Source organism: Pezoporus flaviventris, unplaced genomic scaffold (genome assembly GCF_033815535.1).
Source record: "Pezoporus flaviventris isolate CSIRO_AGI_PZ_B2104156 unplaced genomic scaffold, CSIRO_AGI_Pfla_v1 ptg000007l, whole genome shotgun sequence".
NCBI classification, from domain to species: domain Eukaryota; kingdom Metazoa; phylum Chordata; class Aves; order Psittaciformes; family Psittacidae; genus Pezoporus; species Pezoporus flaviventris.
In genome coordinates, this window is record NW_026892555.1 from 84,676,190 (window position 1) to 84,820,368 (window position 144,179).

At 40.7% G+C, this 144,179-nt stretch overlaps 1 protein-coding gene across 5 annotated transcripts; it reads left to right on the top strand.

Moving 5' to 3' along the window:
* The first annotated feature begins 2,072 nt into the window (after positions 1-2,072).
* Positions 2,073-60,662, top strand: MYLK4 (myosin light chain kinase family member 4). Of its 5 annotated transcripts, none has more exons than XM_061449313.1 (15): positions 2,073-2,333; positions 38,544-38,610; positions 39,103-39,559; positions 40,386-40,405; positions 43,201-43,306; positions 44,139-44,232; positions 45,341-45,450; positions 46,596-46,737; positions 49,126-49,196; positions 49,931-50,059; positions 50,574-50,726; positions 51,080-51,152; positions 53,072-53,147; positions 55,421-57,590; positions 57,673-60,662. In XM_061449313.1, the coding sequence occupies exons 1-13, from the start codon at positions 2,196-2,198 to the stop codon at positions 53,117-53,119; spliced, it is 1,608 nt and encodes a 535-aa protein (XP_061305297.1). In that variant the 5' UTR covers positions 2,073-2,195; the 3' UTR covers positions 53,120-53,147; positions 55,421-57,590; positions 57,673-60,662. The 5 variants fall into 5 exon arrangements, with proteins under 5 accessions (XP_061305297.1, XP_061305296.1, XP_061305293.1 ...); XM_061449312.1 differs by lacking the exon at positions 2,073-2,333 and adding an exon at positions 27,076-27,921 and having other exon boundaries at positions 53,075-53,158; XM_061449309.1 differs by lacking the exon at positions 2,073-2,333 and adding an exon at positions 27,077-27,921 and having other exon boundaries at positions 53,072-53,158.
* The last annotated feature ends 83,517 nt before the right edge of the window (positions 60,663-144,179 follow it).

The following is a 144,179-nucleotide window of genomic DNA, read 5'->3' on the forward strand; positions in this document are numbered from 1 at the left end:
AGTATTCCTTTGGTGATATTCTGAAAGCAGTTTAAGGATCAATTATAAAATACATAACCCACCTGGAACTATTGGATATACTCAGTATTTGGTGTTCAGTTAAGCTAGTCCTGGGGATAGGTAATTGTCCACTATTTCATTGTCTCCAGTTAGAATGTGATCAGCCTTGTCTCCTTTGAGCACAATTCCTCTAGCAGTTACTTTCTCTGCAGCCTGTGTTGGTAACGATCGTGGTGGTAACAACACCTTTGTGAGTTCCTTTTGCAAGGGGAGGCCAGAGTCATGACAGTATTTTCAACAGGTTAAAAAATTCTCACTGTTGCATAATTAACCAAAAATAACTATCCTATTCTCCCAAACAGCGTTCAAGATATTGATCTAAATATTTTGACAAAAACCTATTTCTTCTTGTAAAAATTTAATCAAGAACAGCTGTTCAACAAAATCCTGTAAGAGATTCTCTGCGTTTGCAGTGAGACTCCTTAACTAATGAAGACTTCAAATGAATAATCAAAACCCTCAAGGCTTTCATCAGCCTTGAAGTCGAAGCACCGTGTCTAAAGTTTGGCTTGTTACGGGCAGAAAAGTATGAGTGGACTTCAGCCAGGTTTGGACCCAGTTTTTTTTTAACCAACCTCTTTTTCAGCTCCCTTGAAATGTTGTCATCAAGCATCGTGTTGCCAGCCTCAGCCTGTTGTAGCTTTGCAGAATATCCTTTCTGTGGTGCATTCTTCAGGTTCCAAGTTCATGGCACTCTGTTGTCATGTGGCATGATTTCAGGTGGCTTTTTTTTACTTAATACCCCCAGTTTCCTTGCTTGGAATATATATCTGTCTTTCTCAGAAAGAAAAAGAGAAGTATAAAGGTTTCCTGACTGAAAAAAATCCCACAATAAGCCCACCCTCTCCAACATAATAACTACATAATAACTTGAGAGTGATTTTGTTTCAAATGATGTAATGATTTTTGTAGTTTCATTTGTGAATTTTTAGGTCTTAAGATTTCTGGTACTTACATTTCTTCAGAGCGAGAGGGAGTGTTTTAAATTATTTGCTTATTCACCTCTGATCAGATAAATACACAAGCAGAGAAGAAATGGCACAATTTATTTTTACTGCTTCCTCTTCTACAATGACTGTTGAACAAAGTATGTATAACCCTTATATATAAGGATTCCTTCTTTATATATAGACCTACAACCTTACATAGTGGTCCTTCACAATCCTCATACATACATCTCTGTATATTAGACAATATACCATGACGCACTTTGTTCCTCAAATTTTTAGTTTTCTAACTCTAGAATTAAAAGAGCTTTCCTTTACTTATAGTGGAGCTGGTAGAAGGATTTTTTAATTGAAGTTTCTTGCCATTTCTAATTTAAAGGCCCTGTTTTCAGTTATTTAAAGATTTTCCAGGTTTTGGCTGCTCAAGCTGAAATTTTCCATGCAGAATTTGCATCACATTGAATTGCTTGGAAAAATTCAGCAGGAGCAGTCTATCTGTTTTTGGAAATTCTAGGGGAAGAAAGATACACTGATGATGTTGGAAGTCTCACATCTATGTGGTACTTCCATCCTTTCAATGAAGGACTTGATAGTTGGCAGGTGAGCAGATACTGGATATGAGATGGGAGAATAGCTAGGACTTGCTTTCTGCATAGTGGTGGTTTGGGTATGGGAGCAATATAGAGTGCAGGCACAGGAACAGAAGGGACTGTGGACAGTAAAGCCATGGCATTTCACACCAACCTTTCTCTCTATGTGCACCATGACACATTTTAAGTGATTGTCTTGAATTTTGCTCTTTGGTTAATTTTTGTTTTCCCATTTCTTGCCTATTAAATGGGGAGAGAAAAGATGACCAGTGGCCTCAGGTGGTAGCAGAGGGACTGAGCTAACAGTTTGCTTTCATTTGAGAAGTTCTAGGATGTCAGAGTAATTGCCTTTCGAGTCTGTGCAGTATGTATCTCCTGTAGATCCCTGCACCTGTTTCACGTTTGTCAGAAGGCCATCACTTCTTTTCCTTATAGGTTCAGGGAATGTGTTGAAGTGTGAGAAGGGATCCTGCTGGGTGTTCAAGCCTTGTCTAGTTAGGTAGTACTTACAGAGCTGGGGAGGGTTTTGAGGGTGCCTGCCAAATTGTATCTGCTAGAGCAGGAGAACCAAGTTAACCAGTTGATTAAAAATAAAAGGATGGATCTAGCCCTGCAAAGAAATGCTGCCTGGATTGCAGGTAGTTTCTGCTTTTTGGCTTCGTATATCTGGCACACCCTTTGGACTGTGTTAAGCAATGGAAGAAAGAAAGAGATCCCTGCATCTGGAAATGCACAGGTAGTAGATATTCTTTTGATAGATACATTTCACAGATCAGTATCGATATTGTTTAACTGGATGAATGCTGCTTGCGGTCGAATGAAGCCAGTTAAACATATATGTTCTTTCACGGAGCGACACGTATTCCTCTCTTTTACGAGAACCTGTCCGGCAGTAAATCTGAGTCAGCTGATGTGATTTTCAGGATGGCGCGTATCTCGTCTTGCTGTTAAGAGTGCTTTGTCTTGCCTAAAAACATGATGTTGCATCCTCTAGTGACCTCTGCTGGGTGATGTACAAGCGACTCCGTCACGGTCGCTTTGGCCCGAGTGGAAGCAGGGTTGCCAGTCATTCTTGTTATGGGACTAGAAAATCCCCAGTAAGGCCCGTTATTTTCCTGCTCTGGTCAAGTGAACGTAGCATTATCTCTCCAAAGAAGTCCTGTCACTAGTTATTACGTCACTGGATGTTGCAGCCAAAAATACTATATATGCTTCCTGTAATTTTCCAGAAAGTAATACAGTGCAGTGATTACCCATCATGTTTTAACTGAAGAGCTTTTAGGAGAGTTCTCAACTGGAGACATTGCTTAAACAAAAGAAATATGTGAGTTTAGAAAGGCAGAAAGGAAGACATTTGTTATAAAGTAATTCCAAGGATGTACATTCCCAGAATGCTTAGGATTTTAATTTTTTTCTGAAAATGAGATTTTTTTTTCTTTCTATGAAAAGATCCACAGACAGAATGTCAAAACTGATTTCATTTCAAAGGTTTGAGATCTGAAAAATCTGCAACACTACACTTGCATATTGTTCTAGTTCTATTAGCCAAAAGAGCCATGACCTAGTGTGCGAATACGTATTAGAATTTTTCACACATTGTGAGGAACTTGCAGAACTCGAGATTAATAAGGTTCATAAAGAAATAAAACAGCATAGAATTCTTTGAATACTCTTACATGATGACCTAAGAAGTTCATTATATGAATATCCTCTAATCCATCAGAAAAATTGTTCTTTCAGAAATCTGTTCTAATACTGTATTTTTTTTTTTTAGTAAAAACAAACCAGCCAGATTTTATTAAGGTTTTTGATGCTGTTTCCATTTATACTGATTCTGCTTCTATGACATATATGCATGGGTAATTATAAAGAAAGGAAAAAACAAAGGGACACTCAGAAAGTAAAAACATGTTAGAAATGTCTTTATACATGTTGTTAATTCATTTGGTAGTGTCAGTTAAGCACATTCTTTAGCCAGCTTGAAGATGAAGGGCTAACTGTTCACTACCATTCTGTCAAGGAGAATGTTATCCCTGACATGCAGCTGTGTTGAATCCGAACTTCAGTCACATTCAATTACTGAAACTGCTAACAGTGCAAGAGTGTCAAAGACTGGTAAAGAGAATATAAGCAATAAACATGTAAAAAACATCCTAGCGCTCTGTTCTTTATAGAAGGTGATGTCTGTAGTTTCACTGACAAATAAAAAAAATCAACTCTATGTTTGGTGGTTTGCATTTTGTCTCTGATGCAGTCTGAAGCTGTTACTGCACTCACAGATGAGATGGAAAAAAGGTCCAATTTATGCCTAGCTCACTAAGATTTTGCCTTTTTTTTTTCTTGTTTTTAAGTTTTTAAGGCAAAAAAGTTTATTTCATTCCAATATCCTATTTTTATTTTGCACTTCTACTATTTTGCTACTGTCTATTTATTTTCCAGTTTTTAAGACCTACGGCCAGTGTATCAAATTTTGTTTGTTAGCAAGAGAACTATAATCATTGCATTGCAAAGAAAGCAGATTTTAAAATGCCCTGTGTTGAGACTACCAGAGATTTCCTTCTGGTCCTTATCTGCAATAAAGTATTTATTTTCCTGAATTTTTCATAAGTCAGTGGCTGTCAGAGCTCTTTGCCAGTTTCCTTGCACTCACCATGAACCCACTTTGGAAATGTGAAGTGGTAACATCTGTCAGACATTTGGGTTTTTATTGCTCTGCGTATAAGTTACGTTCATTCTTTTGCGTTAAAAGGTCTCTCATGAAGTGCAAGTTTCCCAGGCTAGCTCATAGATCTTCATACATTGAAAGCTGTCATGGACTCAGAAGTATTTCAAGAGGAGGACAAGTGTCCTTGCCAGGGACTGGCAGTAGGGCTGTGCTTGTGCAGGGACTCCTGGATAATATGAATCCTTATCTTTGGGAGGAAATGAGCCAATGCCTGAGACTGCTGTGTCAGGTCCCCATGGCATTCCACTTCAGACACATCCTTCCCCCTCTTTCTAGAGATTATTGTCAATTGCAAGTAAACTGTTCCTAGAGCTCCCTTGTTTCTCTGCATGCTGATACGTGTGCGTCCTGTGCTTCTCACTCCTGTGAAGGTTTGGACACATGGCTGGAGTGATAAGGGAGAAGTAAACTGAGAAAAGGGTATAGAGATGGATGAAAGGTCTCCTCAGGTCATGCTCTCAGTTGGTGACATCTGTACAAAGACATCTGTAATATGGAAATGAAATTGCTGACTCTCTATCTAGTATCCTCTTTACATAGCTATATGCTGCGATCTGAGTGAAGGCATGCCTCCAAATCCTCAGACTGGTGGATCTCAGCCATTTCATGAATGCTGATTAATTTACAAAGGTCCTACACACCATTTGCTCCAGGTTCTAAAATTTCAAAAATCTCTAGCAGCTTCTTGATGTTTTCTTTATTTTTCTGGTGTCATTTACATAAATTCACTCCTTCCTCCCCAGTTCATTCTCTTTGGTTTTCATTTAGAGTCTATGAATACTGTGGTGAGGGGTTAAGCATAACCTTTGGAATATGTGCCTGTTGAAACATATGATAATCATGTCAGTTTTGATACAACAAAGGCATAGATATGTATTTCGGTGTAAAAAATATTGAAACTTGTCTACCTTCCCTTAAAAGCTCCTCTCTGACCTTAGATGCATGGCTTAACAAGGAATTCTTTGGGTCATGATCATTCAGAGGTGTCTTGTTACAGCTTACCTACCCAGCCAATTTGTAATACACACGGAGGTGCACGGAGATACATCCAGACTGACCCTGTGATCTTTCTTTTCTGGCACCGTTGTGAAATGTCTAGTGGACATGTTTAGCAGAAGTCATGGTGCAGTAAAAGTGACTTTCCAGTGCTGAGTGCAGCATGAGGATTCCGAACAAGGGCAATTGCATAGGAGAGGTCACATTTCTCTCACCTCAAACAGAAACCTCACATATAATGAATGTTTTGAGGGGCTAAGGATCTTCATTTCTCCCCTTATATGGATAATCCAATGTAATTCCTGGTGTTTGGTCCATCTGTGTTTGCTGGAAATTGTTGTTCACTCCTGAGTTAAACAAATCCCTTAACTGCTGATACTGAAAACATAACCGTTTGTTGGGCATGCATTGTATAGTATGTAAGTGGAGATTGTTTTTTTAATACTATGCACTCAAGTACTTTAAGTGCTTGATTGACATTTACAGATGAAATTCCTGAGAGAAATTAAAATGGGCTCTATAATATGACCTTGTGCTAAAGAAAGACACGGGATGTTGTTAAATACACATAAAGGAATTTGTTATTATACTAAAAAGAGAAGAGAAAGTATTTTTCCACATTTACCTGTCTTCAAGGTTAACTAAGCAGATATACTGGAACACAAGATCTCCCTAACTCCATGCCTGAACTAATCAGTGATGGAGCAGATAAATGGGCAGATACGTTTAATTTCATCTATGACCCTATCTAGTTATGAGCCTGTCCAGTTGACCTTGTATCTTCAACAGTGACTGTAGTTGAAGACAATAGGAGAAAATTACAGCCTTTTAACTACTGTAAGACAACAAGGCACAGGATGATTTTCTGGTGACCTTTGATGATGCCACAGCCCTTGATGTCATCATTACATTTTGAAGGACTTGTTCACCATGAGATTTGTTGCTTTTTCCAAACCAAACGCTTTTTACTGTCTTTCTGAAATTCATAGTAGTCCCATGTTTAGTAGTTGTAAATCTGAAGAAATTGCCTAAAGACTATTGGTCCTGGTTTGAGACCATCGCGGAGGTTTCCTAGATCTCTTATTTATGCTTACCCTTATATTTCTTCCAGCTCATAACAGGACTTTATTATGGTTACATAAGAAACCTATTCTGTAAGAATAAAAACGTATGGTATGGAAATGTAGCTTGCTTATGAGAGGATCTAAAGAGTTGGAGAGTCTAAACATAAGTCCATATAATACCGCTACAATGGATAAGCTAACAATATTATAGAATTATAGAATCATAGACTAGTTAGGGTTGGAAAGGACCTTAAGATCATCCAGTTCCAGCCCCCTGCCGTGGGCAGGGACACCTCGCACCATGGCACCCAAGGCTCTGTCCAACCTGGCCTTGAACACCGCCAGGGACGGAGCATTCACAACTTCCCTGGCAACCCATTCCAGTGCCTCACCACCCTTACAGTAAAGAACTTCCTCCTTATATCCAACCTAAACTTCCCCTGTTTAAGTTTTAACCTGTTACCCCTTGTCCTATCACTACTGTTCCTAATGAACAGTACCTCCCCAGCATCCCTATAGCCCCCCTTCAGATATTCAGAAGACAAATGAATCAGACAAATTGATTAAATCCATTAACTTCTGTTTCTGTAAAGAGGTATTTTTTTATTTCAGTCTCTTCTAGTCCTCTAAGCTGTCCTTTCAAGACAATATTCTAGCCATTAAAAGGCAGATCTGTCTCCCTGTTGTGGCTTTCCAGCACTACATCGAAGATCTGTATCTTTAAATTCTGTTGTGTACATGCTTCAATTTTAGTTTTATATAACTCACTGTCTGTTGAAATAGAGACACATACAAATGTATGGATTTATCCAAATACTTAAATTTCCCATGTTTTTGAATGTATATTCCCTTCATTGCCTTGGTTTCACATGCAACTACTACCTCTTCTGTCATGTTAATTACTGGGTCTGTTAAACACAGCATTTTCAGCACTTTCTTTCCTTGCTGTAAGGACAAAACCTTGTACACATAATGCTACATAATAAAATCTGTATTAGAAATCTTCAAATAAAGTTATTCAACAAATACAAGTTCTAAGTTCAAATGTAAGTCATTTACTAAAAAATGTTTACATTTATCAGGCAGCTACTCCAGAGAACAAGCGTAAAACTCATTAACTAGGAATTCATGATCACAATGCTTAACAAGTCAAGCAGATTTTATTTAATGATCTTCTTAACGAATCCTTCTGAAATATTTTCTAGCTGCCCCCAGTTGCCAGCAGATTGATTCAAAATATTTGTAAGGGCTAGTGTGCGACTTGTAAAGAAAGCTTGTGTGACACCGCTTTGAACTATTCCCGGCTCGTGTCTGTGCTGTCCCTCTGCTTCATTAGTAGTAACTTCATGCATGGTTAGATATCTCAGGAGGCCAGCTCAGAGATGGCTCCTTCTGCCCTTAGGCAACACAAAGTTTTGCTGCATTACTGATTATTTATGGACGCTGTGAGTGACATTTGTCGTGTCAGACCTGATGGTCTAAGCAGGCAGGCTGTTACAGAGCTAGATAGAGAAACAGGGTCTCAGAGGGATAGAAAGAAGCACCCAAGGTCACCCAGCGGATCTGTGACAGAAGCAGGGCTGTAAGCCAGACTTTCTAGCTTCCAGGCCAGGGCCTGAGGCATACTGTGAATTGTAGTGTGACCCCTTGCAATGAAAGAAATGTCTTCCTTATCAGACCAGTTACTTATATCTGGAATTGTGTTCTCTGACATACGTTGTATGAAAACCTTTATGTTATTAGCTAACATTTGCCAAGAATGTGGGAGATCTTCGTTTTCCTCCCCACAAATTCTTCAGTCATCTCCATTTCAGCATCATGTGACTGTGGCAGAGAAAATTGGCTTCTTAGCTATCTCTGGGCTCCAAAATCAGTGGAAAGCTTAATTGAAAGAACATGAGTTGGCAATAATGATTTAATCTCTATTTCCAGAACTGCAAGCCTACCATAGTTCCCAGGATCTCCTGCCTCTGGAATCATACTCTTAATATATGCACTATCTGGAACTTTGAATGGTTTTCCAAAATCTTTAGCAGACACCAAGGGAAAAAAATGGACTCTTAAAAATAGTAAAAAAGCTTTCACTTACATTTGACTTTAGAAACTGCGTTTTGTGTTTTAGCTTGGAAATCATAACAATTTATAGGGCTCCATCAAAGCAAAGAAGGTCAAGAAGAAACAAAGTGCATGTCTGTAGTGTTATATGCAAGTTTTATCAGCATGAGTTTGGAATAGGAATTAATTTGAATGTCAAATGAAACACTGAGGTTTATGCTAAGTAAGCATTTTATAGAAAAAACAGCCTGAAACATTGCTTTGGAGCATCTGTTTAGCCATTTTTCACTATCTGGATTTTGTTTTTTTTTTCCTTCTCAGCCTCTAAAGGCATGTTTCCTTTGCTCTTTCTGGTACTCCACTATAGTCCACAAGAGTCATTCAGTATTATAAAGAACTAGATGAAACTAAAGTGTACCTTTCTGAACTGCATAAGACATTTAAAGTACTGCTATGTGTTGGTCAATTATAATTGTAAATAAGCAAGTACTGTTTGTTCCAGTGGAAGGCTGGGATTTTCTACCTTCCAGTGAGCTAAAATGACATGCTAGAGGATATGGATGGTGATGCTTCACTATGTGGATTACACATTACTTACAGTAAATCTATTCACATGCTTTAAGTTAAGCATGTGCTGAAATGCTTTGTTAAATCAGGGTTCTTAGGTATTATGTGTTGAGGTTGTCTGAGCATACATCCAGTAAAAATTCTTTCTAGAAGGTCATATTCTATGTGTAAATAAAACCAAAAGGAGAATGGGACACCAAAGCAATGAAGTTGCTGTTCAGTCAGCTTGTCATTGTAGCTAGTTTTTGCTTAATCAGTATAATGCTTTAATGCACAGGGTTTGTTTTTTGTTAGGGTTTTGCTGTACCATCAATAAGGCTTCCGTTGCTGATTCCTTGAAATAGGTTAGAGTGCAAAAGAATAAAGGGAAAGGTAAAAGATAAACCAGAGGAGCGGAAAAAGGTTGGCCCCATTTTAATTTCTTCTTAATTTGTCACAGACACAGATTGATTCTCTTTTTACAGAAGTTCTCCATTTAGATCAAACCAGGCCAAACTCTTTTGGAGTTATTCTGGTTGACACAAGCCAAGAATTGGTCTGTGGTGTTTCACTGAGCAGAAAATATCCTGCATTAGGATGATTCCTTTTCCCCACCATAAAGTGGAATTTCCGTAAATAAAATGTGCTTTTCAGATAAAACTACTCCAGCTGCCACTAATTCATTGTCAGAATTGAAGTCAAATAGGAGTTTCAGTTTTATCCCTGAAATGTAAATTCTTTGGTTTATGAAGCTGGATTTTTATTTTTTTCTTAACCTGCTGAGAACTAGCTGGGCTCATTTGTTTATTCTTTTCCAGTGGTTTTGTGCTTATTTTCCCTGTAAGTGACCCAGCGCCTCTGTTTTGTGAACGTTATCTGTTCCTTCTGATATTCATGTCAGTAGGACTCCTACAATATGGGAGACAGGAACTTGGACTAACATTCCTTTACTGTCTGAGGACCAGTTTGATATCTGTAATGCATATAGTGTATATGCATTGCTATCTGATTGAGTGGAGTGGGCTAGAAATTGTTTGAAAGATAATAGTTATCTGAATTCAGTGAAAAGAGAAAAGAAAATCTCTTTCAGACAAACTGTGATCTATGAATTACACAGGATGTAAACCCTTAAGCCTAGCAGGCCTATGTTTTTACTAGGAGGTGCTGCCAAACATTTGTCTTCTTTTAGAGATCCTAATGCAGATAATCATATGTTTGTTTTCTAAGGGGAAAAAAAAACGAAACACAAAACTCCAAACCCGTGATTTTTATGAGCTTCAGTAGTAGATCTCCCATTGTGTCCCCATCACCTTACCTCTTGTTAGCCTGCCAGTGTTTGGGAAGACTGTTTATGGGCAAGACCAGTGAGAGAGGCAGGCTTACAGATGCAAAACTGGTCCCTGTGTATATGCAGGCACACATCTAAACTCTTAGCAGTCTGCAAATGCTTTGCTTGGAATAAGTTGAAACAAGAAGAAGTATGTCTCCAGCAAAGAGAAGTCCTTACTAGTTAGCAATGTGTATTTTCCAAGTACCCTGCAAGTGATGTTTCAGTTCTGTCTCACCTCAAAACGTGGATGCTAGATAACTTGAGTTCAGTATGTTTTTTTTTCTTTTGAGTGACTCATAAAGAGCAACTACAGTTTACAGTGACCTCCAGTGGTGGAAAACCTTTTTGGAAGAATATGCTAGCTCCCGATTTTGTCTGAAAGTCGTTCCTCAGGGGGTTTAGGTGATGCAGCTTCCAGTCCTATAAAGCTTATTACATTCAAATTTCATTATCATGTTTAGTACCTTGTTTCTGATGTTGATTTTTTTGAAAGTCTTGGATTTTTCTTCTTTCTGCTCTTTCTCCTGTCAGGATCTTCTTGCTTTTTGGATCGACAATAGTTGACAATAATCATACTGAAGTCATAATGTACATGAGACTTTGCTGATTATGTGTTTCCTGGTATAATAGTATTAGATCAGTTCTGGTCTTCCTCCCCTCGGAAATCTTATTTTCTGTAGTCTCCTCAATGCTCAAAATTTCTTTCGGCTCCTTTCACATCTGCCTGCCTGGCTTTCCCATATATTTACAAAGTCTTTCATCTGTTGTTCATTGAGGACTTTTCTCATTTCACTTAAGCTGGCTTCTTCCGTGTTCTATGTTAAGGGTTGATTCTGACATGAATTAGCCATCTGGTTAGTCCAGACTCATAAATAGCAAGAAAGAGTACATTTTTGGAATTGGTGATGTTGGAATATGGCACTGGGGTTGAAGAGAAGATATTCCATGTTCTATGAGGCAGAATATTCCTTCATGCTTTAGAGTCCTTCTTAGCAATTTTGATAGAAGTCATCTTTGCCTACACTGACTTCTGTATTGTGGGCAGCACAGATTAGCCTGATCGCTGTCAAGTGACTGGCATTCTTTAATTCTGTTTCTTAGCATTACTGACCTTTCCCTGTAGAAAATAGAAAGCTATCTTCAGGAATGAAAATTGAGCTGGATTCTGTGGTTTTATAGGGGTGGGGAGGAAATTTTTGGGAGTTAATATGATACAGGAATCACTTGCCTTTCCCAGATGATTTTCATTCTTTTACACTTCATATACCAAGTAAATGTGCTCTGTGGTAGACACGCAAGGGATCAGAAATCATCAGGCTTCAGACAGCTGCTGTGAATGTAAATTCACATGTGCGTGACTTGAGTGTATCTATTCTGAGTTGCCAATGAGCTTATAATGGGAGTTGTCTTTTCCTGGGAATATCTAGATAGAGAAACAGAAAAAACAGGCATGAAGATCAGGTGCAGGATTTGCAAAAGAAGTCTTGTTTGCTGACTTTCTGAACCAGGTTTTGCTGATTATAATGGGCCTTTAATTCTCAGAGACTTTCTTTGGGATGATATTTGAGAGATTGTCAGAATGGGGTAACTTGATCTAAAATTTAGAAGCAAGCTAACACAGCAGAGCAGCCCACTGAAAGACAAAGCATGAAACAGTCTTCTGCAAACTGTGCTTTGGCTGGCTTTGTCATTAATCCTTCTCAAAGGGATCAGCTGGGTACTGTTGCATTTCCTTTGAAGAGGCTTTTCATACCTTTTCCACAACCACAGTACCTGGGAGTGAAAGATCCTGGTGTCCTTGTAAAAGAAGAGGGGATGTCATCCTTCTTGACCACATTTCTGTTTTCCTTACTCTGGGCTGCAAGAGGGCAACTATGCTTGTAAATGGGAATATTCAAGTCCTAAAAGACAGGGAGTTTGGGTGCCATGCTGGCAAGGATCCAGTTAACATCCTGGGAATCTCTCAGCAGGCTGCTCCTTGTGAACTCTGCAAATTCCTGGAACTTGAGTGCATATATCTAATAACTGTGGAATAAACATGTATAAGAATAGCCCATTCGTTTGATTTTCCAGGCCAGCACAGGACTCACATTGGATTTGAGGTGAAGAGCTGGCGATTGACATTGGTTTTGCAGTGACAGGCATGTGCTGGCTACCATGTAAGGTTTAACTGGTAATCTTTGTGCAGTGGAGCACAGACATCAGGTTTCATGCCTCTCTGAGAGGCTGTGGACTTCTGAAGAGATGCTGATGGTGTCAGAGCAGCTTCAAAGGAGACTAGTTGACAGCAGCGCAGCGGGTGTTGGAATGACAAAGGTTCAGACCTGTGACACAAGATGTAATGATGTAACATCTGTAGCTGGCTCCTCTGTTCTGGTTTATAAACCATTTATATCAAAGCTAGCTGGAAACTGAAGTACCTGCAGATGGTGATGAGTCTTGTGAGCTTAGGAAACCTTCTAAACATGGTGTTCAGTGATATGAATGCTAACTATAACAAGTCCACCCCTCTCCAATTGTTTCTGCTCCTTAAATGGCTCCAGGAATATTCCTTTATCCCTGCTAATAATAGATGGGATTTACAGATGGCTCATATACCAGGGACTTAATACCAAGCACTATCAAAATGTGTCATAGCTTCAAACCAGAGTTTTGGATGTTCTCTGTGAACCTACTTGTGTCAGGTCTTTCCACGAGTGCCTCCTGAGGACAATGGTGTTTCCTTTTTTGGTTCAGCAGTGGTCAGCATCTTGACAACAAGCTGTTTTCTGAGGAATTCTTGATAATTGCAACATAATCTTTAGGAACTAATGCAAGCTCGTTAGGATACATGATTATAAGCTGCTCATCCTTCCCTAAAATCTTCTGATTTGTGACTGTATATCAGCATAAAATAAATAAAATAAAAAAAAAAACAACATTAATGCTGCTTGCATTCACCAACCTTATTTCCCAGCTCGAGATGAAGCAGGGCAGAAACAAGATTTGTGCCTCCAGGTGATCATTGTCAAGGTGAGGAATGAATGATACTGTACTTCTGATGCCTACCTTAGAGACTGTCATCTATCCCACCTTGGATGAAGAAATATGCCTGGATTTTCCCTTGTCTCTACATGCATTAAGAATGTTTTCCTTTAAAAATACATAAGTAATTGTATATTGAACAATAAGTCAAACACATGACTAGCAGTGTCTGAAAAGATTAACTGCACACACAGTACTGCAGGTATTGCTTGCTCAGAGACACCCCTAGATGATCAAATCAATATTTGGCAAAGAGGCATTAGGGTTGCCCAAGAGAACAATCATTTAACCACCTTTGCTTTTGCTGTGTTAATCCTCATGCTCAGTGGTGAAGCTACAGAGACACAGTCCCTACCACTAAGGTCCAGGATGGTATCTGCTTCCTGCTCTGCCACACATGACACTTCATTCCTTGCAGTTATAGCCCTGATCCATGACACTTGATTCTGGATGGTGGTAATGCAGATATCTGATCCCCTGTGCTTGATCTCTGACACTGGAACTCTGTTAGGAAAATTACTGGTACCTGATCTGCCTGATCACAGCTACTTGATATATGGTGATGTCCTCTATTGTGGCATGTTTACCACTCAAGTAAATTCGAAACAGCTAGTACAGCAAAACCAAAGAATTCAAGGATTTGGCTGTACTCTGCAGATACTGTGGCCGAAACATGATGTTAAGAAACCATATCCTTCAAGGAAAATGGCAAGAAATAGTAGTACAGGGATAATAGAAGAAAAAAAAAAGAAGAAATATTTAAAAAAAGCTGTGCAGATCACAATTGCATCTATTGTCAGAGTATCATGGTCTGCCTTAACTCAGCATGCTCTGTTCAACACGGGCTAGCATTTAAAACAAAAACCTCCAGCTGCACATAAAATAGTCTTTTTATGTCAAATTTAGATGATTCTGTTTCACATATTCAGTTCAGTCGCTAGGTTCCAGAAGCTAACAAAGCCTTTGACTAGGCAAGCTGGTTGAAATTAATTTGCAAAGAAATTTATAATCTACCTAATTTCCTAAGGTTTTCAGTTTTGTTGCAATCAGTCTGTGTTCCTGAAGAGAGGGCTGTAATATAAAAATCTGCACTGAAATGAAAAATGGAAATGCTTTATTCCAGTAGGGTTGCAAGCATTGCTTTTCCTTCTTCCCTAGTTAATTTTAGTTGGAAGTAGGACATCTTCATGTGTCCATCAGAGTCTTCTGTTTTCATGAGCCATCATTTTCCAACACATTCCAGTATTTTGTTTCAAAACTCTCTGGTTAGCTCCAGTGACAACTATTTTTAATTATCACACGATCATGAGTTGGTCAGAGACTAGAGACTTGTGCTCCTGGTAATCACAGTTCATTTTCCATAGTACCACATGAAAAATTTAGGTAAAAAAAAAATGCAGCAGTCAGGAAATCAAATGTCACAGGCAGAAAGGTGAATGAGGTCATGACAAGACTTCCAAATGTTCCCAGGTGCAAGGATGGGAGAGAAGCCAAAGAGCCTGAAATCTTCCATGCTCTGAGGTACAACAGACCTAAAAGTAATGAGTATCACCACTATGTTCTAGTGGCAGAAAGAAAGGGTTATGAGCAATTAATCAGGGGCATTTATGTGAATTTTCTGTGTTTAGAAGTCAGACAGCATCCCAGCTGCAGGTGGCTAGCAGCAGTATCTAAAATTGGGGAACATGAGGTGAGATTCTTTCCTGGTGAGACCCTCTTAGCTTCAGACAGTAGTACAGCAGCCTATGGCCAGTAGTTACATTTTCACTGTTGCTGCCAATGAAGCTATCCTTTGTAATTTTCTCCAGTGCCTTTTTACCTCTCCATTTACCCCACTGTCCTCACAATATCCTTTGGCAGTAAGCTCCACAACGAGTAATTAGTGTGAGAATCTGCTCTTTCTCATTTGAAACTGGTGTGCAATACCTGTGTTGAGTGTCTTCATCCTCCTGCACCAGGAGCAATTGCAGTCAGTCATTCCCCATTCATCTTGTCACAGCAATCACAATTTTCCAGAGCCATGAAAATACTTTCAGCGTATGTATGACTTTTCAGTGAGTATTGAGATTAAGGCAAAATCATTAGTTAGAAACAGCGTATTTCTTTAAAAAATACAAAAAGAAAAAGAGAGCAAGTGTGAGAGAGGAATTAACTGGTTTATGAGGCCATAAAACCAGCTGAGCAGACTAACAAGAACCTGAACAGCCTGGCCTGATTGCAAAGTGAGAGTGCTGTGTGAAATTGCCCTACCTTTCCAAAGAACATGTTTTTTTTTCCAGCTCATGAAGATTGCCTTTCCAAACAGTGAAAATCAGATATTTTGAAAGGAATAATCCTTTTGCAATGCTCATGTTGTGTAGGCAGAGTGAGGTAATAATGTGTGATTTCTGGTCAGCCCTCAAGCATTTCATACCCTTAGGGCAAGGTCTAATTCATGATTCCTGCTGATGCCAGTTCTCCAAGCAACATTCAGAAGAGATACATTGATAGGAGTCATGACAGAAATACCACCCGCTGCATCTACTCACAAAATCAAAGACTTGATGTTTTGAGATGAGAATAGAAGGTGTTATTGTTCTCTCTTAATTGGAACCTACCCCAACAGTTCAGAAGGAGCAGGGTTACAGGACTGGCTCTTGCCCAGGACAAGGGCAGACATAATTTTAACAATGCTGAAAGTTATAATTCAGGTTTCTATAATGATGATGGACTGTTGTCTATGCATAGTTACAACCGTTTTCTAAGTGAGGGCGAAAGGTGAGATTAGCCTTAGCCCTTGCCCATAGCCCTTGTAAACCTAGGTATCTAATTGTAGCTGGTCTCCTCCTTTAGTCAGGAGGGAGAGAAGTACCACCAGAGATAATTCCTCCCATTTGTCATCCGTTGTAACACGGGGTTGAACTGTCCTGTAGACATTGCTCACTTTTTCTATCCCTTGACTATAGAGGATGCTTACCTTGAACTAAACATCTTTTAGATGACTAGAGTTGAGATTTATGTGGTTTAGATGTTCTTTTCCTTGTGTTTATGTCCAGTTTTAACTACTGTTATAGTACTAATAGCTGGCTGTCCTGCTGAGGAGGAGAGGAAGTCTGGACAGGAGTATAATTCGGGCTTTATCTATGTATATATTCCCTTCAGATAGGTGATAGGGTGTGACTTGTATCTGTAATCCCAAAGTTTTGACAGAATTTAAAAGGGTAAAAAAGTGCCTATAAAATAAGCTTCCGCCAGCTGTGTGAGGTGAGAAGGAACCATTTTGATCCTCCACTCTGCCCTTCCACAAGGCAGAGGCCATGGACATTGGCCAGGCGGCTTCTGCATGGAGCCCAAAATCTTGTGATCAGATTAGAGCGAGTAACGTTAATGGAGTTCTGTAAATAGAAGAAGTGAGCAGATGAGGATAGGTCAGGGGAAGAGAGGAGAAGGCCTTTGAGGTAAGAGGAGAGTTTGTTTCATAACAGGACTGCTCTTCTCATGTTTCCCTGTCCTAGAACCAGAGTCACTAGACACTCTGGAATCCAGATCTGATCTTTCATTAACATAAATACAGCAAACTTATTCTAAGCATTATTATGTTGCTTTGTTTGTCTGTTGTTTTTTTTTTTTTAATACATAAAGTAGGTAACAGTTTAGTCTGAAAACACATGAAGAAATGCAAAAGATCTGGCTTCTAGGGAATGCGAATTTTCTTACATTTTCCTATTCATGGGGTTTTATTAAATGTTATACCGCTGCCTAACACAGGATGTTCACTGTGGTCATCTGTACAAGGCCACAAGGGTCCTAACATTTCTGTTCCCTTTTTCCTTGTATTTTAACAATGCAAAGTTAGAGTTAACCTATAGCAGGAGCAGAGGGAAGTTATGGGTGCAGGCAGACCATGCTGACTAAATATTGTCACCCCATTTTCTGTTCTCAGATGAGATAAGAAATCCAATTAGTGATTGGGCCAACTACATGGGGCAAGTGGAAAGGGTAAGGGTACAAACTCTTGCCTCTCTTCCTTTTTGCTGGACAAGCTTCTAGGTGAGCACTGAGGCTCTCCTGAGGGAAGTGCTTGCTCTGACCACCTGATTCTCCAAGAAACTAGGTTTGTTTACCAGTGCGTGCAGCTGGTGTCCTGCATGAGTTGCTCAGAGGATGACCTCTTCAGCTTCTGAAAGGTTCCCACTCCTACAACATAGCAGCAGTTGTTTTCACCTGCCTGATCCGCAGGCAAAACTTTTCCCCAAAGACCTTTGAAAGAGTGGTCAGAAACACTTCTGGATGCACATAATGATATCAGATGTTGAAGCATACCGAAAACATGACTGCTGTCAGGAAAGGTTGCCTTGCACCTGCTCTGGCCGCCTGTATGAAAGTTCCTTCCTAAGTGGATCATACTTCAGTTCTGGTGTCTTTAGCTTAAAATCTTCCTCATAAAAATAGTGCTGAATCCCATGGCATGGACTTAGCAAAGAGTTAAAGCCTCCAATTCAGTAGCCTGCAGGTGTGCACTGTAACTGAAGTTTAATTTGGAGCAGTTGACAACATGAAAGCACAATGTGAGCAAAGAAGTGATACAGCTGCTGAGCCAGAATAGGCAGATGGAGTCCATTGGTTTGGTTCTTCTGTACTTTCTGGGAAAAAATACCTGGCTTTTGACACTTGTGAGCTAGTTAAAGCTGTTTGCAAGCCATTCTGTTAAGACAAGGCTTTCATTCTGGACTCTAAAAAGGCTGACTACTGGAGTTCTTCAAAGTCTAATGAAAGACTGCATCACACTTTCTGGAAGTTAAAAAAGAAAGAGAAAACTCTGATAGTTGCATGAAATCAGGGGTTTAAGAGGTAGGACTGCAATTGTATAAGTGATACAATGTGGTAGTGAGGTGAGGCTTCTTGGCAGGCAGCGTCGCGCTAATAAGGTATTTTTTTCCAAAAAAAAAAGAAAAAAGTAATAATAATAAAAAAGATTCTTCAGCATTTACAGGCTGAAGCACACTGTTTCAGCAGTGGAATATTAATGTGTCAGTAATGCCAGACTCTGTTTTATTTAGCCAACTGCTGTAACACTGGTGTACTTTATTGTTTATGCAAACTGCAGCCTTATCCAGAATTACATGTTGATAAAATTTCTATGAAAAGAAACTTCTGTCTGGGAGAAGCTATGGCTGGCCAAAGGAAGCTCTCTTTTTGCTTAGCCAGTTGGCCCAAAGGCTGAGAACTTTAAATCTTACATGATTTTACTTAGCTTGCACATCAAAGTAGGGAAATAGTGTTTCAGTTATAAGTGCTGTAATTCAGCTGTGTGTCTTTTGGGTCATTGTGCTCATCAGATGCCCAAACTGACCTCTGAAAGCAGTTTCCCTGAAGCATTTCTATGAAATAAAAACCTAACTCATCTTCTTTACAGTATGATGCAGCTGTTATTTTACTGCTGGCCTGCCTTAAGGAACACTGCTTCCCAAGAAGAGCACTGAGAAGATGAAAAATGTGCAATATCAGAGTTTCTCCCCTGCAGTATCTGCTCACATACTACTGTTTTGGGGACCCTCCTGGATATTAAACGGGAGCTCATTCACAACAACTCAATTTCTCGGGACTCCTGATTCTTCCCATTGAGCGCATCCTACCTTGTATTACTCACTCAGCTCCATTTAAGCATGTTTGCTGATTCTAGACTGCCTGAAGGGTGTCATAGACTGAAGTGAAAGCACAGGAGAAAAGACATAAGCGTGCAGGGGTGCATCTGCCAGTGCTATGGCAGGCTCTTGAAGGCAAGAGAAGCATCTGCAAGGTAAATTCTGCCCAGACTCCCTGCATCTGCAAGGGAAGTCCTCCCTTGACTCAAAGGCTTGCATGTAGCTACAGAAAGACTCTATGAAATCTCTGGTATAAGAGCCTTCCTTAGAAGTTGATGACTTCTGAGTGACTTTTATTCAATTAGCAAAGACAGGTAATTGTCAGCAAGAGTTCTCTCCCCAGCTTTTGTGTAAGTGGTGATACAAATATATTTAACACACACAAAACATATTTTAAGTTGTTGTTGTTTTTTGTTGTTTTTTTTTTTCCTGTAAATAGATTAATTTGAAATTTCTCACAACGTTAAAGCCAAGACTGATGTTTTTGGAATTTTCAAGACGAGCTATTAATTGATAAATTAAAACAAAAAGGCTTTATTAAAGAAGATATTGGGTGAATCTCAGCTTGGTTTATATAGTGGTGTCCTGCCAGGTACCATAACACTTTTTACATCTCATCAGGCAATTGAAAATTGAAAAATTGCCTTAGAGGATGATTGTAAAGGCTGGGCAATGAATATAGCTAATCTTTACAGCCCGGTGGCTGGGCATCTGGAGTGATCATTTAGTTGAAATATGTGGGAGTTAAAGGAGACAAAAATAGGTGGCAATTCTGATGGCTTTCAAAGTTCATCTAGAAGGCTGAGAACTTGTTGTGTTTCATTTTGGAATGAACATTCTAGGGGGAAGAAAACAGCTACAAAAGAAGACACTTAGCTAAAAGGCATTTCTGCTCTAAGAATATCCACCAGTGCCATGCTATTAGTATGTGCACCCTGGGCAGGATAGGAAAACAGGAAGGAAGATTTCTGTGACCTTTATTTACTTCATGTCCGTCCATTCAGTCATATGAAATTGAGCAGAATGAACTATTTGCATTGATACAAAACAAGCAGATCAAAGTGGAAAAAAAATGTAATACTTAACTTCCTGGATTTTAGGGCTTTTTGATATAGAAGTTTAATTTTATGTAACAAGCTTCCTTTGAATTCTTCATCCCCAAAGCATAAAGGTATGCTATGGAAATTTGCCAGGAAAAAGATACAATCTTTTGAAGTATCAACAAGTATTCACCAGAATTAGCCAACACCACAAATAAAAACAGCTCAAATTACCTCTTCCCTAAAAACACTGGTCTCCAGTATGTGCATCTCATGGTGCTTTTCCTTCTTTTAAGCAGTCCTGGATTCTGACGTTCATGCTGAATACGAATGTGCCAGTTATTTAATTTTTTTGACACTAGACTTTCAAGAAGAAAAGATGGATCAGGGTATTTCCTACATTCAGCTTTTTCTGCTGGTTTACTTACTTAGTCTGCTTAATTCCAACTCTGGCTGCAGTCATACGGGTAAAAAAAAATGCTTGCTTCAGCAGAGCCTGCCTGGATAAATAACCAATGTCCTGGCTCACCTACAGAATGAGTGGGTTCCTGGTTTTGGTGCAGTGCCTTAGCAATGGAGCAGGATAAAATAATTTTGAAGTGAGGATATGATGGAGAAATAGGCTAATAGTAGTCATGGAGAGTGTTTACTGGTATTTAAAAAAAACCAAACAAACAGAAAACCCCAAACCTTCCTTCCCACTTCTGCACTCCTGTAGCTGGTCTTACTGTAGACGGCAGCAGGAGCAAACCCACCACAACTGAAAATGAATCAGCAGTAATTCTGCAGAAGAGCACTACATTCCCCTGGCTGCCATACTGGGCCTTCACTAGCCTCAGTGTTATCTTTGCAGTATTCTTACAGCAAAGAAAATAGGTTAACTCATAATAAACCCAAAGATAATTGCCTTTACTTTTTAAAGGTTAGTTTCAGAAAGCTGGGTGATCACAGACTGACAGCCCAAGACACACGTGGATTTCAACTGCTCTTTCTATTGGTACTGCCTGTCGAGTAGGCAGCCACCCCTGAGGATGTCCACTGTATCTGACCAGGGCTCTGATATTATGGGTAGGTAAGATTTGCAGCTTGACGGAAGCTGAGCTATCAGTATGTTTCTTCTGGAAAAGATAATACATCCTTTGTAAAACTTCTGCCTCCCAACAGGCTAGGCAGCTTTGGGGCTCTTCTCCACAGCTCTTTTAAAGATCTTTTAATCAATACAGTTTCCCTTTCTCACTGAAATTACATTTACTGTATTTTTAGTATGTCCTGATGGAGCGAAAGGTGTTACTTACATCCAATTTTCCATATAACCACTTCTGATGACTGCCTCTTTCAAGTCTTTTCAGCCTATCCATCCTGAATTAACTTTTTTATAAGAAAAGGCCTTTCGTGGTTTATAAATTTTAATACAGGATGCTAGCTGCCAGAAAGTTTTGGATTGCAACCAAAGATTTTAACCAGTCTACCCAGCAGATGAAATGAGGTACAGCTCCTGCTGCACCTGGAGACAGTACTTCTTTCATTGCTCTGTTTCAGAGTTATGACACCTCTGCTTTAGCCTCAGAAAGTCAGGAATTTTCCTTTAAACAGGCTTCCTGGAAATAGAGTTTTAGGCTATTAATGGGTAATTTATCACACAGTATTTTTCAGTCGTAAGAAACTCTGGGTTTTGAGGTTTGTTTTGTTTTTCATATAGTAAATTTGGGACAGCTAAGCAGAGGTGATACCCTTGATGTGATATCTTGACCACAGGAAGTGATGATAGTGTGGACCAACCCACAGTGAAAGAACATTGTGTACTTTGGTGGTGAAGTGCTTTGAACTTCAGCTGTTAAGCAGACTGATGCTGACTATGGTGGCTGTGCAGTTCTTTTTCACCCAAAGAAACCCGTTAATAGTGGGAAGCCATGTGTGAGTGAGTTGGGCTTGGCCTAGATAAATGCTGCACCATGCAGCTTGCAGGGCATTACCTCTCCTGTGCAAATTCTTTTCCACATGAAAGAGATCTGCAGAGCTCCAGAGTACAAGGAGTATTAGCCCCCAGAACATAGGTAGTGTTTTCCACTGTGATTTTCATCTTCAAAGATCTAGATAATTTCTACAGAGACATATACAGATAAATTAACTTTTATTTTTTTCCTGAAAAAAGTGGTCATATGAATGCTTGCAGAGAGGCTGAAAATTTGAAGGGGACAATATATCTAAAAGGTCAGTACATGGCATCTGCAGATTGATTGCTGAACTGTAACTGGGATCTCTCTGCAGTTTGTTTCAGGGACTTGCTCTCATCATTTATCACTAGGGTATCTCGAGGATACTTGGCTACCAGGGACATTATAGTAAAGGAAGTCAGAATTCATAATTAATTAACAGGTCGTAGAGTAGTTGCATGCAGAGAGCCCTGTGGAGCAATAAATTCCCTAGTCCTACCTCATGAAGTTCGGTGCCAGACTTTTCTTGCTGTATGCTCCTGTCCTGTATAAAGCTGTTTCCTTTTCTGACCTTAAGCAGAGTTCCAGACTAGTGTTTTGGGCAGACCCCAGGGGTGCCATAAAGTTGTATCACTTATGACACAGTATGTTACTTAATCTTAGGCATACAGTTATTTCAGCCCCCACAGTCCAACATGACTGCTGATTGTAGAAATGCATCGTTCTGGATAAATTCCCTGATCCATGTTGATGCTTTTTGGTTGGAAAGGGTGGGAGGGATGAGAGGAGAGGGAAGAGAACGGTTTTATCTGTTTTACCATCATGGACGTCTGTGAACTTTCAGTAAACAGCATGACTTTCTGAATCTGGTTCATAGCTTTCATGCTTGCTTTCTAATCTGTTTCAGAACAGAGCAGCTGTAAGCTTGTATTGTTTCATAGGGAGCTGTTGTTTTGTACTAGAGAAAGAGCAGACATGCTTTAACTTTCACTTGTGCACAACTGTGTACAGTAATTTCTCTGCTCTGTGACTAGCATATAACAATCCTAGACTATTTTAGATAGTGGCTTTCCTGTTCTCCAAGTCTAAAACTGTTTCTTGTTTGAGGTTTATTGAGATTTGAATCTTACTGAGATGTGTATGGAAATATTCTGTAAATGATATAAAGGTCTTCCTAAAAACAGCTTACCTGTAAATGATTAAAGGGGACAGCCTTTGCTAGGGATGTCTACAGTGTATGAACATTATCACAATGGGGAAATATATAAAGACATGATTTATCTGTAAAGCATAATTGATCATTCAGATATAAAAGATATTATTGGAACTTTTCTTTGGGTCTTATGGCCAGTCTGGCCACAAAATGTGCTTCTCTATGGCAAAATCTGCATCTCTCTTGATCAAATTTTCAGAAAAAGGTGGGGTTTATTTCTGCTTATTTGTGAAAAATGCAGTATTAGAATTATGAATTTGAACTAGAACTTCATAAAAGTAGGCTATATTCCCTGCCATTTCTTAGTTTATGGTGGAGTTTTTATTAAGGGGATGAATACAGATGAACCATAGGATAAGTACTGAAGACAAGAAGATGGTCAAGATCGCTGGAGAGGATTATTTTTTAAGGAAGGAAGAGGAACATGGAAGTTGCAGGTATATGGGGCAGGGATATATAAGGCACAAAATAGACACTGAAAGGAATAAAAATAAGTGAAAAGTCAGCAGAAAAGTGAGTGAGTGGTATATAAGGATGATCTTAAGTCATTAAAATATAAACCAGTAGTTCTTAAAAGAATTCAGCAGCAAAAAAGCAGCAATTGTATGGAAGAAATAAAACTCTTTCAGCAGGTAATTAAATGCCATCCAATTTCACAGTTGAGTAACACTATACTGTATAGTGCAAGTGTTTGTTAAACCTTTGTACAAAAATGTCAGCCTTTGGGCTGATATTGTCACTGCTATGGTGGAGTGGTCTAGTGTTAATATTCCAGAATGTAATACTAAGCAGTGCTAGGCATATGGGGAATTTCTACAGTATTTTGGTCGGTTGTGTTTCTTTGTTTTCAATTCATGAAGGTTAACTACTGCTGCAGCTTTACCCTTATTTTTCAACAGACTTTTTAGCAGTTTCGGTGCTGGGCAAATCCAATGATCATTATAGGGATCTGTGAGTTGAAAATAAGAAAGTTGTTATATGGGCTTATTTTTTTCATTAATGATAGTTACAGTTGCTATAAGATTCAGTTATTAGAAAAAATCTGTCCAGGTATTTGGTTATTAAAAATATTTCAAATTATTTGCATATAATATTATTCAACTTCATAAAGTGGCTGTGGTAATAATCCACTGCCCAAAGAAATAAATGTTCAATACTTAAAATAATACTATTTTTTGCGGAATACTATCCCTTAATTCATTCTTACTGAACTTTTGAAAGTTATCTGAATATGAAAGATTATTTCCAGTTTCCAGAGCAGGAGGCAGGATTCACAGATTCCCAGCTGTGAAGAAGTTACTGGCAAGAGCTTTCTGAGCCCAGACAAAAAGCTGATGTTAACTTTCTTTCATTTATTCTTCTTTTCTAGCCCCTAACCAGCAGTTCTTTCTTCCAGTTCACTTCAGCTTCAGACAGAACTACTAATACATACTGATGAGTTTTTAATGAATCATTTTTAGTTTGCTTTCTACATTTTAAAAGTGTCTGGCATTTTTGTGTGTCGTGGCATAATACTAAATCAGTAGGACTTTACAGATGTTACTTGATAATAGGATCTTAACTCACAGAGCTTAAAATTTTTATTAGTGTTTATAGTATTGGTTTGAGGTATTTCACATAATGTTTCCCTAGACAACTGTTAGGAGAGATCTAAATGTTTAACATATGTGACTGTTCACTAATATAACACATGATTTTACCACTGCTATCTGTATGTCCTGTCACATTCCTCCCCCTTTCTCATTTTTACAAAATAGTGTTCCTTTTGGAAAGAATCCTTGTGGCTGACAGGTTTCACCTATGAAAACCCCCAGAGCAAGAATCCTATCTGGATGGGTGGCAAGGTCTAACTAACCTCCTTTTTTTGTGTAATGAGTGTGAGGGAGAGGGGGGAAGCTCACTGTGAACTCCTACAGGGATGTTTCATCAAAAATAAATGGTTGTTCAAATCTGGCTATTTTACAGACATGCAAACACCTCTCCTGGACATTTATGTCTAACGGGGGCTTCTGCAGATGTGAAACTGTCAGGAGGGTTTAGTTTATGCTTCTGACAGAGATGACCAGAAGAAGGCAAATGCATTCAAACATAACTGCTCTCTGCTAGAACTGTCATGATGATCTTTGCTTTGGGATTCTTTTCTTTTTTTTTAACTGCTGTCTTGTATATTATTCTACCCATGAAATAGGGATCCCTAAAATCCCCATTTTTAATTTCCCCCCCCAACACCCAATTCTATTTCCTATTTAAAAATCATTTAACCTTCAATCCACTCAGTGAATATGCTGTGCACAATAACACATGATGATCACTCTTGGTAATGTCTGTTATAGAAAGAACAGATTTCAGTCCATGTTTTATGGTTATGCATGTTCACCTTTCACTCAGAGTAACATAAGGTGACAAATGTACCTAGGAACCTTTTTCCTGTATTAACTTGTGGTAACTGGAGAGCAACCTCCTGAATTACCTTATCAACACTGCTCACATGCTGAGCCATAAATGACTGTGGGAGAATGCTTTCGGAAACTTGAAAACTTCAGATGTGATTGACTCCAAAAGACATCTTTGGCACCTAAAAATAAAGAGAAGACCTTTCATATTCTTCATTTAGTGAACAGATGAAATTTTGAAAGGTTATTTTGTGTGTTAAATACTCAGAACTCACTATGTGCTTTATTTAATTATCCCACGTGCTCTGCATTTAAAGGATGGAGAAACTGGGGTTGGCAAAAGAAGTAATACACTGGGATCACAAAAGAAGCTCATGATCCCTTCAGTAGAGTAGTAGTCTGGCTGTTTTCCAACGAGCTGGCTGACTACATGTTGATTTCTGTAAGAAGTACAGCGCAAGTGCAGGTTGACCTATGTGTGGTCGGTCAATCTATGACTGTCATTTGTCTAAGGCAGCCTTTTCTTTGTATTTCTTCACAAGATGATCCATACCGGTTTACTTTTTGTTCATTTGTAGAGTGTAGTTGACTTGAGATGAGAAGTTCTGGTTTTATTCTTTCTGTAATTCTGTTTTTATTTTTCTAACCAACATGAAAAATGTTCAACAGCTCAGACTTATGCCTGAGAGAATCCTGTTCCCAGTCATGACATTTCTTCTTTGTCCAATGTTGTTTTTTTTGAGAGAAATGAAGGTCTTTTGCAAAAGCAAAGCTTAAACCAACTGTCTGAGTGATGAATACTAATCACTGGTTTTGAGATGTTTACTGGCAGGCAAACAAAGCAAAGAACTGAACTCTCTCTATCAAACTTTGTATTTGTGAATTTGTATGACCAGATATATACAGATAATAGTAAAACATAGAGCTTCATTTGTGGCAAATTAGTACAGTCTCAATAAATACAGAAATAAATTAAGATACATGCTATGAAGAGAATTGCTAGTGTATGAAAAGCTAGCTGTGTGGTCACTGAAATACAGGGTAGAGAAAGGGGCTCTGAGTTTTTCAAATATCTTCATTCTTTTACTTTCTTTACTGTATTCATTTTTTAACAACTCTATTGACTTGTTCCTTGACATGAGGCTTTTCCAGCAACAAAGGTCTTCATCTGAAAAGCTCACCTTAAGACATAGTAATTTCAAGCAGTTGCATTTAAGGTCCTTGTAAGGACCCTTATTCTCTTCAGAGCAGGGATCACATTACGTACTCATACTACTTTTGAAAACCAACAACACCACTGCCAAAGCATCTACCCTTAGAGACTTCTCATGTATCGTGTAGCCTTTTTGCTATCAAATTCCATTGCAGTGCAAATAGTTCAGTCCCTGCTAGGGCTGACGTCACTGAACTGAGTGCATTTAGGATATGCATTTCTATATTCACTTTATTTGGAAACTGACATATATATATTTAAAATTATATATAGATACATATATGAGGAAAAAAAAAAGGATCAAAGGCTTTTTTCTTCCTAAATAATTTGGGTGTCTTTTTCCTCTGTTTTAGTCAAATATATGAGAGTAGTTTAAAAATTGTTTTACCTGGAGTTGCCAAACTTGGCTGTATATCTGAGCAGTCTGGATGAGAAGCCTTTGCAACTGATATTGTCCTCAAGCAGCTGATCATCAGAGCATTTCCTTCCCCTATCCAATCCAGCAAAATGAGCACATCCAGCAGGCAGAGCTCTTCTACGTCTATGGTCAACAACTTGGCCAAAATATTTGATCCAAATGCTTTGCAAACCCAAGGGCCTGATAATGGAACGGAACCCCCCCAGATTCTTCATGTTGAAAGCAGTGATGTCAGCACATCTGAAAGTTTTAACATCATGGATATGAAGTTTGCCTCCCTTGAACAGAAAATAGATAAGCTGTTGATTCTGCAAGACAGTGTTCTTAAGAAGCTTAACAGCGTTTCCCAAGAAATCTGTTGCATTGAAAAAGACATTGAGATTGTAAAGGCGGAAACAACTGAACCTGAATCAAGGATGGAAAGAAACAAAAGTCTGAGAAGTAATGACATGAAGAGGCTTTGCCTTAAAATGAAAAAATCTCTTTCTGATATGAACAGGAATGCAGAGCAGCAGGTTAAAAGACTAGATGGACTGGAGCAAAGTGTTTCTGGATTACAGAAGCTTGTAGGGCCTCTGGTGGAGAAGGTTAAAACATTAGTAATTCGTAATTCGAGTGTAAAACACCATGTTCAAAAACGTAAACTCTGCAAGGCAGGTGATTATACAAAAGGAGCTGGACATGTTTTTAGAATGCACATTTTCTCAGAGACGACAGCTGATGCCCTGCTCAAGAAGAAAAGTGAAAAGGTGAGCCCAGGTTTGTGTTTCATCCTGTTAGGAATTATTGCAAGCTAAAGATATGTTCTGCTATGCACTTAGCTTTTTTGTTTCACTAACACATAAGAGAAAACAACCAATAACCTCTAAAAATGCAAAGTATTGGAAAAAACTGTGGAAGTTTCACTGGAAAAGATAGAAAATCTGCTGAGTGATAAATACTTTCATTTTTTTCTAATTAATTCTTTAGAGTTGTCAAACATAACTATGGGTCACTGACATGGGTAACAAAGATTGACACACAGCTCAGGAGGCTGGGGTTCTCACCATACATTTTACTATAATCCTCTCTGGATTTATAATTATCTGGGGGACTCAAGTTGCAGCATGTTATTTGCAGTGGGGTCTAGAGCATTGTGAACCTACTAAAAATCCTTCTTGGGTCAGGGTATGTACATATGAATGTTGTTTATTTCAAAGAACATCTTAAGTGTGCTGTTCTGATCTGGTATTTCTGTGGCCATTAGTGGGGAGGGGAGGACTTCTAAACTAGGATCTGAGGTAGGGTTACCGTAACTGGAGCTGCAGCTTGTGTAAACTTCCTCAGGGGAGGAATGCCTGTGTCACCATAACAGAAATTTCATCATATTCTTTACAGGTCAGATTAAAAATCCACAAAAATCCCTTGAAAGGCTCTATTGATTATAATAGGCCCTTATAAGGCAGCTTGACTATTCTTTGTTTTGTAAAGAAGCCAGATAGCATTTGAAATTTAAGGGATTTCTTCTGACAAAGTACGTTAATATTTTATTAACCTACAGTGAGCCAAAAAAGTTGTCTTTCATATTTTCTTCCACTTTGCTTTGCCTCCCTTTCCCCCTGCCCCCTAAAAAGAAGTCACAAACAGGCTTTACTCTTTGATTAATTTAAAGAATAATTGTTGAGTTTGTTTTTCTAAAGTTTTTGATTAGGAAAACATCATTTGAAGGTATTATTGGAAATGGCATTTCTTGAACAAAGAAGCACCCAATATTACTTAGACTGCTCAGGTCATCAAGCCAGGTGCTTTTCAGCTTGGCTGCTCTTAATCAGCCCACTTCTCAGGTAGACCAGAATCATTTGAGCCGTTGTAGGCAACTATAAAAACAGAAGTCAGCCCTGAGTAGCAGCAGAGGAGCATCTTGTAAAGCTCTGTCAGCTGAACTGGCTGTTCTACCACTATGTAAACATATAAAATGTGCAGCCTTATTTCCAGAGCATCATTAACTGAAGGGGAAAGCTGCTGCTCTGCCAAAGGAGACAACAAAAGTGGTTTCTACAGGCCCTTCTTGAACATCAGGTTGGACTGGTTTCAATAAAAAGAAGTTTTCTTGGTTTGTACCATTACTTTGATGAGAAAAATTATGTACCGTAAGCATCTGAGTTTAAGGCTTCTTTTACTTTTCAAAGCATCAATGAAAATATCTTCCATAAAATACCCATCATAATGAGACCCACAGGTCATCTCTGTAGTGCTGTGATCACTGCAGTTTGTGGTAGAGCTCTATCTGTCTCTGTGAAATTTCATGTTCATCTAAACTATTTATAAATATAAACTGAATCAGTCCTGGAATGATAATGAAACGGCAGCTCCTGGAGGTCTGAGTAGGTTCAAGGCTCTCCTTGCTAAAAATTCAACATAAGAGAAAGGAGGGGACTGTGCAGGATTTGCCAGTGAGTTTGTGTGAGCCAGTGGGTGTAGTGGAAGAGGCAGGTCAGAGGAGGAGGCCATGCTCCTGGCAGGCCAAAGGGGAGCCAGAATGGCAGGGATGCAGTGCCAAGTGGAGAACTTAGAGCTACTAAGGGCCTGGAAGTAGAACATGATGGAAACAGAGGCAGCCTACCTACAAGGACTCAAAGAGGAGAGGGACGAGCAGAGTCTCTGTGTTTTCCAACAGCAGCTCCATTTGTAATCCCTTCACTGATTCATTTTTGTTTAGGCAGACTCTTGGTGATGTTGAGCAGACTTCGTAGAAGCTTGTCTTCCATGTGGGCTTAGCAAAGGCGTCACAAGCATGTCTGGAATCACGCTGGTGATATTATTAAGTTGTTAATATTTTGTTTGTTTTATGAGATAGCATGCATATGTTAGCTTGTCATTACCTTCCTCTCTGTGCATTTGATTTACTAGTAAAGGACCATCATAAAATTACCAAGCTATCTTGTGAACAACAGCTGGCTTTAGTAAACACTTAGTCATCTTGGATTTAAATAAAAACAGACTTGAAGTCAGCCCTGCATCAAGAATAATGCAGAATGGTATGATATTCTTTAGCAGAGACTGCTGAGCTTGGCTGCCAGCTTAGTAGGAGCCCATATTTACTGGTGTTCAGGGCAAAGAATGTCTCCTTTGTGTAACGGAGTAGTAACAGCATTTCTGAGCACGTTAGTGAAAAAACTGTTCCATGAGACACTGTGAAGTTGCTTGTGCGTGCCTCTGCCTGCCGCATACTCAAACTGGATTTACAAACAAAGTGTTAAATTGTGAGAAAAGCAGAAAAAAAAAGCAAAGGAATAGAGAAATAAGGATTTCACCCTTGCAGGGTTTTACACCTGAAATGTACCACTGATACCTGGTGGCATAACAATGAACAAATCTGTCTGATTATGCAGAATTCATTCCTTGCTTCTGTTAACACAATCCTTATCACCATTTCCAGTCCCCCGCTAATGACAATTTTGACCCTGCAGAAATGCAGGCTGCCTGGCAGTAAGACCAGTGTCTCTTTTATCCTAGGTAAACTCCACATGGCAACACTGAGCAACCCTTCAATGACTTTAAACATACACAGTCCTATTCTGTTTCCTTACAGCCCTGAACAAGGTGATCCATTCACTACAGTTAATTTGGAAGGACAGTACCCACTTCAGTGCATTGCTTGAGTTGGTCAGGTGTTTTGGATGATGTGTCTATTTGTCATCTACCCTGCCCCAGCTATAAGCAAATTGCATCTTTTAGTTCTAGTGACTTAAGATGTCTGAGAAAAACTTGGCTGTCCCAGCCCAGTTCTGGAAAATCATCCACTAATTCTTAATTACTAGTAGATAGCGCAATAGGTGGTATGGATACATCTGGATAAGGAAGCGGATTGTGCTTACATACTATTTAATCACCTGCCTTCCCATTCTTTCCTCTCTAGAGAGGTGCTGCTTTATGCTTTATTAATGGTAGGATTCTTTTTGAATTTTTCCTATCTGACTCGTTTTACAGAGCTGAATTAAGTAGAGAGCAGTGGAAAAGGCAGAATAGCGGGAAGGGAAGAAGAGGAATGGGAGAGGGGTAAAGAAGGGGTGATAAGCAGCTGGAGTGTGTAATCTCTCTTCTGGCTTCAGCAGCATTGGGGCAGTTTCCCAATCATATGCTCCACTTTTTGTGCTCTTGTAACATATAGGGATCACTCTCCTCCGAAGCAAAATTTCTGCTTTCCTGCCTTTTACTGCCGTCCTGAAATACCTTCACTGCCTTGTATAGGAGGTTAGTTTATTTCTGTCTTGGGTTGGAGTTACAATATTGTGTAGCCTGCAGACACTTCATGCTTTGTCAGTGCTGCCAAATGTCTCCAAGCCGTTTTCCACTGAGCGCAGCGTGACCCTATCACCACATGGCTGAGAGAAGTAGCATGAATTACTTGTCATTTTAAGTTATTTTCTCACTACTACCACCCAGGGAAATCAGCAGTTCTACAGTAAGGGTCTTTAAAAGTCTTGAGGTTTTCCTCAAATTCACCTTTTTAAGTAGTCTGTTAGTCTGTGATAATCCTGTTGCAAAATAACTCTGTAACTCCATTTTCAGTCTTATTTCTTCCACATATAAAGAAAGGGGTAAAATAATAATACTTCACTTATTTCCTCCAAATTAAACCATTTAGAGATTCTACACTATTAACCTGCAAATACTCACCTGGAGGGTCAGAAAGTCCCTTTTTTGCCATCATAGATTTCTGTTGAACTTTCTGTAATTGCCTGTGTGTTGTTGTAACTTTGGTCTCCTGCCATTTCTACAGGCTTTGCCATATGACTAGTAACTGTTAGAGGTTTGAGGCTGTTTCCCACACTAAAACTACACCAGCAGTAGGAGCTGTGTTTTCTGCTTGAACCCTCTGTTCCTCCCATGTAGTTCCTCCTCACTGTCTGCTTTAGTAGGAGTCTGGAGTGAAACTGCTGTTTGCCACCCTTATTTTAAGATCCATTCAGCGTCGGTTCACAGCTGTTCTTCCGATTCTTTCACTTTGCCTATAAATGCTAAAGGGTCCCATATGCATTCTTCAGAGTCTCTCTAGATTGGCTGTGTTCTGTGTATTTTTCATATTCCAGCCAAATAGTCAGTAATTTTCATTTTCTGTTTTTATCTGTCTTCAAGAGTTGCTGCTGTCCTTGGTGGTTTTTGAGGGTAGGGGCTTTCTGCAGAATCTCATCAGATGGGTTCTCTGCTGCTTGGGCAAAGCATGCAGTCAACATGTTCAGCTGTCATTATTCCTGGGGATGATCTTCTTCCCCTCAGGACTGATGCCTTTACCTAAATATTTTCTTGGGAGAATTATTCCAGTTTTGAGTGAGCTACAATATGTTAGAATTATAATCCTCTCTCTGGCTTTCTCTGTCTATAAAACCGGTATATTTTCTCCAGATGACATTTTCATCACATTTTGCCCTGTTCTCAGTGTAAGGGAACTGACAGCCATAGGAGGTTTTTCATGACCTTCCAATTCATAATGCTTTTTAATTTTGCTTTCACTTCCCCTCAGAATTTGCTGTGTTCTCTACAGTGTTCTCAGAGTAGGATCCTGCCCTGGGCACTGTTGTTATGGTTTTGCTGTCTTTACAACTCTGAGGAACATGTGGAATCAAAGCAGGCACATCTGATTTCTACATGCCTGCACGCCACCTTGGGTGGGTTATGAGTGTGACATTAATGCCTGTGTGTTTAAGAATTCATTACGATTCCTTTACAAAACTAGGGAGACCTCATGATGAAGATGATAACTGGCAAGTGCAGGAGGGCAAGACAGGGCAGGTCATCAGAGAGCAGTCCTGTAAAGAGGTGAGACAGTGGCAGGGAGTGGCAGGAAGGATTTGCCCAGCCAATAGGTCTTTGCCCATCCAATAGGTCTTTGCCCACTGCAGGCATCTAAAATCCATCTTTTGACATCAGATATCCTAGCCATTTAGTCAGTTTCCAGGTGAGAACTCCAATCAGGCCCTATCAGAAACCAGCTATGTCTGGCAGTATTAAGGGTACCATGCTTGAATGCCTCCTCTGGTAGGAGAGTGTCATTACAACTAAATGAGGGGTCTCCGACGTGCTTTTGATGGCAAGAGTGGCTGTTCTGGAGCACAATTAATTTGGTGCCATCCTCTGGCATCACTCTGGATTTTCTGCACATGGTTACCAGTGAGAAGGAGCAGTGATGGGTGGCTGGGCAGCAGCCCCAGCAGAGCCTGGGAGGAGTCCCACCACCTGGTTTATGCCTGTGGTTAAAAAGATCTGCCATTGATTTGGCTTTTAAGTTGGACTTTTTAGCTCCTCTCTCAGACTGTGATAATAGTGGAGCCCACTTTAGAGGATGAGCCATTTAACGGCAATAAGGAAAATGTGGAGAATTGCACACGGAAAATGTTAGAGTTATGGTACAGGTGCATATGAGGCACATGCACCTGTGAAGCACATGGGCAGGCATCACATATGTGAGTACACTGAGCAGTATAGAGAAGGGGTAGATATGAGGCTGTCCAATATTGACAATAAGACAAGCAGCCACAGTCTCCAGAGGTTGTGTTTGCCTGACATTGCCCCTGATTTGTTCAGGTGAAAAACCCAAAATTGATAGTAACAGGTTGATTTGATTTCCCAGATACAGTGAAAGGACATGTATCAAAGCCAGGTAATGCTGAATGCTTTGGTCTTAGGAGGTGGATTGGTAGCCTCAGATTTGTTGGTCATTATTACAGGCCTCTGTGTATTTGAGAAATATTAAAATTATACCAATTGATTTGAGTTAAAAAATATCTACCTGCAAAGCTCTTCTTATGCATGATGCTGATTCTGTTAAAAGACACTGACTAAACCTCAAGGCAAAAGTAAAGATGTTAAAAAGCAACCTGTTAGCACAATATGCTGTGTCTTCACCGTAGCAGGTGGCATGCTCAAGGCCATGGGCTCCATCATAAGCCTGGTTGCATGAAAGCCTTTTTGACTCTTCAGTGTAAGATTCCCTGTTTTGAGAACAATAGCCTGGCAGGAGGAAGCATCCATCCAAAACATGTCAGGCACTGCTTCTCCAGTGAAGCAGGTGAGAAGTTGGCAAAGTGAAATGGGGAATGGACAAGGCTTTTGGCTTGGTTGATCTTCAGTTTCTTACCTAGGATGGTGTTACTCCGAGGGATTTTTCAGTATTTAGTATGTGTCTTCATGCAGAGATTGTTACCTCATTATGAATGTATTTTCAAGTCAGCAGGTCACATAAAAATTCTCTTGTATTTCCTATTGGGGGAATCACAATTCTCATCTCAGATGTTATTTTTGTGAGTGTTCAGAAGATACTTGTGACTTGAGTTTGCAGAAGTAACTTGGTTAATGCAGAAGAATGATTTCTTTATCTAGTTCAAGAAGCTCTATGAAGATTATGGAAGAGTCAAAATCTTTGCCTGAAGATGCCAGCAGTTTGTGTAATGTAGCAAAAAACAGTGATACAGAAGCAGATGAACTGCCTGACAGTACAAAAACAGAATTCCCATGTGTACATTCTGTACCATTTACAGGTTTGAAAAAAAAATACGTTCAGTGAATATTTTGCATAGCTAGTGGGAAAAAAAGGGTGTATATTGAGGAGGAACACAAAAGGGAAGGCAGGGGGTGGATTCCAGCTTTGAGGGATAGCACAGGAAGCACCACCATGCATGCTGTTGTCCCCAGGTCTCTGTTGTATGTGATGCATTTTCCTGTGTACCAATGTGGAGATAACTAGGAGCAATCACAGTACCATGCTCAGGTGGCAAGGTCCCTGGCTAATTCCTGTCAGTGAAATGAATTCATTGCAAAGCGCAAGTAACTTAATCATCTGGATAAATGGATGGTGATCAGGTCTTACACAAAACCAGGATATCCTGCCATAACAAAGCTCCTCAAGGTATCTTAAGAACATGAGAAAAAGACACCAAGTAAGAAATGGGATTTAGGCATATGCAGTTTTGTGTCTCAGTATCGTCTGATTGAAGTTGAGAATAATGCCTTGACATCAAACAAAATGTGATGAGGTGATAAAGGACCTCTAACTAAAAAGCTGGGACTGTGTTGTGAGGCCATTCATTACAAAAATTTTTGCAGTAGGAAAAAAGAATCAAAGAGTTTTATTAGGTGAATAAAAAAATTTGAAAGTTAGCTAGGAAAACATTCCAAGGGTAGGACTGGTACAGTATAAAGAAGGAATTTAACTAAGTATAGGTCATTAAAAAGGAGTCAGTTGTCTATAAAAAAAACATTGATTTCATGCTGCATTTGAAATGTCTGTAAAAATTTATTATATTTTTATATATAATTGCTTATTGCTTAATTTCTGCAGGTTTCTAAACTCAATTTAAAAAATTTCTGAAAGGCTTTCTTTTCTTTTTTTTTTTTTTTCCAATTTGTCTATACTGAAGTTTCAGTCTCTGGAAAATCTCTCATTATTCTGTTATCATCAAGTGGGTTTTTATTCTGTCTTTATTACTTAGGGTCTAGCAATGCTCCATGTGAAAGTATATGTTTAAGTCTGGAAAATGTATTTTTGAAGACACAATACCAACTAGTGTAGGCACAGACATCTTTTTGCTTTGGTATATTTTGCAGGGTCACAATGCAACCTTTCTTATTTAACCTTTTGTGGAATTAAAATGAAAACTTGATTGAAAGCTTTTGGCTTCTACAAATAGAGAAAATGACTGCAGTGCCATTAACCTTATTGCGCATAATCAAGTCATTAAAAAAAAAAAAGGAAAAATAAGGTGGAGGCGTAATTTCCGTTAAGAAATACTGATTTCCATAATTTTAGAAATTACAGACTAGAAAAAGTCATGTCACCAAAATTCAGGGAGAATGATACATAAATAAATAAAAACTCAATAGGGATTATATCAAAAAGACCCTTAAGAAGACACTGCAATCAGACTGAAGAAGAGGGGTGTTATAATGAGTAGTCAGGTGGGATGGATGTCCTTAACAAACCACTACACCTTTCGGATGAGATTTTCAGAAGAGCCTTATGGCCTTGGGTGCTTGCAGCCTGTGGGCTCTAATTGCAGCTGGCCCAACTGCATAGGGTCAGACGCCATAGGAGCACATGCCCTGGAAGACCACCAGGAGGGCTTTGTGCCTCCTGTGGCCTGGCTGGGAGGGGCATGTTGATTTCTGTCTGCTCCAGACAACCTGGTTCAATCCCACCCTTCACAGGGAAGAAATAATGAACAAAACTTCATGTTTTTTATTGCTGGGTTGAGGTTTGACAAGTTGAAGTCACATGTTGCTACAAATAGCAAAACATGGAGAAAACTGAGATGCTCATGTGTAGATTACGTGTTTCTACAAATAGTCCAATGTCCAGTCCTTGTATCTGTAGTTCTTATTCCAGTGCACTGTTGACACTATATTTTTTTTTGCAGATAGCTACATTTATTGTTTCTGAAGGATACCAGTAAATGTTTTATTTGTATTCTTTTCCTTTTTTTTTCATGTAAATTAGTATGAGCTCTTGCTGCTGTTAAAAAGTAAGAGATCAGAAATGACGCTTTAATAAACACTGCAGTAATTTGTGTAACACTAGGGCAATTTCAGTTATTCAGCATCGTCCAGTGTTCCTTCCCTTAGACAGATTTTCAAAGCTGGCTTCTGTATTTCACACCTGCAAAATACAGCAGTGTTTAGTAGGAAGTGCTGTGTGCCTGCAATTAATTCTGAATGCAGAAGTGAAAACTGGCCCCGTTCATCAAAGAGTCTAGAGGCCATTTCTCTCTGGTTATTTGCTCAGCTGACTGTATTTGATCTGAGCTGATGTCCTCAGTGGTACGGTGAGGCTGAAATACTTACAGGAATCTGAGTGCATTACTAATTGAGGTCACACTGCAGAATGTATAAGTCTGAGGCTTTTTCCTACTACTTTTAGTGATTTTTCACTATTAAAAAAACAGAATGAGCATTATTTGATTCCCTGTGATCTATCTGGAGCCATTACATTTATATTTAAGCTCCTTGTGAGCAGGGCTCCAATTTATGTTTCAAGGGTACTTACCAAGTTGTATTTAGGCCTTTTTCATTTTGTGTCTTGCAACTTCCTGGGACCAACTGCATCCCAAATAGTTGTCAGTTGCAGTTCTGATGCTCATATTACAGTTTCTTTTTCCCTTGCAGATCAAGGTTTTCCAAAAAGTCCTGCCGAAATCCTTTCATGCTGTTTCATCCAATTTTCCTCAACTCTTTTTGTTTCTTTGCTTTCTTTCCCTTGAACAATTTGTAGCTGACACACATTGCTTTAATTTCATGCTCATTTTCCATATAGTCTGATGAAATTGAAACAAAAAAAGAAAGAAAGAATCATAAAAAATGCAGAAAGCTTTCCAGAACAAATGTTTAGTAATAGGACTGTTTCATGCTCAGAATACAATATGAATAAGCTGTGGGACTGCTTGCATGATTAAAACACTCAAAATTAAGTGCTTGGTCCTGTATATTTTGTTGAAATATGTATTACACTGCTTCAGCTGGTAGCTCGAAGACCAAAAGTAGTCTCTCTGGAAAATAATTGGAGGTATCTGCATTTTTCACACCATGTGGATCTATTACTAATAATGATAGTGCCAGTTTCATAGTACTATGAGAGGAAGAAGGCAGGTGGAAAAGGAGCACTGAGCATTAGCAGACACCATGGTTTACTGTGGTCAGTGTCCTACTAAAAGTTTAGGAGCAGCCAATTTAAAAAAAACACACTGAGCAAACAGCATAGGAATATGAGTAAATGGCCATAAAGGTAACAGTAATAGCAGTTTTTATGAGGAGCTGGCTTGGTATAAAGCACCTCTAGATGTCACTGTAGCATTGTAAAATGTGGGTAAGAGAGCCCTACAAAACTGACATCCTGGTTTATATGCTCCACTTTCTGGTAACTGTTTCGATCAGCCTGTAAGAAATTATTGGATCATTAAAATTGCTGTAACCAGACGTTGATTAACAGCAAAACTTTTTGAAATCTATCAGTAAGACTGTTACTGAACATTTTACTAGAACACTAAATAGTCCTAGCTTTGGTTTAACTAACCTAATTTTCAACAGCAAAAGCTAGTGCAGGGCAAAAGCTCACTTCTGGATGTTTTTTGCTTTAAGTCTCTGAGGCTCAATCCTGATCTTTTCTGTTTTTATGCCAACACTGATGTCTATTACAATTGAGATCATTTCTCTTGCTTTACACTGGTACCAATCTGCTCAGCTTGGTAGTGATTAAAATAAAGATCATAATTTATAAAAAGAACACGAATTAGAACACCGAGTACCTGGATTTGACAAAAAAGAAATCAGTCTGCAATTTCATGAGGAACAGTGCAACATGAATGCTGTATACTTGGATTAACATCAATTGCCTTCTCCACAGGTCATCAAAGAAAAGTCACATGTTAATGAAACGGGAACAAAAGAGAAGAAGCCACCAGATTCAACAGGTTAGAATATTTTTTGTTTCTGATCAGTTTCTAGTTCCTAAGGGTACAACTGCACAGAAATAGCCATTACTCTTCTGAACAGCTCCAGTGAAGTTCTTTGGGTTATGGGTGTGCCCATCAGCATGGGTGAGAATTGTTCAAGCAGTATCAACCTACTTTTCACATGCCTGTGTACATAGTGGTAAACTGCTCAAAAAATGCTTTGCCTTAGGAGTTTATCAACCTTCACTTGGCTGACAATAAATTTGAGTGAGAAAAAATGTTTTTCAATGCTGTGTCTAAAAGGAAGACTTTATGACCCATGATGTCCCTGTTTTAAAGAAATAGTCTATTCTTGCTTAGGAGAACTTACACTGACCTTGAAAGTGGGAGAGAATAGCAAGTGTGCCTGGCTCAAAATGCAACAGCAGTTATGCTAAGTATGCAACCCTACTTTGTTACTGACTATCAGAGAATTACTGACAGATTCCTTTGTAATCTGTTTGCTTACAGAGGGGGCCATCCAAAATAGTCAGTCCTGCTCTCAGGAAGAAGTTTGTAAGCTCAACAAGGAAAATGCCAAGAGGGAAAGTTCTGTTCTGCTTCGAATGGATCCTTCCAAATGTCATAATGAAGGGCCAGAGGATAAAGGAGAAAGTTTGGCTTTTGAAAGCTATTCCAAATGTAGGAGAAGCTCTGTTCAGAAATCCATCACTGCAGAAAAGCAGCAAGAAGATGTTGTTGATGCTTGTGAAAGGATAACGGGGCAGGAGGTAGAGAGTGAGCCCCCAGCAGATGGGGAGAGGAAGGAGGAACATCAGGTGTCTGGAGCTGAAAAACAAGAGAAGAAGGAGAAAGAAGGGGAGAAAAATGCCGATAAGAGTGAAAAAGATGCTGAGGAACCACCAGCTCCTTCCCAAAATGAAGATGAGGCAGGACAAAGCAATGATGAAGAGGTACCAGAGGGAAGGTAAGGTCTGAAGCTCAGGCTGCACATTCTTAAGAGACTCATGCTCTAGAAAGTGAAGTTCAAGTTTCGAGTCAAAGTGGCTGGTTAACGTAAATACTAGTGAAAATCCAGCCCAGTACAAAAGAGTAAAATGAGTCTATGTCTCTGGTCTGAGCTCTAAGCTGAAATTATACTCTTAAAACAATCTACCATACATGGTGCTAGCAGTGTGCTTTGGTTGTTTGCTTGGGAAAAACTTTAGGAACATGGGAATTGTGTTGGACTAGTCTTCATTTCTGAGGAGAATTCTCCATTGTTGTATTTGTATACTGCAGCATCATATAACCTATGAGCAAAGCAAGGTTAGATCAGGCTGTGTATCAATTGGGAATTAAGTTAATACAAAATGCAGTTACTTAAATGATCACATAAACCCATGAAACTTTGCTCAGGCAATTAAACTGATAATTTTTTTACTGTAATTCTTCACTGCAATGATATGTAACCCTTCAGTGATGAACCAGTTTAAGCTCTTACAAACCTATATGTACAGAGTGAAATTCCAATGCTCTCCCATTGCTCTAAAGATGAGATTGATAGCGAAACATTAAAGTTAGAAGAGCTTAGGTGAAGATTTTGGTACTGGGGAAACATTTTGCTGTCATGATTAACTTAGGGGTAATTTTTATTACTGAAAGTGAGTATTAAAACAATTTATTTTACACCATGAAGAAAAATAAGCTAATGTTATTTGAATGCAATATACTGTAGGCATTTTTTACCTATGTTTCTAAATTGCTTTGATTTAAATATACCCTGCACTAATGCAATGTTTTTTTCCTTGCAGGTGTAAAGGCTGCGAAAAAGGTACAGGAAATTGTAGTTGAGTCACTGAGCAGACCTTCCAATTTGAGTATAGTGGTAGCAGTAAGCATGGATTGAATGTTGAAGGCCTAATCAAAGATGACCATGAAAAGAGCAGGGTAGATGCAGAAAGTGCTGATGGCACATGTAAAACTAAAAAAAACAAGCTCTTATAGGAAGTATTCCTAAAGGCAAAGCATTTGATTCCACTGTAATGATCAGAGAGACATCTGTAGAAGAGAATGATTTCATGATTGTAATTAGGAGGGGGAAAAGGTGTGCATGGTATCTCTAACAGGAAGCAATTGTTCATGGGCCATATCCTAAGCTGATGGGAAATAACATGGTTCTATTTGCTACCATCTTAGAGGCTTCAGTTCTGGCACAAACTAGTCATAACTGACATGCTTCTGCCACAACTAGTCCACTAATACTATCCACTTTCCCTCTTCTTTTAACAATAGAGCTAAAAGTCCTAAGTTTAAACTGGTGGGAGAAATTTTGTCATCTGTGGCAAAATTGGTTGACCTGTGGAAGTGCTGAGAGCATGAGTTAACACAGAATCTGCAATGCTCTGGGTGTAGCCTGCAAAGCAGCTTGGTCATATTTGCACTTTTGCAATCTGAAGTGAGAACAACTGCAGCCTATAAAATAAAGAAATATATATTTTTGTGTGGAAGCCCGACTGAAGCTGTTGAACACTCAGAGAAATGTTGCTCGTGCACCAAACTCTGAAGCAGTACTCACCAGCATAAGGCAGAGATTTCTATTATTAGACCTCCAGCTTGAGAATTTCACTGCCTATCCTTGTATATGAAATGATGATACATGAGAGAATGGCATGAAGGATTTGAAGTTGTATGTGTGTGCATGTGCATGCATAGGACTGAAAATAAATTGCTTTGCTTTGGGAATGGGGGGAGAGTAGGAAATGGAAACATTTCTTAAATGTTTGTGCTAGGCTCTTTAGCAGGAAACAGTAGATAGCGTATTTAAAATTTAAACTCCATAAGCTGTCCCGAGCTCTGCCACATTATTAAGGATGACATTAAGGTTAAGAGTGTCTCTCTTGGAGCATCTTTAATCTGTAATAGGAATTCATAGTTGAATAGAGAGAAATCCCTTCTGGTGTGCAGGAAAAAAAAGTAGAGGGTCTGTCACTGGGAAAATCTTGAAGCTTAAAACTTAGACATAGTTTCAAAGAGGCACTCTGGCCTCTTTAGAAGAGCACATCCTTGCTCAGATTTTGGTAATATTTGGGAGCTGAGCTTTCAGAGAGACATTTTCTTCTGTCACTTACATGCCCTTACAAGGTCTCTTGGAGTTTGTGTGTGAAAATTCTGCCTTTAGGGTAGAGGTTTTCTTGGCATTTTGTGGGTCTCAGTAATACACAAAGGCCCATACTTAAGGTTGTGCAGTTCAGACTGTGCAGAATCCCAAGTAAGTGGCAAACTTCCAGAAGCCCCAGCTTTTCACAATTCCTTGACCATGAACTAACTTCCTGACCATGTAAGTTATTAACAGTCAAAAAAAAATATTCTAGGTACGCAGCTGGTGTCCTGAAAAATGGACATTCACTGTGAATAAGGACAATCTACTGCTCCATTAATGACCAAAGTGTTCCTGCCAGCTACATGCTGTCATGGGTTATATTTGTTTGTGTTTTTAATCATTTTCACGGGAGTAATGAATGGTTTTAAAATTGCTCAACAAGCCTCTCACAAAAGGGAGCCGGCATTCCAAACCAGAGAGCTCATGTTGAAACACTGGGGCTCTAGCCCTCCCAACCAGTTGAAGAAGTATTTGTCACCTTGGTCAGCCAGAGGTCACTCTCGGGGATATCAATCAAATGCAAAACAACGTGGGTATGAAATTGAAGTCACAACACCCTGCAAAAAAATCCAAAGAGAAATTAGGCGTGGAGGGCTGGTCTCCAGCAGGGATTTTGACATCAGGAAGTCAGAATGGTCCAGCATGTGGAGGTCCAGACAATAATACCAGAGACCTGCATTTGTGCCGAAACTCCATAGCTGCTGCAATGTGTTCTTGGGAACCTGTCCCTTCTCTGTGCTCCTCCTTACCTTTTTACCTGCCATCTTTTTTTAACGACAGAAAGTCTTCAGAGCAGCATGTGACAGTTACCATGTGTCCTACCATACCGGGTCCTGAGCCATACTGGACATCCTAGGTGCTGCCTGCCAGGGTGAAACTCCCTCCTGTTCACAAGCAATAAATGTGTTTTTAAAGGTTTTGACCATGCTGTGGAAAATGACAAGTTGTGTCAATCAGTAGAGGAGGGGATTCTTCACTATGAAAAGCAAAACCTGGAAAGTAGCCTCTTTTAGCTGGCCTAGAGCAGGTCTCTTCCTACCTGACTGGAGAATTGCAGTACACAGTCAACTACTAACAGTCCCTGAAGGGGGATGGAGGGCTAATCAGAGAAAAAGCCGAATTCCTTCCAAACAAATTGCTGAGGCCATTTGTGGACATGAAATTACATTGGTTTAGTCTAGCAGTCTTCATTTTGCCTCTTGCTACTGTTATGCAGAAGATGGCAACTTAATAAAAAAGTCCTTGTCTTAGTAGTGTAGCTCCCCAACAGCACCCTGCCTTCTGAGCCAGAGCTCTTGCATTAAGCCCCTTCTTCAATAACGGAAAAAGACTTGTCTGTAAAATATACAGGAGGTGTATTCAGTTCTTAAGTGAGCTTAGCTGGGGAAAAGAGGGACTAAAATATGAGGTAGACAAGTACTGCATGTGACCACTATTATGCTATCTGTCTGTTTTTTCTTTTGTAGACAATAGTCCTACTCCACCAGCACCATTTGATCACCGGATTGTCTCAGCCAAAAGGGTGGGGATCAGCAGTTATTATAACGTCAGTGAGAATGAAATCCTGGGAGGGTAAGTCAGATGAAACCAATCAATACGGAAAACAGGGCACAAATTTACAGACAAGCATGCTGGAAGGTGAATGGAAACAACATGCCTCACTAGAGCCAAAGTCATCAAAGTCTAAGCTCTAACAGTGCTTTAGAAAGGGGTGAAAATGGGAGGCTGATTTTACTGTGTGGGTGAATTTTGGCTTAAGCTTTGGCATCAGCAGACTTGGTTTATATTGGGTATTGTTCTAGGTCAGCCAGCTGCCCTCAGGCTTTATGACAGTGCTCCTAGGATGCTGTAATGCTTTACCTCACGTTGCAGCCTGCAGGACGTAGAGACATGTTGTAGTCTTCTTTCTCTCAGTAGGTTCCATCCCTGAAAATGCATGCATGTTTTCAGATAGATCAGCAGGCTAATCTGACAGGCCATGTAGTTGCATTATCTCTCATGCTGACATTGTTTAGGAAAGAGTAATATTGACATTTCTGATGGCAGTATGGTCTTGGGTAAAGCTTTGTTTCATCAGAAGATCACAGATTGCTCACATAAGCAAGTTGTTATCCTGACATTATGTTGACTTCTCCAGGATTAGTCATTGCATGTTATGAGGTGAGTAAAGTGAATCACAGAAGTGGGATAATATCAGCTAGCACAATGGGTGATTTTGGTGTGCGTAATTGAGCAGTAGCAAATCTAATCTACACAACAAAATAGCAATAGAGTAACTGAAAATGGAATTTAGTAAGGAGAGGATAATTTCTGATGTTTATAAGCTAGTTTACATTCAGGGATAACATCAGTACCACTGGCTGATTTATTTTTTTTCCCCTCTTTTATTTTTTTTCTCCCTCAGAGGACGATTTGGTCAAGTGCATAAATGTGAAGAGAAAGCAACAGGTCTCAAGCTAGCAGCCAAAATTATAAAAGCAAAAGGTCCTAAACAGAAGGTTGGTAGAATGTGACTTTAGTCTTTTGTTCCCCAATGGATCCCACATCTTCAGTGCATGTGATCTACACAACAGACCATGGGCAAGTGGCTCACAAGCCATCACACTCATAGGAGCTCCTGGATTACCATTGGCTCAAGTTCTATTTCTCTTCTCCAGAACTTCTAGTAACTCATCAAAGTCCTCTTTTGGATTTTCCCTCTTATGTTTTCCAGCTTTCTTTTCAGCATTTTGTGTCATTTTGGCTTTCTTTTTTAACTTTCTGCTGTTAATTCTATTAGTGTTTTCCTTAATGGCGAAAACATATGTCAGGTCTGTGACATAGTGTTATTCCCTCCCAAGCAGACTGCAGCCTTTGCTGCAAAGACTTGATGTCACTGTGAGAGGTGCTGATAACAGGCATGATCTGGGTTCCTCACATCAACACAAATACAGATGAGAAGAACCCATCTGGCTTGTTTTGCAAACTGCATAGCCATCTGGGGCTTGCTTTCACAGGAAAAACATTCATAGCATCCTTCGTGTGACAGCAGTGACACTAATGGCACTCAAGGGTGAGATTTGTCTCAGCTAACTGGGGTTGCCAAGGGCAAAGCTGATCACCAAGAATCCCCTTCTAGTCAACAGAGTGAGATTGACACACCACAGAATGATTCAGCCCATCCTAAGCTGCACATCTGAAATAGGCTGAATGGAGGCAGCAGTCTCTCACCTCTGACTGCAAAGGGATGTTTTGAGGACTGTTCTGGACTTTTCCTACACACCTAGATTTTGTATTCCTACAGCTGGTTGAACCAAGTCCTATTCTGCTTCTCTCTTTTCTTCACATCCCTGAAAACCCACCACTTGTCCTTATGGTCTCTCCCTTCCTTTTACCCCCAAATAACTTATTATTGGAGCAGTCCCCCACTTGAGCTCTGAGTTCAGCCTAGTAGTTCCTATAGCCTTGACATCTACCACTGCGGGAGTAATCAAAGCAAAACCATGTGTTTGGTTGCCACGAGTGAAAACACAAAGATAATGTAGATGTCTGGTTCAAACTATGTCCTGTTTCATGCAGCTTTCTTAGAGAAAAGCTTTCTGAAACAATACTCATGACTCTTTACAGGATGAAGTAAAGAATGAAATCAGTGTCATGAACCAGCTGAATCATGTGAACCTCATCCAGCTATATGATGCCTTTGAATCTAAAAATGACATTGTACTAGTCATGGAATAGTAAGTGTGTTCTTTTCTTTCCCATTCTGTCTTTATCATTTTTACTAGAGTTGTCAATTTTCTTCTTACTTTCTTCAGAAATTAGAGCTTCTTACAGGTGGAAAGAACTTATGAAAGATGTTCTCTGGAACAACAACAAAAAAATTAAAGGGAAAATTTTTCCAAAGCAGTCATTTATGCATTTTTTCCAGTGATGGTCTACATTCCTGGTGCTGTAAAACCACTGCTCCATTTGAAGATAGAGCTGTGTTATGTATTTTCTCTTCAGTTTCAAATTTTAACTTTAGTTAGCTAAGGAAAGGACTTGTCAGAATATCTCCAGTTCTGTGAAGCAAACTAGAAGATGTCTTACACTGAAGAAGAGCCAGCTGTAGTTGTGCTTAATCCTTATACTGGGTGCCAGAATGGATAAACCTATTTTTCATGTTGGCTTATCAAGCTAATTAGGCACAAAATAGTTGCCTTAAAGTCAAGTTAAGCAGATGTTGTCATAAGGAAGCCAAAAAAGGCATAACTAAAAGATAGAAAGGCATGGCAGAAGGTTCAAAGTTCTGTGAATGTGGCTCTTTGGGACATTCAGATAGTCCTCTGAATTTGGTCTAAATGATTAACATATCAGAAAAGGGAAATGCCTGTGTAGCTGTGAATGGGGAAGCTGGAGGCATTCTGAAATATGATGAGAAATTAGAAGTAATTTTTTGTTGACTTTAGATAGTTTCAAATTGAAATTTTGGACCTTGTCTTTCTTAAACTCTGATGAATTTAAAGCCAAATTAAATACATTTTTTGACAGTTATTTAAATGCAGATTCTCCAACATATTATCTTGGTTTTGCATGTGACTTCATTAATTTTACTGGTATAAAATGATGACACAAGATAGCACAGGGTTCAAATTTCCAGACGTTCATGGGTATCAATGGATGGGAGGCTGGGCTCTCAGACCTTTAAGAAATTCAGGCCAGTAGGTAGCAGAACCCAGTTCTTGAAAAGTTCAGGTCAGAGTACAAGCTCATATCATATACCTGCCTTACTGAATTTGACTGTAAAGTATTAAAATAGTCAGTAGCATAAATGCTATATTACTCTAACTGTATGGGATTGGACTTGGACTTGGTTACCAATTTACTGTCTTTCTCTCATCAGTGTGGAAGGAGGAGAGTTATTTGACCGAATTATTGATGAAAACTGCAATTTGACAGAGATGGATACTATCTTGTTCATAAAACACATCTGCGAGGGAATTCAGTACATGCACCAAATGTACATTCTTCATTTGGATCTCAAGGTAGAGAATTGAGATGTATGTTTTGTGCAATGACAGCTGTGGAAATTCTTATTCTTAATGGTAAGCCATACAGCTTAGATTCCCATGGCAGAAACTACAAAGGACCTTATTCTGCTTTCCTTAGACCAATGTGTATTTACTTTAACCACATTGAGATCAGTTAAATTACTACAGGAGTAAGTAAATTAGACAAGAATTGTGGTCATACGTCATCAAGCCTCATAGCGCTTGAATTTTCCGCAGACTGATTTTACAGAAAGCCAGCAGCTGACAAGTATCTTGCTATTTTCAATTTTGATATTTGGATCTCAAAATAGCATGCAAATCTTATTTAATTCAACTGCACAAGATCTCTGTTTTACATGTAGGCCATAGGGTTGCAATTATCTCCATTTTTTACCATGCAGAAACCAAGGCATGAGTGAGTGGAACTAAATTCAAGGGTCATTCAGGATCAGTAGAAGTCCTCACATGTTTTTGAGGACTACACTATTCTGTTGTAGTCATGAAAAGGCAGCAATAGATAGCCAGCTTAAGAGAAAACACATTAAAATGTACTTGCTGAAATTAAAGAAATAAATAAAAATAGTCAGTGGCTGATGTAACAAATGCAGAACATCTATGTTGGGTTAGGCAATAATTGCTACTGTAGCTGAAAGCCCAGGGAAGGGTGGCAGGTTGCCATGTACTTGCTTAGTTATCGGAACTATTTCACTATATACACGAAAAGGCCCCTCACTTATTTTTAAAAAACAATCCACCAATTGCAAATTCTTACTTTGGTTGACTGCTAATGGTTAACTGCCCCCCCCCCCCCCCCTTGGAAAACATTTGTTGTAAGGGTATTTTTTCATTAGGCTGTATATTTAAGTTGTCTCTTTCTTCCTTAACCCAAGTTTTTATCAAATAGTAGGCTTATTTCTTACCTCTGTTCAGTGCAGGAATAAAACGGGATGATCTCTTTAGTTTTATGACTGGCTGTAAAGCTTCCTAGTGATCCCTGAGCTTTGCAACAAAGCAAAAATAAACAAAAAGTGCACTAGATGGTTTTCTCTTTGGTGAGATTTTTATTACAGCTGCTGGCTTTGGCTTGTAATTACTGGGTTAATATAGTACATCTTTAATGTTATTAGCGTATATATTATTGCAGTGGTTAAGCAAATGAGCAGATGCTTGCTGGGACCTGCTTAAGTTGCTGTTCAATGACCAGACTCACTTTTCTCTTTTTTTATAAACATCCAGTTACCTAGAAACCTGTCAAGCAGAAGTTTGCATGGTTCTTTGGGACACATTAAGTATAACCTTGGAGATGGCACAGTTTTAATATGAGGTCAAACTACTGACAAAAGGATACATATACAATCCAAGAAATTCTTCCCAGCGACCTCTTTTCGTGTGCTTGCCAGCTATGGCTTCTCCCTTCTGTTTTGCTTGTTCATAGATTGCTGTCAGTAACAAATGAGTTTGGGAAAGAAAGCTTGAAATTGAAAGAAAATCATCCTGACCATAATCATCCAGATCTCAGAAACTATGGACATCTGGTGTTTAAAAGTCCTATGGTGTTTAAAAGTCCAACATGTAAAATGAATTAGCAATGGTGGCAAAGGTTAACTAATGTTTTAAGTGTTGAGGCCTGTTTTGTTTCAAAGAGGATTCAGTGAGCAACAAGACAGAGTAGCTATAAAACTGCTGGCAGTGAATATGAGACTGTATTTTAGGTATTTACATTTCAAAGACAGTTGGCTAAATTCTGTTCTCAGTCCCTTCTGTATGAATTTGGCGTAATTCTAGGAAGTTAATGGATTCCTGCCAGAGAAGTGAAGAACAACACTTGACCCTATGCAAATCCCCAGAAGGATTTAACCTGTGAATCCTACCTTTTGCTGAAATATCTGAGAAAAGCATAAAGTTGACGTGACTAGCTTAATATATCAGTGTTCAATCAATTACTGTCAGAACATTTGTGAGCTCAGAAACTTAACGTTGTAAGATAAACTTCAAAGCCCAAGAAATTATTATATTTTTTTTAATCAGTGTCAGTTTATTAAGGTCTGTAAAACCACAGTGCCAGCATCCTGATACCCGACTTTGGAAGTCTGCAGGCTCTATCTTCCCTCCCCCTATTTAGTTCTTTATCTGAACTGCTGCCTTATGTCAAATTGAAAAGACAAGGGGAAGAAAAAGCAGTTGCAAGGCACAGAACACACAGCCCCAACTGTTGTGTGATAGCAGGGAGTACCTATGCAGAAAAATCTGAACAAGAAGGAAAGCAAAAAGTGCTTATAAGATATTTGCTGTGTTTTTAGTATTTTTCTCTCTACAGTTTTCTAGAAACCCATTTTTTGACACTTGTTTCTCATTAAAGTATTTTTTGCTTTCTCTTTGCAGCCTGAGAATATCCTGTGTGTGAACAGAGAAGCAAATCAAATAAAAATTATTGATTTTGGATTGGCAAGAAGGTACGTGCATGTGTTCCTGCTAATCGTAAATGAATTAGGAAACAATGAAAAAAGTCTTGCATCTCTGCAATGAAATTTGATACATAACGTTCTCCTGCTGCTCTTAGGACAGATTTAGCATGTCTCTTTTAACCAGGGTTATCTTTTAATAAGGATTGTTTGGAGTAAAAAAGATTTGTTTGAAGCCTTTTTTTTCAGGTAGAAGGTTGAAAGAGGGCTGATTCTGACTTAAGCATGCACATAATTATCTTGGAACCGCTAAAATGGACAGAATCAGTGGTACATCTTATCTGGTCTCCTGTCTCCAATATTATGAGATTCTTCAAAAAAGAGTGTAAGAGACCATGAAGGACTGTTACAGCATATCCCATGCTATATCACTTTCTAGTTTAATTAGGTACCATAACTTCAGTGAAGGATTTACTGGTTAAAAATTCCATGCCTATGATATGGAGAAGTCCAAAACCGATGATAACAGCTGTTCTGAGGAATCCTTGAAATCTGAATGTCTTCCTTTGTTATAGGAGTTCAGGTTTGCCCTAAAGTATGATATGAAGCTTGCAAATATTTTTCATTCTATATATGGGTATATTTAATTTGTACCTCTGTCTGTCCTTGTTTTCCTACTGAATTTCTTGTATGCTTCTGAAATCGCTCCAAGTACTAGACAAATTATGAGATGCAACTTAAATTAGATCTGTAACTGATGTCCTCTGTTAATGTTCATTTCCTAGATATCAACCCAGGGAAAAACTTCGAGTTAACTTTGGGACTCCAGAATTTCTTGCTCCTGAGGTTGTGAATTATGAATGTGTCTCCTTTCCTACAGACATGTGGAGTTTAGGAGTCATTGCTTATATGCTGTGAGTAGGATTCAGTATTTGCTTTGTGAGCTGTTTCTGGGTTGAACTGAGTCAGTAGTCCAAATTTGTTGTTTTATTGGAAGATGGACAAAATCTGTACCCAAAATAGAAAATGTAGGCTTCTTTCCAAATCCTGTATTCAGTGTTCTCTCCACTTTTTTGGTCATGATTAAGTTTTCTTCTTTGTTTCATTGCACATCTCTCATGACTGTTTGAACATCACACTTCCAGAATAACGTAGACTGCTTGGTAAGTTCTCAATAGGTATGTGCAAGAGTGGCCAGAAAATATGACCCACCATGAAAGACAGTAATGCTTGGTTTATCAGGGAAGAAGGGTGGTTATTTAAACAAGTGAATAGAAGAGAGAATGGGAATGGTCTGGAGACTTTTTTAGACAATAATATGTTGCAAGATAGGCCAGGAATGGCAGAACAGTCATAAGTGACACATTGGAGGTCGTGTACAGGAAGGGGAAAAGATAGGGGGATTGAACATATTCCTTTTTACTTTAGCCTCAGTGGATTGTCTCCTTTTTTGGGTGATGATGATAATGAGACCCTCAACAACATCCTGTCCTGTAGCTGGGATTTTGAAGATGAGGAATTTCGAGGTGTTTCTGATCAGGCCAAAGATTTCATCTCAAAGCTTCTCATCAAGGATAAATGGTATATAATCCCTATATCTTTGAAATGTGTGTTCCATGCCATCATGTCATGGTTGTGTCACTTGTGCTGCTCTATTGCAGTACTATCATGACTTAACTATTTTTTTATGTCCACATACAATATCACAATGCCACTTCATTCATGTTGTTCATTGTGTCCATAAAATGCTCTAAAGTTATCTGAATGCATTTTTGCTGTGAAGCGAAATTTACTTACTTCATGGATTAGCTGTCATCTGGCATAGTATCCTGAAATGACAGCGTTGCATGATGGCAGAATATATGACCTGTGGGAGATAATTGAATTGTAAGATTCTGGGAAAAACTCTTAATAGAATTCTGGTTTTCCTTTAGCTGGAGATTAAGTGCAACTGCTGCCTTAAAACACCCATGGTTATCAGACCACAAGCTCCACTGCAGACTCCAGGTCTCTAAATTTAAATATCCTTGTGTATTGTAGATCTGCTGTTGCCTTCTTGTGTTGCCACATCGCTCTTTGCTTTAACATTTAACTGTTTTTGAATCTTCCTTGCTGCTGCATTTCTTGCCACTGTGAGCCACATGTGTCCCTTTGCTTTATTTTTTTGTTATGATTTGCATGCTCATACTTGCTCATCAGTTCTTGCACATCTGATAAGAAATATAAGATCATGCGATTACTAAGTGGATCCATTTCTTAGCAAAATTAGACCTTTTACAAAATAAGCACTGCATTACCATAGGAAAAGAGTTTTCCAGCTGGGGATGATTCTGAGTCCTGTTTTGAAAACCCTTTCAGACTCTCCTCAAGTCCCCCATGAGTACTGTTAGATTTCATCCTACCTCTTCCCAAGGGATACCTATCCAACAGAGCTTGGGACCTCACCCCGTATGTATCTTTGTACCTAAGCAGTGTCTTGCCCTTTGAGGGTAGCCAGCTTAGTGGCCAGCACAAAAGAAGCAGTTGTTTGTTCACACAAGCGATTCAGTTGGGCTGAGCTGGAGGATCAATAAGTTTTAAGTTGTTTTTATTATTCCTCTGTAAAAGTAGTCAGTGAGTTCAGGAGAGCCACACTGTTCATGAGCTTCCTGTTGGCTGATTTTAAGTGAGTCCACTCTGGTTTGGTGGTTCCTGAGGAGATTAAACAGGTCTTGTGGTGTAAGCCCAGTTTAAGCCAGGTGTCAGAATCTTTACAGCATTTGAAGCGCAATATTCACTTCCTCCTTTGTTGCAGACAAAGCACACCTATGTTAAATAAAATGCTGCCTAGGACATCTATAAAATCATAGAACAGTTAGGGTTGGAAAGGGCCTTAAAATCATCTAGTTCCAACCCCCCTGCCATGGGCAAGGACTCCTCACACTAAACCATGTCACCCAAGGCTCTGTCCAACCTGGCCTTGAACACTGCCAGGGATGGAGCATTCACAGCTTCCTTGGGCAACCCATTCCAGTACCTCACCACCCTCACAGTAAAGAACTTCTTCTTTATATCTAATCTAAACTTCCCCTGTTTAAGTTTGAACCCATTACCCCTTGTCCTGCCATTACAGTCTCTAATGAAGAGTCCATCCCCAGCATCCTTACAGGCCCCCTTCCAATACTGGAAGGCTGCTGATATATATCAAGGTGCCTTTTGAGCTGCAGCCATCATTAAGAATTAAGATACCATATTATTCGTTAAAAAAAATAACAGCAAAGTTTATGATGACAATAAAGCAGTAGTACCTCTACTGATGAGGCGGTGTGGGTTCTGGGCAGGATGGACTGAGTAGTGGCCTGACAGCTCTGTCCTTGCAAAATGTTCCTGTTATACAGTGTAAGGATAACAAAAAGCAGTATAAAATGGGAAATAATAACAATCAAATAAGTTATCACAGTTTTCACTAAAATGTAGTTTTCATTAAAATCTCCCAGAACAGCTATGCCCATGAGATTGTTAGAAGATCTGTAAGTGTACATGCACAGTAAAAATCAGAGAGTTTGTCACGGTTACATATCTCTTCAGGGAGTTTCATAGGGTACAATTCAAATCCTTTAGCTGGACTCCAGTGAAGCTCCAATTCCTGCCACCTGGGGAAGAAGCTATCTTTTCCAAATGCTGCAAGAACACAGTCTGCTTACCTGCTGTGCTTCTTCCCATCACCAGTTTTCTTCTCGGGGAAACCCTACCCTAATAGAAACCTTACAACTCATGTGTTCCTTTTTAGCTCCTCCCTTGGTATGTTTTGCTCATATTTCTTGTGCAGCTTGAAAAATAGCTTTGCTAAACTTGCTGATTTTGCAGTGTTCCAACATCACCTTAAATGTGATTGATCTTCAATTAATACTGCAGCAATGGCATCTTTCTTTTTTTTTACCTCCTAGAAGGCGGCTAAAGGTGACTCTGCGTCCCAACCACCTCCGGCTCAATAACCGTTCTCAAAGAGCTGCCAAACAGAAGGTTTGTTTCAGGTCTCAAACGTTTCTTCAGATGTAAATACTGTATCCTCTGCAGAAGGGATCAGTGGGCAGCTGAAAACATGAAAACAAAGCCACTGTCCAAACTGTATTCACCACCACCATCCCTGCTGTTGTCTGGAAAGTATTCAAAATGTAAACTGGCCCTATCACTTAAACCAAGTTACAGCAATGCGCAAAAAACTTCATATGTATGAAGCTATATGTGCTGCAAAACCTGGCCATTTTAGAGGGAATGGTTATGCTCCCACTGGCTCTCACGAGGCAGGGTTTCACCCAATAATTTTTCAGTGTTGAAAGCTTTCAGGTTTTCATGCTGTTAGGAGTATGGTTTAAAACGGGTAGAAATATGAAAAGTAATTACTTTTTAGCAGAGACACGAGCCAGACCCTCAGGGCAGCTCCACTAACTGTAGAGAAATGAAAGCAAGGTGTCCCCTAAAAGAAGCCGCTCCACAGTTCTGAGGACCCAGTTCTAACAGAGCACTTCTCTGTCCTTCGAGCCTGTAGCAACCCAAACAATTTTGGTAGAGCATCTCTCAGTCTGTCCTTTTTTTCTGGCTGCCTGTCTTTGCCCTTTCATTAACAAACACTTCATTAGTGGTTCTCAGGCAGGCTTGGTTGCCTCCCCTGGGGATCAGGGACACTCAAGTCTGCTCTCATGTTCTGACTCTGGTCTTTGACCAAAGCATACTCACTTGGCTGCTTTGAAATCAGGCTGCCTCAGGCGGTACAGTATCTCCATAAACCAGTACACTAATTCCCACAGCAGCTTTTACTGGCTACCACAGAAATTGGTGCTTCTGTTGAAGGACCATGGGAACCTCTCAAATGTTATGGGGGCATCTCTGTCCAAAACTCAGTGGAGGGTCAAGATGTGAATTAGGCTGAGAGCACACATACTGTAAAACCATTTCCTTTCTGTTGTGCGTCATGAGTAACAACCAGGATGCCAAAATAAAAGTAGTCCACTTTCCACCACAAGCAAGTTTTTAATGCTGCCATCATCCATCATCTGCTTGGTAGGGCAAGTGATATACTGGGTTTTGTTTGCAGCGGGGTTCGTCCAGAAATGTAAAAAAGTATTGTGAGAGGTTGAAATTTCAGTTCTGTTTTGAGTGAGATTAGAACAGATTTCATGCAGTGTAGTATAGTTACACAGAAGTTATAGATCTTTCAATGAGCTATCTCAGGGACCTGAAACTCCATTTCTGTGGTACACTGGAGGTCGGTGAGATTTAAGGTGCCATTATTATATCCTGCTTGCTCTCTGAAGCCACATAAATTCCTGATATGGTATTGTCTGAGCATCAGCCTCTGTCGTGGGAACCCAGTGGGAATGAATACTTCTCTGTGATGCTCAGCATTCGTCCCCACTTCACTGGTGCTGGGACAGGTTAGGTGAAGCTTTGGTCTGCTCACCTGTGTGCTTCTGCGTAGTAGTTTTCTAAGCAGGTTTTCCTGACTGTTACAGGACTAGTGCTTTTATCTGTATTTCCCGTTTCAGCCATGAACTGCGCAGCAACCAAATGGTGAAAATTCTCCCTCTCTAATGCAGGAAGCACCATATTACACATTTTTCTATGACAACCAAAATCAACTTTGAGATAAATTGACCGTCCAACAGCAGTCAAAATTATTTTTAAATAAACTTTTTATAGCTTTGTAACATAGTAACCTACCCATGATCTAACTTGCAGGAAAACCTGGTTTTGGCTTTTCCAGTGTTATTTCCTCTGCATGTGTTTTTCTTTTTGGAGTTTATTTGAGTTTACTTAATGAGTGGATCTAAAGTCATAGCAATGCTTTATTTTTAAAGAATCCCTTTAGCTATTTTTATCAGGCAAGTAGTATGGTTACCACATTCAACCCAAAATAATACACTCAAGTGCCAGTTGATTTAGACCTGGCTTTATAAATGCTTGCAGTGGTAAAACAAATAAATGGAGAGGTTTGCAGCATGCCTTTTCATGCTGTGATCTGTGTGACAAGAGAGGCAAAAAACCAGAGTAGCTGCATTTCAAGAGAGACCTCCAGGACTATTTCTCCGCACAACAAAGAGGCCTTGTCTTTTTAATATTGTATAAAACATCTCACAAATAGGTGGCTGCAAGAACCCTTTGTAAGCAAGAAGCTTCAGCGCTGCTTTTTTTTCTTATGCACGAAGAAACCACCATGTGGTTGTCCTAGAATGCTTAACCAAATAGAAAAAGTATACTGCTGAATTAACTGGATTCATGTTTTGTTTATTTTGCAGAAAAGCTGCTGTGTGGTTACTGCTGCTAGGAGATTTGAAAATATCAGCAGTCTTGGTGCTTTACCCCACTGCCGTGACTGAGACTTCTAAACGGACCAACAGCACTTTAGCCGCAGAACATTGCTGAGCTGCTGCTTCTCTATTCAGCTGTTGAAAGAAGGAAAGTATTTCTCCAGGTCACAGGAAGGTGTTTCTTATGGAGCACCATGTTCTTCATGTCTGGGAGCACTACATTAGCTTGAATTTGTAACGAACCTTTCACCTTACCTTACATCCTCATTTACTTATTGAAGGCTCAAATTATAAGGTTAAATTGACTGTTTCTCATGTCAGCCTAGAAGGCAGTCTGTCACTGTGTTGTATCTGTATCCAAGGTTGATTTGACACTGGAGTCAAATAATTCAAAAAAAAAAAAAAAAAAGAAAAGAAAAGGAGAAATTGCAGCCAATTTAAAGCTGCCTTATGTAGAGGATTTGAAGTTTGTTTTTCCTGTCACACTAAAATGAGCTAAGGATTAGCTCAACCAAAGTTAAAGCTGTGTTAATGTAACACCAGTGGAAGTGAGAAATGAGGCTTTCCTTGCACATAGGCGAGTTTGCTGCAGCCGTGGTATGACACACTTCAGGATTTTTTAGCCTGATGAATTACTGTTCCTTTAAATGCATTTTGATTAATTAAACAAGAAAGAGAACAAGGCACTATTCACTTGTACCTGTGCAGACTGTCTTTTCCAACGGGCAAGTATAATTCGGAGTTATTTTAACAGAAGGTGATTTTATACCAGCTAATTTGTTTAATGCTAATAGGACTGATTAAGACTATTGGCAAAGAGAAGATTCAGTGCTCTGCTCATTATAACCTCTGGACACAAATCCAAATGAAAATACTCTGTTTTCTAAAGTTTTCTTATTTTGCTCCCAGACTTTCTGATTATTAACTAGATAAAGAAATGGGAGTCAAAACAGCTGAATTCTTTACCTGAGATTGTCTGTGTATGGCTCATCGTTAGATGAATCTGAGTCTTAGTTGCCTAGGTTGTGAGATTAAAATAATGAGACTTATTCCCTGCTGTATATGGCTTTCTAACTGCTTGGTTTCAGAGCTACATAAATGCAAAGTATAGTGAGTATTCTATTCAGTAATGCTGACGTATTGTGGTGCCTTTAGATTTCCTTTGATTAATCCAGTTCTGATTGATTACATATTAATATAGCTATCTCTATATATTTATCTATACATTTCATATGTATTTATATTTAAATTATGTCTTTTTTTTTTTTTGAAGGGGATCAACATAAAGACAAACCAGTATTATTCATAATCACCCAATGAATTGTTTTCCATACCTTTGTCCTTTTTGGATAGTATTCATGTTGAAATAAAAGGGGCCCATTAATGGGACATCATGGCCATAACATTCTCTACAGCCAGTTTGATCCAGTGTTTTAAAGCCATCGTAGTAGATCTCTTAAGACTGCTCCTGTAAATGAATAGGGCTTCTTACAGCTGTGGAATCTAAGAAATACTGATGTGTTGTACTAGTGGTTGCAAATATATGAGACCCATTACTATTATCACACAATGACTCACCATGTAACTTTGATACCATGTAGAGCACTGCCACCTTCAAGTGCTTATTTGTAGTCTTAAATAAAGTAAATTTGACTAGCAGGAAGTTTCTTTGGGAAAAGACTAAGCAGTCTGAAAGGAAGAAAACGAACATATGACTTTTAGGTAGAAACAGGGCTGCTTATTGTTAGTTACCATTTATGTTTGCCTGTGCAAAATAAATAGAAAAGCTACTTTTCTGTCAGGGCTGGAGTTCGCACTCCTGTTCTGACTGCCCTCAAGATGCTGTAGCTTTTTGCACAGTAAACAATTCGATGATCCTATTGAAATGCAGCAAACCACTTTGGAATGACAAGATCTCATTATGCACTTTAGTGGCAGTATTGTAGGATTGGGTTGGGGGTTTTGTTTTTCATGTGGTAGATTTTACATGGGTGTGAATAAATTGCATGTAATTTTGAATCTTATTAACTATACTAAAATAACAGTGTGACTACAGTCTTATCTGCTTTGTTGCTCAGTTGAATTAAGAGGATTTGTAATTTATGGATATATACATCTGAGTAGTAGTTAAGAGCTTAGTGCTATAAAGGTCAGCCCTGTGCTAGAGTGTGTTGTTCTGAGTCAGGCACAAATCTTCCAGGAGCTGTAGGAAAATGTGGTCTTGTTATGCACGTTCAGAGCTCATCCGTAAAATGCTCTGTCAGAAATACACACACGTGAATTACTAGGGAGGTTGGAAGAGCTTGGCGTACTTCACACACCGTGAAAGGTTAGTCCCTTTTATAAGGCATGAGTTGAGGAGAAGGCACCTCACTAGCTTCTTGCTTGTGCAACAGGGCGGTGTGCTAATGTACTGAAGGGATTTAACTTTCATACTAACATGGATAATGATGCTCACACTCTTGAGTCTTATCTGTAAATTGTCCCACTGTTTCATCCTTGGAACAGCTCCTGTGAGTGGGGGATGAAGTTGAGGTGGGGACAGTAGGAGGAGGTTGGACTGAATGAGTCTCTACAGTGACTGAAGGTGCCATTTGGTGCCCAGTGTTAAGCATAAGCATAGGCCTTCAGGTGTCCAGCGGAGGAGTTAAAAATCCCTAGCATACTTCTTGTTACTGCTCCATAGACTAGATTTGTGGCACTGAGTCAAAAGGGAGGCACATTTCCAATATCATTATCACTGTAAGGATAAAAAAAATATACTGCTGTGTAATTATCATTGCTATGTATAGCAATATGCCTGAGAAAAATGTTTCCAGAGATGTTTGTTTGTATCTTTTCTGACTGTTGTAATTTTAGCTAAATAATAACTTGACACAGCTTCTTTTTAGTGGCCTTCTAATTCTGTCTCATTGCACTTTGAGCAGCATGCTGTTTTGTGTCTGTTGGTGTGTGGAAGTTTGCTTTTGGTTCTGTTTTACTTTGTCCCATCCCTGGAAGTGTTCAAGGCCAGGCTGGCTGGGGGTTCTAAGCAGCCTGATCTAGTGGAAGATGTCCCTGTCCATGGCACGGGGTTTGGAACTCAATGATCTTTAAGGTCCCTTCCAGACCAAACCAGTCAGTGATTCTATGATTTAAATATGTTCTCTAATGACTAATAGCTAGAGATTGCTATATTAAATTATTGGTTTGACACATAATTATTTATTTTCTACTAGGTAATAACAATAAATTGCCTAGGTTCTAATATGTCTGTGCATCTATGTGAGTTTGCTCATTATAATTTTGTTGTGTATCAGTTTAGGCAATTGCATTTGGAAACTGTGAATTACTGTGCTTGAGAGCAGATTTGGGTGTGAACAGCACTGTACTAACTGTCATTACTCCATTTACCTGTATACCTACATGCAGTTAGAGATGGCTGCATGTACAAGAGTGATACAGAAATATCACTTGTGGAAGGGATAAAGTGTCAAGATGCGGTACTGGGTCTGTGTACACCACTGTATTTTTTCCGATGTGTAAAAGTTAAAAGCCATATCATGGGAACATAGTGATTTATATTAGGAGGTGGTTTGACCTCCAGGTTTCCATACAGACTCCCTGCTGGACTGCAAAAAAAGGAGAGGTCTTTCTGTTTGAAAAGGCAGTTTTAGCAGTAATGTTACAAAGGGGATGTTCTGCAGGCAAAACCTGCAGGAAGTCACTGGAAGTTGAAGGCACCCTGTGACTGACAGGTTTTCCCAGTCACAGATGTAACTGTACTCAGAAAAGCATGTCAAGCACTGAAAGACAGGTGTCACATGGTGCTCATGAGGATTAGGATGCTGTTATTCCCATTTCTATAGATGCAGCAGAGAGATTCAGCTAGAGGAAACCTCAGAGAATTTTGCCCAAGGTATGCTACAGTAGTCTGAATTTAGCATCTGGATTAGAAGCGAATTTATTTGGCTCAGAGTGGGACACTCTTGGCTTTTCAACTCTTTTTACATAGTGAATATACCAGATGCTCTGAAATGGGTAAAAACCTTTACTGCTGAAAGACGTCCATATTATCATGTCCAGTTTGTGAGCACCTGCAGCCAGTTGCTTCCCAGAGTACCTTCACAGCATAAGCAGTTGGCAGTCTGTGGTAATCCACTCTGCAGACTACAACAGAAGCTACTTCTTAATTTCTTTTTCATATTCCTTCTAATGTCAGAAGCTGAATAAAGTTAAAGCCTAAGCTAAATTCTGCTATAACTTGATTCCAAGCAGAAATAACAGTGTAGCTCCACAGAATTAAATAACTGAAGTGCTTGGTTTAACTTTTGTGATGTGAGTAGTACAAAAGCTCAGCTTAATCCACAATCCCTGTCAAAAAAAATCTACTTTCCTGACCAGTAAAAATAAAAAGAACCTGATTTTTTTTTTAACAGCTAAGGAATCTCCATCGACATACGGTTTTTATGCAGTGGTTAAACTGCTGCAGTAGGAGTCAGGGTCATTTTAGCATCTTCAATTTAATGCTGATATTACAAATCACTGACAGCATCTTTCAGCTGGAGTTGTGAGAAAAGTAGGTGTTTGTCAGCTCTTTTCTGCTGATGGTGACCTGGAAGCATCCCATCCCTTCCTGTGGCACCACCAGTAAGCAGGGAAATTCCTAGCTTGTGAACTCTGAATATGTGTTAACACTTGAAGTTTTGCTTAGTGTCAAACCTAGAGTAGTGGTGAATGAATGAGCACCGATGCTCTAAACTCCTTCCAGTAGGATGCTGCATCTTCACATACTAGTTATGTCATCACCAATAGATACTTGTCCTTGTGTCTTGTGTGAATCAAACTAAACATTGCATGAATCCATTTAGGGACGTTAGACTATTTCACCTTCCATGAAGGCTTGGTAGCTGAACAATTACCTACCTGTTTCAAATCTTAGAGGAAGACTGGTAGAGATAATGCTTTGTAAATATGTTCTTTAGCTTTGTCCTTGGAGTTAGTGATCACATTTTGGTGTGGCAGAACTAAGGTTTGGGTACCCCAGAGCAACTTCTCTTGAATTTAGATGACAGGCATGTGAATACAGAATTATGAAGCATGTGAATATTCATGTACCATATCACTTTGGCTTGCATATCTGGTTTTGTAGATTAACTCATGTACCTCTGGTATGAATTCTTTTGTGAAAAACGTGAAGCAACCTTGTAAAAAGATGACTGAGGAATAAATGCTGATTTTGTTTACTCCAGGGTTTTTGTTTGCTGTATTTAATGTGCCTGTCATGTACAGTATGAATTATAAATAGTATCATATTCAGTAAGTAATAGAAAGAAACATGGCCTTTTCTCCAGCTGCTGTCTCCAGATACGTGAAGATAAAAGAAGAGTAATTTCCACTGAAACAAATATACTTAAGTCAAAGGTTTGCTCAGACTCACAGCTTGTGCTCACCTGTTGTAAGAAAGCAGCTTGCTCTGAAAATAACTAGGACTTGAGGTGCTCTCAGCTGCAATTGTGCTGCAAGTCCTTAGGCCAGGTCACCTGGGAGGAAAGAAGAGATTACTGATATTGCTGGTGCTCTGTCACTCAAGGAACCTGGTGTCACTCTTTTCTTCCTAAATTGTCACACTTGGAACATTGGCTTGTTACTCAGTATTGCTCTCTGGGGAATGTACTTTAACCTTACCCCATCTAGGAGTTCATACTAATAAAACAGCCTGAAATCAGAAGGAATGTTTCCTGCAGAGTTTTAAATCAACCATAAATTGGGCTGGCTAATGAAAAGAAGAAGAGCAAAGGAAAAAACTGAGAAAAAAATTACAGGGTGAGAAAGCAGGAAAGAATCTGACTGGCACCAGCTTGTATTCAGTAAGTAGCACTTTTTTCTGCATGATTATCCACAACTCTGGTTGCAGCACTTGAGACATTCACCATGCTTGAGGAGCTTCTTAAACTGGAAGGCTCCCTTTTATATCAGCCTGTGTTTGATGAGCCTGAGCTTTGCAGGTGTAAGATCTAAGTACACAACAAGACACCCCCCTGATTAAGCCGTAAGTTGTATTGACCAAAAGGCAGTTTGGTGAGCTGAACTCACGCCCCAAGCAGCCCTGTGCTCCCAGCCAACATAGAGCAAAGCCATTGCAATCCAGCTGGGAGGAAGTTAAGAGACCAGAGAACAATTCTACAACAGCCAAGCACAGGGCATGCATCTGCTGCTCCTTTGTACCCGCTCAAGACAGCCCTGAGACCACCAATCATTTAAACAGCGCTGTGCCAGTTAACTGAAGCAAAGCTCCTTTCTTGGTGTCCTTCCTATGCAAATAGGCAAGATAATTGCCTTCCAAATTAGAGGCCTGTATCACCTTCACACAAAGGCTTTGTTTCTTCTTTCTTCTGAAAAATGCCTTCTAGTGGGGTGCCTAATGTAATCAGTGTTGGTAGCAACACTGCTCTGCTGGGAACATCGTGGTACTGTGACCACATCTTGAGCTTGTAATCAGGCCCCAGTCCATGTCTGTACGGGGCCCTAATGAGTTCCGTAGGTATTCAAAAACCTGTTCGGCTGAAGCCCCAGAGTGAATTCCTATGCATAACCAGGCTCTTCATCTGCATTTCTTGAAGCCAGTCACCGTGTTCTAGTTTTCAGTGCTTCTGACCCTAGCGTAAGAGTTTTTGTCCTGAAAATATTAGCCTTTGTGCTTTATAGCTGGTGGGGAAGACTTTGCCATAGGACCTCAGTCCTCTCAACAGCTCCTGCTAAATGCATGCCACTGGTGAAAACAGAATAAATGGGGATAAAATAACACTCAGCTCCCTGTATGTGTCTGTAAAGCAACTCCACACTTTTAGAATGTGTTCGCTCAGTTCATGTGGTTAAAAATATGTTGACTACAAGAAAAAATTCCAACAAGGGACGTTCATAATTCTCCATTAATTAATAGTCAAGCCTTTTTCTCCCCCAATTATTTCAAACACCTGCTCACAGTAAATTTCCTTTGCGATTTTTTAATGTTACTTTAATATTACCCAGGACTTGGAAGCATTCACTGAGCTTCTCTGATTTTTAATTATTTTCAAATTAATTTTAATTTTCTGAATATTTTCAGTGCTGCCCATTTGTTCAATAAAACTGAATTTCAATTTAATTTTTTTTTTCTTAAAGGCCTCCTAAAGTTTCCAGAGGCTGCTTTTATGGGCTGTTTTAATGAAAGCTTTTGGAAAGGGGCTGGAGATTTCCAAATTCCTTTCTTGAAGCCTCCTCATCCAAAAAAAAAGGGTGAAAAAGAAAAAATCACTTCATTAGAGATGACTCAAATCCCCTGCGTACAGCAGGGTTTCACCCAGGAGCTAAGCCATCTTGTACTCAGAGTACTGGCTGGTGTGGTATAAGGAGGAGAGGGGCCAGACCCCCCTTGGCTCTGGGTGAATGCAGGGAGAAGGAGGGTGTTTGACCACAGGTAGAAACACTCTTGCAGCTCCAGGCTATGCTATTTGAAGGCCTTCTATAAAGCTTTCAGAAAGCAAGGAGCACCTTTACCCTCTTTGGACTGTGTCCTAAATCAATGAACGCCTTGGCAGGGAGTGCAGTGTGTGGGGGTCTGCCCCCACCACTGGTGATGGCGCTTGCTGCAAAGGGAAGCAGTGCTGGAGGGTTTGCTCCATGAGTCATGCTTTTCAGGCTCTACTGGGTGCAGGAGCAGGGCCATCACCCCCAGCAGTGCTGCTCCTGTGCTGAGCTGGCCACATGCACCCTCAGGCTCACAGCTTGCACCCGTCAGCAGTGGGTGAACAACAAATGTAGAATCACAGAATGGTTTGGGTTGGAAGGGACCTTAAAGCTCACCCAGTTCCAACTCTCTGCCATGCGAAGGGACACCTTCCACTAGACCAGGTTGCTCCAAGCCCCGTCCAACCTGGTCTTGAACACTGCCAGGGATGGGGCAGCCACAGCTTCTTTGGGCAGCCTGTGCCAGTGCCTCACCACCCTCCCAGTCTTTAGTGAAGTCACAGCTTCACTGCTGCTGCCAACAAACCAGATGTGAAACTGTCTCTAGGGCACAACATACTGTTGTCTGTTGTGGACACACATCTGTGCCCATCGCAGACATAAGGAAGAGGAAGAGATAGGGAAAGTCACCTTTTTCCAGAGCTGCCTACTCCTCACTGGCTAATTGAAATGCACGTCCTCTCTCTGCTTTAGGTGTCCAATCACTGTTTCATAAACTCTTCTCTTTGGCTATCTCCATAACACATGTAGGTGTGATGTCTGACCACTGAAAACAAGTCACTGAAAACAAGTGACCTTCAAGATGACCTCAGTCCTCCAGAAACATGAGTACTCTTACAGATAGGGTACCAAAACGCCCTGCACTGGACCTTCAATGGATCAACCCCGTATCAGGCTGTGTGATCTCAGGGGTCAGAGAGGATTTAGGTGACAAAGCCTTGCCTCATTAAAATGTGGTGGCCTCAACGTGGCAACTGAGCATTCCTGCTGCAGCGCCATGTTGCCTGCCACTCGGTACTCCTCTGCTTTGTCAGATGATTAATAATGGGTTTCTGATCCCTCATTGACAAAGCTCACTTCACAGGTAGCACTTGAGCAAGGCAAACCACCATAGTGCTGAAAGGAGCTATTTAACTGACGCTGACAATTGCCAAGTTTCTTCATTTTCTTTTTAGCTTTAAATTGCTATGGTTCACTTGTACAAACTTGTACAAACACCCATTGTAAGTAGTTCTCATATACTCTGCTCTTAATCTCTGCAGATGTCCGTGTTTCAGTGACTGGAAGAAGCTTTCTAATTGTAGGAGGGTTTGGTTTTTTTTGGAGGGTAGAGGGTGGAAGTGCTGTCTAAGAGTTATTCAGAGGGCCTGAAATGTTAGACTTAGTCCCACAGCCATTAGTATGTAGAGAATAAGGCAAAGTTTAAAAGCAAATGTTGCATTGCAATTGTACATTCAGCTTCAGCAGTACTTGGCCATGCTCAGTGCTCCCTAATTGCTCTCCTCCAGATATGTCACTGTTCAGCAGGTAAGCAAATGCGGGCAGCCAGTTTGACTTCTGTGCCATAGCATCGCGTTGGGTGCTGGCCTCAGGACGGGTGCCCTCCTCAGCTGGGGCCAAAATTTGCAGTCATTCATTCATTCATTCATTCAGTCAATACCACTGAGGCAGACCTGGCAGCAATGGGAAGGTGATGCCCCCATTCTGAGAAGCATCTCAAGAGACGGTGTGTGGGTCAGGTGCCAGCTCCCTTTGCACCTCCTCACCAGGGCCAGGGAGCCCCAGTTGTGCTGGTACCCGGCCGAGCCTGCCAGCTGTGTACAGCTGATGTGCGAAGAGGCGCTTCTGGTACCTGCTGCAAGCGGCTAGTGTGGCCACGAGAGGTCAGCATTGTTGTTTCTTACTTAATGGAATGGTCGTTTCCATCTCAGCCGAGGAGCCGCTGTGGAAAGGCAAGTTACATACAGAACTGCCAGTGCCAGCTGGGATATGTAGTGCTGTGGCACTCCCAAAAGCCGGTTAGAGACCACCTTGCCAGCCCATGCATGTGGAGACAAGTGGCCTTTAAAACATCTTTGGCTAATATAACACCGCTGATTTCCAGGCACAAACTGCACTAAAAACAGCTTTTAACTTCTCCCACCCCAGGCCTGTTTTCAGCACACCAAGTAGAAGGACCCAGAGAAAGGCCTGTAGGATGATACCAGAAAAGGATCAGAGGGCTTGTGCAATGTGTGACTGGCCAAGGTGAATTCAGGGAAATGGAGCTGGGAGTGCTTCTCCCTGCTGTTTTATGCCATTCTCACTTTAGCAACAGCAGTACTTTAGCTCCTCTGCAGAACACAGAAAACAAATGTGATTTGGGATTTGCACGTGGATCTTCTGGCGTGCATAGAAGAAACTTGCACACTCCTGTTGAAAATAGAAACCTCCACACCATATGGTTTGTGTGTTGAGAAAAAGATTCTGTAAGAAGTTAAACCCATCAAGTGAGATCATGAGTACTCTCCTACTCTCTTGAATGGGGTGTGAGAGCATTGAGTGACTACTAGGGTTGGTCCTTTGTGTACTAAAATACCTATTCTGTCTTTGCTTTGTCCTGTTGGTGTCCTGAGGGAAAGCACAAGAATGGAGGTCTGAAGTTCTATATATCTTCTCTATTCATATGGGATCTGAATGATTTTTCATTAAATAGAACCAGAAATTATATGGTCAAAGGAGACCTCTGTGATGGCTTTGCCTCATCTGCAGTACTTTAGATGATGTAAGACTTCATCTAATTAATTTCATTTTGAACTATAGCACATTCAAAAAAAAAATCTTACCTCATGTCTGATGTTGTTCACCTTCTAGCCATTGGTTCTTGCTTTACATTTGCCAGGCTGAACAAATCTCTACCAGCAAAATCTCCTCACATAAGTGCTTCTGAACTGTCTGTCCAACCCCCCTCCCTACCTTCTTTTTATGACAAGCAGGGTAGCTCTTTAATTTCTTTCACCACAGAAGGTCTGAATCATTCCCATGAATCTCTTTTGTATGTATATGTTGGATTTCTGTGGCCATTCTTATTACCGTAGGCACTGTAATACAACACAGCACAACAGTAGCTGTCAGGTGTAACAGGAACATAGGGTCCTTCCTATTCATTTCCCAGTTGCCTCTTTCCATGCTCTTGATCCCTTTTAACCCCACTGGTCACTGAATTTCAGCTATGACCTGCAGGTTCCCAGTGCCTGGCTTTCACTGATGGCCAGGACAGAAGTTCCCAGCCAATAAACAGGCCCTGTGCTCCTTTGGCATCTGGTTAACAGCGTTGATAATGCAGGTGGCAGTCACTGGACTCCAGAAATAATGTCAGTTTGGCCTGAGTGGCTTTGCTCTCTCTTGCTATCAGCAGAGGACCCTGTGTGACAACAGTGTCTCAAGTCCGACCAAAGATTTCACCCCAGCCACCAATGGCTGGAGCTACATATTTGTTCAACCAAAGCTTAAATTCCAAAGAGACCAGTAAGGTCAGGAGAGGAGACTTGCTATGGAAATGTGGTATAAATCAGGGAAGGGCATGTTTGTGAGGGCCAAGGGAAGGAAAGTATCCACAGGTAGTAAGGGAGCAATGTAGAAATAATCCAATTTTAAGAAAAGTCTGAAATCTGGATCTTTGTAAGTACATGATGGTGAATGGGGATAGGAGTGAGGAACTCCAGCAGTATTATATTGGCCACTGAGGAAAAAAATACTCTTGAGGGTTTAGCAGAATGTTTTAAAGTAAGGCCTAAAAGAACTGAGACAAAATTAATTTGCTACCATTCATTTTGATCTTCCAGCCCATAGCTAAGAGTGTGTCCCTTGCCTGCACAGTTTACAATAGAAGTAGACAAGCAGGCCAAAGGCAGCAGGGAGAGCAGAGGTGCTAAGTGGCTTTATCAGAGTTCACTCTTATTCCAGGCTTGGTCACAGTCTCCTCTCAAGTCCTGACTAAACAAGCTAGGTCTGCAGCTGCTGGCCACCACAAACCCTTGCCACCCTGGTGTGCTGTTTCACTGCTAATGTGAGTGTTCCCCAGCCTTTCCCAAGAAAAACTGAGCTCAGGCAGTCAATCATTGCTAACCCCACTCATGCTGACAGAGAGCAACTAATAAACACTCAAAAAGTAACTCTGGCAGCAGCTCTGGCAGACGGAAGATAATGAACAGCCAGAGATGGAGTGAAGCTCCTCATGTCCACAGCTAGCTAGGCTGCAGCCCAGTGGACCAGTCAACACCTTCCATGGAGGAGCTTCAACTTGAGTCTCTGGTGCTTATCCCAGCTGCAGCTCGTGCTGCCTGCACAAATCCCTGGCAGAGACAGGGAATGGGACTTGCTCCCCAGAAAAAAGTGAGTGTGAAGCCCCAGCAACCCAGTCAGTCAGTGGTGAATCTATTAGAGGATAAAATGGGTAAAGGACGGCAAAAGGCTGCAGAAAGTAATTTGCTAAAAATGTGCAAAACCAGATAGCAGAAGGTGGAAGACACAGATCATCCCATTCACACTGCTTCCTGTCGTGGTGATCATCACTGAAGTTACGGCAATGTTACTGGTGATTTTGCTAGACAGGGGCAGGGCCTTTGGTGGTGCTCTTCTGTGGGGAAGGATCCCACCCCAGGACTACGAGACATCAGCCATTGGCTCATTCTCCTGTGAATCCCAACTCTGTGTTCATGTGGGCCCATTTAAGTAACAAAAAGAGTTCCACATTGTACAAAATGCTGAGATGTGATGAGTATCTAACTGGCCAAGGCATGAGGGATGAGAAATCTCAAATGGCAGCGAAAGTGAGACAAGCTGTGTCTTCTCTCTTTGACTCCACTTGAACCAAGAGAAAAAGAAGCTGAGAGGGCTGACCAAGCAGATGGAGGGAGTCCTTACTCTCAGTTTTTTGAGCAAACTCATGCGTGGTGGCACTCCCAGCATAAAGGCAGCATTGTCAATTTTGAGCATCAAAGCATCACGCCTTCCAAAATCCTGAGAGTGGCTTAAAGATCCTGAGACTTCTTAAAACCAACAAATGTCAATTTCCTTTTATTTTCCTTTGGGGGTTGAAGCCTTTTGGGGAGAATGTACTTCCTCTGTTGCAAAAGTAAAGGTTTACCTTTTACTCTGAATGAATGCACGGAGCCTTATGGACTCCCTTGATTCCAGCTTCTGGGTCTTTAAGGGAAACACCAAAAGTCATTAAGATGTGCAATTAAATCACAACTGTGGCTAACACAGCAAATATAAATGCAAACCCTGCCCTGGAGAACAAAGACCCATTCATTCTGCTTAAATTGGTCTTGAGGCTTGATTGCTGCTTCTTTTTTTTTGCTTCCTTTCCCCCCCGTCCTTATTTCTTCAGAAGGAGGGGGAACTTTCTTGGCTTATGCCACACCATGGACAGTCAGAAAAGCCTGTGCTCAGCTGCCTGAGTCTGTCTTGCCTCCTGTCAGCCAACCCTCTAGAAAAGTGAGGTTACAGGCAAACACCGGTAAAGAAAGAGCCTTGATAACCGAGGTAAAGTGGCCATTATGCAACTATGAATGATATGGGTAGAAAAATAGGAGCCGGAAATGTCGAAAGGCAGCTGAGGTTACATTCCTCATTGGAAGCAAGAGGTGAAGGAAGATCAGTTGGCGGCATGCGCTCTTGCTCCATACATTGAGAGGGATTTGCCAGTAAAGGTTATTAATGATCTGAGAGTGAATTGCAAGTCCACACGGGAAATCTGAATTGAAAATGGAAATGACAGAAAGCTAGGTAGGGGGATTTGTATAGGGTTAAAGTGTCAACGTTTAGGGATGGATGGATCACTGGAGCTCAGACTAGGAGCAACAGAAAAATCCCCATCCTCTCAACAAAGAAACCAAAGAAAACAGCAAAAAAAAACACCAGTGTCTCACTTTATCCCAAAATGAAGGCTCTGCCAACCTGACCTTTCTTCCTTGGTCATATTTGTGCAACAGTACTGGCTCAGAGGTGAAAAGCGGTAGTCTACAGAAGGGAGCAGATTGCCTCTGCCAACCTTCAAAAAACCGGTTTTCTCCATTTTCCCCACACCCCACATTTTTTAACTGTCAAAAGCGTCTCTGTCTGTGCTATTCAGTGAGATTTACCCGACAGGATCTCTGTTACCAGATGAAGGGCATTCAGAAGCTAATCCATCTAAATGGATTGTTGGCCAGGAAAATGGAAAGGCCTATGGTGCAATATATGGGGATTCGATTTTTTGGAGACCACGGTTTGTATTGGATTCCTGTTTTATAATCCTATCTCTGCTCCTGTCAAGAATACATTACAAGATGTGAAAGACATCAGCGAAAGACCTCTTTTTAAACATGAGGACCACACATTTGAAATTTTAAGTAAACTCTGTGCTAGTGCTGCAAGTTACAGGCTAGGCTGGAGCTTTGATTTTTGTTGTTGTCATTTTCTGGTTTCTTCTTAGGAGTCAATTGAGTTCCAGGTATTTCCATGACTATTTATGCCTGTTAATCCCTAGAAACTGGCTGAGAGCCCTGGAGTTGTCTTCTTCATTCTGAAATGAGTCATGGCCCGCTTGGGCCCTGTAGCTTGCTAATGAAAGAAGTGGCAAGGCATGAACCAGGTGAGGGGTCGGGGGGGATGACAGGGATCTGTGCTCCCCCCTCACGCTGCCCCAGCACAGAGCAGGTCACAGAAGAGCCTCTCCTGAAGAGGTAATTAAGTTCTGATCCAAAGAACAACATACAACTGGCACAACATTCCTTTCTCTTTCGAACCACAGGATTTCTTCAATCAAATACAGATTTTAGCAGCAAGATGTGATTTTTGGCTGCTCGTTAGGCTTAAATTATTATCAGTTTAATCCAAATTTTCAGGCTATTATCCAAACTTGTTACTTTGCATGGCCAAACTAGAAACTGGTCCTTGTTTCATCGGAGAAAGAGATTCTGTATAGGTTCCCCAGGATGTGTTGGTTTCAGATATCTGAGAAGTGCAGAACCACCAAAACTATTCACCCCCCTGGTTTTACTCTCTCTTCTTCCATTTCTAAATGTAAGATATGCTGAAGTGTGTGAAAAACATTTGCATGCATTTCCCACACTTTCCCAAAGCCCAGACTGTATTCCAGGGGAACATGTGAGCTAACGTTTTCCCAAAGCCATCCAGCCTCCACTAAATAACATAAAAGAAGGAGTCAGGCTACTTCAGGATCTCACAACATGGCATTATGATTTTTGATTTCCATATTTGCCGGAAACTGGTAAAAGCTTCCTTCATGTTACCTCTCTGATGATACTTCCCTTTAAATCCTTAGCTGTCCCCAAGAAGCATTGTCCCATGATTTTTTCCTGACAGCTTTTCTAAGGTTGCTTTACTAATTGCCTTATGGAGCTGGTCAATGATGTTCTGTCTCATCAGGATTTGCAGATTGTTTAAAACAAAACTAAAAAGTTGACACAAGCAGTAGAAGTGTTTTCTATGTATTTTTGTTGCGTTTAAGCAAATAAGTTGATTAGATAAAACAATTAAACAAGGTAGGATTGAACAAGCCCATTCCCTGGTTCTTGCAAGAAAGATGTAAGACATTAAGAAGTCAAATCTATGAGGAAGGCTCCCAACTTTCATCACTTAGCTCAGTGAATAGTCAATTAAATCTCCATGGACTAAAGAGACTGCCCTGCTTGCTTCTCTTTTATGGCATCAAGTTAGCAGCCATACATTTTCCAGGACACCCAGCAAGACTGGCTCATTTCTGGAGCATTTCCTCCGTCACGACATGAGAAAGAACAGAATATTTGTGAAGGGTGAGTTTCAAGAAAAGGGGACTATATTTATTAGCTGGCAACCATAGCAGAAGGCCAGAGGAGTGAGCAGGGAAAGGAGGTGGATGCATGCTCTGAAGAAAATCCCCTTTGCAGCATTGCGGTGGGTATCTCTGACGCTGCTCTTCTTTCTGTATTTTTGTTGTTGTTTAATCTGACTTTTAAAGAAGAATTGTATTTTCACTAGCCTAGAAACTGCCAGCCGATAGTTAAAATATACGCTGGGTCAACAGATAGCAAAGCACAGTTGCACACAGGCTTTTAGGCACCTCATTTGAAAGGAAGTATCTGGCTTCCAGGCACTGCAACTCAGGCGTGGGAGCTGGGGATGGGCTGCCCCTTCTCACCCCAGGGGCCAGAAATCTACTGCCAAAAAGAGGAGCCACACTGCTGAACTTCACAGTAACAAGGAGCCACAGGGCACAACCGGAGGAAGGCCAAGGGGGTAAACCCTGGAAAACCTTCACCTGAGTAAGAGGTATATAGGCATGATCTCTCCCGAGGCACCTGGTGAAGAAGGAGCTGTCACATCCAGCCAGGACTGGCTCTTGGCTTTTGGTGGTGCTGACTGAGTCACTGCTGGCAAATGGTGTCCCAAGGAAGTCACTGAGACTGCCTCGTGTGAGTAATTGCTCACTGGCACAGACCTCCCAGCCTGTCTGTCCTGTGCTCTTGGCAATGGTGCTTAGAGTGAAAACAAACAAATAAAACCAAAACCCCTCCTTCAAGCCCCCAGCTAGTGTTTTCCAACGTGTTCGGAGCTTTTAACAAAATATTTGGAACCTACTTTCAGAAAAAGCTCCAAAGGTTTCTCAAAGCCCAGATTTGTCTAGACTCTCCCATCCTCAGTGCAGGGAAACAGAGTGAATGGATAGGGTGTGATATGGATTTTTTTGAAAGTTTGTTTGGATTTCAGGAAGTGAACAAGATAAGCCAAATGGCCCTTTCCTGCTTTTGCTCTTTTAATATTATTTTTCCCCTCAGTAAGTCCTGACAAGAAATGTTTGAACTAAAGAAACTCAGATGAGTTTGTTGAGTTCCCCTTGCCTCACCTCTCTGCTAAAAAAACACCCACACCTGTGACTGGGAGATAGCACCAAATCAGTCTTTACAATCTGAGTCCCTGGGCACATATGAAAACTGTTTCCTTTGTCATTTCTGCAACATAGAAAACTGGTTTCCTTCGTTTTCCATCTCATTCAAAACTCACAGAGAGACAGTGGGAAATAATCTGCTGGGGACTTTGGGATGCACCAGAGGCATGGAGGATCTGCAAAGGGGAAGAAAAGAAATAATCCTCATCACATTAAGAGTTGCAGGTGCTGATGTATGAAGGAGCCCTTTGACATCTTATCAGTCTTGCTGCCAGAAAAGCCTGAGCAAAGAGAAATAGGAGAGACAGGTCCCCAGCCCAGCCACCCCATTCTGCATAACAGCCAGAAATAATTTCTCCTCCATACAGGTTCTTTCCTCAGCACCCTCCTTTGCTTGGCATAAGGTCTGGTGAAGGAAGCTTCATGACACCTCCATTTTTACATAGTTTAATGTATCCATGGATGTTCAGCTTGCCCATAGGTGACTGACCTAAACACAGCCCTTCATGAACTAAGCCAGACAGACATACTGCTGAATTTTAGATGCAAGAAATCTGGACGTGATACTGATGAACCTACATCCACAGACTGGTTTCTGTGAATGTCCCCTTCTAACACAGCACATTTATAAAACCCCAGAAAATCAGGTGTCCCAGTATAAATTAATTCTCTTTCCCCACTACTGAACTCCAGCACTACTATGGCACTCTCCTTTGTCCCAGCTCTCTGGCCTTGCTCCTGTACAAAATACAAACATTTGCAGAAAGCACAGTTTTAGTATGTGATTGCAGAAAAATCTCTGCAATTCTGAATATTATTGTAACTTTGAGGCTGGGGAAAAAATATCTGCTTCTCTGTTGGAACATACTGACCTTCCTCCCCTCTTGTTTATTTGTATGCTCTGAACTAATTTCTTATTTGAAATCTCCACCACCTAAAAGCATTTCCTAGAACTATGTTTTTAAAGCAGCTTGCTAAACTTGATGCTAGAAGTTGGTTAATGGCTGTTGGGTATGTGAGGGTCATTTACCATAGTAGAGACTTTTCCACCAGCAGATGTTACCATAGCATAACAGGAACATGGAGGAGGACCACAACAGGCAGGATATTAACGCAACTAAAGGAATGTAAAAGTTTAATGCACCAGACAGACAGCTTTTGAAAAGATACATGATAAATGCTCAGAACACTTTGAAATCTGTAGCAGCCATGTGAGCAGCACGTCATATAGGGTCTATAATGACAAGACAAAGTTTCTCTTTGCAATATCAGAAAATCTGTATAATATTAAAGAGTTTCTCATATATATATATTTTTCACAGGCCACTGAATCATTTCCAGATAGTTGGTGGTCCTTCTTTTGAAGATAAATCCCTGTTGTGAAAAATATAAGTACTGAAAAAATCTTAATAAAGGACACATAGCAGTATAAACACCTGACCTTCTAAGGGGCTTCATCTCAATTTTGGAGATTTCTAAACTGGCGTAAGAACACTTTATTTTCCACATTTCTCAGCCTTTTTGATGAGGCTGTGACAGTGAATTATGACAGTTTGATGATATATAGGTTCCAAAAAGGCTCAGCTTCTCTGTAGTTTCCGGAGCATTTTTCTGTATTTATCCCTGTCAGCCTAACTTGTTTCTTCTAATCTGCCCTTAATTCAGGAGGTTTACTGGCTCCTAATCTCTTAATCTCTAAAATAGAACTAATTTTGTGCCTATAGTGTGCCATAAATTCTAGAAATGATAATATGGCATAATTCCAAGACTGCCAGGTAAAATTCATGCTCGCTATGGTGTTCCCACAGTGCAGGTAATGCCGGACATGTTGCAGGTTATGTGAGTATGTATGTGTGCACGGCTATGTGTCTGTATGGTGCTGATACCTCTTTGCTAAGAGGCCTTCCATGACAGAAATACTGTCAGATCATTAAGCTGTGACCTCCCCAGCAGTCCAGTTCTTTGCAGATGCGAACTGCATTGCTATAAAGTGCTTCCGGACAAAGCATTTTCAAAAACCAGTATGTATGTTTCATCACTCATTCTGCTGCAGCTGCTATTTTTGCCTTTACCCTCATTTTGTTTCTCTCAACTATTCATTTCTCTCCCTGGTGGGAAAAGAGATGAGACAATAATGTAGGGAAACTAAACAGCCTCATTTTTAGGATATATGGGACGAAGAGATGTCATGTGGACAGGCTGAGGTGGTCTACAGAAAGAGATTTCCAAGGATATTTTCAACCAAGTGTCAAATGAAGGAAATGTTATTACTCTGAATAGCTCATTACCATGTGTTTTGGTCTTCCCAATTGCTAGTAACATAGGCTTGGCTCAGAATTTAGAAGAAGTGCATAAAATGCATGCACGGGATGCCACTGAAACATCTTCCTTCTACATTTACATATCTCATTGCAAGTGCCCAGATTTGGCTGGTACCTCTTGCGAATGGATGACTTCTTTAAAGATTTGACTGCTCTAACTGTACCTAAAACAGCTGAGGGGCCAAGGACGCTCTTTTCAGTGTGGGTGGCTACACAAAACTCAAACCCGTCTGGCAGGCGGTTCAACTGCAAGTCTCAGTCTGTCATGCCTAATTTCACCATTTATGGCTGCAATACATTATGTTTGGAGAGGAAGTATCAGCAGCATGCCATACATTAATTCGAAGGCTGAATTCCTTAATAGATTAAATAGTCTTCATGTCTGATAAGTGATTGCATTTCTGGTACATGAATGGTGCTGTGAAGCACATAACGTTGTTAATAGCTGGGAAAGAATACAGCATGAGAAAGTCCCTTTCCAGACTCACTTCCTCAGGATGTCGTTTGGATTTAGAAATATCTGTGGGTTGCAAAGCTTCCACCCACATTTCTAACTTCAGTCCTTCCTGGATGCTTGAGCTCCCTTAGGACCAACATATCATGGTATACCAAAAACTATTATATATAGCTTTGCCCTCTAGATCAGCAGTGCCCTCTGGAAGAACTCTTTGCTTTACTGGCAGTGGCAAATACACACATTATCCAAAGTTGCAAGATCAGCAGAAATGAGGTGCTTTTCTCTCTGACAGCAGCTGTAGTTGTCTGGTTAGAATGACTGTTTACCACAAAATATCCCCATCCTGCCAAAGGAGCTTGCCCAAAACATGCTCTTTCTTTCCTCACCTTCTAATCTTGGCAGCGTGTGAATGCTTATTTTCCCGGTCTATCACATAAGAAGCTCTTAAGAAATGTTCCTACCTCAGTCATTTCTGCTAAGTCTGTCAGAAAAGGTTAAAACTCAAGGGGACAAAACTACAGAAAAAAACCTGTTTATTGAGGGAACAGGGCAAATCTTGTTTCTACAATACAGAAGCAATAGAGAGCAGTCTATTAACCAAAGGTCAGAGCCAATGCTGCTTTTAGATCTGAGATAATTACCAAAGTATTTAGCAGAAAAGGATGTTATATTTTATGGCAAGTTTTCTGCCTGAAAACTATTACTTAATAGACTGGGGTGACAGTAAAAGAAAAGGCATCTTTCTAAGAATTTTAACAGCACAATTATACTCTGAAATGTAAGACATGCCTTTGTACTCTGAAAACTTAAATACAGAATTAAATGTACTGGTTAACAAATAGACAGCTCATTTGCTCTAGCCTCACTATTGGGCCTAAAAAGAAAGTCAAACTTAGCTCTTGCTGGCTTCTGAGACGTTATTAATAATAAAGGTTATGAAAATCAAATTCTGTACTCTGTTTTCTGTCACATCCTCCAGTTTCACATAGAGCTGAAAGAGCAGTTTGGTCTTTTTGCCTAAACTTAGGAATTCTGTTGGTAACGAGAGTCCATGTGGAGGTGCATAATGTCTCAGAAATATAACCAGGAATAAAGAGTAGTCACAAAGTATTGATGAGACATTAGATGCCCAAGCAGTTTAACATGCTGTTACTGTTCATCCCCAATCTAAATTCCCAGGGCTATGACTGTATTGACCCTGTGCATTACGGTGCTAATGTACCCTCTTCAAGTATCATGGCATGTATGAAGGCAGGGTCAAAGACCTGATTCCTTTTTTCCCTCCCACACCTTGCTGCAGTGCAATGCACTTCCATCTAGAGGGTACAAATAGAGTCACTGATACAACTGTGTCTTGTGATTCTACAGACTGGTCCTGAAGGTCATTCCCAGCATTTGCTTGATTCTTTTTTTCACTGACTGCAGTTTCTGGAGCCATGTTCCAGGAAGTCTTGCCTAAAAGCCAGGAAGGTTGGATGAGTAGATGAGGGGTAACAAATGAAGTCTCAGTTCTCTTGCTGAGACAGTCTTCTTGCTCTGAAGGTTGTATGTTAAATTAGAAGAAAATAAAGGATTCTGGTGTTAAAACTCACAGATGGTAGTTATTCCAGAAAAGCCATGAGCTTTTCTTTTTTGCTGTGAGCTAACTAGTTTACCAAAGGCAGTGAACGCAGAAAACACAAAAGCCCTTTAGGAGCAGCTTTAAGTGTAAAGCTCAAGCCTTCGGATTTCAGCTTGATGAAGTTCACTCCCAGTTAGCTTTTCTCTCATGGGAGTTTGGTTGTCACTTAGCATTAATCTGTGAAACGATGTCATACAGATAAACAACAGTCTGAACTTTAAGCATTAAGGAGATTGAAATCTATTGCCTACCATGGTCCAGAAATAAAAGTGGAATTGTCCTCTTTAATATCACTTGAGCATTGTCTATCATCACAACAAACTGGTCAGTAGGAAAATGGCCATCTGCAGAAGGATTATACTTTTAAAAGTGTTTGTATGTACATATAAATACTCCTCACTACCTCACAAAACCCCTTGAACTTATGAGGGTTTTCCTCATAATCAAGAAAGATTATATCTGTATTTTTATCTGCCCCTCACCAGGAGGTGCTGGATGTTCACACAAAATGAATATATTTATAAATAGATGGGACACAATGTACCTCTGCATAGGCATGCCCAGCAGAACCAGGCTGTGGTAGCAGTGATTTTGCCCTTACATGTGCAAAAGAGGAAAATTTGAGGAGGATTAGAAATGCGCATGGCTTCACTTTTCTGCTTCATCATTCCTGTCCTATAAGAGGACATTGCAGAAATTGTTTCTGCCTCTCTTACCCCAGCACATACAAAGGATCCTCAAAAAGATTTCCTTGCCATAGCGTTCAGGATACTGACATCGTGTTTCATGCATTTTTGGAAAACCATGTGTTTGAGGTTTGCCGCTCTGACCATATCCACCTAAGCCAGGCTTTCCTTACAGCTGGTAAGGTGGCAGCACTTGCTTGTTGGGTAGCCAATGACTTACTTGTTCGGTAGTCAATGGCTGGTAAGTGCATTTGTCTGTAAGATGCTAGGGCATTGCTTACAGGGCTTTTATGGACAACCTTAACACTCAAAGTCGTGAGGAGTCTCCCAGCCATGGCCTTGGGGCACAGATGGGATCACTGAGAAATACTCTGGGATATGTCAGATCTTTAGCTTAATTCTTGGTTTTATTTGAGGGGATCTGGATGCACATCTTCTGCTTCCAGAGAAGGGGTACGTGAGCCATGACCAGCATCTATATGGTATTCTAGGCATGGCCTTTCCCATCACTAAAGCTGTTTCACTTTGTTGGTAATAACTCTTCACCAGACTGGAGAAGGTGAGGTCTAGAGGTCAGGGCATTTATGTGGGAACACAGAGATCTGCGTCATTCATCCCAAGGGGAGACTTTGTGTGTGGCCTGTGACATTATCACTCACTTTCTCTCTGGCACACTGGCTATTTATGCAGGTTCAAATTACTGCAGACAGAGGAAAGATCTGAACCAGGGTCTCCCAGATCCTTGGCGAGTGCTTTAACCTTTCATCCCTTGGGAGAAGCCGGTGAGGGGGACCACCTTCTCTGGCTGTGTTTTCTGTTGGCACCAATCCTGTTGGAGTGTCCAAGATCAACTTCACAAGTGAAATGGGAAAGGGACAAGGCTTTTTGTGAATCATGGCAAACCCCAAGTGTGGAAGACTTGCTTGGAGACCCAGAATGGTAAATGACAGAAGAAAACAATGCTGAGACTATCTAAAGTCTAAAGCTCAGCCACTTCAGCTTTAGGTGGCTAGAAGATGACAGTGTAAACGCATGTGACAAGGGACTTCACAGACCTCTAGAATTAGGGGGTAGCTGAGCAAGGGCTTCAGGCGCTCTTGGGTTATTTAAACCTCTGGAGCCTTTTGAAATTAAGACCAGTGTGTTTTCCTCAGGCAGGTTTTCAGGAGGGCCCTTATCGTGAAAAGCTAAATATTCAGCACCAGGTACAAATCCAGTCGTACCCAAAATCAGCCCAGCCATGTCTCCAGTCCCACAAACACTCCATTGGTGCTTGATGTGCATTTGGAGAAGAAGTGTTACTGGTTACAAAGACCACCTTCCCTGGAGTGAGGGAGCCTTCTGGTCATCTCTACTGCCAGTGGAAGGAGAGCCTCCAGGTGATCTCATACCATAATGAACCTAAATCCCTGGATTAACTTCCTCTGACCCTGGCTTCAGTAGAATCATTACATAAGTATGATAGCTATATATTATAGGTCAGACAAAGAGCTCATAATACGGCATAGCAGGGAGTAGAGCTAGAAATGGTTTTCCCTTTTGCTGGAAAAAGAGAGACACATTGGCTGAGGTCTGTTAGAAACAAATGTAGATACTGAGACTCATGCTCTCCTGCAGAGTTCGGTGCTGGCTAAGTCATCTCTACTGTAGTCTGGCAAGGAGCAGTGCAAGTGAAGAGACTAAAATGCAGCGATTATTTAGCACCACTGGGCTTGTGAGTCCCCATAGCAGAGGGTTAACATACAATATGCCAAGAAATCATGGCATTACACTGACTTTGCCACTTTGGATTCAGTGAATCTCAGTTGCAGAAGTCATGCAAGCACAGCTATAATCAGAGCTCTGCTGTTACGATCTATAGAAAACCAAATTTGACAGGGAAGCCCTGAGTGTCCCAAGCATGGAAATATTGTTCCTTCTGAGTCAAAGGTCTTCATGGTTTTACTCAGAAGTGGACTGTGAAACCTACAGCAAGACAGGTGAGCAGTTACTCACCGAATTCATCCTGGTGTGACTAAGCATCTGCCGAAGTGCTCACAAGCATGTACAAAGGTTATGAAAACTAGCGTGCAGCATTTGCTCTGTTCTCATGCATGGAAATTCTCATTAAAGGCACAGGGAGATTTTTGCCAAAGTAAAGACTGAATTAATACCCAAACATTTAGTCATTACAGCCTGTTTCTTATTTACACTAATGTTTTTTTGCACAGTTGTGATACCTCAAAAAGCCTGGGACCCAACTTACTCAGCATATGGGCCGTCTAAACTGGCAGCAAAAGGTAAAATCACACTAAGTCACAACATAAATGGGGATCTGTCTCTTTGCAGTTTCTGTTGATAGATTTTGTTAAAAAGACTGGATAAAGCATATTCCTTCAAGAAAAAAAAAAACAACAACAAACAAACAAGCAAAAATAAACCAATCAAAAAAATCCCACCAAAAACCAAAACCCAAATAATTTTAAGGGCATTGAAGCTTTCTTAAAATATGCAAATATTAGTCAGCTCAGAAATTCAAAATTCAGATTCTGCTTGAAAGAGAGAGAAAAAAAATTCAAAGCAGGAATGCATAAGGGCTAAATCCTGTGGGACATAAGTGAGTCCTGCCTGGAAATCTGTGGTGGTGCAAAAGCAGGCAAACCCCACTCAACCACCAGCTGCCACAGTGTTTTCATTAAAGGCTCCCTGGGGAAACTGGGAGAGTACGGAAGCGAGGGATTTAGACAGAGTTACCGAATCCCCAACCTCACTGCTGTCAGGGGACGAGACCAGCAACTGTGAGCTCTTGCAGAACCAGCCCAGCCATTTGGCTTCCTCTGCCCCTATGACACCCTTGAAGCAATCCCTGAGATAGCAGGCACCTGCTGTGATGGGGGCTGAGGTGAGGGTTTGTGGTCTCTTTCATAGCATAACATGGCTGGAGAAGCAAAGCCCTGCAGGATACAGCCTACCAGCAAGTTGGGAGCGGCAAAGGAAAAGCCCGAAGGCAGAAGGTAGCAGAGACACGAGGCAGCAAGCCCAGTAACAGCTATGGAGGGGGCAGGCTATGGAAGGCAAGGGCTGAAACTCAGGGACGAGGCGGCAGTGACATGAATAAGAACCAGCAGATGGAAAGGGTTGGCTCTGCAGACCCTACCTCCAGGCAATGCTCTGGGGCCCATCTGGATATTGTTAGGCCCCCTGCCCACCCACCCACCATGCCTGGAACGTGCAAGTACCTTATCTTGCATTTCTTGTAATGCAGAACACCAACTTCTTTTTATGGTTCTTGGCACAGTTTATGACCTTTTTACAACTCCTTCCCTGTCAGGATATAGGCCATAAAGATATTTTAAATGGCTTCTCTTGGTGGTGATCTATTAGTTGGAATAATGGCTCCATATGCAAAATATGAACCCATAACCACTGTAAGCTAGCCCTGTGCCTTCACATCGTTCAAATCCTTTTTTGAGAGCCACTCGTGCTTTGAAGCTACAAGAAAATAGCCAGCAAATAATTAAGTATAAGGACTATTGAGCATAATTTATGTAACCTTTCCGATTTTCAAACTGCAATTACCTTCGCAGGGACTGAATGAATAGTGGGTTTTCAGTTCAGTTGCTGACCAGGGGTATCAGAGGAAAAAACATTTGCTTTAAACCAAAGCAAAATTTTTCAGATTTTCTTGAAATGTAAAAGACAAGAATTATTTATTTTCTGTTTCAAATTACTTAATCCTTTTAAAATGCTTTAGAAGGGGTGGAATGCCTGTGAAGTGAAAAATGTCATTTCACAGTGAAAAGTCATGGTGTCACTACAGCCTTCGGAAAAGTTTGGCTTTCTAAAACTGACTGCATTACAAGACGAGGACAAACTCCTTTTAACAGTTTAAAATCTTTGCATATGAACATTATTTTTTGCTCCGTATTTGCAAAAAACCTTGTCCAGAAATCCATTTCTAAGTCAATTTAATGTTAAAAAAAACACCAAAAATAGAGCACCATCTTTGCCGCTGACTTAACAGCAGTCTGACACCTCTTCCTCCTTACTAACTTTTTACCCTGCACCATCCACCATTTGCATCCTTTGGATTGCAAGCCTTTGGGGTCGTGCTGGGTATGTTAGACGGAAGCACAGTTATCACCCTGTGGGTATTCCTGCCACCAGTGCCTGAGCAGAGAATTGTTTTCCCCCTACATACAGGCATACAAGTATTAGGAAAAAAAAAAATCACTAGGAGGGTGGTGAGGCCCTGGCAGAGGATGCACAGAGAAGCTGTGGCTGCCCCATCCCTGGCAGTGTTCAAGGCCAGGTTGGACGGGGCTTGGAGCAATCTGGTCTAGTGAAAGGTGTCCCTGCTCATGGCAGGGGGTTGGAACTGGATGAGCTTTAAGGTTTCTTCCAACCCAAACCATTCTATGATTCTATGCAGCACCATGATTCAAGAGGCTGCACCCATGTTCTAAAGAGGAAAAGTTTGTCCCATGGTATGTATGGAGTGTGGGGATGGCTTAAACAGCAGCAAAACTTCATCCATTCATCTAGGTAACTTAGTCAAGGTGCAGTGAACATAAACTTGGTTCTTTCCTGAATTCCTACAGGTCTCTGAACTGCCAAAAGAAGAAAAGTGCCCAAATTTGGAGCCCTTCCCACAGCCCAGGATACAAGTGGTATCCCTGATCTCTCTTGTTCATCATACTTCTTCACTGCTTAATGTGTTGTGCACTACAGCAGCTAACCAGAAAAACAAAACATGAATCCAGCATGAAAGACTAAAGCTATCAAAAGCCTGTGGAACGACCAGGGCAGAAAATGGCTGTTTCTTCAACTGTTTGTGGGCTTTCTCTGGCAGTTCATAGCACTGTCACTTTTTGAGGTGGAGGGATTTCTGCTCCTAATTGTTTATGCTGCTCTTTCAACTGTTACACAAAACATAGTGCTACCTACATGTTCAGTAGCAGTATGTTTTCGTGATTGCAAATTGGTATATATATATGTGTATATATGTGTATATATACTGGTATATATACCTGTATATATATTCTTACATATATGTGTGTGTTTAAAAATCAATACAAGAGCATTGCTCTGTGTTATCTGCCACAAAATTCAGTCAGAAATGCTGGTTACTAAGTATCAGACACTGATGTTATGGGAGAAGCACTTGTCAAAAGACCTTATGCACTTCAGTGGCTTTACTGAGAAAATGAGTGATTACATCATGGGGTGACAGACTCTGATTGCAAACAGTTGTTGGTGTGTGAAGGTGTTTCTGGTGTATCAGACTGAGCTATAAACTCATGCCCAGTACATGTATTTTAAGAACATTAGCACCAGCTTTCACTTAGTTGCCTCTAAAGTCCATGTGTCTGTAAGCATAGCTCCAAACCTGTCATTATAGCTATTTCTTCATGTGTTGAGAAACACAGAGATGGTAAGACATCTTGTTAGTGATGATTGTCCATAAGGTGTGCTGCATTCAGTACTTCAGCAGCAGAGGAGTCTTCAGGAGCTGCCTCATGGGTGTGCGTGTCTGCCTGAGGGAGCAGGTGGACGTGCACGTGGGAGGACCAGCAACACACAACACGCAGCAGCATATGGCAACACATGCAGAAACACACCACAACATGCAGCAGCTACAAAGTACTGATGTCCTTCTGTGCACCAAGGTGTCATGGTCATGCACCAGATTTGAGCAGGACAGTGATTTATGCCAAGGCCACAAGTGGCACAGCTGCTATAGCCAAAAACTTGGACAGTAACTATGAATACCTCCTGTAAGCTGGTGAAATACTTTTTATCTCTTAATTTTCAAACATGAAGGCACTTCCCATCCGCAGGAGTCCAGGTGATGTTAATGGCAGTCGCATGCCTTGATTGTCCCTGCACTGCACCTTGAAAGTTTGGCTGGCAATCTATTGGAAATTCCCTCAGCTTTCTTCACCTGCTTACCTGGGTGATAAGGAGGAACTGACCAGAAGGGTAGGAGTTTAAAAACGAAGACGGTCTATTATACCACATCAGCTCTCCATCACCTGCTCCTTCTTCCCATACAGCATGCAGGGCCCCATGGGGTTTTCATGTCATTGCAGCCAGTTTCTCCCATGAGCCATCCTGATTCCCCCCAGGGAAGCGGTTGTGAGGTTAAAATTTAGAAAGTGGTTCTCTGCAGCTAAAAAACGTGTGGTTTTACCCTAACCGTAAAACATCTCAGATCGTTGGGATTAGCTCTTTTCTGCTTTCCCGTGTGCCTTCAATTAGCCGCATGAAAGCGAACCCGCGGCTTTAGGACCGAAAATAGCTGGAGCAAAGTGACGCAGGCTTCGCCCGAGATGAAAGGGCGGCTTCCAGAAGCCTAATTAAAAGCAACTGAGAAACCAGTACTTGATACAGCCTCTACTCACCTGAAAAAATAAACGGAGAGCTGCAGCCAGGCTTTGGCGCGGCGTTGTGGGAAAGCGGCTGGAGGGTTTCGCCCGGGTCACGGGAAGGCCCAGCTCTGCTGGAGCACAAAATCTCTCTGTTTCTGCCTGCCCTGAGTCAGGGGGAGGTCAGCCAGCCAGCCGTAGCCACCACCGCACCGGCGGTCCTTCACCCTACCTTGGGTGAAAGGATGGTAACGACCGCCACCGCAGCAGCCCCTGTCGCCCCTCTCCCTCCTCCACATCCCGGCCACGGGTTAAGGGAGAAAAGGAGCTTCAGGCAGGTTTTCCAAATTCTCCTGCAGGTTCGGGGTTGTAAGCAACCCTATCGCAACAGGGTGTGGATATAGCCGTCATTTAGAAAACAGACAGGTAAGCTGCCAAGTTACTGACCCCCCCCCCCCCCCTTTCTCTTTTAAACTTCACTGTCATGAGAGTCACCCCTGTGAAGCCTTGCTCTGACCCTATGAGATGCCACTGGTTTCAACAATTCTGTTCTTCAAATTAAACTATTATTTTCCATCAAATATCCCTCTTATAGCTCACCCATGGATGGGGATAGTGTGAAAATTCCTGCAGGAAGGTTTATCCACGGCTTAAAAGTACGTGCTGTGGCCATGGGCCACATCCTTGGTGTTTGGTCTGTGTCCTGAATTTGGTGAAGGATCCTGAACAGGAAAAGAAAAACTTCAAAGAATGTGAGAAAGCTTCACAATACTGATCTGAAAAACTAAAACAACCCAGTTTTTCTTCCCAAAATAAAAATATTTCAAGATATAATTTATTGAAATGAATTTTTAATTAATAAGGCAATCCAGGAAATTAGATGACTTGAATAAAATATTTGGTTCACAATTAAATTTTTATCTCAATAGGGTGGAAAAATATTATTTGCAGAACAAGATTAAAATGGTGGAAGAAGTATTGTAGCTTTTACCTATAACCTGAAAAATCAAATAGCTTTATGGTTACTTGTTAATTAGTATTGCTATATCTGCAGTGACATAGGTATGAACCAACAAGTTACACCTTAATGCAAAGAAGTGGGCAGCTGCTTGTAATATGCAGATATCATCCCACAGTAATGGGACAACATAGTTTGAATAGATTTTAAATTCCAGAAGGTAAAACTGGAAAGAGCGGAAAAGAAAGGAGTAAGACAAAGCAATATATTGTCACATTTATTTGCCATGGACTTTCCTCGTGGTTAGATTAAACATTTGGGTTTGGTCAGAAATAATTGATGGGTTTTGCTAATTTTCATCCTAGAGGAAAAAAGTGGCCAGCTGATCCCCACAGCACACTTCTGTGCATTTCATAGGTAGCCTGAATTAGGAGCTGAGAAGCTGTCAGGAGACCCCACTAGAAGCAGCAGTATGCAGCAAAGAAAAACACAGTGCTCATAACTTCAACCTGATTTAGAATGTGATAAAAAGTGGATAGGAGCCACTCAGAAGTTGTAGCTTGGACCCCTGAGCAGAGACCACAGTACACTGAAAGGGATCGTCGAGCGTGGCATAGAGGTTTCTTAAGTTATATAGCAAGGTGAGGCTTAAACCCTTTTTCTCTTATAATAGTAGAGATCAAATAGCTTGGAAAAATTAAACCTTAAGCAGGCAATCAGCAGTTTTTGCAGTAAGGACTTTTTGTAGGATTTGTAGGATTTTTTTCCTGAAACTGCTGCTTAAACTATAAGTTCATGAGAAGAGACCTTTTTGATCAGTATATTGTTGTGCATGACAGTGGGAACAGATGTTTGTGTGACCTGTGACTACGGTGCTTTTTCTGCTATTCTGATGGAGCTGTGAATTCAAAATCGAGAGAAACAGGAAATGTTTAAAAACCACACAAATCCAGAAGAACAACAGAACCCCAAACCAAGCAAAACCCAGAAGTGTTGAGGGGTTTGAGAAACACTTTAGGAAAGGGGTGAGGGTGGAACCAGCAAACACTGAAAACTCAGGTGATAAAGTCATAGGTACATATATGACTAGGGCAATTGAAGTACTGAAGAATACAGGTAATTAATTCACGCCAAAGGAAACACAGTCATATGGAGGCAAAGCTTGATAGAAAGCACTTCTGTATTTTACGAGTCTCTGTAAGGAACTCTTTTCCTTAGAAATCGTTGGAGTAACATATTCTCCTTTCTTGAGTTTGCTGAAGTGTGAAACATTATCCTGAAAGCTGTTTATTTATGAGCCCTCCGCAAGGCACATGGAATTCTCAAGGACAAAATCTCTCCATTTCTTGTAAAAATATTTGAAAAGCATTTCAGAGGCCTTGCTGCAGCTCTGAATCCTTCACTACTGACTCAACGGCTGTATGTACGGGGCAGAACCATCGCAGGGGCTCCTTTGAAGGGCCGCATGGAGATGAATTTCTTGCCTCCTATTTTCTGTGCAGCACTCAACACAAAACAGGCTCAGGCTATGCAGTGAAGTGTGAAAGCAGCAGAGATCATTAGACTTTCAATTTTAAATGTTCATGGGTATCATATCTAGAATCACACCTAGAAATTAAAGTACAAGTGGCCCTAAGCAGTATCAGGCAAGACTGACAAACAGAATTATGAAGGAATAGTCTTACAGTTTTTTCTTGAGGCAATTACTTTTTTTTTCTTAGTTAAAAAAAAAAAAAAATCTATTAACTACTGAAGGGATCATTGTGAATTATCCAACTTTTGAGGAAAACTTCTCTAGAAAGCAGTAATTCCAGTTAGTAAAATGCAAAATAAGGTTTTAAAATGTAAATTTAAATGCCTTTATTTCTAAAATATTAGGGCATCAAAATGATCAAATTTATTACATTCCTTAGTGAAAATTTTTAAAATGCTTTTTACTCTTGACATCAAGAAAAAGCCTGCTTTGCCATTTATCTGCTGTTCTTTACATCAGCGTGTGAGGTACAAATGGGGGGTTGTGTATGAGAGAGATGTGAGCTGTGAAAAGGAACTTTTGTGAAGGGTGAGGAGAGGGAAATAAATGGATATATGATAACACACATGTTTAAGAGATGAAGTTTCTTAGATGAAATTGTTAATAATTCTATAGTAGTAGTCTTACATGTTTTAAAAGTATGTGTAAAGACTCGGGTAAGGCAGAAAAATACATCATCTACATTTTCATAATTGCATTACTAAAAAAATATAATTGCCCAACAGACTTAAATCTTCTAGTTCACAAATTTGGTGATCATATATGTGCCTTATAACATAGCTGTCATTTCAGTGTTTTACAGTCCTTTGATAGCAGTACTAGTGGAATCACATCACTTGATTTCAACTGTCAGGTGCTAGTTTTCTTAATGTAATTGCCATACTTTAACAGGTTTTAACAGATTTTTTGACACATTAGTCCGTCACCAGCTTTTTCTAAAGCTGTTTTTTCATTTGCTTATGAAGTGTCACTTTATGTTTTGAAAAATAAAAATGAATATCGGAACAAAAGGCCCTATTCAATGTTCGTAACATACTTGTGAGACAAAGTTCACACTGACCTCAGTTGCAGTCAACAGATTTGTCTGTGCAAAGCACAAGAAAGGGGGTCTGAACAGGATCCAGAAAAGTAATTTATGACTGTATAAATCCCCTGAAAACTCCAGTCCTTCTGTGAAGAAGGAGTGGATGGATGGCTCTGCAGCTCTCTTTGCTTGCTCCTCCAGACTGGTGCCCTCCTCCCGTGAATTTCAGAATTGTTAAAAACCATCAGTCACAGCAGGGATTAGCACTAGGTCTGGGTGATCTGCAGCATCTCCAGACTGGAAACTTCCAGGACATTGTGCAAATCCCACTGAAATTATTAATTTCAAATGGCTACTAACCAAGCTTGTCTGGAGGAGTAGAATTTATGCAAGGATGACCAGTTACCCATGGGATTTCTCTGTGCTGGTGGGGCCAGGACCTCTCTGTTGGCTGCTATGCAGAGTCTTGCTGGGGAGCTGGCAGTGCTGAGGATGGTGGAAAGAGAGGGAGGAAGGGTTCAGTGTGAGGGGAACAGGAGACAGGACCTAAACAGGGGAGAGGTAAAACTAAATAGTCTGAGTCAGCTAAACAATGTTATTCTTCTTCATTTGGAAGCCTTTGGTGTGACAGGGAACAATCTGTGACATCTGCCTTTCCACCCAGCCCTTCACAGCCCTACCACCTTCACAGGTGAAGCCAGGAAAGACAGGAACGTGCTACCTGTGCCTTGGTCTACCCACTCTACTATTAAAAAGGGTCACAGGGTGCTGTGTTTCTAAACATGATAAAAAATACCTTCACTGTTTGTTTTTTCCTCACAGCTTGATCTGCGTAGAAGAAGCCTGGTGGCAGCTCTTGATTACATGTTGGGGTGTCAAGATTAACCTGTATTTTTCTTAGCTTAGTCTTGATTCTATGAATCAGGATTCAAACATTTAAAGATTAATTTTTTCAACTTACCTCTTGCTTCCTTCCTCCCCAGTGTCTTCTCCACTAAGGTAAAGCAGGAGAGAAATTCACTCCTCCCAGGAGGCAAATTATTCATTACACACCTCAGCATGGGGGAAAAAACTGAAGTTAAAATTTAATTTTAATGTCACTAAATTAAGCCACTAAATTATCTTCTTAAAATGAGCCTAGTAATCCAAGAGGGAAAATGTTTCTCTCTCTAGGCTTAATTGAGAAAACAATTAGATATAGACAAAGCCAGCTCTTGCCAGATGACACAGTCCAGAACACACTGAAAGAAACCAAATCCTCAAAAGCAGAAATGAGGAAAGATCATTATAAAAGGTGTCTTTTCCAGGTTTCCCTGGCATTTCTCTCGGAGCTTTTGCAATCGCCATGTGGAGCTTCATGAAAGATGGAAGAAACCGATGGTGCCTGTATTTGCAGGCTGGGAAGTCTTGAGGACACCTTTGATTTGCTTAAGACAGAGCCCTGGGACAGATGTATGTGTCCCCTGTGGGCACTGCACTCTCCCTGTTCTGCTCACAAATACATCGGCTTCACCGGGTGAGGAGCTGGGCAGTGCAGGGAGGTGATCCCATGTGGCAGGGGCTCCTAAAAATCAGTTTGAGGTCCCTGCTCTTCTGCTGGGGCCAGGATTGGGCTTTGGTCCTGGGGTGTGGATGCCTTTCGAGGTGACCCAAGATCTGAAAGCATCAAGTGAGCACCAGAGTGGAAAATTAATTGTGAGCCTTTTCTTTCCTTTTATTTTTTTGCTAAACCCCTTCAATTATTCACGCTTCCTGTAGGCTTGCCTGGCGTTACCCAGCGGAGGAGCTCCCCGGGCCAGTCTGGGAGCTGGGAGTGTTGTTCCAGCTGGGCCTGGCGGCCCCAGGCAGCCGGTCCCTGCAACAAACCAGCCATTGTTTGGTGGCCCTGGGGGCCCCGAGGAGCCTCTGTACCCCCCAGGCAGGGGGTCGGTGGGGCACGGCAGGGAGCTCCTGCAGCCCAATCTAACGCTGGTGCCTTTGGTCACACCATGAAACCATCCTGCCTGCGCTCACTTCTAGTCATCCTCCTTGTTTATTCTTTTTAACCTCATCTGACAAACCTTCTGTCTGAAAACTGCTTTACTTTTAATACAATGAAATGTAATAGCTGTCTCCTTACCTGCTCACTTTGAACAGGTTACCAACAGTGAGCAGGTAAGGCAGACAGCTACTTCCCCTCTCTCTCCTCCTGTATTACAAGTAAAGCAGTTTTCAGGAAGAAGGCTTTTGTCTGATAACCTGACAGCATAAAATATTTTGATCATTGTTCTTCTTTCTATCTCATCTCAAACATTTTTTTTTGTCAGCATGATGATGTGACTCCCCCCTAATGCCCTAAAACCAGCTATAACTGAACAACTACATGGCAGTCACCAGTTTGTTGATGGATATGTGTATGCACTTGTGTGTTGGTGAGGAAGGCAGAATTTAGAGGGGACAGGGAGAGAATTACATACCACATGTGCCTCACAGCAACAAGAGACTTCTATCCATGCATAGTCAAGAACTTTGGAGAATATAAGTCACTTAAATTTCAATGAAATAGCAAAAGTTTGTTTACTTGCGAAGCAGATCGCGAGTATTCCATGCAAAATTTATGTTTATCCTTTAGGTTCACTGGTTAAGAAATTTTTCTTTCTTCTTGAGCTGAAGTGGTCTGCAGGGAACAAAAGGCATGTCTTTCAAACTATGCAAATCCTAGTGCATTTTGCAAAGAAAGGTAGTTCTTCCAAATACCACTTCATACTTTCTCATTGCTGCCTGCTGGAATGACTATCGCATAGGCCAACTGGCAACTGTTCATGTGCATTCTTATTTCAGTGGGGAGTGAAACAAGGAAAACATTTTTATAAGGCTGCTTAAAAATTATATGCAAGGGAAACAATTAAAAAAATATGAAGCCACTTTCCTGATGGTGCAGAAATGCCATATCCAATTGTCCAATTCAAATGGGCCAATTTTTCTCCAACTAGATTTATGTAGCAAAACCTGCCAGGCAGACAGAAAGCTAAATAGTGAAGTGTTTCATTTTAATATAACTTTAATTTCACAATAATGCCAGAAATATCTAGACAGGTTTATAGTGGACAAGTTATTCTATTCTACTACTTCTCTTCCGGCTCCCCCAAAAGTGATCGTCAGGTTCTTGTACAGCTCTTGTAGAAGCTGGTTAGTGGGTATATGGATGGAACTGGTTTGGGTTCAAAATCTTCCAGACTTTCATAGGACCCTAGTTTTCAGCCTTAACCCCCACAAATGCCATGCCTTTGAGCATATTCAGGCCACAACAGGCACTGATTTAAAGGGGCTCTTTATTGCTTCATATTATGAACCTTATGGACCATTTTCACTGTCGGTCAGTCTACACTTATTTTTTCTAGCATTCTGAAATTGCAAAAATGACAATAGAAATTGCTTAGTGACATAAAAAAAGAATCAGCAAAAGTGGGGTATTCTGAATACAGGAACGATAAGAAACTCCTGCGTCTATTACCTGCTCCAGACTGCACCTCATTTCACATTTGTAGGAACAGCAGCTTTTCCAACATATTTAACTTTCTTCTGAGGGGGAAAGTGTTCAAGATGTAATGAAAAAAAGCCATTGCTTGATTGCAATAAGACTGCTAAGTTAGGTTGGCTAATAGCACACATAGTAGGTCAGGCTGGAATGGCAATGGTGTTCCCTCCTGGCTTTAAAATCTGCGCCTGTGCCCCGACTGACCGCATGGAGAGGGCATTTGTTGTACTAGCAGAGGCTGCAGCTCTTTACCACTGCCATTTACCATGCAGATGGCTAATGTGCTTGCAGAGGAGCTGCTGAACAGCTGTGCTTTGCTACACGGTATTTTAAGGTAAACCTTAACACATCTCACTTTGCTTTCCAATACCTCCCTAGAAACTGCATCAGGTCAGGGGTCTGGTCCTGGGAGGATGAACCATCCCCACAGATAGGATGTGGAATACGTGCAGGGACTATTTTCTTCTTAACTGCAGCAGCTGTGCCAGCCCTTCATGAATCAAAGCTCCAAGGCTAAATAATAAGACTTTCAGATGTGGCTTACAGGGTAAATATAGGTGTTCCTTTACAGTTTCTCTGAATAATAGATGTCCCTTGAGTGTGGAAAAAAATCTCTTACCCAATACCCAGTACTAGATAACTCCAGGTAAGCTGGGAATTCTCATAGAGAAAGCCTATGGGTTTGATTGGTGCTTTCAGAACATGGGGAGTGCAAAGGAAAACATAAGGAAGTAAAAAACACATACATATATATTTTTTAAGTCAAAGCAACAAGAAGAATGTATTAAAGTATGGGTAGGGGTTAAGAACGGAATAAAATTTGTGCAGCCATTACACATCTTTTTCATGTTTTTCACAATAGGTGAGGTTGGAATGCTCTGGTTCCACTCCCACCTGTGCATCTCAGGTGGTTGTAGATGAGGCTATTTCCTCTCCTGCAAAATGGAGATAAATAGCTGAGTATTTCACCCAAACGTAGTCTGATTTACTTTGTTCATATGGATACCTCAGGTAAATTCTTGGCTAGTCTGCGCAGTTGTTTCACAGAGCTCTGTGAAACATCATAATAGCTGTTTCTGAGCATCCTCCCACATAACCAAGAGACCAAGGTCGCTGTTTGGTTGGGCAGCATATCCCAGTCAATAGAAGAAAACAAACATTTGTGAAAATCAACAGGTTTTGAGGAAAGAGTGATCTACACTATAATAAATGTCTCTAGAAGTTACAGGATATTTTCTACTGCAATCAGTAAACAAAATATATACTGAATCACTGTCTTTGTAAGGATTATTCGTGGGCTGGCTGACAAAAGGAAGTAGAAAACTAAACCAAAAGATCCTAAAATTCCTAAGACCGCAAGACTGTACCAAGAATACACATCCTTAAAGAAACAAAATACATTTTGGAACACATTTCTTTCTACTTTTTCTTTGCTTTCATAACTTAAAATTTGTTTACTTTGCAATAGAGTGCCTTCTGTTGTAATATTGTTCTCTTAGAAATAGTAAGTTATCCATTGCCTTTTTGCTACAAAAATAGATGTACGGTAAACAAAGGTTGATTATATTCTGACTTTCTGGATATCTAGTATTGTACAAGTGGGTCTTTTCTTCCAAAAGCTCGCTTCTTATTTATTTCACACCTTCTAAATATTACCTTGTAAATCACTCGAATACTAATCCTATTTTAAAAAGTAATTATGTTTGTGATTAACTTTAAAGATCTCTTTAAAAAAATGGAGAAAAGTAAAATCTGTGTGGATTTCTAGGGAAACAAAATAAAATTACACTTTCTAAGCACTTTCTGGAATCAAAATTGTTTAAAAAAATCAGTATAATGCTACTGACTGCATATATCACTCTACAGAATAAGTAAATGTGTTTGTCTTTCTGCTTTTATCCTGTGTCTTGCCATTTCCAGTATCTTTCTTACATACTGAATTAAAACAGATATTTTTTCTTTATCTTTTTTATTTTATTAAACAAAAATATGCAAAATAGAAAATAAATCTTTATAGTTCAAAATTTGCAGAATTTCACATAAGAATTGTGTGTTGTGTAAAGAACAAAAGACAAACAGGACAAGATTTTGTAGAGAGAAAACCTAGAAACCAGGATCTCTAAAAAAAAAAAAAAAAACAAAACTTATTCTAATCAGTTTTGTTCAACTCCTTCATTTTTAAAGTACGTTTTTTTTTCTGACGGTTTGACATCCTCGCTGCTTCTGTGAGTTTTCTATGCCTGTGATATATTTCAACCAGTTTAAATCAGATTTTTTTTTCCTTGGTACTTGAGATATTTTGCTTTTATTGTTAGACTGTGGCTGTCGGAAAATATTTGGTGGAAAGAAAGATGAGAAAGGTAAAGAGGAAAAGCATACATCATTGTAAAATAGCTTACTGAAAATACAATGAGGTACTGAGAGTTTGTTTTTTAAATGAATTCTACCTTCTTATATTTTAGCTGAGAGAATTGAAAGAAGCTAGGAAAAATTGTTCTGAACTGCTGTGAGCATTAGTGTGGGTTTTGAGAGAGGGCAGGTGACAAACTGGTTGGTGGAGTTGTGTCAGCTGCAACACAAAAACAAATGAGCCACTCCATGTTACTCTGCTCTTGTGATCCCCAGCTCCTGCAGGGACAGGGACACCAACTTGCTTACATGGCTTTACCCTTTCCTTCTCTCCTCAGTGTGCCCACTGTGAACAACATTTTCGCTGCTGTTCTTCAGCCAGTGATGCTTTGTCCCTGTGACTTGAAGGTAAAAATCCCCAAACTTGATGGCTTTCCCTTTGATCTGTTTCCTCCCTGAAGATCACACACAGGGGCCAAGAAACTGCAAATGTTAATTTGACGGTGACCTTGTGGTGAGCTGGCTTTGCTGCTCCTGTATGAACTTTGTCAGCTTAGACAGAGCCACGCTATGTGCACAGCCACCTAAACAGGGTCGGTGTGGGCGGAGGAAAGCATCCCACTGGTAGAAATTAAGCATGTTTTCTTTTTTGATTGTTCCCATTCTTTTCTATGATTCGCAGCCTAGAGAAACACCACAAGAATGAGGAGAATTTAGGTAGCTCGGGTGCAAAGGCAAGGCAGGATGTCAGAAATGGACGAAAGATAAGAAGTTGCATTCGCCTATGGTTTGGAAAAGTCAGACTGTCAGTTTGAGGAGCAACTAGGTGAAGGTATTCAGGTCAGCAAGTGTAGAAATCAGCAATCAATATTGTACCAACCAGTCGCAAAGGCTGCTGTTATGAATCTTGCCATTATGGTGACCAGTGCCTTACTCCCATCTGTAGAAAATGCAAGTCATTAAATGCTAGAAGAGCTGACTGGTGTGAATAGGGATGCAAGAACCACATCCTAAATGGGTACGATGTGGTCATCCACATCTTGCTAATGTGTCCCAGACCTGGGTGACACCCAACAAAGTAAATGAAGGTGAGTGGAGGACCATGACCTGCATAATGTCGTGGGCTCAGTCAGCCTGATGACAGGCTCAAAGTGACAGCTCCAACAACACAAATAGATATATGGCTAAGAGCAGTTTCTGCCTTTTTTTTAAAGGAAAGCTACAGCCTGATGAAGTGGGGAAGAAGCTGCAAACTCCATCTGTGTGTTCGTCTGATGAAGTTGGGTTGGTGACCTTCCTGGTGGTATCAGAACAGTCACAGAAATGTATTTCCACAGTGCTCTCCAAATGCCAGCAGACATGTCTCATCTTATTGAATTTATGAAGCTGGGGATCCCACAAAGATGGCAGAATCTCCATCTAGTAGAAAACTGCCATAGGAACCCATACAGCCATGAAGACAATGAGAAGAGGTCCCTCAGATGTTCTCAATCACCTGAGGAGGCGAGAATTGGCTGAAGGAGACACCCAAATAGTCTGATTTTCAGTCTTCACCAGCCTGCCTAATAATATCACACTCACAAAAATCATCCTGAAACATGATTGGTCTCAATGTGCAGAAATACTTTGGCTCTAGCATTTAGTTTATGGCCAGTGGTCTTCTCAGCATCCTTCACATCTCTTCCATTGTTCAAATCTCAACCATGCAATTGGGAACTGTGCTATTTATATGCTATGCAGAAATGCTTTCTCCAGGGGAACACCCACAGTAGCAAGGTATGATATTTTATTACATAAAGCTAAATAAAAGGGACTATGATAAATTATGAGAACACTTTTCAAAAGTGAATTCCTTGCAGGCCTTGAGTTACACAGATGAAGCATGCAAATGGGGTACCTTTATTGAGAACCCCAAAGACTACATGAATTAGCATGTTTGAATACTGGCTGTTAAATATTGGCTACTAAAAATAGGAGGAAATGGGTATCACATGGCTTTTTGCACTTTCTTGGTCTTTCATGTCAGAAAGCAACCAGTTTTCTTGCGCTGGAGGTTTAGGAGAGGGAACTGGTACAGCCAGTCAACTTTTTTTTAAAGAAGACGTTAACACATAAAGCATTCTAAGGGAAATACAGTAATTTTTTCCTCAAGAATGACACCCTTCTCCAAAAGAAGCTATACAGATGTTTTATATTTTTATAGCATTTTAGTGTTGGGAAATATGGAAAAATACTTACGAAAAATGCCAACAGTATCATTCTTTTTATTCCTTCAGTCAGATCTAGGTTAGGGAGCTGCTTTAATGCAATTTTAAAATACCTCTGTGAAGATTATTATTTTATACAAAGGGGCTTGTTTTACTCATTTTGTTACGGTAAGACTATCTACATTTAGATGGCATGACAAATATGTATCACAGAGGTAATCTTTTAATCTCCACAGCAGGTGAAGCTTTTTATAAAATGGGACAGAAGCCACTGTGAGATAAAATGCACAATAAACCAGAGTATAACACAGTGAAAAGAACAGACATGAAAAACAGATAATAGATCAAACAAGAAATGCCCCATGATTTGTCCTAAGGGTTCCTTCCTCAGGCAGAGCATAGACAAATGGCTGGGTGAAGAGTTACAGAGTATGCCTGTATGGTATTTTCTGTCCAGCAGGTTCCCAGAGCATTTCACAGAGCATCTCACATGAGGAAGAGGCACCACTGGAATGCCGCAAATTTACAGATAATAAAATGTCTTGCCAGAATGGAGTTAATTAGAGATGTCACCGGTCTTTAGGGCCAGAAGCCTCATAAATACTTTCATTTCTAAGTTTGCCCAACAATCTTTCCCATAAGCCATGAAAGACACCAGCTGTGAGGACATGATGATAACTGTATTAGGAAATGGTGTCAAAATTGAGTTGTTTCAAACTTTACACACCCCAGGAGCTAATCACCCAGGTCCTGTTCTGCCCCTGGAAGTGACTATCTGGGGGCAGGAACACTTGGGTTGCTCAGGAAACCTGAGTTGAGATTGAAGTTGAGCAACCTTCAGTGAGACTGAAGCAGTCCTCACTGGAGAGCCAGGGGGGGCTTTGCTGTCTAAAAGTGAGGGCATGTCTGGTATTGGTCCAAATAGAGCTGGAAAGTATGACATAGTGAGTACGACAAAAGTACGTACAGCACGTAAAAAGTACGACAAAAATACTCTCATCCACCTCTTCACCTCAGACAGAGACTTAAATTGCTTTTCAAAGGAGAAAGATAGAGTTGAACAGCTCTTTGCAGCCAGGTCTCCTTGCCAGCTCAAGATACCCAGGCAGAAAGGTGTGGAGGACCAACAGCAACCTCTCTGCAACTAATTTGCAGGGGCATAGGAAGATCTGTGACAGGCAGGGTTGAGAAGAGTTCACTTCCCCGCTTTCTTTCTCTCTTTTTAATTCTCTTTTTTTTCTTTTTACATCAGAACACATGCGGAGAAATATCTGATTGCACTAATAGCTTTATTACTTTTAGCATGTACTCACTTAGCCAAACAGGTGAAACTGATTTGTGCCAGGTTTTTACGAGCCCAAGGGCCAACCTAGCAAAACGGGAGTTTTGTGTGACAGGGCCCAGCTTCTTCTGGTTCTCATCCCAGTTTGAAATTTGTGAGAAAATTCAATTTGAGCAAAGCACCCTTTTCAACTCTGAGACAAGCTCGCGGCCACCTGAATCAAAACCAGATGTACTTATCAGGCCTAAAGATAACAAATAGCGGCTTGAGATCCTGTCAGCAGAGGACCACCAGAGCAAGGGCTACAAAACTCGCTTGCCTCATGAAATTCTAGCACGATGCATATTAATGCTCACCAGATCTGGAGTCAAGTCTCCTCAGCTCCCTTTTTTTTTTTTTTTTTGCCCCCCTTTAATAAATTCTAAAGAACATCGCTGCATTGTAAACTGGTTATTTGAGACTGTTTAAGTAAAACCAAAAGCCCCCACATCTCTCTAATTCCTCCTCCTTCCCCCCCCCCCCCTTTCCCTCTTCCCCCAGTCTGACAAAAGCAGGTCTTTTCAAGTATGCCCATAGCAGGAGATGGTTTGTTTTGGCAAGGGAGCAGGTGCCTTCCCCAGCTCAGAGATCTGGAGAGTCAGCAGTGACCCTGAGGTCTTGGGTGGCCAGCTTCACGCTTACACTTCCCCGTGTCAGCCGATACACCTACCACCCACACACTGAAAGCTTCCAGCAAGCTCAGAAATGCTTAAAAAGGGAGCTGACCTTTCTCTCCTCTCTTCCCTCCTCCTCCCTCCCCATCCCTCTCCTCCTGTCCCCTTGGAGAAGCCCGGGAACGTTATGAATGTCAGGCCCCACTTCTTATAAACAGCAAGGTAGGGGATCTCTGCGGTTGAACACTGGGGTTGTGTAATCCTAGCTTCTTGCAGATTATTAAAATATGACCATGTAAATAAATGATGCTTTAAATCCCCAGAATATTCTGCCCCACTCTTATCTAAAGAGAAAGAGAAGACAGGAGGATTATGTGGATATTTTTCAGGGTAATTTTATTTGGTGCTCCTAAGCCCAGGGTGTCTGTTTCAGCACTAAGTGGACCAGTCTTCTGTTGCCTTTTAATTATTCTTTTCTATTTCCATCTTCCAAACAAAATCATTTTCCCACATGGTATTCTAATAAGCTTCAGTAGTCTCCACTGTGCAAAACCAGGCTTGAAAATTACATAGCAAGGTTTCTTCTATTTTTGTAACCTGTTCTGTTCACTGGAAATTGCCAAATCACTACTTTTTTTTCTTCTTGTTTTGCCTTTGAGAACAACAGAGAAAACAAGAAACCTGTTCTGCAGTCCTGCAGGATAACACTGCTCTTCTGTTATGAAGTAGAAACCTAATCTTTCTCCTGGGTTTTGCTTCTGGTGCTCAGATCTAGTGGGCCTGATTTTCAGCTATAGTAATAATCCAAAAATTAACAAGATCTCGGAAAGCGTAGAAATGCCCACACCAGACATCATCCACAGCCCACAGAGACCCAGCCTGAAGGGTCTCAGAGAGCATGTGTTAGCTTGGGGGACATGCAACACGTTAAGGCAGGGAGATGGCAGGGCTAAAATGCACCACCAAAATGAATTGTAAAGTATATGATCTTAGTCAGTCCTTGAGCTCCTCTACTGACATGTAAGCAGGCCCTGGAAAAGCTCTAGCTGCCTGCCTTGAAGGATTTCAGCCTGTGCTGAGATGAATGCCTATTAATTGATAAGTACATTGACTTAAGCTGTTAATTTAACAGAACTGAGGAAAATCTCACTTTGTCTTTCTAGCATGTAATAATACAGCCATAAAATATGTCAATCATAAAAATACCATTTCATTATTGCTTCTGGCCTGCATGATCCTGAACCAAAATGAATGTCTGTGGCACTGTAAATTTTTGTTTTAAACACACACACAAAACTTCTTGCCTAAGAAAGGCTCCCAAGACGATTCTAAAGTTCAACATATTTAACAATGATACTGTACATCCCAGGCCCAGAATTTGCTCTCAGGCACCCCTGTTGAAACCTTACTGCTGTCCAAGCTGTCACCCAGGAGAAAGAGAGGCAGGTTTTGACTCAGTAAGGAGCTCTGAAATGGCTTTTTTTCAGAGAAAGCTACCAAAGGCCCAATGTAAAAAGAAAGTTAAAGTTCCTTGTATGTCTCTTCAAGGAAAATTACACAAGCAGTATGAGACTAAGCTTGATTCAGCAGTTTCTTGACCAGTTACTTGACTTTCCAGTTAACACTACCAATGTGGTCACTGGAGCAGAGAGAACAGAGTTCCCATGATTATAATCAGGCCAAATAAGCCACTTCCTCTCCCAAGTGCTAATCAACATTTTCCTTTTGCCTTCCTAAGCAGTTGCAAAGGGAATATTGCCTCCTCCATGGAGGCCAAAAGAATTGGGCAACCAAAACACAGCTTTACTAGAACTGCACGTCCCCTTTGCCCTGGCCATAGAAGGCTGAATACAACACTCAGCATAACTTCTGAAATGGGCCACCAACCCTCAGGCTCCCACCCAACTTCTGCTTTCTTTCTCCTACCACTCACCCTAATCAAATCATGCCCTCCTTCCGGCTGCCTCTTGGTAGGAGGTCAAGTTTCCAGAGGCTTTTGGGTCATCTGTCATGTCAAGGCTTTTCCTTTGTGTTTATACTGCCTGGTTGGCTTTTGTTCCCCGATGGTCCATGTGGGGTTCAAGTCAATGGTAGCCACTTCTGGTTTTGCTGAAGATTTTAAAGCCTGACATTCCATTGCCCCCTCCCTCAAGCTCCTTTTATCCTTACCTGCATCTCAATATAATTCAGATATTTCTCAACTGTCTGCTGAATCATAAATCCAGCTGCATCTTGAACTGAAAAGGTTCAAAATGTAGTTGGATTTACATTTTCTAGCTCAAGCTTATGTCTACTAATAAAACCCTGTTTTGCTTGTGCCATGTGGTTGGTACCTTACTTTTCTAGAGATAGCACTTGTTTTACAGGAGTTATTTATGCTTCACTTTCAGTCACTTGTGCTGACAGAATCTGGCCACAGGATGGCAATGCATGTATGAAGCCAGACAGAGGTGCTGCTGTTCTGCTCCGTGGTGCAGGATGAGGGTTGAAGTTGAAAGCTAGAAGCAGGGAGAAGAGGGGAGAGGTCACAGTTTTTCTGTACTCTACTGTGTTTCATAGTTGCTGTTTAGGTCAAATACACTGTTTTCTGGAAAGTACCTCTCCAAGAAGAGACTACTATTTAGCTAATTATCCCAAACCAAGCTACATGTAATTACAGCTTCTGTTTTCAAAGGCATTTGCCAGTTTGGGCCAGTTGCCATTTTTGTGAATAATTCTTTGTCACAACCTCACTGACAGGCTGATGTAAGTGGCTTCTACATATTAAATTTGGGCTATATGGTAGGTCATGTATTTTATAATGGGATATAACTCTCCTCGCTTTCAGTGACTGTAACTCTTAAAAAGAACCTGTTGGGGAGGAAGAATGACGCAGTGATTAATGCTTCAGTACGGACTACAGGAGGCCAGAGGTTGAAGACCTTGGACTGCTGGAGCCCTCCTATGCAATCTTTGGCAAACCTTGTAAAGATAGATCCAAAAAACTACCTAAGTGTCTGAAAGTCAGGCGTTGAAAAGCTTAGCTTTTGGCAGAAGTGACATCCAAAATGGTGTATTAAGAACCAGTGCTCCCAATTTGGTGTATGGGAACAGTATAGCCCTTCCAAAAGGAGTTTATTCCCCCTTTCTTCTGACCCCTAATGAACAGGGAAATGTGTGAACTTGGCTGGTAGGGTCTGGGGTAGAGTGGGGTCAGTATTCAACCCTGATCCTTTCTCTTGGGTGCTGGAGGTGCCTTAACCTCCTTTGGAGCTGCAGACTGGAGCTTTCTCCTGAGGCATGATCAGCATTTCTTTACAAGCAAGCTTGTGTTATGTTCCTATATGGTGAAACTTCCCTCCACTGCCCCGTCTCTGGATTTTGTCCTTGATCTCTCTGTGTTTCTCCTTGCCACTCATCAATAGCATGTGGAGGTTTTATACAAATGTTTCTCTTTTTAAGGAGAACAAGCTGTTGAGGAGGGATTGCATGAGAGCTTTGAGTGTTGACTGCTTTGGAAATGCAGTTTCATACATGTAGACATAAGATACTGTTCATAAGACATCATAGACCTCTGCAAACATCTGTTGTGCTTATACAACTTACGGTGAGCTTTACACTAGTGACAGATTCAAAGCTTTGGACGTTTAAAGTGTGGGGCAATAGCTATAGCTTTCAAAGGGAGCCTAGCTCCAGGAACTGAATAAAAGTGCACCCAGGTGTTATTTCTCAGCAAGCCCCCTGTTAGAGGCACCACTTGCCAAGGAATGACTTCCATTCATCCTACAGTAAGCCCTCGTGCAGAGCTGGGAATCAGAGCCTGTTTTATTTTTGGCTTTTTTCCTCACCTAGCATAAGGGGCCTTTGGGTCTCCTGTGGAACCAGAGTCCTAAAAGAGGGCAGCCAAGCTGTATTTGGCACAAGTGGGTTTGAGGGGTCTGTGGTACCCCTACCCTGCTCCATTGTCCAGTGCTTTGGGTACTGGGGCTTAGGAAAGAGGTGTTAGCAGTTTTCTTGTGGTCACTGCAACAGGGCATTGGGTAGAAGCGTCTGCTGATGATCTCCTTGTGCCTCCACTCCAGCGGAGCAAAGGTTAATTTAGCTGTCAATATTTGACACACCGACGTAAAGCAGCTCGTGTGGGCATGTCTTTGTTGCTTGTCAATATGACTGGTTCAGAAGAAAGGCTCAGTGTTTGGGTGTTTGCCCACCTTGGAGCTCTTTAAGACTTTTGACTTTCATCAGTCACCTTCTATAGCTGAAAAGGTTCCATTTTTTCCTGAAGCCACCCTTCTGTTGTCACATGTCATTACACTGGGTAAAAGTATTCACCTGTGTCACTTGCTACATGATGGAGTTGTGAAACTCTGGTGAAGACTAGGATCCTTAAAGGCCCTACTGAGGATAGTATATAACCCCCTTTTGGGCTGGAAAACCACAGGGGAAAGAAGAGCAGAAGCTGTTGATATGAAGTCAAAGACTCCGCTGGCTTCAGTTGGCTTTGGAAATGAAGGATTAATGTAATTTACTTTACTGCTTACATGTCCTGCAGGGTAAATAAAACTTACATTTGAATTAATTCAGAAGCTGGAGTCCTTCCCAAAAGAGAAGATTGTGTGTATCTAGGTAGATTGAAAGTTATTTCTCAGCTAAAGAGAAAAATTAGCAACTCTACTAAAACATCAGTGCAATAGATATGACTACTTTTCCATTCCTGTGTTTTCAGTCATAAAATCTAAATGAGAGCTCTTCTCTCTGCTCCTCCCAGAATGAGATTTCTACACATTTTTTGTCATCTTTCTAGGCATTGAGATCAATTGATTGTAATCACAAATACTTTCTGCTGCCCGTTTGGTATAACCTGTATGATGATACTGGTGTGATAAATTCTGGGAACACTGTGAAGTTAAAATACCCATTTCTTGCTCTAAAGAACTTGTCAGGAGTATAATCTCCAGGAGTGATAGAAATCCTTGTTGGAAATCATCAGTCAAGTAATTGGTGCATTTTGGCTGCCTTGTATTACTAAACCACTGAAAATCACTGGTCTAGAAAATGGCCTAGATGTATATTTGGGAGCTGTTATCCATAATGTTATGGATACTATGTGCATCTCCATCATATTTTTGTGTCTTGACTTGAATGTAGTTTACAAGCTGTTCTTTAGACAACAACTCTGCTCTGAGGCTGTGGAATCAAGTCCTGAAGCCCTCTTGGACAGAACTGCATTAGAGTCAAACAATTTTAAGCCTGCACACGTGAAAGATTGAGTCCTTTAGGAAGAAATCCTGTTTCAGGAAAGAAAGGCCCCTTTCCATTTCCCCTTCTCTTTCTTTCTTCACCTTTTCCTGGTGTTCTTTCCTTTCCGACCAAGGGCTGAGTTTGTAGTGATTCTGCCCATCCTGTCCTGAGAATAGGCACTTCTTCTATGTCTCTGCTTCTATGTGGTTTTCTCTTATTCTGTGACAGTTTTTCATCTGTGACTTTCTCAGCTGCCACCCTGGTGATCCTACCTCAGGGGAGATGACAAAGAGGAGCCTTTGGTTTGAGGAAGAGAGTTTAGGAACCCTGTTACGTGGCTCCTACAGCAACAGATATGCAGTGCTATTAGGACTTAGGTGACATGCTACGTGTGGGCTGAGATAAAACTGTTGAGGTTCATTAATTCAGTTTGGGATAGGGCTGAGGCTTTGAAATACGTTTCTCTGTCTCCACCTGCCCTATGGAGATGGCTACTGAGGATAGGAATGAAATAAGAAAGTTATATGGTTATAAAAAAAGACTTGCTTCTTTTTTAATTTCTCTCTATTTTTCTTTGTTTTCTTGTTTTTTTTTCTTGTTTTTTTTTCTCTTTTTCTCCCCTCACTATGTTTGTTATGATGTGACTATATATATATATACATATATATATATACAGGTTTAGCAAAATCTTGCTGGCTTTTGGTTGAGCACTGCGAATCTGGGATCTGGTTTTATATGTTGAGGAAAGAGAGAGTTGGGTGGGAAAAAAAGGTTGAACAACCTCAGTATCAAATTGTGCTCACATGTTATGAGGTTAAAATGTTTAAGGCCTCTTCCTAATAGCCATTGTGTCTGATTTAGGATTGAATAATGTTGATGTTAAAAGGTCTGATAGATCTGCTCTTCCAGACAAGATCTGGATAGTCAAGCAGACAACAGCTCATTCCGAGTGTATAACACAGTGACACAAAGACAAATAGCTTGGTGAAAGAGCCCTGAAAGTGATTGTGGAATTACCTAATTGTGGATAAATAAGAGTAGAGGTCATCAACATCCCAGATTTACTAAATTTAGGTTGACTGCTTAAGAAAGGAAATAGCTTTCAAGAAAATGTGGAATGCTTGCCAAGGTATTAGGTGGTAGAAAAATCAAGGATCATAAAGGGACTTTACATGCTACAGTGTAAACCTGAAGGATTACTGGACACTTTTTTGATTGCACAACAACAATCTATAAGAGACAGTCCCTACTATGCCATCAGAATGTAGCAAGTTTAGGGACAGAACAAAGATATTTATCTAAAATTCAAGTGTAAAAAATACAAATATGCTCTTATACGTACATGCTCTAACCAGAAAAAGCCACGTAAAGTGAACAAAATCTGACAGGTTACAATTAGTATAAATTCAGCCTGTTTGATCATGTTATTGGATCTGTAAAAAAAAAAAATTAAACATCATAGATTTATTTTGCAGACAATGAGTGTAGCACTTAAGAATCACATTTAGAAGTTCCCCTTTCTTTTTCTTCCTTCTGACAGCATCCCTTATCCCTTGTATCAACCTTCCTAGACTCTTTCTCCTCCTTTAGCATGCAATCACTCAAACGCTCAAATCACTCAAAAAGCATTTGCTGCAACTGAGAGGATGGGAAGAGGATAAGAACGAGTAAGATAAGAAGGGAGAAAAGAAGCTGAAATAAATGGTTGGAGGAAACAAAACTTTAAAATACGTGAGGAACTGAACGGAAGTATTTTCTGTCAGTAAGTCTGCTTTAGGAGTCTCTACTCACTTCTGAAAACCCCATTTTCCTTAGGATCTTCCTGTGTGAAATATGTTGAAAGAGGTTGGACTGATGAATATATGAAAAGCATTCCCTTTGTAGTGTAAAACAAATAAGAATCCATGTCTCTCCTCTGATCCTGTGACACAGTGTGAGCACTACCTCAACAGTAAGGCCAGGTAAATTTAAAACTAAGTAAATTGCATACAGTGCCATTCAGCGTTATTTTCTCTGCCATATTGTTTCAGCATTATACCCATATAAATTGCTAAATGCTTTTATGGCCAATGCTGACTTCTGTGATGAGTAAATTGATAAGCACCAGCACACCTTCTGCATCATAATTAAAGGAGAATAATTTGTGCCAGAGTAGAGGGTTTCTAAAATCAATAAGCTTTTCTGTATATTACTTGTTGCTTATTACAGGTACTCTGGGGTGGGTGCGGTGTGTAATTTGAGTGGTATAAAGAGGTCTCCTTAATCTTCTATACCCCCTGAGAAGGTGGCATATGGAGCAAGGGGGGGGGGGGGGGGGGGGCGCTGTCCTAAAGAAAATTGACAGTTTGGAAATGTGTCAGCCACACAAAATTATGAGCCCAGATAAGTGTTTCAAGAGTTTAAACAGATTTGGTTTGGAGGAGTCAAGCTTCCCCAGTGACACCTACAGAGTTGAAGAGGTTGGATTAACCTGTAAAGGTTTGGGTCCAGACAGAGCTGGCAAGACTTGTACAAGACTGGCTTGAGAGCTACAGAAAACCTTTGATTCAGATCCTGGTGGGGGTGGCAGTGGGAGTGAATCCATGGATATTAAAAAGCTTTGGATCAGACTTCAGGTATGTACTGTAAATAAAGTTAGTCTCATTTAGTTCAAACTAGAAAATAACATGCCCAGAAAATAAACATGCCTCTTACGTACTTAGAAATTAAAGGGTTTGGATTTTGAGATCCCAGTTTTCTTGGGTTTCTTTGGGGTGTGGGATTTGGGTTTTTCCTGTGTTGTTGTTGTTGGGGGGTAAGGGGGCTTACCTCCCAAATCTTACATTGCTGCACGAGGAAAAGCCAGCTGGGTAGATTTTCTAAACAGACATGGAAGAAAGACTCTGTCTCTTGCTGCAGTTGAAGACACAGAGCTGAAATTCTGATCTTCAGCAGTCAGTGCCATTATGTGAGCTAGGGAGAGTGTTTATGTGTGTGGTTGGGGAACCTGAGTCAGAAGAGAGAGGGCAGAGAACAGTAAAAAAAAAAAGGACAATTAAACTGCCAGCCAGACTTAAATTGCATTTAGCCACTAGCTTGTTGTTGATCTATTAAACAGCAATTTAAATAGTAACATACCAGTATTTCACAGTCTGTTTTTCAACAATTTTTTCTGTTTGTTTTTTTTTTTTTTTTACTGTGCTGATGTGATTATGACAATACATTATTTTGGGGTTAAAAAAAAAGAGAAGAACTACATTGCATTTTGGATGCTGTGTAACTTACAGTAAAACTGTGTTTCGATACCAGTAAATAGGTCTTATTATGTTACAGAATAACCATTCTTTGTTTGGAGACTAAAAGCAGAAATTAAAAACGATGGTTATTATATGAAAACATTATTTAAAAATGTCTCATAAGATCGTGTTATTGCAGTGAAACAGCGGAAAATGAAAAATAGCTCAACAAGGACCCTATTTCTGGGTATGATGAGTGGTGTGACAGAGCAAGCTAGATGACTGTATATTGCACCAAAAGCAATGAAATACGAACCAGGTGATTTCAGATCCATTGCTCCACATGGGCCACATCACTGACAGCAGGCCTTGCTCATTGTAGGCCTTGGCCTATTCAGAACTATCAGTCCCTTAAGCTGTTGCACATTGGTGTTTAGGTCTACTAAATCTTAGCATAGTCATCTTTTTTCCCTTGGCATTGCGATGCTATTTATCATGCAGTCCAAAGTCTTATCTCCAGGTTGTGCTGACTTGTCTATCATTTAAACAGTCCTGTTATGCCAAATGGAAGTACAAATGGTGTCATGGTTTAACCCCAACCGGCAACTAAGTACCACTTTGGGGCAAGTGCCCAAAGTGTTTGTCATCTCCAAAGTTCTCCTGAAATATCTTGTGTTTGGATGCAGTAATGATGGACTCTGGGAGAATCTAGCTTGGGCGTTATAAAGAGAACTGGCTTTTCACAGTGTTGAGATCATTGTGAAAAAAAGGTACTAACATGTTTACTGGGCATTAGATCATTTTGAAGGCCTACTAAAACACTGTTCAGTGCCTTAGAGGCTGCTCAAGTGTTTGCAGGAGGCAGGTATGCCTGCCTTGCGACTAGACTGCCTGCGTGTAATTATCCTTACCCTTGTGCAATGCTGCTGCAACAGTAAATAACTGCTACAGTGCTATTAGAGCCCCTGAGGCTTGGATGTGATGCTTGCCCAACGAGAGCTTGCGCTTGATAAACCCTCAGCGCAGGCACCAGCGTTTTCCTGAGAAGGTGTAGAAGGAAGTGTACTTCAGGGCACAGCTGAAGTGGTGATCAGCTGTCACAAGATGGAAACAGCTCCATGTTAAAACACAAATTAAGGTTTCTGCATGTAGCTATGTAAATGTGAACTAATATCTAAGCTCCTGTTATAGTAAATGAAGAGCTCATCAATACAATCAGTGGAGTATAACAAAAGAACTGGTTTACCAGAGATAGACACCTACTTTCTACCTGAAGAACTCTTGTGGCTCTGTTGATTATATTCTTCATGCTGAAAGGCCTTAATAAAAGTGTTAATCCACTCTGTGCTTCAGTGCTATCTTAGTTCATTTGAAGTGCCTTGGATTTAAAAAGGCTATATCACATCTTTAAAAAAATGGTAAGTAGACAGACCACCTGTTCCTCAGCTGTAGTAAGACTGAAAGTGTATATATGAGGTACAGAGATCACTGCCATTGGAAAGAGATGTGTGTAAATGTATAGATCTGTGGTGGAGTCTGCCGAAAGGTGTGTTCTGACTGTGGTAGAGGGAACTTCTTACTTGTGATGAACTGCATGATTTGTGCTTGACTGAGTACTTAAAGGAGCTGCATTTATGTCCTCAGAAAATAAGATTATTTGGTCTTGATAGAATGATGTGGCAGGTATGACTGCATATCTCTGATAATGTTTGCACTGCAGTGGAAAACAAATGGAGACTGACATGTTCACTTCTAAAATGGCCATTGTTTCTACTATCATTTTTCTTTAGTGTATTTGTGTACCCTCTAGAGTTATATTACAAAGCGGAAGCCTTTTATAAACAGTCATCTCTCTTTACCTTGATAAAAGAGTTTAGCTGAAAGAGTTGCAAATAGCTAAATAATGTGTTGCGCCTGCAAATAATCAATCACTGAACTGATTGCTTCTTTTAATTGATATTAAGTAAGTACAGCAGAGCCTGGAAACTGACCTGCTTCTTTGATGCACTAGCAAAGGGTACACTGTTCCAAGTGCTTCCTCTGCTAGTTTGAATGAACAATATTATTTTTAGTCAGTGAGGGTTTGGCAAAATTGGGTCTATAGCACATTACTAATTCTGCAAGTGAAATGGCAATTAGACAGCTAATTATGATTACTTCTAAATCCTTTTAGAAATGTCCTGAGAATTTGCTTTGGGATTTTCCCTAGATAGGGAAATGGCAATTTGTAGCTAGGAAAAATGGTTTCTCATAGAAAAAAGAATGTGACCTTTCCAGTTACTTTAATTTTCAAATGTGCAGGGAGGAGTAATACAAAAGCATAGTATACACTGGGAGCAAATGGACAAGAGAATTGAATCGGATGTGAAAAAATGTGGCAATAAGATTCGGTAAGATCAGTATGAATTCTTTCTGTCTTGTGCACAGGTTATAACTGTAAGGATGAGCACTGTGTTAAGAAAAACCGACAGGCCAAGGAATAGACCAGACTGAAATAAACAACAGACTCAGTCCTTTCTTTGATGGATAAGAGAATAACTCAATTGAATTTAATGTTATTCTTCCTCACACCACTTTCCCTTTAAGCTAAATTTTCACTTATTTTCCTAAGGTGGGCCGTCTTTTGATTAAAAATGGAAAGTACTATGCATGGAATTGTCTCTTTCTCTGCTTAATACGTTATCTTGATTAATGGCAAGCTGGGACTCCAGTATTCTATTTTCCTGTCTGTCTTTCAGACTGAGAATTATGAGGTTAATACTTTTTTAGTTTCCTTTTCTGACCCTTTAGGGTTGAAATCCTGGCTCCACCAAGGTCAATGCCAAAGCTTATGTTGACTGAAGTGGGACTTGAATTCCCCCAAGAAAAGGAGGTGGGATAAGGAGCAGGGGAAGAGAGATATTTCGACAAAACACTTTGAGGAAAAAGAGTTTCCTGTATGTATGAATAATTTTAGGGCAGTTCAGATGTATAAATCAAGATTTTTTACTTAAACAGCTCTTAATAGTTTTGAAAGAGAGGAGTTGCAAGATGCTAGTCATCTAATAATGGTTAAGCTAATGCCTAATCATGCAGTCATGACAGCCAGCCACTTCAATATAGAAAAATAATTATTTGCTGAATCAAGGCAATATCTTTTGCATTGCCCTACACATTGGGTTTTGACAAGATCAGTCTTTGGCAAATGCTTAAAATATTGGCTTTCATTTTAATTTTAAAAACAAATATTACTCTTTGGTCTTCATTTCTAGTACACACCCTTGCAAGGAAGATGGGAGAAGGAAAGTGTTTTCCATGGAACAACTAATACAGTTGAGATATCAACAATCTGAAAGACAGGCAAAGAGCAGTACTGTTTAGCTGTGATGGTTTTCATGTGTCAGACTTGTCTTTCATGGTATAGCAACAAAGCGATAAACAGAAAACACTGCTTGAACGGGATGGCTGAGGACAAGTTCTGTTAAGGATTATTATTACTTGTTCTTTTATAAGAGCAAAGTACATGGATCACTTTGTCGCTTCTATTTTTTTAATCACTTTTCCAAAACCTGTATTTGACAACTCCTAGCAGTTGTCAACTGATTAATTTGACAGGCCTAGAAAAAGAAGAAATCTCTTGACAGATGTTATTCTAGTATTATAAGATCGAATAAGCCTGAACAAGAAGGTGTGTATGATTGGCTAAATTATTTTGAGAACTGTAATGTAAAATAACAAGAAGTAACAGCAGCCACTACTTATAAATGGCATAGTAGATCGGCTTTATGGCACTGCTCAGCAAAATCATCATTTGCCAAAATTTGCTCCAAGTTGGAAGGTGTGTTACTGTCATTAAAATAATTAACGCATGTAGAAGATTGAGGGGAAAAAACAAAGTCCCTTATTGAAAACATATGGTGCTAGTTAAGACTAGATGAATCTAAAAAAGGGATTTGTATAGTACTTCTAAACTGAAATTACTGGATGTATTGGTATCTTTAATACCAATTGTTTATTTAATGCCACTGCAGTTCTGCAGATTCTTACATGCAGTTTCTGCGATGATTTTTTCCATTTAAAAACAGAAATAAGGAGCCTCTGTCTTTCTTTTGTGGTAATCATGGTAATAAACACAGAGAGAAGATCAAACTGCCTACTGGGTTGAAAACAGTTCAGCTGCTGAATAAGAATTTCCAAAACAGTGAAAGTATCATTAAGGTTTTTGTTGTTGTTGTTTGGTTTTTGTTTGGTATTTAGTTGTCTCCCTTGGAGAAACTTTAAAGTTACCCTCCATCTCTTCATGGTTTTTAAGGAATAAATTCTTTCAGCCTTCATGAAGAATATTTTATCTTGTTTTCTTCAGTGCTTTGAAATCCAGGGCCCAAAACTTTTGTGTCCCCAGAGTATAGCACATCATAGCTTTTTATGCCATGAGTCCAGTCCAATTGACATGAAGGGAGCCAGGGCTTTGTCTTTTTATTTCTTTTCAACTTCCAGAACAGCTGAGATTCTTCTTAATGGACCCCAAAGGACCTTTTATGTTTATATAGAGCTTTCATCAACCTGCGCAATAATTTCTCACACTAATCAATGTTATCTCTCCAAAATCTGCTTCTGAGGAAAAGGAGCTCTTGATTATAGGGTTTTGTGGGGGAGAGAGGGAGGTGTTTGTATGCTTTTGAAGATGAAGAGATAAGTCTTTATTAATATTCTTGGGTTTAGCGTATGTCTTGCTGTTCAGCACTGATTTATTTCTGATCTTCATCATTTTACTATCCATATCATGGGGGGGAGAAAAGCTTGCCAATATTCTCCGTTAATGTTTCATCAACAGTAGAATGCTTAATGAATGCAGACATAATGAGGTCCAAAGGTACTAATTACACTATTTTTCATTTTGGTTCTTACGTTTTAATACTTCTGTGTCAAGACCACCACTGTGTTCTATCCAAACAGTGCTTTTCTTTAACCTAGGTGTATAGTGAACATGAATACATTGACACTAAAGACAATAGTGCCTCAGAGAGTATTAAGAGACACTATAATGACATCAGGAACTTTTTCACATTGTTCTGTTATAAATGAAAAATAATAGTCCCTGTGCCTTATTGTATTATATACATATAATACATACAATGAGACATCTGAAAGATGTGATGTGAACATTCACATGAAAGGAACAAATATAATAAAATTGACAGGCATTAACTCTGATTTGACAGGGACAAGAAAAGTGTCAAATGTTTTCACTAAAATAAATAGACAAAAAGCATTGCTTTCATTCCCAAACTGTTTGATGTACAATTGTCACAAAGTATAGCTTTCACTCTTCAGGAGGGTCTCATACTTGAGGTATCTATTACAACATGAATTAAAATTATGGGTAAAATTGGTCTTGTATTTAAGCCAGATAGTTGACTTCAGTGTACATGCAAGTAAATATGCAGTGAAATTGCTGCTCCATAGATGAATGAAGGAGATGTGCAATTTAGATTCTTGTATTAAGCTGTGAATTTATAAAATATCAAAATATACCTGACTGGCTGATTTATGCTAGGGCAGCTCTATTACAGTAGTTCATGTTGGAATTTATCCTGACAGCTCTGACCCAGATTCTGAAATAGTGCTTTTTTTAACAGATCAGCTTCTAACAGTAGTGAAGGGTTGACATGTCTTTTCCAAGGTTTGCATGCGGGATCTTCTTGGCCCCAAGTGTTTGTGCTGATGGGCTGGGGAGCTAAGAGTGTTTGTGTACGTGTATGCATGTGCATACATGTGCAGTTGAATGAGTATAAATGCTGCACAGACAGGTGTACATGTAACCTCAGCCTAGCTAACTTAAGGTAATCTAGTCATCAAAGAGAGGAAGAAGGTTTAATACTCCGTTGAGGTGTAAACTTCTTTCACATGCTCTCAATTGTTCTGCTGGTCAGAAATTCCTGTGTTTAAAGACGCAGAAAACAGAACTTTATACTACTTGCTTCTATAAATTATATTTATGAAGTCTTCATACAGTGCATTCCACTTTTATATGGTGCAAACTAATATCATACAATTCTTGGCTAATAACTTTGAGTTGCATTTAAAATCCATTCAAGGGTTAGAGACATGGGCTAGCACATGGCAGGGCACTGCTATAGTCCTTTTGCATTGTCCCCTGTTGTAGAGAAAGGAGCGTAAAGAAGCCTGGGTAAATGTATGAGTCAAGGTCAGTGTTCCACACTGGGAAGGAATCAAACGTTGTATTTCAAATAATATCCATGTCTAATTAATTTTATTAACTGTTCAATTGTTCCTAGAGAAAAGGAAATGTACTTTAAGTAATACTTCAGGTTTTCAGTATTCCAGTCCAACATTTTCCATGTATTCAGGAAATGCCAGGGGATAAAATGATGGGCATTTGATATCAAAATCTATGTCCTATAAAAAAGTTTGTAATGAATCAACTATGTAAAATCCACAACATTTTCATTATATTATAAACTGCTATTCAGACAGCCAGTCTGTGCACTTTTAATCCTGCTGTCATTAGTGATTGGATTTCACTCTGGCAGCTTTTTGGACAGAAACTGAAAACTTCTGACAAGCTCCATAAAGACATGATTTTTGGCAAAAGGAACTTTTTTTGGCAATTAAAACATTTCTCTCTGTAATTTCCATCAGGGGCCAACTAGGGCAGACCTAGTTCATTTTTCTGTCTGACTTTTTTTTTTTTAATAGCATTCAGAGAAAAAGATCAATTATTCTGGTAAATGTTCCTTATGAGTTTGAAAAGGCATATATTTCACTGGGAGAAGAGTGCTCTGTTGGAAAAAAATAATGGCTCCAGAGGTAGATAAATTCGTAACTGGTGTAGTAGCTTAGTAGCTCCAGTGGGTGCCCTGCGGTGACTTAGCTACCTGCACTGTAACAGTGATTCCCAAAACAGGAGGTGTATTCCTAGTGGTGAAGAGTGAGCTCATAAGTTTGACTGAGAAATCAACTGAATGCAGTGTTAATAGATTTGGTTAAACCAGATAATGTGCCAGTCTACAACAGCTGCAATGGACAAACTCACTGGTTGCCAGAATATGGATGCTCTTCTTAGATGGACAAATATTTTAGACTTGACACCTCCCACACCCCACCCTTTTTCTCTCATATACTGAGAACCTGAGAAGCTTCTTAACATTGTGTTTTTCACAGTGCCTGCTGCCGTGAGATCAAGATCTCTGACTGGCTTGTTTGGGTGATTCAAGGACTAGGTCATTCTAATGAGAAATGCAAAATGTAGGGCAGTGTTTCCTCAGCTGTGCTGCAGACTCAGTTCACTCTGTCCTGCAAAAGTCCCTCTAGGCCAACATTTAACACTGTGGCTGGCACAGCAGAAATTGCTCTGAAGCCTGGTTTGCACACGTTTGCTCCATAGGAACAGCTGTACTACTCTTTTGTGCTACTAATAAAAATTCTGCATGCTTAAATTGATCTTGCTCTCAGAAATGATTTAAATGCTCCATAATAAAGTGCCATTTGAAGCTCATGGGGTTTTTAAATCTGTATTTATAGAAAGAGCGTGTGTAATAATGCACAGAATGCCCAAAGGGAAATTTAGAGTGACATAGTTACAAGTACTTCTAGGGTCTTTCGTGATTTATGATGTCAGTAAGACTCAGCTGTAATTATCCACATCTTCATAGCTTTCCATTTTTTTTTATTTACTTTGTCATGTATGAATTTTGTTACAAATAAAAATTAACAAGAGTTGGCTACAGTCTGGAGGTTTGAACTTTAAAATACTAATAAAAAATAATAAATGCCTCACATAAAGATTAACATTCTGTCTTGATATTTAAGGTTGTTTCTCACCCCTTGAAATGGAGGGAGGCCGAGAGAAGTGAGGTTTGAAGTGGGACCATCCTTTTCAGCTGCAGTATTATTTCCTTCTGGCTTCATCCCTAGCCATTCTTCATGCCATGTTTATACATGCAGTTCATATTCTGTTGTGAACTCTTTAATGTGCTGTTCAGTAAGCACATTTGAGGTGTCCTCATTTGAGGACAGCCGTCTGGTTGAAAAATTGCTGCAAAGATGGTCCATGAACCCAGGGAGCAATGCAGCACTGGTACAATTATAGGGATACAACCTAAAGTGTGAAAAATCCTCTGTTATGAGTTAAGAATAATGGCCCTTTCTTGTGTGAGAATTTTCAAGGTGGAACTGAAGGATACTTTGGAAAGGAATCTCCTCTGGAAGTTGAATGCTCATCTACTGATGGAGAACTTCAAGCACACAGCAGTGATATGCAAATCTGTCCTGCAATGCCACTATAAGTGCACCCTTTTGTTCTGAAGCACAGTTACTTAGAATTAAGCACAGCTTCTCTTTTTTTTTTTATTCACAATGACACTTTATTTCAAACTTTCTTGTTTATTCTTCAGCTGTGCACATGGCAGTATTTTGTTAATGGTATATGTTTATGGCCTCAAACAATAAAGCTCTTAAGTGCCTAAATGTCAAGACATAGAAAACTTTACTCAACGGGTCATATAAAGAGCATCTCCAAAGACAGAAAACTAGTTGTTCAACCATAAATTGTTAACTGTGTTATTCCAGTACAAGAGCATATTACATCTTGGAACTCTAGAGCCACCTTAAATCACCTGAGAGGTTTGTGGCCAAGAATGCGAAGAAAAAAATGTCAAAAGCATTTTACTATCCACAACTGCCTGTTCTTGTAACCTGCTCCTCTCCTCTTCCCCAATGCATCTTCCTTCTGCTTGAAAGCCTTCTTTGTGGATAGTTCATAAACACATATTAGCATTAGTGAAAAGCTTCCTTTGTACCCTGGTTCTGACTTCACTGTTTATTTCTTTTGTTCTACTTTCGTGATCCAGCTTAATGAAAGCCGCAATAGATTAAATAGCCGTATTACGAGTTATTCTGGTTATTTTTGAGCTTCTTGGGTATGATAAATACTTTCATTCTGCATTCAAGTTTTCTTTTAAAATAATTCGGTAGAATCTGAGATTTATTTCTCCTAGAAGCTGTTCTCCTGAACTCTGTTAGATAAAGCATGGAGGAAGACTGGGTCACCGCAACACTGTAATCCCAAGAGATGTATTGCTCATTCTGGTGGGATACAGTGTTGGAGACAGGAAAACATAAATAATTAGAGGTTTGGAGGGTTTGGTGTGCTGGCCAACTGGAAAAAAAAGAAATAAACGATCTTGGGCTGACCTAAAAATGAACGTGCATTTTTTTAATTTTTGGCAAAACAGAAAGTAGAATCTTGAGTTGTAATCTATGTTCTATAGAGTGGGCCGTGGTTACTCATCAGGGAATTGAGAGGAACAAAGTTCATATCACATCTTTACCTGATTCAGAGCAGACATTCTTCCTTGAGAAATGTTATACTGAATTCCAGTCTGCTTTTCCTCGTCTTGTCCTCTTGAAGCTATGCCACATTATATGAGGATTAAAATGACTAAATCATAAAAAGACAGAATGAGAAGACAGATATTCTGGCTATGACTCTAACAATGGAGTGAGGGGGAGATACGGTTTTCATCCTAATTCTAGTGTGTACTGTAGTGGGATCTATTTATTTGGCTCTACTTAGAAATCGTGTGTAGCCTATTCTTGTTTTGTGGCCTGTGCTGGAGTGCTCTTGGAATCCAGCTACGTTAGTTAAAGTATTTGAAAACTAGTAAAATAACATGTTGGCACTTTCAAAACCAGTTATTTTCTTCCTTATTTTTATCCATCTTCCAAGTACAACTAAGAGTAAGTAGAGAGATTTTGAACACAAAACTTTTTTTTTTTTCCCTTTTTTTCCCCACTCCTCATCTCTCTGTCTGTCCCAAAAGAGAAACCTGCTTAGCATCCTGGAAACACTAAAAATCTGCTCTCTTATTATGAGTTCTCTGTACTAACAGCAATTTAAGCAATGCAAAGTGAAGAAGGCTCCTCAGTGCTTACTGCTGGTCTCATTGTGGCCAGAGCTGTGAGGTGATGGAAACACTACCAGGATTTCATCCATGTGACAAATTCTGCCCTCACTTTCAACCCATGCAAACTTTCTGGAGTTGAATACTACAGAACTTGGACCCTTACACCTGTCTGCTTCCCCTTGACTTTCCTTCTGCCTCAAAGGAAAGAACTGAACTCAGCTGGAAAACACGACTCTCCTTGAGTTGATGAGATTTTATTTCCAGTAGCTTTCATCTATATGTGATTTCTATTGATACAAAGAAAGCCACATGTGCCCACACATGCAGAGCACTGGATCCTTCTGTAATCTCTCCATGAATGCTAATATTAGCATGCAATAAAGCTACACAACCCTTCCATTGGCAGCATACGGCATGAAGTACTTTTTCTCCTCAATGGGAGACTATTGGGCAGGTCTGCAGGCTGTGTAAACTGGCAGTCATTGGATCTACGCTGATTTACTTCATCACAAGAGCTGGGTTCAGATCTTCTGACAATGTTGCCTCTGTTTACTACGCCAGCTGTTGGATTGCGAAGTGTCCACTGAAAATGTAATACTATAAGGAAACTTGGGTTTCTTTCAAAATGCCCCTAGGAGTGTCCACTATACTGTTTTGCAGCTCATACATGTCTTAAGTAGTAACTTGGGTAGGATTAGTGTGGACTGTAAGTGAGAGGACAATGGTAGGGCAATACTGAGTGAGTAAAAGACGGACTCTCTCAGGTGCTTTGAATGTTGTATGTGATCCATACTTCTCCTGAGACTGTTTAAAGTTATTATTTGCTGCCCCAAAATCCTCTAGAAACTATTACCTTATATGAAATGCAAAGCCACTAAATTCTTTCCTAATGACAGTCATTCAAAATGGATAGTTTAGAAGAGTTATAGCTAGCCTTGTGCCAGGGACATTTTATAGTGAAACAAGACCTAAGCAATACCTTTCTAAAATGCACCTTTCAATCAACGTAACAAAAAACACCTAAGTCTAATGAGAGAGAGAATTACACAGAAGAAAGGTAATGATTTTCTTCTCAGTTTTTGCCTAAAGATACCTATACTGACCACCCAGTGCTGAAGCATGATAAAATTGACATCAGGGTATATTGATTTTAGTAAAAGTGGCATTTGTAACCGAATTCTTTGTGTTCTTGTCTAGCTGCACCAAACTTCTGATTAACTGATGATACAGATGTCAGTGATTGCACAAAGACTTTATTAGCATTAAATATTTGGGCCATGACTGTTTTAATTTGGGATGTTAGTGTGTTCGAAAAATGCTTTTTCCCTGTTCACTATTTTTTCACTTGTTTCTTCCTTATGCTCTTGTTTTAAACGTGCTCACAGGACTAGAAGTGTTTAGTTACTCAGCCAGGAATCAGAAACATGATTATGGAGCCTAAGTGATGAATTACACAGCAGAAATGGTGCGTGGAGAAAGTAGTTCCCTTGTGAACAACTTACAAGCAAGAAATTGTTGACTTGCACTACCTGAACACTTACAAGTAATTAATCCAGTCACAAACATCTGGATTAAGTTTTTTTATGTTGATGTAAATTTTACAACTATTTAAGTCACCGTCCCTTTACAGATTGCTTCAAATTTATAAGGCTTTACTCAATATCATACAGTCAATGGGAAATACAGACATTAAACTTGCAGTAGGCTGGCAGTGAGATGGCTTCTCCTCAACATTAAATATTCTTAACCTGAGACCAGAGCAGGTGTCAGTGTGTCACATTTCTAGAAACCTAAGTGGAAGAGTCTTCCATTCCCACAAAGCTCATGTCAGCAGAGAAACCAGCCTCTGCTGAATTTTGTTTTGGTGTATATGCATGCTCCCTCTCTCTGAGGTGCAGCCAGGACCAGAAAGCCACACTACCAAGCCATCCAAGATTTTGTCAGATGTCTCTGGTTCATTTGCATAAAATGAAAGCAGAAAGTCTACAGCCAAACATAACACGCACTGGCTAACAAGAATACCTATAACACAGTTCAAAGTTTATTAGTGAACTTTTACTGAACAGCCTCTGGCACTCAGATTTGTTTTCCATTGGCAAGGCAGTGTGGGTGTAGCTGCCAGGCACAACTTTCACAAACCTGCATGTTTTCAGGATGTTTAGCAAATAACCTTTGCATCTGGGCAGGTCCTTCTTGAGCGTCTTTGAAGCCTGAAACAGGCACAAGACTAGAGAGATGAAGGCTTCAAAAGTGAAGTACACCACCTGCATGCCTCAGAAAACATGAAGGTCAGCTATTTCACTCTAAAATGCTTCAGTGTGAGTGAAGTTTGATGCCACCTCTCTCTTTGCATCTCACATCGTTTCCCTTAGTACTTCCAACATATAGGAATGGTTTCTGGCAGAGTTAAACTGCTTAGTCTCTCTCACTGGTAAGTGGACACAATCACATGCTATCAGCTAGCCCAATATCACAAGTGACCTTCACAGTCACACATATTTACGTAAAGTTAATGGTATTTAGTCACTGCATCTCTACAGTTTTCAGAAGGTCCTGAAATACCTATTAATTACTGCAGGACAAGGACATAGGACACCTAATGGGAAGGGTATCTGGACAGAACCTCATCAATACCTGTCTCTGTCTAAAATTCAGGGAAAATGCTTGACAAGACTTCTAACTCTACAGTTGGTCATTGAAGAAGAGACATCATTCTCATGAGCAGTGTTGACATGCTTAGTTTACAATGTGGACTTCTGAAATTGTACCTCTTGTTCCACATGTTGAAATGAGTGTAGTAGGGCTTCACCTTGCCTCTGCTGAGAATATCCATTTAGCCACAGCACTACTTTCCAAAATGATCTAAAATGGGAGCCACAGGGAAGGTTGACTGAGTGCAGCAAGGTAATTAACCTTTTCTGGTATCCTGAATTGGTCCTGAGGTTGACGTCCCTCCTTCATTAGTTGTAGTATGGCCTGTTGGATTGCACGGAACAGCTTGGCAGAATGACTATACCCAGGCTTAGTCAACAAGGTCTTGGTGGTATTAGCATCTGTGGAAAGGAATAGGCTCAGGCTTTGAGAGCAGCTCTTGTAGTACCATCAGCATGAGGAGTCCAGTTGCAGCTGTCTCACCTGGCTCATCCTGCACCTGTGGGAAAAGTACAAAGGGCATGACTCAAGTGGGCGGACATCACTGTCCTCCCACTGCAATCTCTTCAGAAGAGTGCAGACGACTTCATCATTTGTCCTCTGGAAATGAAAGGAAGATCACCCATAATAAAACACACCGTGGATCCCACTCATAATAATGAGTTATTGTGCTCTTTACCTCCCATCTCCTCTTATATTCTCTTGCTTTTGAATGATGGAGCATTTTTTAAATGGTCATTTGTGTTCTTTGCCATGAAAAGCAATTCTCAAATCTCCACCATTTAAAAGTCCAAAGTAAGACACAACTCCTTTGTTCCGTATCCTCCATTCACAGCACATTGACTCACTTGAACATTTCAGACATCTTACGCAGCAATGCCCAATATTTTCTGTTAAGAGGTGAAGGAAACAGTAAGCTATTTATTTTCATCTCTGAACTCTGCAAGGGCCAGTGTTGTGAAGAACTGGTGTGTGCATGACTGCAACACCAGCAAGCTAAGGCTATACACCACACCAGAGAAGCACTCTGTTACTGACCTCCAGCCAGACTATACAGCAGAGCTAGTATCTTTTATTAGACCAGATGTTTTTATTTTATGTGCTTAAAGTAAGGCATTAAGTCTCTCTACCAGGCTCGTCTTACATCTTCTTTGATCCTTAGACTCTTCTGTTAAAAAAAAAGCAAAACAAAACAAAACTAAACCCTCATTCCTTTCTTCCCCAATACAATCTTTAAAAGCACAAGAAGTGATAAGAAACACGAGGAACTATTACCAGATAAACGTATTGGCAGTATGTCAGAGCTTCCTCTAGCCAGCTGTGTCATTCAGCCTCATCTGCAGCAGCCTTTGCTTTTCCAGTCAGAAGTCAATTCAAAATATATTGCAGATGATGATAAATTGTGGAGGGATTTTGCAATATGGTCATTACTCACTGGACAATAGATTTAGAGGCCACTGAGCTCATTTATAGGTCTAACAAAACAGTAAGACATATTATCCTCACCAAATTATGTACTGGCCTTCCAATAAACGCAGCCCAGTGATCCCTGGTAAGGTAATTGCAAGCAGCAAAGAATATGCCAGCACAAAGCACTGATTCTGCATGTCATGGTAATATAATTTATTGGCCCCCGGGATTCAGAATTACTCTATTTCTCTTCCGCAAGACAGACAGCTATGAAAAGGAGGATGGCCTTGTGGTTAAGGATTTGGATGCTGAAGATACAGTCTCAGTTTCCAGCCTTCTCACAGGCTTCCTGTGTGGCCTCAAACAAGCCATTAATGCCTTTGTGTTTTTCTTCTCTGTCAGTAAGATGATGATTATACTAGCAGAACTGGACTGAACCCAATTCTTTTTCTTTTTTTTTTTTTCCTTATTTCCCTTCTCAAATCTGTAACTTCCTTATAGCTTGATACTCTTTGGTTTTACACTGATTGCTGGCTGACAAAGATGCCTAATCAATTCAGTATTTACAGAACACCAATGGCATTTCATTTGGGGAACCTTTATTGTCTTTCTAAGGAATGCTTTTTACCCAAGCACCCTCTGAATCCAACAGTTAGTATCATGTGCTGAACTATTCTCCAACAGAGTCAAAGATCTGTCTTGCCTTCCGAAAGTGGGCACCTCTCCCTCCAGTGACTGCAGGGGAAGATCAGGATGACAGCTCTTCAAATTTTGATGAGGGGAATGCAGGCAACTGGCTTGTGGTTGCAGTGGACCTGCCAGGACTGGAGGCAGGCTCACCTCTAGGAGTGCTGCTGTCAAGTTTGAGATGCCTCACGGAAACACTTTGTGCTCAGCAGATTTTCCTGTGACTCTTTGCAACCAGCTCTCTATATAGAAGCACTCCAGGTAAAAAGAAAAACAGCATTAAATGCCTGCTAAATAGTTTGCTGAAAGAGTCCTGCCTTGCTCTGTTTTTCTATTCACCACAGTCTGTGTGATTTTCAGAGGTTTTGAACAGAATGTAGACTCAGGTTCCTAATAATAATTACCCTGTTTTTTCATTGTGACAGAAACAACCATTAATTCTCTGTGCGGTATGTGAGATCAGTCCAAAGCCCTAATTTTTCAGACCCTACATGAGAGAAATTGCAAACAAGATCAGCGTCTGAACTTTTTTTACCCCCTAATTTGAGGAGTTGAATCAAGCTCTCCATCTGAAAATCCATGAACTCTGACAAACTGGGTCTGAGTCCAAGCTTTGTATTATCTCTCTGGTATCAATCAAATCAACTACAGGAACAGCTTCAAAGATAATCCCTCTCTTCCCATGCCCCTTCTTCATTCTTGCAATGTCAAGCCACTGTTGAGGATATTTTGACATGCTGCCAGCTCTAAGACCATAAAGGATGGTTAACCCAGCCTGGCTTGTGACCTCCTAACAGCAGACAGTACTAGTGACAGAAGAGATATTGAAGTGGTAAGGATGGCAGGGTATGCATTATGACCCCCCTACCTCTTCCAAGCCTTTCCAGTCACTCCTCAGAGAGTAATTGCTTTAATATCTTTTTGGTAACACGTAGAAGATCATGAAGAGATCCAAAATTTCTCAGACACAGACACTGTCTCCATGCTCCTGTAAATGCACACACATTTGCCTAAATACCTGTTAACTGCGCTAAGATGCTGAAATTCCAAGTTATTCATGGAAGGAGTTGAAAGCCCTTCCTGGAGATCAGAGCAAAGATGTTTTTTTAAAAAGTCCTTTTCTATTTCTTTTTCTTTCCTTCCTTTTTTTTCCACATAGCAGGGTGCCATCAGCTGGGTCTCCCTGCTGGCAATGATATGATAGATGGCGATGCATCTCGTGTTTGCAGCAGAGGCTGCTTTGGCTTAATCTGTCCGGCTAGCAAAACAGAGGGAGCTGCCAAAAAAACCAGTCCGAGGTATGAAAGTTAACAGTTAGCAATAACTGCGGTGTGAAACATTCCCATGAAATCCAGACATCAAGGATGCTGCTTGGAATAGCTTGAATGTCCTGCATTCTTTTCGAGTGAAAACAGAGTAATACACCAGCAGCGTGGGAGACAGCAGCCAGAGAAGAACACATGAGCCCCAGAGAACAGGCCATCAATTTTCTTGCTGTGGCTGGCTGAAGGAAACTGAAATGTATATTGCAGTGGCTTCTGAAGCCAGCCACTGCTATGCACGCTGCACTTCAAGCTCAAAATATGTTACCCTAAAAAGTAAACAAAAAAATCCCCAAGCTATTAATAGATTTGTATAAAGAAATCCCTTGTAGTTTTTAATCATATACATATGGAACTGAGAAACCAAGCAGAAAATGTCAGTGTGGCTATTACATGGGTCACTGGAACAGGTTTATGCTAGCTAATATGCTGAAATAGTAGATTAGAAAGAGGATAGTTTACAGCCTTTAGTTCATTTGTTGACAGGAAGAATCAGGAGCAGATTTGTTTTATGCCTGATCCCATCACAGAACAAGTAGGAACAGAGCAGTGCTTAAAATCCAGGCAACTGAAATAGGATAATGACTAGACTGCATCTACATTTTCTGTGGGTGAGCGAGATGCCTGTGAAGGGGAAGTGCTAATGAGATCACAGAAACTAGCAGAGCAGAACAAAACACTCCTGTGTGACCCTCTGGAGGTGACTCAGCAAAGAAACATTACATGGCGTCCCATTACAGAGCTGGTAAATACCCCCCAACCCTCATGTGATGCAGCACTCAGGAGGAAAAGGTGTTCCTAAGACCTGTAGGAAACAAGTTTATTCTTAGAATAAAGAAGTGTGCTAGCCTATGTGGCGATACTGTTGCTCTAGCAGGTCACCAAAAATAGTGAGGACTTTCCAATGCGCAACCACTCTAGCACATCTGAAAACCTAGTTAGATCATCCTATGCTGTGCTTGATTGCTGTGTATTGTAATTCCTAGCTCAGAGCTGACTCTTTGTTCTTGCCTGCGTTCCTTCTGTGTTTATTCTAGCTTTATGGGCAATTCTTTTGTGAGAAACAGAACATCTTTGAAAACTCAAACCGTGTATATCCACCAGGCCTTCTTAATGTTTTATCAGGACATCACAAAAATCAAATCATTTGAGAGGACATAGATGACATAAATGTATACTTTAATCTTAAAAGTGTTGCAAAAATCTGTCAATAATTAGTCTCATTCATCTTGCCTGGAACCAGGTCAAAACTCAGGTTGAAATTCTTTTTGCAGTCATAACGGAGCAGGCTGCACCCCTTAAAAGTCTGGCTTGATCCAAGGCATAGGTGGGCAGGGCTCTGACTTTTACCTGGGTTACAGCACTACAGCAGCTTCCCTCCAGCCTCATGTATATTTCTGTTTTATGATAAATTCCGTGTGCTATTTTGGCTGTGCTAGCATCCTGTGAGATGTGTAGAGCGCTGCTTCAGAGAAGGCGTCTGCAACAGGGCTTTCCTGGTCCAGGTCAGGAAGACAGCAGGGAGCAGCCTTCTTCATCTAGGTTGAGAAAACAGCAGAGTTTTCCTCTCAATGGGGGAGATCTGGCCAAGACCAAGACAACTCAGAGCTGTCAGTTTTCCCCTGGCAGGTAGTCAAAGGTCTCTACTCAAACTGTCAACAAGCAAAAAGGAAAGGCAATCCCTGGATTCCCATGAATGCTGCTGAGGAACAAGCTGTGCAGTGGGGTAGGTATGATACCTGCCTTGGATCTGCATCTAGCCACAAACAAATCTTTTTTCTGTCCACCACAAGTTTTACTGTTACTATTTTGATTTATTTTCAAGCAGTACAAAGCTTTTTAGCTCCATCCATCAGGCTGGGGCAGCAAAGCTTGTATCATATAATCTGCCAGCATCAATGAAAGTAGAACAGAGCTTTATAAAAAATGAACCTGCGTTTGAATGCAAATAATATTGCAAATGGGTGTTCAGATGTGGCATTCCTATCCCCATCTTTCTTGAGTACTGATGTGTACTGTGTTATTTTCCTTATTTTTTCTTTTTCTTGGAAACCAAACTTTCTCAGAACTGACAGTACAGTTTACGTCGTTTTCATAAATTCATTTGCAAAAGGAAGCAAATTAATTAGTTACAATGTTTTATTTCTTTTATGATGGGATTGCTTTTCACCACCATCCTCAAAAAAAACCACAAACCCAACCCGTTAATCTATTTTCACAGCATCATTTCATGTATTATCTTCAGACCAAACTGTTTCTTCTGGTATTGCATTAATGATTCTCACTATTTCTGCAGCAAATTTTCAGTATACGCCTTGAAAACTGACCTCTTGTGTTGTTCTGTAATGCTATGTACATTGAAAAACACCTGAAAGGTAACCCAAGAGTAGCCCTGCTGCCATTATTAAAAGCAGAGATGAAGTACACAAGTGTTTAGGTCACTTTGTCTCTAAAGCCCGAGAGATCTGCAACCATGTCATTGCCGTCCTTTCTTGAAAAGTAGTGTGTGGTTCTGGAGCCATTAGTAGCTGCAGAGGGACAGGATCTATTTTCAGTAGTTCAGGACTGGTGCTCTCTCCCAAGTGGTTTTGACTTGCTGAGCAGATTAGAGAATTTATACAACTACAAAGCTCAAAAGTGTGGCTGAGATCTCCAGCAGCAGGAGACTGAGCAGGATGCTTAATGGCATCTCGAATGGCAGGCATTTGGGCAGCTGAGCTGATCCCAGGGTATTTCTCTTAATCAGAATAAGTGAAAGTGGGAAATGATACACTGATTTTGAGGGAAGAAAGGTAACTACCTTTCTCTGCTCTTTCTAGAAAGAAAAGACTTACTGGGATCAACTGAAAGAATAAATCTACAGAGGAAATGAGAAGAAATAGGAGGTGTCATTACACCATTTCTGACTGTTTTCTCCAAGGAAGGGTGATCTAAGATCAAGCCAAGGTCACATATGCTTACTGATTCTAAAGTCAGCTGATATTACCTTCTAATACCTTGTTTCAAGCATTTTCTCAGTAATTATGGAAATTTCTCATGATAGAAAATGTTTTGCATTATTTCTTTTTTGCAGGATTTTTTCTCTTGAGCCAACATAATTAAAGGGATGGTTTTAACTCAGGACCCCTGTTACTTAGAGGTGAAACTTTTGTCCTAGAAAGAATTAGGTAGGATTTTTTTTTTTTCCCTTAAGTTTGATGTGGAAGAACAGAAAACAACAGGTAGTAGTAGAGCTGTTATTGTTGGTTGGGGCTCATTCCTTTACTTTGAGCCTTTAATAGAGTACCATTTGTCAGCTGAGATATTTCTAATGGGCAAGTGAGCTGTCACTCTGGGTGTTGGAAAGAGTAAAGTTTCTTCCATGAAGCAAGGAAAAGCTCTCCTTTATAGTATACTTGGCTCATAAAAATATAAGTTTAAATACTTTCTGTGAAGCTATAATTCAAGTCTGAAGAAAGACCACCACCCCTGAGTCCAAGACAAAACGGAGACATTTCTGAGAAAGGTGCATTTTCACCACAGGAGGAAGAGAAGAACTGGGGGGGGGGGGGGGAGTGCCTGTGTCAGATTTTATGTCCCCAGCAATCATAACTCAAGGTATGATTATGCATCTGCTATATATTTGGACTGCTTTACTAGCAGCTTTCTATTTAGCCAGGTGAGCAACTTCACCTTTGAAAAGGAAAAGATAACAAAAGCCGATGAGGGAATTTCTTGCGATGGCAAACTTGAGAGTAAAAATATAATTAGATTAAGAAACACTGTGGCTATTGTTAGAGCCATCTTTCTTTGTTCTCCTTTTTATTGCAGAGCCCTGCCATTTGGAGGTACTTGGCATTCTCTTAACTGGTTCTGCTTCCCTCCTACGAATTTCCCTCTAGGATTAGACAGCAGAACAAATATTATTGCACTCTGCAGGCTTTGCCTTCTGACCTACTCTGTGGAGGCATATGTGATGGAGTCAGAACCGCTGAATAGAAAATGTCTTACTTAACTCTGTAGTGCTGGAGGGATGCCAAGGTCCAGTAGTTCATAAAGGAGATGGGGCTGGTGGTGCTCCTGAGGGAAGTCAGGCCAAAGAAGGAGCCCTGGGTATTTAAGAAGTGTCAATGAAAAAATAAAATGTGAGGGAGGGGGAAAAGAAATGGATGGGAAGGAAGGGGGCAAGGGGAAGTTAAGGATGTTAGCTGGGATGTCTGATACCCCAAGCAGTGGGACATGTGCTTCTGCAGGAGCTACGTGACTGCAACTCTCAGTTTGCCTCTGTTGGCCTTGCAGTCCAGCCATGTTTATTTTGCTGTTAGCAGACAGGGATTCGTGAAGCGCCAGTGTGTGTGTATGTACGAGTGTGTTAAGTGTGTTTCCCCAGGAAAAGCTCCTTGGGAATGAGTTGGATCAGTCAGAAGTGCTAATAGATGGGAAGGCTTTCACCATCCGGCACTAGCTGTTAGTGGCTATCCCCCTGCGCTGTGCAGCTAGCTCCCAGCGCTTGGGTGAGAAAGTCCTCTGCACAATTTGCTTGTCATCGCTAAAGGACTGGGGACTTTTCAACCGGGGGTTGCCAAAATACTTTGTTATGGCGAAATCTGCTGTGGCAGAGCAATGCTAGTGAAAAGGAGGGGCTCTCAGTCTTGCTCAAAACCAGGCAGAGCATCAGCGGGGACTGTGCCAGCCTCCCACACAGCTCTGCTAACATGACACCGTCTTGACCAGCAGCAGCCCTGCTGCTCCAGTGCGGCAGGGAGTGGTCAGGGACTCTCCAAAGCTCTGACTTCCACATAAGTGTGCTGGGGGGCTGTATTTGTGCGTGTGTGAATGACGTGGACAAAGTTCCTCCAGGGCATAGGTCTAGACCACCACCGTCACTCTTCCTTTTGACCTTGGCCAGGGTTTGAGCTCCAGCCGCCAGTGGCGGAAATCTCTGCCAAGACACTGGACTGTCCTGGTATGTGCGCCATAGTGTGCTGCAGACTGGAGACACCGGGGAGGGCGTTCAGCCAGTGCACAAATCAGCAAGAATCTTTCCCCATGAATGCAGCGCAGTTCAAACTCAGATGCTCATGAGCTCTGCAAAAAGCTTCTTGATCCTGCTTGGGTTTTGTTTAGCTTTTCTCAGTAACTCTCTGCTCCCTGACTCCGTCTGATGTACGAATAGTAACATACCATAAAAACAATTCGTCTTTTGTTTACTGAAAGTCAAAAGCATAGTAACAGTAAGTCTATCCAGGTCTGGTCTTTAGCATTTTGTTCAAATTACAAATTATGTCTTCACAAATGACCAGAGAAATTTTATTTCACATGCCATTGAAATCAGGAAACACATGAAATTTTCTCAGGGTCTTGTTTGATGGTTATCCTAATTTGTACATCAAAAGGAGTTGGTTCACTGGACAAACTTTGAAGTACAGGTTTTAGTCTTTCCATGATTTGTTTTTTTTCCAGCACTGCATTAATGAATTTTTGCAGCTCCTCTTTCATGGGTATTATATTTTTTGAGAGAAGTACTGTGTTTTACAGATGTTTCTTTCTCGCTTGCTCTAAGGTAAGCAGTTGCAGCTCTCTCCAGAGTGAAATCAGGCACTGGGGTACGGAGAGGAGGGAATATTTTCTTGAATTTAAACCAAAATGTTCATTGCCATTTTCCTTATGTGAAATACTGTATGGTAAACAGTAGGTAAGTATGGGTCATTCACACTGTCAATGCAATGTGTGCAAAAAAAACCACAAGGAAAGAATATGCTTTGGATAAACAGAAGTGGATGATCACATAAAGCTAATTTGTATCCACATTATTTGTGAGCTACATGGTCGGTTTCAATTTGAAGGACATCTTGCAGACCTCAGTACTGCTTGCCTAGGGATTAACCTTTGTTTTTAATTATTGGACTTTAAGAGCTCATGCTACAATTTTGGTATCAGCGTTTATCTGTTCAAAGAAAAAAAAAAAAAAGGCACAGCCTATAAATCCTTTAAATCCTTCTTTTTCTAACACATCCAACAATAGCCTTTTGTGGCCTGAACTATCATAGTTCACTGCACTTAAAGAAACCAATAACGCAAAGCTTGGTGCAAGGTTGACACCAGTCAGGAGCAGCATGAGTGGAAATTGCTCATGTAATATCCCTGCACTGCATAAAATGTACATAAAGGGCATAATACAGTCTAGTGGGCAATGAGTGAAAAAGTGCATCTCTGCAAAGGAGGGCTTCTGCTTGCCCCATCAAAACATCTCATAGACCCACTAATTGGACAGACTCTTGCAGACCTCAGTACTGCTTGCCTAGGGATTAACCTTTGTTTTTAATTATTGGACTTTAAGAGCTCATGCTACAATTTTGGTATCAGCGTTTATCTGTTCAAAGAAAAAAAAAAAAAAGGCACAGCCTATAAATCCTTTAAATCCTTCTTTTTCTAACACATCCAACAATAGCCTTTTGTGGCCTGAACTATCATAGTTCACTGCACTTAAAGAAACCAATAACGCAAAGCTTGGTGCAAGGTTGACACCAGTCAGGAGCAGCATGAGTGGAAATTGCTCATGTAATATCCCTGCACTGCATAAAATGTACATAAAGGGCATAATACAGTCTAGTGGGCAATGAGTGAAAAAGTGCATCTCTGCAAAGGAGGGCTTCTGCTTGCCCCATCAAAACATCTCATAGACCCACTAATTGGACAGACACCCAGAAGTTTCACTTTCATTGTTTTATTTTTTGCTTAAGTTGCCTGTTTGGTGAAAAGCTGCATTTTATTTACCATTAATATTATTTCAGAGGCAAGGTTCCAATTTTATCAGTTTATAATTCTGACAAATGGGGTTCCTCATTTTCCGCCTGAGATTTCACATGACCACTTAACTTTCCTGGCAAACCGCATTCCGTATTGAAGGCTCTCCTCTGTGGAGTCGGCTAGGCAAGTTTTCACTGAAACTAAACAGGGACAACTCCGGTCTGTGGGGAAGCATACCAAACCCCTGAGCTGAGCGGATCTGTATCTAGCCCTGCGTCTGTGCTTTCGGCAGCAGCCGATGCCTGCAGGAAGCCACCGCGGCAGCTTTCCTTTTGCTGCATGTCCAGACTCACAGCACAGCTTTCATTGCACCCAGATTTACCTCTCACAATGACAATTTAATACTTTTGTTCAGATTTTGGTTAAGAAATCTTCTGCGGGTTGACCCTTGATAATCGTAGTGACGACTCTGCACTCTTGTATATCTCTGCTTTTCTTCTGCAGACATAAGGAGAATGGAAAGAGGGTGGAGAAGGTGGCAGTGGAGCTGCTCTGGCAGATTCCTGGGATCATGCCTTCCCCTAACATGGAAAACACAGGGGAATTTTCAGCAAAAGCTCTCTCCTCCTGAATATGGATGAAAAAGCAGTGCCTGAGCTGATATTTTCATGATTCTGTAGCTGCTTTTGTATTTTCTGAAGACTCTAGCAGCCCTGTAATTTGCAACTCTGATGTGCATACACATATAGTGGCAGGCGAAAAGACATAAAAATCTGAAGGCACTGTAGGATGAGCAAATTGTGACACTAAAACAGAGGTGTTACACCTCTGTTGTTGTTGTGAGAAGGATTATACCTACTGCTTCCTGCCTGTCTTCCTACAGAAACTGAGAAATCTCTATGTCTTAAGCTAAATTCTATGTTTTAACCACTATGGCAACATTTAGGTTGCCTCCCACCTCGGTAACTCATAGTTTCCTTGCTCTTGAAATGTTATCCTTTGCTCTTATGGAAGAAAAGGATGAGGGTTTTACAGGATCTAAGGGGCTTTTAGAGCAAAGAAAGGTCTGGCTGAACTTGCTGCCAGAGCTGTCACTTGTAATTCCCATTTCCAGCACTTGTCTGAAAGGTGGTAAGCAACCTGCACTTTTCATCTCAGTCTTTAAACTGCAGTTTACTGGTCTGGGACCTTTAAATTTACATGGTCCCACTTTTTCAGGGTGTGCCATCTGGAGATCCCTGTACGCAGGGAAGTAGCTGGTGTTAACTTCAGATTGTTTGGCATAAATGAATGACATTTTTAGTTAGAGAGCAAAATGCTGTAACTCGCATTGCTGAAGGACTAATCAGAGTATCTGGACACCTTCAGGTTTTCCCTTTTTCGTTGTTTGTCTCTTCGTCAACCTCTGCCTCCTCCCAGTGGCTGTCTTTCAGCACGACAAAGTGAGGAGGCTTTTGTCCCTATGGTGTATGTTCTTAGCAATATGCAATGTGCATCACTACTGAAACAGTGCTAGGGAAGAGACAAAACCCCAACTACCAATTTCTTTCACTTCAAGTACCTGAGGACGTTTTCTCCTCTGGTGGAGTTCTCTCCAGCTGCATGTTTCCATAAATTTATATTGCTAAAAAAAAAAGGAGGCAGTGGCGTGCCTAAATATAGAGTCCCAAGTTTCCCTAAAGCATGAGTTCTTTGGAGATGACTTGTGCTTCCTGTCCTAGACTAGAAAACATCATCCTTGGAGTAGCAGTTCAGAGCCAAGCCACTGGACTTTCTGGACACCAGGCTTTAAGAGGAGCCTCACGTATATGTTTTCCTCTCCATTCACATTTGTTGCTGGCTCCCCATGAATTCCTGTGAGAGAATAAGCCCTACCTAGCCAGGATTTGGTATTTTTATTTTTTCCCCTTCAGCCACATTTGAGAGACAGAACTTGGCAGCATGTAGGGAGAAGTGGTGTGGAGTTTTGATAAGCAGGATAAGAGGAAGCCCTGTCTCTCCCTAGGAAGATTACGGCACATCTGTCCAGAGGTGCAGGCAAAACATGGATGAAGAATGCTACTTTCTTAGGACATACACATGAGAATATTGTTTCCAGGCTTGCCTGTAGTTTCTGTTAGGCTGATCAAATTTGCTGTCTCTCCAACTGGGACTCAATATCCAATGGTAAGGAGGGGGTCCTTCTTTGAAGAATTGACATCAGATGCAGAGAACTTTTCACTCCATGGCCCTGGGCAGCAAACACCAACTTAAATTGACAGGACCCCAGGACTGCTAATTAGAAACTGGCAAAACCAGGACATCTGGACACCCTATCAGAGGTTTATCAAGATTACTGGTATGATCCATACAAACCCTTAATGAGAATCAGCTGTCAAACACGTGAAGTAACTTAGGCAAAGATTGCAGTATTTTTTTTGTTGTTACAACTAGAATATGTTAGAAGCTGAGTTCTTAGAGGCTGTAATAACTGCAGTTTCAGAAACACTGGGTTTTTGCTTGTTGTTTGAGTCCCTAGCCAAAAAGACTCTGGGCCAAATTCAGAAAGAGAGCATACTTCAGAGTAAGCAGTCAGTGGAAATCCCTATGTCAATACTGGCTCTGAACTTGGACTTCAGTTGAGACACTGTGCCCTCTCCATCACTAATGCAGCTTAAAATCAGTTCCACAGTCCTTTCAATTATGAGAGCTCTGTCATATCACCTTGTCTTTAGTGAACAGGTAAAAGGGTTATAAAGACTGTGGGGGAATGAAATGACTTTGTAAAAAAGGTAAAACTGAGTGTGTGGTCCCACGTTTTCCACAAGAGAGGCTGGAGAGAGCATACACTTCCTCAGATTGCACAAGCGGAGGATTATGATTGTTGTTTAGTCAGTATCTTTTATTAAAGTGAAGGAACAAAAGCCAGCATCATAAAGGAAGAATGGCCTTGGGTCCTGCACTCTGGGAAGCTCTGGGTGCTTTGATTCCACATATCCACACCTGGGGGGGGGGAAGCTGAAATCAAAATGCCCCTTTTTAACATACTCTTAAACCATTATTTTTCTAAATGCTATTGAAGCCATAACCAAAGAAAGCAATAAATGAAATGTGAAGAAATGGAGCTGATGCCTGATTTTAGGTCCACAGACCACAGAGAACATGATCCCACTGCCTGTTCATGTTTAACTCTGAGATGTTCTAGGAGCCTAATGAAGGGAAAAGTCCATGGTTGGGCAAAACAGTCAAGAGAAATTGTATCTGGAGCATAGCCTAGGTTGCTGACTACCTTGTTTTGTGCTTTAATCTGGTTTGAGCCATCATTCTGAGGAAACTAGAAAAATACACGCAAAAAGAAGTTAGTTTTAGCAGAAACTTGCCAAATCACTTTTTTTACCTGGAAGTGAAGTTTCACTGTCTTAAACAAGCCTGGCATGAACCAGCAAATCCAATCTCTCTGCTCATAAAAATTCAGACATAGTTTAGTTTTACAGTGATCTGATTTTTTTGTTTCTGGATGAAAAACGTTCTCTGGTTGCACTTTTCCAACTGAATGTTACAGTGTTTGACTTACAGAATATTTCTCAAGACTGAAAAGTGAGAATTTATTGTGCTGTTGAATGCATGCGTATTTTGGCAGGGGAGGAGGGACTTGGTAAATGAAAGGTTGAAAAGGACAGCATTAATATAAACACAAGTCCTTTGGGTCCATTGGCTGCACACAGGGCTTCAGCTACGAGCATTCAATCAGTCCTCCCATGTGCAAAAATGCCGACTAGACAGCAAGGCAAATCCTTTAGAAAGATGGGACATTTTACCTTGCCTTCACAATGTAATGAACATACATGCCACAGGGCCTAGATGAGTTGCATTTTAGCAGCTCACCTGATTCAACAATCTTCACTGGATTGTATTTTTAAATACAAACCATGGTAGAAGGTCTTTGAAATGACCAGTTGAAGTTACAGCTCATTTACACATGCTGCATACATTTTGGGGGTTGTTTGTTTTTTTTCTTCTTATTTTTTTCTTATTCTGCACAAAATTTATTTTATTGTGGGGTTTTTTGGTTTGTTTGGTTTTTTTTTTTACCCACACATAGGAAGAGCAACAACCCTCTTTCTGCTTGGATTCACTCTTAATTTGTAAAGAAAAATGAAAACAACAGAGAAGATGATAACAGTGTTTCCAGAAGGCAGAGCAACAGTGAACACCACTAGAGCAGAAACCCGATGAAACAATGCAGCTACCATTTGAGAGATAGCTGTTTGCTTTTCTGGAAGTTAAAAACCCCATCTAAACAGCTCCCCAGGAATATTACTTCCCTAAAGAATTTTCAGGCTGGTACAAACATATTCATTAAATTACCCTATCCTTGTTGAACTTAGGTTGGTTCCTAATTAAATTTCTGAAGCAATATTATAAAAAGAAAATAAAGCCATCAAATATTTACATGTTCCAGCAGAAAATGCTTTTATACTCTGCTTTGTTCCAGACAAAACTGACAAGTGGAGACTGAAAATTAATGCTACTTTTGCATGTGTGCTTCTTAGTGAGCAAATCATCTGCACAGTGCTGGTTAAAAACACATCTATACGTCAACAGTTGACTGCAGAGCCTAATAACCTACCAAAAGTCTCCAGTGCCTTGCATCTACCAGACTGCCTGTAGTTAATAGGCGACCTTCACCAGCTGCTTTCCTGTCTGAATAAATGCTGCAACCTGTTAAAAGATGAATGCTCACAAGGAGGGAACTTCTTTCTAGAATGTAAAGATCTCACCAATATAAGTAATTTGTTCAGACAGATACAGTTCTTGCAAACAGGTGGGTTATTCATTGATTCAACCACAGACCCCTCACACTGTAAATCATATTTCAATACTGCTGGTTTGAGGAGAAAATCTAACAATACATGTGGTGTTCAGAAAGCTATGTCAAACTTCTCGTCTTTTCAAGACAATAAGGTACCTTCCTATTAATGGATGGCACCAGTTGCCATGTTCTCTCTGAAATCCCATTAATTCAATATGTAGAAATTACAGGTTTGGAGCTTTTTATCCAGTTCAGTCATTCCAGTAAATAGTGGTCAATGTTAATCCATGCTAGTTAACCTCAGGGTAGACATAAAACAAGCAGTACCTGCAATGCATTAAAAGCTGTCTGAAAGAAATAAACTTCCTTTATGTACTTCTCCCTTTTGTTTGATTAGCTTGCAGATATATTACTGTTGTTAAGATCTGACCCGAGTGTAAAGTAGGACTGTCATGTTGCAGCGCATCCAACAGCATGCGTTTGCTGATAGAAAAATGAGACCTACAGTCAGCTGATGTTCCATTGACATTTCTTCAGCAACTATGAATAGCCTTAGTTTTACAGTATAACCGAATCAGTAAATAGTGATCTTTCTGCAATGGTAATCTCAGCTTTTATAAATGTGTTGCTTTTCTCTGGCTTTCGGAACCAGTTTCTACATAGATTATCAAGGACATGAGCAGCAGTCATTTTGTCTCATGTTGACCTATCTGTTCAATTATTGTGTATGTGTGTTTTTTTGCATAAATGCACTCTTCATCACCTTAATGTCTAAATGCCAGGGATGGTAACTGCATTATTCCTTCTGCTTTCTTTTATTGTTACAAATAGTAGTCTTGTGATACAGGCCCTATGTTTCCAAGCTGTGACTCATAGCTATACCTTTCTTCAACCTTGCCCAGATACTTATTCCATCATTCTGTAACTCAAATTATTGACAGAAGCATGTAAAGAATCACAGAAAAGCTGGAAGAATGAGGTGGCTCGGAGGTAGTTCTGTATGTATGCAGTTTATAATGAAACTGTTTCAAAGCTGCTATACATAATTCAGTATTATAGCAGAACACATTGCTTTTAACAAGTTAACATCTACCTAATAGTGTACCTGGTACTCCCCTTTCAAGTCAGAGTTTCTCTGAGAAAGTTTGTCCTAAGTCTATGATCAAAGAATAGCTCTCAAGAAAAGATTTTTTTTGCTCTGTGTGTAAAAAATAGGCATTTATGAGTCAGTGCTTACTGGTTTTTGGTGTGCCTTCAAGGCTGACCCAGGCAAAATACTCAGAAAAGCTTCACACTTTCTGGAAATCATGTCCTTCCAGTGAATCTGTGTGTAGGAACTCAACAAGGAAGGCATCCAGATCACCAGCCAGCTGAGGAGCCTGCACTGGGAAAGACCCCCTGAGTAGTCATCTTTAACTCAGTCCCCTGTTACTGCAGGCAATTATGTCACATAATCCGTCTCATAAACTGATCGAGCTTCACATTGCAACTACTCCTAATGTTTTACCAGAAATTTTCTGCCCTTTCTACTAGAAAACTTGTCATAATTTCCAGTGGGAATGTATTCAGGGCCAGTCTATTGCCATCTGTTCTGCTGACAACATCAGTCTTTAGCTTAAATAGCTCATCGGTCCTCCTGGTGTCTACTCCCTTTGATATATTTATAAAAAGTGAACACATTTCAACCTTCTTTTTGCTAGACTAAACAAGACAGGCTCTTTTGGTCTCATCCAGAAAGACAGGCTTTTCTTACCCTAAGCCTGAAGTCTTCCACGACTGTCCCAGTCCAAATAAATTAGTTCTTGAGTGTGGGTGACCTGAGGTGGATAAAGTCTTGCCAAAGACTTGCGCAATGGCATTTTGAAAATTCAGTCTGAGCCTGTGGTTTTGGGTCTGTATTTTGCTTTTATGTAGCAAGAAGTAAGTTTCGGATGCACTAGGTATATGTTAAAAGCTTCTGGAATAATAATGGGACACTACTATTTTGCTGACAGTTTTGGAAGCTGCTTAGGGGAGCTGTATTCCCAGTTCTCTTCCGCTTTCCATGGAAGTTGGGATCCTTATGATAATTCCAATCCGAATAGGGTATATGATAAGCATTTAAGTAACAGTCCAGAAATCTAAAGAAAGAGCAATCTGTGGTTTGGTGTAGAGATGCCCTTTTTCTCTTTGGTATCGGTAGTAACCTGGCTCTGACACCAGAGAGACATGAACTGAATCCCTTTCTCTTCTGACTACACTGGTACAAAGCAACCATACCAAGCCATACGTTTCTGCAGCTAAATAGTTATCAGTCTGTAAAGGAGCCCCACTGTCTGCCCCTACAGCTGCACACCCCAACGTACTTAGATACTGTCACAGTTAGGTGCTCCTGCCCTAGACCTTATTCACCAGCCCCTTGAGCTAAGATGAGAGATCACTGAGCTGTGGCAGCAGACTTTCTTTCATGCATTTGCTACACCTGCAGCAGGTCATTTCGTGGAAGGCTGTCAAAAGCTGTTACCATCCCATACACCCTAACCATACCTTGCTTCTTGCTTTGCTTTGAAAAGAGCTCAGATTGTTCCCAGAGTCCTTCTCAAGGTCACTGAGACCAAAGCAATGGCTGAGCTGTCAGAAGCTGATGGTATGACCTTTCTGAGCCAAGAGTCCCCAAGGAAAACATCCACTCCTCAGAGAAGCTCACTGCTTTCTGCTTTTGGGAAGGGCTGGTCCAGATCCCCCAAGACTCTCCAAATAAACCTCTGTACTGCTGCCTCATCTTCCTTCTCCTTCTCTTTGTGGCCAATGAACCCTTCATTTTTTTCCTATCTGCCACCTCCACCTAAAATCCCTGCTTTTACTTCTTTACACTCCTGTCACCAGCTCCAGCAGTGCTATTAAGGGAAAAAAGACAACAAACAAAAAACACCCTAGTAAGTCAGGAAGATCTTTAATTTGGGCACTGAATCAATTTTCCAGATGTGGCAGCACAGAGACTTCTCCCTGCATTTCCCTGCTGCTGGTAATGTGAAGCCTCCCCAGTGAGATACATCTGCTTTGCTGGGAACTGATGCTCTGTGCTGGAAGTCAGGCAATCTCTGAGTGTTCAGGTCCATCTGCAATATCTGTGTTATGCTCTCACTCCTTGGCCATATGAACTGAGAAGCTGCTGAGGTACTGGGGGTTTGCAGCATGTGTGGCACAAGACTTAGAGCGTATGGTTGCAGTGCAGTAGAAACCACAACCAAAATGAAAGCTTCCAGGTCTGGCAGGAGGAGCTGTGAGGCTGTCCACAAAGATGGAGGAGGAACCTGCTTTTTTTCTTTGTCTCCATCATTTCCCTCTTCTTCTAACTGCATTGGTTGCCTGTCACTCTCCTGCCCTCTCATCCCCTCCACAAACACGTTTGGTACATGCACCTCATTCCCTGCTTACAAGGTAACTCTCCCACAGTGGTAATTCTGTCCCATTCATTTATACCAGTGAACATTAATGGCTAACTTAGCCCAATCAGGAGTGCTTTAAGAAAAAAGGTATGTGAAACAAAAAGAAGTAAGGGGAAAAAAATGTATGGGAAGGAAAGAAAAAATGGAGTGAACCAGTTTATTTTTACTCATCAAATATTCCTGCCACTGTTGCTCCAGAAAGGCCTCCCAACCTAGAAATAGTAGCTGGTGGTCATGTTTAGTGTCCCACATTTGTGACTGAAAAGAGCTGTGACTCATAAATGTGTATAGCTCTCTGGCTATAAGCCACTCAAAATGGCTGAGGTTTACTGTGAGAAAGCACATCTGACTTGTATTTCCTTGAGACTGAAAAAGTATCGTCCAATAAGGCTGTAAGGGAAAAATGCTAACCATAAAGAATTTTACATTCTTTGGAATGATATCATAGAAGAATATACACAGTAGACTAATTACAATTTCATCTTTAATTTTGCTGCAAAGTGGGCTCCATTTTTTGAAAGTGCCATTCCCTTTCATATTTTTTTCAAATGAATGGCTGCATTCCGATCACTTACTTACCATCATCTATATTAATTTGTGTTCTTCAAACAGCTGGATAATCTGTCGTAATTAGAATGATCTCCGCTGGCTGGGTTTTATCATCTTGTCAGAGGGAATTACCCGGGCAGACTTCTCTTTACCCCGAGCAGACAGTGGAGGGTGCTGTTGTATTTAAGGTGGTCACACGAAGGGACCCGGGACCAGGTCACTTGGCTGCTTTCACCGCTCCTTAGAGCTCGCAGACACAGACTTCCAGTTCTGTCTTTACTGGGGTGACAGGACCAGGACTCATACACAGCTCAGGACAATGAGGTGTCAGCTCAGTTAGTTGTCCAGGCAGTGAGCAAAGAACAGTATGTAATAATGCAGGTTTGGATTTTGACTGTACAGCTGTGTATTCCCTAAGAGTTTGTCCGCAGATGATATTTTTGTACTAAATTCCTCACAGAGAGAAGGGGGAGGAGGGAGAGGAGGAATCGGGGGAATCTGGATTTTGGCTAGAGGAGTTCAGAGTCTGTCCATTAAGCGCTCGCTGCTTTTCCAAAGTATGTTCTGAATTGAGCAGAGCGCAGTACATCTTCTTCAATGTGCTGGCCAGAAGTCATGAAGCCATGATAAATCCGTGTATGGCAAGCCTCGCTCTCAAATTTGGGAGATTGTATTAGGACACTCAAAGCCATCACTAGTGCTCTTCAGCTGAGCTTGCAGTAGTCAAACGTGACCTAAGAGCAGGAGCTCAGCAAGCCAGTCAGCCTGTCTGCTCACAGTCCTTGAACAGGATGCAGGATACAGTTATTGAATTTCCAGCGCTGTATTTCATTGTCATCAGGGCTCTGTGACTTTATTAGTGAATATATCATTAATAATATGACGTGTGGTAAAACGATGTGTCATTTCAAACCCCAAGTAAATAGCATAGAATTAACAAATGCGTATCAAAGAAGCCCTCTGTGATTTGCAAATATGACTTGCAGCTACTGCTGTTCAGGCAATTGTTTTCTCCTTAAACTACTTCTCCTGTGAAAAATTTAAGAAGAAATTCTACTTGAGCTTCTCGTCTTAAGTAAAACTATCTGGTTTATGGATGAGAAACCGGAGAAGTCACAGAAGTTAAATGATTTTCCCAGGATCACAGACTGAGAATGAAACCAACCTGTGAATTAGAAACTGAACTTCCCAAATCAGCTGGAAAAGGCAGAGGGTGCATCCCATGACCCCCTTCTTTCCACTCTCATCTTTGCTCCACACTCAGAACCATGGAGAAATTTTGGCTTTGCATCCTGAAGTGAATGCACTACGCAAGAGCTCTAAAGGATGCAATTTGCTCTGTGTGCTGCACAGGTCTGCCAGCTCCTCTAACTGGCTGATATATCCTGATCATAATGTTTCCACGTTGCTTTAAAGATGAGAAGCACTTCGCGTATCAGTGACATAAATTATTGTACAATGCAATTTTCATTCCACAGGATGTAAACCAGCCCCCTGAGGTATTCACATGTGCTCTCTTGCTCCAGCCCTGCAAAGAAGAAAGTTCTCCCTAAAAAGTAATAAGAGTGTAAATGAAATATCCCACTTCTCTCCCCTCCCGTATCAGCCTGAATGAATCAAAAACTTTTCAAAACTATAGTTCTGGCCCCTTTCTGAATAACCAGATTCAGAACATGGATGAATGGCAAATAGGTATGAAAACAACTTTGGGCCACTCATACAGTCCTGTCACCAGTGTTCCTTTCTGGGCTACTTTGCTGAGGACTGATTTGATAACAAGAAATGTTTCTATCTATCTTGTGTTCAGTTTGCCTGGATTTAATTTTCTTAGTTTGAATTAGTAGACGAGAGCATGTTAATGTCTTTACTCACAGATGGAAATGGAGATAGAGTCCTTACTTGAGTACACAGTGTTTATTTTATCCTAAAAGTTTGTTTTCCTTCCCCCCCCTCCTTGCAGTGTCACTGCTGCTGTATTTTATTAGACCTCTGGTTTTCATTATGCAAAAAGTCAGAACTGAAACATTGTAAATCTCCCCTCTCCTCTCTGCTGGCTGCTCTGAAGCCCGTCCACCATTCGATGCCTAACAGCTTCTCCTACCAAAGCGCACTATTTGGGGCTTTGGGGAATAGGAGGTGAGAACAGGGAAAGGGGGGTGAACTCGCTCGCCCAAGGCTTGTTAACCTGAGCGCACACTCTCTTTCTCAAATTTGTTTTCTCAGCTGGTGGCACAGTCACTGCCCCAGCGCCATCAGTCCAGCAGAGAGCAGTTTCATTCGAGATCTAAAGACAGACCTTAAAGAATTGGTTGGAGAAGGAGGGGAGGGAAGCTTAATAACAGCTTAGAGCCTGACTCCCATGTTTTCTTAGTATATTGAAATATGAACTGTGTAAACACTCTGCATTCCACCTGCTCCAGCATCTGCCAGAAAGCTCACAAAAGTCCTTTGCTCTTTTCTACATCCTCCCGTTCTCCTTGCCCTCCTCCCCACGAGGTCTCTCACATCGCCCCTCTGTCCTGCCCCCTACCCAGTCTCCAAACAAACAAAGGTTTTTTTTTCTACCACCTTTTTTTTTTTTTTTACTTTCCGCTGAAGACATGCATTTCCAAAGTTGCTTTGCACCTAACGTGTGGTGCCTTTTCAGCCTCTTCTTTCACAGAGCCGCCAATTCGCTTTGGTTTCAGAACACTGCTCAGTGGTGGTGCTTCTCAGATTACTGTTGTTCTTTTAATATTATTTACTGTTATTACACATAAATATGGCAGTAATCATCTGAGAGACGGAATGTTTTCCACATCAAAACTTAGAACAGAAAAGGCTGTACCCACATGCTCTGTGTTTTACCTGCCTTCCCCTGAACGGGGAGCGGTTTCCATCCAGATGGCAAACCATCAAGGGTTTTACACTTTGACACTTAGTAAAAGTGCTGAACAAAGAAGTGCACTTTCCATCATGTTCTGAAAGAGAGCAGGCTGTGCTTGCTTCGCTGTGAGAGCAGATTTCCCCTTGGCACAACCCTCCAACAGCCTCTGGGACTGGGACTGAGACAAGGACCACGTTTCTAATGTGTGGTAGCATTCCCAAAAGGCATCTGAGGGGACAGTGGTACTGTGTCAGCAATTCAGAAATAGGTGAATAGCCTCTGGTAGTCACTCCTTGTTTCTCATGTCAGATGTGATCATATCATCCCCCGCGGTGTGTAGGACTTGGTGGGGTTCCTGGACGGGAACAGGTAGTGCGTGTTCAAAAGCATGGTATTTTTGATCCGGGAGTTCAAAACAGCCTGCTTTTGACTGAAGCAGCCAGTAAGTTTTGCCACGATTGCATCAGACTGTAAGCGGCTGACCTGAAAACGAGTAGAGAACTGTGATTTAGGTCTAAGACGAAACTATTTTTATTTGACTGTGTAGGGAACTCACCACCTCAGCTGCCCAGGAATGGTGAAGGTGAGATTCAGCAGGCTTCTCCACTGCCACACAGCGTTCAAACCACCAGCAAAAGCAGTCAACGGTGTCCCCTCAGTTTCATTTGCTGAGAAAATAAGGGTGCTCTTCTGCCTTCTTCTAATGAGGGTGTTCTTACTGCCCTTTGCCCTTAAAATACCTCATGCTGCATGCAGTGCTAGCATCTCAGCTCCGATCTCTTTTGGACTCATCTCAGCTCTCATACATTTTGGACTGTGGGCTATGAGGGAATTAGTTCTCATGGTTTGAAAGATGGTGAGGACAGCCCACCAGCAAGCCTGGAAAGGATTTGGTAGCACTCTAACTGGGAAACAGGACCTAGGTTTCATATTGGGACATCTGATGGGAGGGATGAGCCCCGTTGCTGTTCAGGCTATTCTGGATGTCTTTGTTATTTGCTGGATTTGTTTGTGGCCTCAGCATCTCACTGGGGCTTGGAGATTTTTCGTTTTGTTCTCTTCTGCCTTGTGCTTTGCTTCTCCATATATTCCTGCCTGAAACAGGAATCATGCAAAATATCCTCACAGTCCTTTTCAAGCTCTTGGCATTAGAAACACCCTTCCCCTCTGCCTCTCCCAGCCAAGTGATCCGTGCAGCAGAGCTGGGAGCAGGGAAGGAATGGGACAGGAAGGGAGGAGGAAGAGGAAATCATTCACCCCACCCTTCCAACCAGAAGCAGGAGCCTAAAGAACCAGAAGCGGGAGCCTAAAGCAGTCACTCAAATGGAAGGTCAGGTTTAAAAGAGGGAGGGAGAAGACAAAAGGTGTTCCTTCCCCTCACCCTGCTAGGATCATCCTGTCTGGGTGTAACCTACACACAGACACCAGTAATCCTTGCCAGAATCACATACGATGGCAATGCTGATTTGGCACCACCATAAGAGAAGCTATAGTCCCTGGGAGGCTTGTGGTTTGCTCTGGGAAGGCAGCCTGACATCTTCCCTACCTAATTCAGTTTACTTAAAGCTATCCCCTAGCTGTCAAAATTCCTCTCATCAGAAATGAAAGCTAGAACCGTGTATTTCTCGTCCCATTAGGACAAAAGCTGTCCTGTCTCCAGCTGTTTATTGGAATGTTAGTGTGAAGGACTGAGCAACAGGGACGTGTATACTTGTTTCGTGCAAAGAGGAAGGGTCATTAAACTGGAACATCTAGTATGCTTTTGAAAGAATTGCATTACATCAGAAGGAGCCAGAAATAAGATACCATTTGTTAACTTTGCTAATCCATTAAAAATACATTGGGCAACTGAACTATTATTTGTAACTCTCTGCAATCTCTCTTACGGTGAGGAAACAATGTCCTACTGTGTTTAGGTGTGGTGTGTTCTCAGAGCACATAAAGCTTTCAGCGGCTTTGTATGAGGCTGATTTTGACTTTAGGTAACAGCACATATTGAATCAGCTGGGGAAAGAAAATCCCCAACGAGAGGTCTACCAGTAGAATTTATGTGGAATTCACAATGATCGGTGGATATATTTATTATATTATCCCTATATTTATGAATTTGTGCATGGCAGGGGAGGCAGTGTTCAAAACTGCAAATAGTCAATTCACGTTCAGTACTTCAAACCGAGCCAAGTCATTCTCGCCTTTTCTTTTAAACTGGACATAGCTAGAAAATAATTGAGTAGTTGAAATGAAAGATTTTACCTTGGGTAATACTTTATTGTACTGAGTACTCCTGCGGTGGTAAGAACAATTTAACTGCCTTGTTCACCATCATTACAGAAAACTAAAGAGAGGATGTAAATGAACTGAGAAAATTATTCTTCTATTCTAATCGTATTAATCTTTTCTCCTCTGTTCCAGTTAAAACAAAAGTGAAAGCTTTGGAGACAGATTGACTCTGTAATAGGAAAAGCGTAGTTTAGAGAATCTTTGAGCCTAAGACTGTGTTTTGCCTGCCCTGTAGCTCTAAAATTAAGATAGCATTCCTAGTTTTCAGCACAAGGAAGTCGCACTCTGAAGATAAAAACAATATTCTGAAATTTAAAATGTAGTTCCATTTAGGACACTTTTTATAACACCAGGTTGTCTAACAGCAGAGATGGTAGTTAACAGTAGAAATCATATTATAGGCATCAAATGGTATTAATCAATGACAACAAATGTTCTGAAAGGATTAAATTTTCCTGAAAGGACAAAGAACGCCAAACTGCCTGAAGGCAAGCAGTGGCTGGGTTGTACGCTTTCACCGTGCACATAGCAGTAACAACCCATGGCTAATATTTCCCATCTTGCTGGGAGTTCATGTTCTAAATTTAGGGCTCTAAATAAGCAATCTGACATGTGAAGAGCCTTATACTACCAACCGCAGTTGGTTGGAAGAGCTGATGCCTTGTGCCTCTCCAAATCAGGGCATTTAAGTTTAAAGTACATTCTGAGCATCCAGCCTTTACTTCTTGACTTCGGTTCCCCATGGGACAGATGAGGCTGATAGGAGCACTTGCTCGCAAATGACTTGATGACAGGTGAGCTCTGTCTATCAAATCTGGGTCTCAGCCCTTCACTGGAATCTGCTTGTGAGGGTCCCCATGCTTCTTCTGCTGGGACTGCCAGGGATTTGTGCGAATTAACTGAGCCCTCTCTCAGGACCAGGCATAGGCACCTGGACCAAGGGAATACATATTTAGGCCTTCACATGAAAAAAACAACCATTTCTTTGCTTTTAGGGAAAAACCTGCTTGACTTCAATTGAAATACTGCTTCTGCATAGCAAGACACCACTTTCACGGCTGACACATCTGCAGGCAAGAATAATTTGCTCAGAGGCCACTGGCAGGTTTTGCAGCAGGATTTTGGAAAGGCAGCACTTGTGACTGCATTAAGAAATCAATAAAAGCAGCTGAATGGGGTGCGTAGGTAAAGGCATGCAGTTACTGCAGCAAACCTGGGGCTGTTGTCACTGTGCTCTGCCTCTGGATAAGGCTGAGAAGCCCTTGAGGGCAGGACAGAACACGAGGTAGGATGAAGCTCCACATCCATGGCTGCCCCACCATGGACTCTACCCACTAGCATGCTGTGGCAGCTGTGCATTAATAAGCTGTGAAGGCTAATTAAGCCTGCTTTTTAAAATGGAATGGCAACTTCTGCCCTTGTGCACTGCAAATGAGACAGGCAAGTGGCAGTAGGTAGCCAATGTGCCAGGCTGTACAGGAGCAGGGCTTTCTGAGGATGACTGTATCCAGTCCTGCGGCCTTCATGCAATGTATCGTCTGTGCTCATGTAATTAGCAAAGTACCAGCAAGGGGAGACAGCACCTCCCATGCCAGCCAGAGAGACTTCACCATTAAGAGCTCCTCCCTTGAGTATCTTTGCCATGGAACCCAGAGGAAGACGTCCACTTCCAAACACCCTTCATATTTAAAATGCAGAGCAGTGATACACCAAATTTCCTCCAGATGTGATCTGGACTGGTTCTGTCCATTAGAACATCCTTCTGTGGCAAAAGCTCCCCAGCCTCCTGGCTCTAGAGGGTCTTGTTTCCAACAAAACTTTTGCCTCAAGCTCTTGTTCTGAGTTTCTGCAAGTGCCCAGTCCACCACAATTCATCCTGCCTTCCAAAGTAGCCCCTCAAAGCCTTTCTCTGAGAGATGTGGAGCTTTCTTTAGGAGAAAAAGCAGCTGGGGATTTTCCTTTTATGGCACATGTGAATAAGGGACAGGGAAAGGGACCGCTGTTTTTTCGTTGCCTTGCTTTCCCTGGTGCTTTGTTCTGTGCTCCAAGATAGAAGCTATGTGGGATGACTGCCACAGTACAACTTAGTGTTCAAAACATCAGCATGTCGCCACTTCTCTCAAACAAGCTCATAACCAGAGGAAGCCCCGGACCCTGTGGGGTGAGCAGTTTTGGAAGGGGGCAGCAACAGCATCTCCTCTCCACCTCAGAGCTGAGACTTCAGCAGAAACCAGTTTCTGCCTCTCCTGGAAACAAGATATCCTCAGCTGTCTGCGAGGACAGGGCCACCTGGTGCAGTTAAAACTGTATAACCACTTTTTTCTTCATGGC

Bases quoted from the DNA above. Each gene is read 5' to 3' on its own strand.
- MYLK4 (XM_061449309.1), top strand. From the start codon at position 27,262: ATGAGCACATCCAGCAGGCAGAGCTCTTCTACGTCTATGGTCAACAAC. The intron at 45,451-46,595 runs GTAAGTGTGTTC...TTCTCTCATCAG, and splicing joins ATTGTACTAGTCATGGAATA to TGTGGAAGGAGGAGAGTTAT. The intron at 51,153-53,071 runs GTCTCTAAATTT...TTTACCTCCTAG, and splicing joins AGCTCCACTGCAGACTCCAG to AAGGCGGCTAAAGGTGACTC.